Source organism: Labrus mixtus, chromosome 7 (assembly GCF_963584025.1).
Source record: "Labrus mixtus chromosome 7, fLabMix1.1, whole genome shotgun sequence".
Lineage (NCBI taxonomy): Eukaryota > Metazoa > Chordata > Actinopteri > Labriformes > Labridae > Labrus > Labrus mixtus.
Window position 1 is genome coordinate 25,896,196 of NC_083618.1, and position 130,085 is coordinate 26,026,280.

The 130,085-nt window shown below is 39.8% G+C and overlaps 11 protein-coding genes, 1 long non-coding RNA gene and 1 pseudogene across 16 annotated transcripts; 7 read left to right on the top strand and 6 right to left on the bottom strand.

Annotated features, from left to right (window-relative positions):
* Nucleotides 1–6,087: 6,087 nt before the first annotated feature.
* Nucleotides 6,088–13,184, top strand: LOC132977036 (bactericidal permeability-increasing protein-like). The gene is made up of 17 exons (XM_061041394.1): nucleotides 6,088–6,134; nucleotides 7,533–7,637; nucleotides 8,400–8,507; nucleotides 8,597–8,711; nucleotides 8,814–8,945; nucleotides 9,036–9,191; nucleotides 9,314–9,377; nucleotides 10,364–10,424; nucleotides 10,500–10,591; nucleotides 10,825–11,001; nucleotides 11,081–11,140; nucleotides 11,217–11,384; nucleotides 11,470–11,537; nucleotides 11,644–11,686; nucleotides 11,769–11,832; nucleotides 12,212–12,288; nucleotides 12,429–13,184. The coding sequence occupies exons 3-17, from the start codon at nucleotides 8,405–8,407 to the stop codon at nucleotides 12,468–12,470; spliced, it is 1,422 nt and encodes a 473-aa protein (XP_060897377.1). The 5' UTR covers nucleotides 6,088–6,134; nucleotides 7,533–7,637; nucleotides 8,400–8,404; the 3' UTR covers nucleotides 12,471–13,184.
* Nucleotides 13,185–20,596: 7,412 nt separating this feature from the next.
* Nucleotides 20,597–27,173, top strand: LOC132977040 (bactericidal permeability-increasing protein-like). The gene is made up of 17 exons (XM_061041398.1): nucleotides 20,597–20,682; nucleotides 21,527–21,631; nucleotides 22,394–22,501; nucleotides 22,591–22,705; nucleotides 22,808–22,939; nucleotides 23,030–23,185; nucleotides 23,308–23,371; nucleotides 24,355–24,415; nucleotides 24,491–24,582; nucleotides 24,816–24,992; nucleotides 25,072–25,131; nucleotides 25,208–25,375; nucleotides 25,461–25,528; nucleotides 25,635–25,677; nucleotides 25,760–25,823; nucleotides 26,201–26,277; nucleotides 26,418–27,173. Exons 3-17 carry the CDS (start codon nucleotides 22,399–22,401, stop codon nucleotides 26,457–26,459), a joined length of 1,422 nt encoding a protein of 473 aa, XP_060897381.1. The 5' UTR covers nucleotides 20,597–20,682; nucleotides 21,527–21,631; nucleotides 22,394–22,398; the 3' UTR covers nucleotides 26,460–27,173.
* A 3,978-nt stretch (nucleotides 27,174–31,151) lies between these two features.
* Nucleotides 31,152–34,917, top strand: LOC132977249 (bactericidal permeability-increasing protein-like; annotated as a pseudogene).
* A 2,591-nt stretch (nucleotides 34,918–37,508) lies between these two features.
* On the top strand, nucleotides 37,509–45,113 carry LOC132977039 (bactericidal permeability-increasing protein-like). 2 transcript variants are annotated; one of them, XM_061041397.1, is made up of 17 exons: nucleotides 37,509–37,741; nucleotides 37,928–37,971; nucleotides 39,334–39,451; nucleotides 40,135–40,249; nucleotides 40,354–40,485; nucleotides 40,568–40,723; nucleotides 40,840–40,903; nucleotides 41,772–41,832; nucleotides 41,908–41,999; nucleotides 42,094–42,270; nucleotides 42,350–42,409; nucleotides 42,485–42,652; nucleotides 43,031–43,098; nucleotides 43,208–43,250; nucleotides 43,333–43,396; nucleotides 43,767–43,843; nucleotides 44,010–45,113. In XM_061041397.1, exons 3-17 carry the CDS (start codon nucleotides 39,343–39,345, stop codon nucleotides 44,049–44,051), a joined length of 1,428 nt encoding a protein of 475 aa, XP_060897380.1. In that variant the 5' UTR covers nucleotides 37,509–37,741; nucleotides 37,928–37,971; nucleotides 39,334–39,342; the 3' UTR covers nucleotides 44,052–45,113. The 2 variants fall into 2 exon arrangements, with proteins under 2 accessions (XP_060897380.1, XP_060897379.1); XM_061041396.1 differs by lacking the exon at nucleotides 37,509–37,741 and having other exon boundaries at nucleotides 37,824–37,971.
* Nucleotides 44,298–51,863, bottom strand: cdk5rap1 (CDK5 regulatory subunit associated protein 1). Its single transcript, XM_061041395.1, has 13 exons — nucleotides 51,243–51,863; nucleotides 51,054–51,157; nucleotides 50,934–50,968; nucleotides 50,159–50,259; nucleotides 49,847–50,057; nucleotides 49,625–49,745; nucleotides 49,168–49,398; nucleotides 48,823–48,920; nucleotides 48,249–48,304; nucleotides 46,742–46,872; nucleotides 46,470–46,619; nucleotides 45,848–45,988; nucleotides 44,298–44,880 (listed from the first exon to the last, which is right to left on the bottom strand). The coding sequence occupies exons 1-13, from the start codon at nucleotides 51,529–51,531 to the stop codon at nucleotides 44,746–44,748; spliced, it is 1,803 nt and encodes a 600-aa protein (XP_060897378.1). The 5' UTR covers nucleotides 51,532–51,863; the 3' UTR covers nucleotides 44,298–44,745.
* Nucleotides 51,864–53,473: 1,610 nt separating this feature from the next.
* On the top strand, nucleotides 53,474–57,820 carry ghrh (growth hormone releasing hormone). Its single transcript, XM_061041873.1, has 6 exons — nucleotides 53,474–53,600; nucleotides 53,827–53,917; nucleotides 54,630–54,734; nucleotides 57,251–57,355; nucleotides 57,448–57,567; nucleotides 57,658–57,820. Exons 2-6 carry the CDS (start codon nucleotides 53,841–53,843, stop codon nucleotides 57,668–57,670), a joined length of 420 nt encoding a protein of 139 aa, XP_060897856.1. The 5' UTR covers nucleotides 53,474–53,600; nucleotides 53,827–53,840; the 3' UTR covers nucleotides 57,671–57,820.
* Nucleotides 57,821–59,124: 1,304 nt separating this feature from the next.
* Nucleotides 59,125–67,056, bottom strand: rpn2 (ribophorin II). 2 transcript variants are annotated; one of them, XM_061041400.1, is made up of 18 exons: nucleotides 66,973–67,056; nucleotides 66,507–66,697; nucleotides 66,304–66,399; nucleotides 64,823–64,998; nucleotides 64,624–64,699; nucleotides 64,361–64,495; nucleotides 64,093–64,269; nucleotides 63,886–64,004; nucleotides 63,440–63,545; nucleotides 63,112–63,203; nucleotides 62,905–63,019; nucleotides 62,581–62,775; nucleotides 62,380–62,466; nucleotides 62,201–62,296; nucleotides 61,659–61,734; nucleotides 60,813–60,942; nucleotides 60,140–60,237; nucleotides 59,125–59,701 (listed from the first exon to the last, which is right to left on the bottom strand). In XM_061041400.1, exons 1-17 carry the CDS (start codon nucleotides 66,983–66,985, stop codon nucleotides 60,186–60,188), a joined length of 1,932 nt encoding a protein of 643 aa, XP_060897383.1. In that variant the 5' UTR covers nucleotides 66,986–67,056; the 3' UTR covers nucleotides 59,125–59,701; nucleotides 60,140–60,185. The 2 variants fall into 2 exon arrangements, with proteins under 2 accessions (XP_060897383.1, XP_060897384.1); XM_061041401.1 differs by lacking the exon at nucleotides 60,140–60,237 and having other exon boundaries at nucleotides 66,973–67,000.
* A 1,007-nt stretch (nucleotides 67,057–68,063) lies between these two features.
* Nucleotides 68,064–75,979, bottom strand: mybl2b (v-myb avian myeloblastosis viral oncogene homolog-like 2b). Of its 2 annotated transcripts, none has more exons than XM_061041403.1 (14): nucleotides 75,695–75,979; nucleotides 75,149–75,245; nucleotides 74,969–75,040; nucleotides 74,777–74,869; nucleotides 74,428–74,648; nucleotides 74,184–74,316; nucleotides 74,031–74,090; nucleotides 73,723–73,914; nucleotides 72,355–72,627; nucleotides 72,124–72,266; nucleotides 70,592–70,688; nucleotides 70,387–70,497; nucleotides 69,452–69,511; nucleotides 68,064–69,312 (listed from the first exon to the last, which is right to left on the bottom strand). In XM_061041403.1, exons 1-14 carry the CDS (start codon nucleotides 75,712–75,714, stop codon nucleotides 69,169–69,171), a joined length of 1,716 nt encoding a protein of 571 aa, XP_060897386.1. In that variant the 5' UTR covers nucleotides 75,715–75,979; the 3' UTR covers nucleotides 68,064–69,168. The 2 variants fall into 2 exon arrangements, with proteins under 2 accessions (XP_060897386.1, XP_060897385.1); XM_061041402.1 differs by having other exon boundaries at nucleotides 69,407–69,511; nucleotides 75,695–75,977.
* Nucleotides 75,980–76,516: 537 nt separating this feature from the next.
* LOC132977044 (uncharacterized) lies at nucleotides 76,517–77,516 on the top strand. The gene is made up of 3 exons (XR_009673763.1): nucleotides 76,517–76,692; nucleotides 76,777–77,316; nucleotides 77,430–77,516. It is a non-coding gene; the product is annotated as an uncharacterized LOC132977044 (long non-coding RNA).
* On the bottom strand, nucleotides 77,354–81,620 carry ift52 (intraflagellar transport 52 homolog (Chlamydomonas)). The gene is made up of 13 exons (XM_061041404.1): nucleotides 81,196–81,620; nucleotides 80,002–80,089; nucleotides 79,686–79,815; nucleotides 79,495–79,570; nucleotides 79,317–79,388; nucleotides 79,095–79,221; nucleotides 78,932–79,015; nucleotides 78,757–78,825; nucleotides 78,519–78,673; nucleotides 78,340–78,427; nucleotides 78,076–78,184; nucleotides 77,844–77,989; nucleotides 77,354–77,761 (listed from the first exon to the last, which is right to left on the bottom strand). The coding sequence occupies exons 1-13, from the start codon at nucleotides 81,312–81,314 to the stop codon at nucleotides 77,720–77,722; spliced, it is 1,305 nt and encodes a 434-aa protein (XP_060897387.1). The 5' UTR covers nucleotides 81,315–81,620; the 3' UTR covers nucleotides 77,354–77,719.
* An 878-nt stretch (nucleotides 81,621–82,498) lies between these two features.
* On the top strand, nucleotides 82,499–83,970 carry LOC132977045 (putative nuclease HARBI1). Its single transcript, XM_061041405.1, has 4 exons — nucleotides 82,499–83,052; nucleotides 83,158–83,270; nucleotides 83,355–83,466; nucleotides 83,543–83,970. Exons 1-4 carry the CDS (start codon nucleotides 82,614–82,616, stop codon nucleotides 83,965–83,967), a joined length of 1,089 nt encoding a protein of 362 aa, XP_060897388.1. The 5' UTR covers nucleotides 82,499–82,613; the 3' UTR covers nucleotides 83,968–83,970.
* Nucleotides 83,971–86,246: 2,276 nt separating this feature from the next.
* acot8 (acyl-CoA thioesterase 8) lies at nucleotides 86,247–90,664 on the bottom strand. Its single transcript, XM_061041406.1, has 6 exons — nucleotides 90,471–90,664; nucleotides 88,900–89,036; nucleotides 88,427–88,652; nucleotides 87,889–88,046; nucleotides 86,867–87,058; nucleotides 86,247–86,629 (listed from the first exon to the last, which is right to left on the bottom strand). The coding sequence occupies exons 1-6, from the start codon at nucleotides 90,620–90,622 to the stop codon at nucleotides 86,511–86,513; spliced, it is 984 nt and encodes a 327-aa protein (XP_060897389.1). The 5' UTR covers nucleotides 90,623–90,664; the 3' UTR covers nucleotides 86,247–86,510.
* Nucleotides 90,665–91,969: 1,305 nt separating this feature from the next.
* On the bottom strand, nucleotides 91,970–119,852 carry slc41a1 (solute carrier family 41 member 1). Of its 2 annotated transcripts, none has more exons than XM_061041408.1 (11): nucleotides 119,547–119,852; nucleotides 116,756–117,918; nucleotides 110,590–110,697; nucleotides 104,910–104,981; nucleotides 102,787–102,931; nucleotides 101,125–101,271; nucleotides 98,966–99,110; nucleotides 98,247–98,326; nucleotides 97,232–97,366; nucleotides 96,904–97,052; nucleotides 91,970–96,413 (listed from the first exon to the last, which is right to left on the bottom strand). In XM_061041408.1, the coding sequence occupies exons 2-11, from the start codon at nucleotides 117,239–117,241 to the stop codon at nucleotides 96,228–96,230; spliced, it is 1,653 nt and encodes a 550-aa protein (XP_060897391.1). In that variant the 5' UTR covers nucleotides 117,242–117,918; nucleotides 119,547–119,852; the 3' UTR covers nucleotides 91,970–96,227. The 2 variants fall into 2 exon arrangements, with proteins under 2 accessions (XP_060897391.1, XP_060897392.1); XM_061041409.1 differs by lacking the exon at nucleotides 119,547–119,852 and adding an exon at nucleotides 118,289–118,410.
* Nucleotides 119,853–130,085: the final 10,233 nt, after the last annotated feature.

Genomic DNA, 130,085 nt, shown 5'->3' on the forward strand with positions numbered 1-130,085 from the left:
GGGGGTTTCCCTACAGATTCTAGAGGGGTAGATGCAATTGCTTATTTCAAAATAAATCACCGTATCAGAAACGATATGTTATGACAAGGCTCTTCTGCACATTCAAGCTGTACATCTAAACCTTTGCAGTTCAGCTGCCATTCAACATTTTGGTTGCCGTGGATGCAATTTCTCCATTAGCCTCATGGGGGCAGAAGTGCATCATTAAAATGAAAATCTGATTGAGGTGGGACATTACATCATACATGAGACCTTTAGATGAAAACCCCTGCTGCATGACATCTCATGGTCAAATTAAGAAAATTTAAATAACAGCAGAAGCTTAAGAAATTGGACATATACATCCATGTCAACGTTAAGAAGAATGTATTAAAAATGTAAAACCTACTGCACAGGACTTACACTTCAAACCCTAACCCTAACCCTAACCCTACTGTGAGAGAGTCGTTTAAAATGTTATATAACAAAATCAACATTGAATTTTAGTGACCATACATATTCACAACCTATCAGTAAGTTGTTAGGTACTTCACACCCCCACAGTCTGTCCTGTTCATAGAGTGGGTGTTCAGGTAGGATTAGTTGAATGCACTGGGGGGAATAATGAGAAATATTCTTTGTGTGCATGTGGAAAACCTGGAGGCAGCAGCAGAAGAGAGCTGTGTGAACTCCTCCTCAAACTCCTCTGTAGAGAGCTTTAGAGCAGCAGTTCCCAAAGTGAGGGGCGGGACCCCCTGGGGGTCGCGAGATGCATAAAAAACTAAAAACAAATTTAGAATATTAGAGTTTTGCAAATGTATATTTATATACATAAATAGATGTGTATATATGTGTGTATATATGTATTATAGGTCTTCAACATGAAGATGCACACACCTCTGTGTCTGTTTAGTAAGTGTTTTAATGCCCACTGCTATAGTCAATTCATGGAAATTACTCATATTCTTCTTCTTACACTTTTGTTTTAGTATATCAAATTATTGTATGGTTTTTAGGCTGCTGTAGTCTTTTGTGTTGTTATTTGGTGATAGCAGTGTGGTCTGTTAGTTTTCTGTCTCTGGCACCCTTAGTTTGGGAACCGTTCTTGGATAGTATCCTAGAGTCTGAAGCTTGCATTTTGCATTTAGTAGAATGATCATTTTCCATAACACAGACTCTATTAAGGTCAGTAAAAGCTTGTAATGGGACCTTGAATTAATATTATATTTTTGTTTGTTACACTGCACTTTCCAATCCAGTCTCAGAAGAAGAAGCTGTGATTATTTAAAGTGATCTCTAGATCTAGAGAACAACCCCCCCACACCCCCTCCCCTCCCCACCGGATTGCTGATGGACGGTCTACCTCCCCCCACCCCCTTGCTCTCTATCCCTCTTCCTGCATCTTATCCCATCTCTCCCCCTATCCCTTTCCAAGCCCGGCGCAGTCTAGGCCTGTGAAGACTGTTTCGTCATGAGCCGGGGATCCGGCCGAAGATTTCTGCCTTTTAATAAGGCAGTTTTTTCTTACCACTGTAACTTTTGCTGCTTTGCTAAAGTGCTCATGATGGATAGGCCGGATCTTTGTAACATAGCAATAAGTAAGGTCTTTTACCTGCTTTTTGTAGCATAACAATGAGTAAGGTCTTTTACCTGCTCTTTTGTAATATTAACAGACAAAGAGTAAGGTATTTTACCTGCTTCTTGTAAAGTGTCTCGAGATAACACTTGTTATGAGTTGACGCTATACAAATAAAAGTTGATTGATTGATTGATTGATCTAAAGGAGGAGAGTTCAAGGCTTGCCACACAACAGAAGGTTTTTTTTTTTTGTCCGGCCTCTACATGTTACAAAAGAGTGAGGCAGATGTTAATCAAGTCTAGCCTGCACAAACACAAAGACACTTACAAAAATAACTAGGGTTAAAAATTGGGTTGGCCTTGACATGCAGAGCCTTTGAGAATATTTAAAACAATTATTTTGCAGGCAACTCAACGGTTGACAGGTTGTTATAGGAGCATTTACTCAACATCCTCGTTGATTTCCCATTTAGCAATTAGGTTTTTATTTAACAAAAAAGAAAAATAATTACTCAGTAAAACACTCTTTTGTGCTCCTGAGAGCCAAATACATTTTGGTTTGCTGAAGGACAGTGAGGCTTTTACATCAGACAGAAACAAACGACCAGTTTCAGGACCTTTAAAAAACTGTCTTTGAAGAATTGCAGCAAACTCCATTTTAGTACCTCTTTCAAGTTACTCTGCATTAAACATTTCAAAAAATCTTAAAGCATGCATCAGCTAAAAAGCATGAAGCAAAGCTGTTTTGGGTTTATATTGCCACATATACTTTCAGTACTGGAAGCTGCCCTTTGTAACCACAGTGTGATCCGCCAGTGAACAGCTCCACTAGAGCAATTAGGGGGGGTTAAAGGGTCTTGTCTCAGGGGTACCCGAGTTGGAAAAGCAATTTTCCTATTCTTATGCACATCTAGATCTTATAAATGACCTAAACCCAAACATGTTATAGCTTTCCCAATGCAGATGAAATAAGTTCAATGATGAAGTCATGCATCAGTTAATCTTTACAGTTGTCTCTCAATCAGAAGGTTGGTGGTTTTCGCCGTACTCCTGCGAACATTGAACCTCAGATTGAACCTGGTGGCATTAACATCAGCGTGTGAATGCATATGATATGATTAGTTAATACAAATCACTCTATAGCATTCTCTGCCATCAGTGTGTGTATGTGTGTGGGAATGAGTGAATGTGACATGTAAGGTAACATTTCTTAGAGTGGTCAGAAGACTCGAAAAGTGCTTTATAAGTACAAGCAAGGCCGGCCATAAAGGGGGATAAAGGGGAAAGGTTTCTGGGGCCCAGTCACATGGGGAGGGCCCATGGAGGTTAGCAAAATAAACATGGTCCATCCTCATTTTAAGCAACAATGATCACATTTTATTTTAACACCTAAATATTCACCTTTACCTCTAAAAGCAAAGGTTGAGTAAGATGTACCCTGTATGAACCCCCTCTTCTTAAAATGATTTAGCATTGCAAAGCCAGGAGGCTATAGCACTAATACAACTGATCGAATGTGCCAATCCAGGGAGGGTCCATTCACTGGGCCTTTAAGGTGCCCAGACATCTATAAGTACAAGTCTATGTACCATAATAATTTACTAATAATGACAATCAAAGTTAAAGGTAATCCAAAAAGTAAATCATATAATCCCCTTGATTAATTTTTCTTTCAGTAAAGGAGGTGACCAAAAAGATAAACCATCCATCAAATTAAATCATCTTTTTATTTCATTATCTTACAACTTACCGTTTAAAAATGTCTCTGAACAGAAAAGTAATTTCCTGGAAAGCAATCCTGTCACCTCTTAATGTTTGATGATACGCTTCAACATGTGGTAAAACATTTAGTTCAAAAGAGCGGATGATTATGACTTGATAAGAACATTCATTAATCAAAAAGAGTCCCTTTGAACCCATACAAAGGCCACTTAGCAAGGATTCATTTTGTTAACTTACTTTTGACATTTGTTATCAGTCTTCAGCTGTGACCTCATTAAGGATCATAGTTGGGCTCCTAAATGAGGGTAAGAGTTTGGAGCCTTTTATTGTCATCTAGGAGGCATCAAGGAATGTCATTGACTTGTCAGCTGAGATTCTGAATGGAAGCGTGCGTGTGTGCGTGAACCTTTACCTGTACAACATATTGGATCAAACGTTTTGTCTGACCTTAAGCTGAAAGTTTAAAAAACAAGTTTTCTTTTGTTTAATTATTTTCAGTATGATCAGTTTTGACAACACTTCTTAAAGATAAAAGAGATAAAGATAAACTTTATTGAACCCCCGTGGGGGAAATTTGTGCATTACAGCAGCTCCAGAAAACAGGAGACGGGAATATAATTATTAAAAATAAAAATAGAAGTTAAAATCAAATCAAACATATTTACATTCAGTTAAATAAAAAAATACAATAGTGTAAAATTACACAGTAACTACACAGGAAAGGGTTATTGTTCTTAAAAAAACACACACAGTGTGTAGCATGAGGTGGTGATGCTGTTAAAGAGTCTGATTAAACAGTCTGACAGCAGACCTGCGGTAGCGCTCTGTCTTGGACCCAACCCGACAGCAGAGTGTACAACCCCACAGATATTAGTCATAACAGATTGCTATGTAACGTAAAAGCGTATTGTTATCAGTGTCACCTTTTTTCCATGCTTAGCATCTTTACTGGGTGCATAAAGTCATTTAACCCAAGATATGTATCAGGCTTAAATACAAATAAATGAATGAAAATGACTGTATAACTTTAAAAGACATAGGTTTGTAAGTATAAGCCTTAAAAACCAAATCAAAACTAGCATCTAACAAATGTAGCCATTTAGCCACAGACTGTAGACATCATGGTAACAGCTACAGCTAAATACACATAGCATACACATACTTTACATGCAAAATGAATGTTCAGCCTTATATTTTTTATTAACATGTTTTTTTCATCATGGTTGATTTTAACAAATATGTGCTGTTTAACGTTGTCATTGTTTCAAACTTTAACTGTGCTGCTGCTTGTCAATCAATCAATCTTTATTTGTATAGCGCCAATTAATGAGAAATGTTATCTCAAGAAACTGTACAAAAAGAGCAGGTACAAAACTGTACTCTTTGTTCTGTTATCTACAAAGACCCAACATAAATCCACCGTGAGCACTTAACAACATTTATCAAAGTTACAGTGACAAGGAAACACTTATCTTGGCCAGGACGCTCATGGATGTGGAAGTGTTCTACTGTTTAAATAAAGGTTTATTTAAAAGATGTGTTTCCTGTAAAAAAAAATAAAAAGGAAATGATATATAGGACAAAACTACTCAGAGGGATTTGGTACAGCTGTTTCATCATTTTAGCCCTGACTACAAAACCTTTCAAGTATTATTTTTGCAAAACAAGATTACTGCACCAAATTACTGCTACAAAGTGAAATGGAACCAACACAGATATGATTAAATCATTTGCTGTCTGCACGTGTAGGATGGCCTTACTTACAAGTCTAGTTTAAAGGTCTGCTGGCATCTTGCATACGGACCTACATTAGTCAGAGGTGTGACAATCTTATCGAGAACCAACAATCTTCAGGTCCAGGACCTACTTTTACTGTCTGTTCCAAAGATCAGAACTGAACTGGGGAATAAGGTGTTTAAGTTGAGGATAAAGTTTTAGTTTTTCCAGTTCTAATTTGTTGTGATGCAGATGTGCGCACAGATTTATTCTTAAAAACTTTGCTTTGTATTGTGCTAAGCTCCTTCTTCATCCCTTTACTGGAAGTTTGTTATAGTAACTAGGCAGCCCAGGAGGTGACAAATATGAAAAGACAAAAAAACGTGCTTTTATTAAAACTATGCAAACAACAATCCAAGAGGGAGGTCACGAGGTGCCTTCCAAAAGATTGTTTGTAATGGTATGTTTTACCCATTATTGTCAAAATAGATACAAATAGTAGTTCTTTTTTAAGAAAACCACAACATTAAGTGAAACCAAATTTAAATGACCTTGTGAAAATATTTAAATGTCAGTTTGCACATAAAAGCAACCACGTAGGTGTCTGACAATTATTGTAGATGGCTGTTCAACATGACTCTGGTTCTGCTCTGGGTTTTTCCTCTTAAAGGCATTTTCTTTGTCACTTGTAACTTTGCGTAATGTTTCTTAGTGTAAATAATATGACAAAGAGTAAAGTCTAGACCTGCTCTTTTTCTAAAGTGTCTGCAGATAACATTTGTTGTGAATCAGCGCTATAAAAATAAAGATTGATGATTGAAAAGCAATTCTACATCATTGTTAGTATTCTGTAATTTTCTTTGGGTAAAATGTTCATCAAATGTCTGTGTCTTTGTAGTTTTATCTTTTATTTTTTAGTTGCAAATGGAGCTGTTATGATTCAGGCCAAGTTTCAGACTTTGTCTGTGAAAGCCAGGAAGTGAGCAGCAACTATGAAGTTTCCTTATTGTTGCATTATCTGGGGCAGTTACGTATTGAGTATGTATATTAGAGGCCATGTTCCTCCCTTTGTCATTCACTTCATCTCGTTGGCATTCAGACTGACACATCAGGAGGAACCAGACTAACTACAGCTTTGGGTAAGAGTGGGTATCATGTTTTTGTATGGTGTTTCATTTATAAAACACATTCTGAAGATTTTCTTTGTTCTGATTAAAGTAACAACATGTAACTTTTCTTCTTACAAAGTAGTTCCAAAGACGATCTAATAGTGTCAAGACTTTCAACAGGGAGAATAGTGTCTCTCTCATGTCCACAGTGTGGCCCGGTCACCTGCTCTTAGCACTATATGACTTTCGCAGAGGGTTAGGGTTAGGCTACATTTCAATGGCCTATAGGCTAAGAGACAGAAGAAGATGGTGACATATTAAGCTAAGAATATAACAAGAAAGAGTTGCCAAGAAAGAGGTCTGACTGGAGTGTTTTTTGGGTTAGGGTTAGGCTGTATCGTCATCCTTGTCTCATGTTTAGCAGCTTTACCGGGGCATAAAGTCATCTCATCCAAGTTATGTTTCTGGTTTGCATACAATTAAATAAATCTATCCGACACCGAAAAGTTGCATCTTCGCTGGCCGATCTTAAAGTCAGCTTTATAGGTTTATAGGACATAGGTTTTTAAGTACAAGTCTTACAAACCTATCCCAATTAATACCTCACCCTCTTCAATGTAGCCGTTTAGCCATGGAAAATACACCTCATTATAAAAGGTGAATTCAAATACTCTTAAGTTATTTTTGCACAAAATCCAGTAATATTAATCTACCTTGTAAGTCGGCATGGATCTTTACCGTCTCACAGTGTCATTGCCCTCTGTTTGTCAACAGATGGCCGTTATCTGTAGAGGAGGATGCAGCAGCACTGTGTGTCATAGGACAGTGCAGTGGCACTCAAGAGACTCAGCACAAAAGTGCACCAAACCAAAATCCTACACATTGGTGCTTTAATTTTAACAACAATGATCCAAATTCATAACAGACATATCAGAATCAACGTGTGAAGGAACTTTCTTATGTTGTATATGAACATCTTCTAAACAAAGGGTCGATTTCAGAAGGGGAAAACTGTCCTAAAGTGATCCCATGATTCTGATTTGTTTGGTATGAAGTATGTTCTTTTCCACCTTAATTTCCACATTTTTGTACTAAATGTGTTCCCCTCTGAGTCCGGGCCAAAGCCCTACAAGAGAGCGAGTTCTGTTTCTGGTTCCTATTATTCACGTTTTTAGAGTCTAAATAGTTTTTAAAAGATTTGTTGAGATTAGTAATCTAGAGACGTTGAGTAAAAAATGTACAACATGGATGCTCTGTCTCTGTCATCCTGTTAGTGTGTGTACCTCTCTGCAGCCTAAGTGCTCCTGTGTCCACCCTGTTCACCCCCCATCCCAGTAATGATATGCATATCCATATCCAAAATGGAAAAAAGAAGTACCTTTACTCTCATCTTAATTCAATCATGTTGTCATGTGGTTTCTTTCACAGAACGAACAGTCAGCTCTTTCACAGACCTCAACTGACCGAGAAATCCTTCACCAAAGGCTCGATAGTACATCTACTTACAAGTACTGTGTTGAGTACAATATAAAGGTAATTTAAGCTACTTTAAGTTTTTTAAGTGGTTATGAAAATGTTTGACTTTAATACCTATGCCTCTTTATGAACTAAAACACAAACAACATCAGCAAGGACAGGACAGAATATTGCTGTAAGGACATTTTCAGGATAACTCTTAAGAGACATACAATAGTGGTGTGATAGCCTTGCGGTTATGCCCCATATGGAGGCTGTGGTCCTAGTGGCAACGTCTGTGGATTTGAGTCCGACCTCGGCCCTTTGCTGCATGTCACTCCCCACTCTCCCCTTCTAACATTTTATGTCTCTCTTCAACTATCTCATGAAATAAAGACAAAAATGGGCAAATAGAATTATTCTGCCTAGTGTTATACCATTGATCTCCAAACGTTACGGCTTTATGAGTCTTTGTACATAATAGTGAAATGTTTGAGAACCCTGTCACGTCAGATACTTGCTTATGGATTCACTTTTACGTCAGATTGACTTTAATAGCATAAGTTATCCTCAACTGTATTGTCACCTATCAATCACTCAATCTTGCCGATGCATCCTATTCATAGATAGCCTAATACAGGATTACAAAGAATAATTTATCTAAAAATGGAGGAAAACTCTAAATGAAGAATCCTCTGTATAATTTCTGTTTTATAGGATAAGAAAACCAGAATTAAACTTCCTCATAAAAGCAGAACTCTGTCTGTTTTATAATCCTGTTAATGAAAGTATGAAAAATATGTAATTATTTGTGACCATCTCCTTTTTATCTCCAAACAGTGAAGATGTTTCTGCGCTGCTTGCTGGCACTGCTGGCTTTAACCTCACTGAGTTTTAGCACCAATCCCGGAGTACAGGTCAGACTAACAAAGAAAGGACTTGAATATGGTAAGTTTTCCTGCGTGGTGTTGTCACAGTTTTAAAGTACTGATCTCTGCACAGTTCCATCAACATGTTCTCTAACCTTTTGCTAATAGGCAGACAACTGGGGATGGTTTCGATACAGCAGAAACTCAAAACCATCACGATCCCAGATATGTCAGGCAAAGTAAAGGTGCATCATGTTGGCAAGGTCCAGTACAGCCTGACAAAGTAAGCCAACCATTTACCCTCTTGTCAGTTCTGTAAGAAATATGGACAGTAGTTTGGTGTCATTTTAAGGACCTTCATGAAGAAGCATGTTTTCTCTTCCAGTATGAGGATAAAGAGTGTGGGGCTACCACAGTCTCAGTTAAGTCTGGTGCCAGGGACTGGTTTAAGACTGGGCATTGGAAACGCCTTTCTCAGTATGAATGGAAACTGGAGGGTTAAGTTCCACCGAATTCTGTGAGTGAAAAGATGACTTACTACTAGCTTACATAGTTGAAGTTTTGTGTGATATGTAGCTTATGCAGCAGTGACTCCTCTCTCTTAAAGGAAGATCCACGGCTCTTTTGATTTGGACGTGAAAGGACTCACAATTACATCAAGTATTGCTGTCAAGAGTGATGAGACAGGCCGACCTGCCGTCAGTACCGTCAGCTGTGCAGCAACGGTCGGCAGTGCAAGCATCAAATTCCACGGTGGAGCAAGGTAAAATGTTACCCTGCTCTGCCCTATGTTTGTACCCATGAAGGTGGATGAAATATTTTCAGTTTTACTGGATGTGCTTGGTACCCATATATTGTAATTCCTGTGGTCGCTTTTTGTTTCAGCTGGCTGTACAATCTCTTCAGAAGGTTCATTGATAAGGCTCTGCGAAAAGCACTAGAGAAAAAGGTGAGAGCCAACAACCCATAAACTTACTATTCATGATGATCATCCTTTCCTCTCACAGGTTATATTTACCAAAGTACCTTTAGCATGGGGGTCCATCCTACATACATGTGAGATCTCCAACAAAGATTTCCATATTCTACCATTCTTGCTTCATGTCTAACAGTGGGGGCTCAGCAGAGCGTAGCTGACGGACTCAGAGCGTAGAGGGAGCAAGGAGGAGCAGTACATGAAAACAGACACTTTTTTCGGACTTTAGCTATTGTGAACGTATAAAAGTAGGTACATAGATTAAATATATACGAACCCCAAAAAGGGCATAATATGGGCTCTTTAATGTAGAGCCATCTAAGGGCCCAAATTTATGGCCACCAAGCATTGTTTTTTTGCCACGTCCCTCGCAGAAATTTCTCCAGATTATCTGACTCTTTCAATCATATTATCTGATGTAGACATTGTAACACAGAGAATCTTTGCAATTATATGTCCAAAAAAACCCTTATACTTAGTGTTGCACTATTTTCCAGCACAGTCACTATAGGTATGTAGAGTTTAAAGAACAGCATTATTAGAAGCTAAATATATTGGAAAAAAAACAAAAGAGTATGAGAATGTGACTAGAGGCCCCAGCTAGACCAGTTTTTATGAGGGGTCACAACCCAGAGGGTCCGATATCACTGGATTCATCCCTAACAATATGTTTGTATTTTAGAAGCTCATTGCATGTCTTAATATTTGTTTAATTTGAGTACATTTGGGCAGATGTTTAATCATGTATCAGAAATGGAATTACGAAATTAAAACTGTGCTTAAATACGTAAGTGTTTTGTGTTGTCAGGAAAATATTATTACTATGAATGAATCCTTCTAACAGAGAGAAAATTTATATTTTTAGTCTCAAGGCCGGGACAGGACGAGCTGTTTTTTTCTGGTCAGTAATCACTGTGTAACATGAAGTTCCTTTTATCATCTGTTCTTTATTGTTGCAGCTCTGCCCTCTGGTGGCTGACGCGGTGTCTGATTTGAATCCTGAGCTGAAAACCCTCAATGGTAAAATACTCTATTGCAAATAATTGAATACTTCATTTATCCTGAACATTTGACAGACTTTCTATCTTCCTGCAGTTTTGGCCAAAGTGGACGAGTTTGCTGAGATTGAATATTCCATGGTATCATCGCCCACAGTGTCAGCATCTTCTCTGGACTTGGGCTTGAAGGTAATCAGTGTAAAGCAAACAGAACCGGTTTTTGATTTTTTTATCTCAAGCCTTAGTTTAACAAAGTGTAAGGTGTAAGGTATTTTATCTGCTCTATTTGTAAAGTGTCTTGAGATTTAAAAAAATATGAATTAGACTATACAAATAAAGATTGATTGATTGATAGTTTTACTTTGAAGAAATGGACTGTTGAATTCACAGCTTTTCTCTCTTTGTGTTTCTTTTTCGTTTAGGGTGAATTTTACAATATCGGGAAGCACCAGGAGCCTCCATTCCCACCCCCCAGTTTTTCTCTCCCACCCCAGGTCAATGAAATGTTGTACATCGGTGTGTCCAACTTCACTGCCAACTCTGCAGCTTTTGTCTACAACAAAGCTGGAGTCCTCAGCCTGTACATCACAGATGACATGGTTAGATGCCTCCTCTTTATTGTTTATCTAAATTCACGATGCCACACAGATCTATTACTAACTAGCTCTGTAAAAACAGATCCCACAAAGCTCTCCCATCCGTCTTGACACCAACACATTTGGAGCCCTCATCCCAAAGGTAACAACCCATTTCCATGTCAAGAGAAGAATATTCTCACTGGCAGTTTGTCAGCTATATCTTCTTGTATTTTTAGATTGCAGAACGATTCCCAGGTCTGAAGATGAAACTGCTGCTGAATGCCCCAAAAGATCCGGTCATCAGTTTTAAGCCCAACAACGCCACGGTTCAAGCCACTGTCGCAATGACGGCCTATGCTATCCAACCCAATGCTACGCTTACGCCTCTCTTTGTTCTTAACTTGGTAGGTGCCATAGTTGGCACGATGGAAGCTGTGCATGTTTAAAAACCAGTAAAACGAAAACTCGCTCACCATATTGTCTCTACAGGACATTAGTGTCAGCGCCCGAGTGTTTGTCAGTGAAATGAAGATTGCTGGGGCCATCACCCTAAACAAGTGAGTTACTAAAATAATCACAGCATGCTCTCAGAAGCAAAAAATAGGGCCAAGAGGTCCTTGTAAAGATGAACGTCACTGAATAATTTTCTCCTAATTTGAACAGGTTGGGTCTGACCCTGGGGACTAGTTATGTTGGAGATTTTCAGGTGAGAGCTGTATTCTAACACGAGTCACAAAGTGAATCATCAGTACCAACTGTACGCACTAACCCCATCCTCTAACCTGCAGGTCGGGTCCCTCGACGGCATCCTCAAAATTGTCCTCAAACTAGTAGTGATACCTAAACTGAACAGTGAGTTCTTGGATTTTCAATAACTACGTCATATGTATGGAGTATGGAGTTTTGCGGTTAAATATAAAGATTCTGATGTGACTGTAATTAAACATCTCCACTAGTTTTACTTCAGCATTATTTTTCTTCTTAAGAAACCGTGCCAAATGTAATTTAAAGCCTTTCTTATGCAAAGCAAACCAGTTGTTCCCCACCTTTAACAGTAACACTCTTAAATATATATAAATGTCGGGGTTATGTTGTTAACGTCTCTTGAAGATTTATAGCATTAATTGCTTTCGCTAAATCACAAATTTGTCTGAAAATAAGTATAGATATGATGTTTCCCTGTTGGATTTATGTGACTCAGTAATATAAACATGTCAATTTTTCTTCTTAGCTCATCTCGCAAAGGGATACCCACTTCCTACTCTTGGAAAGATGAAGCTTGTGAACACTCAGCTTCAGGTCCTTCAGGTCAGACACTGGATGTTTTCTATTATAATGCATATTTTTTATTATGATATCATAATATGATGTGGATATTTTAAATGTGTATGATCAACTGAATTCAGAAATTTATACTGACTATTGGTGGTGATCTTCATTTTTTCCAGGACTATATGCTGATTGGAACAGATGTCCAGTTCACGCCTTAAAAGTTCCATCTGGAAACTCCGAAGAATCTTGACTGTACTGTGGCATGCCAGTATAAAGACATGGCAAAAGCATCAACAAGTACAAATATTGGTTCTCCAGAGAAATATGTCATAGAAATACCAATTTTTTTATTTAGTGTTTAATATGTAGAATGTGTTGATCCATAACGTTTTTACTGCAGCTTTGAGAGTCCCATTAAAATGACAAGACATCAGTCAACCACCAACACTTCAAACAAAACAAAGTTTGTTTAAACGAACATTAAACTATGTATTAGAGAGGCCGAGCTGTGGCTGAGAGCTCGGCCTCTCAGGCTTTGGGACGTGGACGACAATATCTATAATATAGAAACACAAAACACAAAACCTCAAAGTATAAACAACTAGCAAGATTAATAATTAAAAGCACAAAAAAAAAAAAACAGAAAGTTCTTGAATGTGATGATTATTTAAACAATGTCCAGCTTCCACTGACTGGCAGGAAATTATTTCTTAATCTTTACCCTTGTCCTTATTTCATTTCATCTCATTTTATCCACTTTTTTATTTTGGTGTGTTGCAACTAATCAGGAGATGTTTTTAATGTAGTTGTGTAACTGAAAAACTGTGTTGAATTTTTCTTACTAGTGAATCTTTTTTACTTGACTGTATTTGAAAAAAACTTGACCTTATATGTATTGTTGCGAATTTTGAATAAACTGGTTTGAAAATTCATTTTGCATTGAGGTTTGTTTTCAGTTTTTTCTTTTTTTTTTTTTTTTTTACATAAAACTGCTTTTGATTGGGGGTGGTCAAGTGATGCGGAGCGAGTAGGAGCGTCCGAGCTCCCGGACAAAGTACTTTATTCAACATTTTAGAGACAGATTAATTAATAAAAATAAGGAGCGATGTCCTCGTGTTAACTTTGGGGGAAGACAACTGAAAACAGACAGACTTTGCGACCAAAATCTCTGAAAAATCAGCCAGACCAAGAGACCAACAGACCCGATGAGATGGCGGACGGTGAGGATATAGACAGCCTGGTAAACAAGATAAGCGAAGGAGTTTTTGCAAGGTTCAGTTCCAGTTTGAATGCAAAGCTTGACCAGATAGCCAATAGACAGAAGATTGTGGAAATTCATAATGACATCATTCATGTCTTTAATGGACTCATGTGGCTTCATCCTGGGTGTAAACAAACCATAGGGTTACATTGTAACCTTGGTTCTCTGAGTGAAGATACTATCTCTTCACCCCGTTACATTACATGTATGGGATACCTTGCTTGTCAGAGACCATGGATATTTCTTTAAGATACACTGGCTTACCCGGTAATGCCCCACAGTTCATCTATAAAGCACCTGGCTGGGGTGCCAATCCAATACACAGGTGTGCAACAAACAAACTATTTACAAATGTACACTATTTACATGCCAATCAGGACAAGGCCCCGCAAGATGCAAAGGCCAAGCCTAGGGGGCAGAGGGGCTGTATAAGCTAGACCGCAAGACTAACCCTGGTGCAATGACAACTGGTTCTTAATGTCCTGAAAACCAAGGAATTGGTCATCGATTTTAAGAAGAACTGTCATAACCCTGAAGCTAGCACTATCCACGGTGGAGATGAGTTGACTCATACAAATACCTTGGAACAGTGTTCGACTCTGAACTAAAGTTTTCTGAAAACACTGAGTCAATTATGAAAAGTTGTCAACAGAGAACTCTTTTAGTGTTTTTCACTAGCTCCAGGAAGAATCAGCTCTAGGAAGTTTTCGCTTCCGCATTGGACATCGCTCAGTTCACACAGACACAGACAGAGAGGCTGATTACGTGCTATGTACTACGGGTGAGCGTATTCACCCGTAGTACGATCTCCCTTAGATCTGTCTCCCAGTCACTATAGCTGTAATTCGAACTGTAGTTATACTATAGGTACTGTGTCTGTCCCCCGGCCCAGACCTGTTTTTATAAGTCATCCAAACGTAGAAAAAAAAGGCATAAATCGTCAAAATCTCATTAGAATCAAAACTACTAATACGATTTTGCTAAAAAATCTGAAAATTCACTGCAGACTTTTGAACATTAGGTCCTTAGCATCCAAATCTCTTTTAGTGAATGATCTGATATCAGATCAGCATATTGATTCACTTTTTTTGACTGAAACCTGGCTGTGTCGAGATGAATATGTTAGTTTGAATGAATCCACTCCTCCCAGTCATTTTAATACTCATATACCTCGTGACACGGTCGAGGTGGTGGAGTAGCAGCTATATTTAATTCTAGTCTTCTAGTTAACCCTCGACCAAAGCTGAATTTTTCTTCTTTTGAAAGCCTTGTTCTTAGTCTTTCACATCCAGTCTCAAGAACCTTTCAGCCAGTTCTAGTTGTTGTAGTTTACCGCCCTCCTGGCCCATATTCTGAGTTTCTATCTGAATTTGCAGAATTTTTATCAGACTTAGTCCTTAGCAGTGATAGAATAATTGTTGTAGGTGACTTCAATATCCATGTGGATGTTGATAATGATAGCCTTAGCACAGCTTTCATGTCATTATTAGACTCTATTGGTTTCACCCAGGGTGTAAACGAACCTACTCATCGTTTTAACCACACCCTGGATCTTGTTTTAGCTTATGACATTGAAATCCAAAACCTTACAGTTTTCCTAGAAAATTCTCTTCCATCAGACCATTTCCTTATTTCTTTCGACTTTGCCCTACCAGAATTATCTCTGCTTAATAAAAATGTGCTCTCCAGAAGTTTATCTGATAGTGCTGTAGCTAGATTTAAGGACGCTATTTCAGCTGCTTTTGATTCAGTACCGTGTTTCAACCCAGTTGGAAACTCTTATGATAGCTTTAGTCCCTCTCAGCTAGATCAGTTTGTTGATAGTGCAGTGGATTCGCTGAGAGTTACTCTTGATTCGATTGCTCCCCTAAAACAGAAGGTTATCAAACGGCAGAGAATAGCTCCATGGTTCAACTCAGAAACCCATACTCTAAAACAATCGTTGCGAAATTTTGAAAGAATATGGCGCTCGACCAAAACGGTAGAATCTCGTTTATTCTGGAAGGATAGTCATAGAAAATATATGAAGGCTCTACGTCACGCTCAAGCTGCCTACTACTCCTCTCTAATTGAGGAAAACAAAAGCAATCCTAGATACCTTTTCAGCACTGTAGCCAGGCTGACAGAGAGTCATAGCTCCATTGAGCCTTGTATTCCTTTAGCCCTCAGCAGTAATGACTTCCTGAGCTTTTTCAACAACAAAATTCTAGACATCAGAGACAAAATTAGTAACCTCCTGCCCTTACCTGGTGCAGATACGTCTGATACGGCAGAGACAGTTCCAGGACCTGATATTAATCTAGACTGTTTTTCTCCAATCGACCTTTCAGAGCTAAATTCAATTATTTCTGCGTCAAAACCGTCAACCTGTCTTTTAGACCCAATCCCAACCAAGCTGTTTAAGGAAGTCTTTCCCTTAGTTAGTAACTCTATATTAGATATGATCAATATGTCTTTACTGGCAGGCAATGTACCACAGTCATTTAAAGTAGCGGTAATCAAACCTCTACTCAAAAAACCTACTCTAGATTCAGGAACTCTAGCTAACTATAGGCCTACAGTATATCCAACCTTCCTTTTATCTCAAAGATCCTGGAGAAAGTGGTAGCTAATCAGCTGTGTGACTTTCTCCATGACAACAGTTTATTTGAGGAGTTTCAGTCAGGATTTAGAGTCCACCATTAGCACTGAGACTGCACTAGTTAAAGTTACAAATGATCTACTTCTAGCTTCAGACAGGGGACTTCTCTCTGTGCTCGTCTTGTTAGATGTTAGTGCTGCTTTTGACACTATTGACCATCAGATCCTATAATACAGACTTGAACATTTACTTGGAATTACAGGGACTGCTTTAAGTTGGTTTGAATCCTACTTATCAGACCGATCTCAGTTTGTACATGTTAATGATGAGTCCTCTATGCACACTAAAGTTTGCCATGGAGTGCCAAAAGGTTCAGTGCTTGGACCAATTCTCTTTACATTATATATGCTTCCTCTGGGAAATATTATGAGGAAACACTCCATACAGTTTCATTGTTATGCAGATGATACTCAATTTCATCTATCAATGAAGCCCGATGGCACCAGTCAGTTATGTAAGCTAGAAACGTGCCTTAAGGATGTTAGGACCTGGATGACCAGAAATGTTTTGCTACTTAACTCAGACAAGACTGAAGTTATTGTGAATCATATAATCACCTTGATTAATTTTTCTTTCAGTTAAGGAGGTGACCAAAAAGATAAACCATCCATCAAATTAAATCATCTTTTTATTTCATTATCTTACAACTTACCGTTTAAAAATGTCTCTGAACAGAAAAGTAATTTCCTGGAAAGCAATCCTGTCACCTCTTAATGTTTGATGATACGCTTCAACATGTGGTAAAACATTTAGTTCAAAAGAGCGGATGATTATAAGTTGATAAGAACATTCATTAATCAAAAAGAGTCCCTTTGAACCCATACAAAGGCCACTTAGCAAGATTTTGCTGAGATTTTGCTTACTAATATTCTCTTTTTACTGTATTGACAAGAAAAATCGACGGTCAAACATAAAGTCAAGAATCAACTGACAGAAGAGAAAAAAATGGTGCTAACAGGACTAATAATTTAAAAGTCATGATGATTTGCAGATATAATCCAAGTGTTCCAAAATATTCCTTTTGTTATCATCCAAAATGGAACTTCTGCATACTGAAAACCTTTCAACCATTTTATTTGTTATAGTCTACAGCCCTCCTGGCCTCTTCTCAGATCTAAATATGCAGAGTTGTTTTTTATTATCAACAGTAGTCCTTAGCACTGATAACATAATAATCATAGGTGACTTTAATAACCAAGTGGACATTGATAATGACAGCCTTCGCACAGCTTTCATGTCTTTATTGGACTCACGTGGCTTCATCCAGAGGGTAAATAAACCTACCATCTTATCAGGAATAAACAATCTTCAGTTCACCTACTTTCACTGTTCCAAAGATCAGAACTGAACTGGGGAATAAGGTGTTAAGATTTGCTCCATTTAGTCTGAAAAAATTACAAAAAGACCAGAATTTCAATGAGTGGGTATCATTGGAAGCTTTTAAGTGGATTTTGAATTATTTGTGAATGTTCAGCCTTGTATTTTTTATTAACATGTTTTTTTCATCATGGTTGATTTTAACAAATATGTGCTGTTTAACGTTGTCATTGTTTCAAACTTTAACTGTGCTGCTGCTTGTCAATCAATCAATCTTTATTTGTATAGCGCCAATTAATGAGAAATGTTATCTCAAGAAACTTTGTACCTGAAACAAAAAAGAGCAGGTACAAAACTGTACTCTTTGTTCTGTTATTTACAAAGACCCAACATAAATCCACCGTGAGCACTTAACAACATTTATCAAAGTTACAGTGACAAGGAAACACTTATCTTGGCCAGGACGCTCATGGATGTGAAAGTGTTCTACTGTTTAAATAAAGGTTTATTTAAAAGATGTGTTTCCTGTAAAAAAAAATAAAAAGGAAATGATATATAGGACAAAACTACTCAGAGGGATTTGGTACAGCTGTTTCATCATTTTAGCCCTGACTACAAAACCTTTCAAGTATTCTTTTTGCAAAACAAGATTACTGCACCAAATTACTGCTACAAAGTGAAATGGAACCAACACAGATATGATTAAATCATTTGCTGTCTGCACGTGTAGGATGGCCTTACTTACAAGTCTAGTTTAAAGGTCTGCTGGCATCTTGCATACTGACCTACATTAGTCAGAGGTGTGACAATCTTATCGAGAACCAACAATCTTCAGGTCCAGGACCTACTTTTACTGTCTGTTCCAAAGATCAGAACTGAACTGGGGAATAAGGTGTTTAAGTTGAGGATAAAGTTTTAGTTTTTCCAGTTCTAATTTGTTGTGATGCAGATGTGCGCACAGATTTATTCTTGAAAACTTTGCTTTGTATTGTGCTAAGCTCCTTCTCCATCCCTCTACTGGATCACGAGCCACTAAGAGGGAGGTCATGCGGTGCCTTCCAAAAGATTGTTTAAAATTGTATGTTTTACCCATTTTTGTCAAAATAGATACAAATACGGGGGATTTCCTGAGGTAAGACGTGACGTAAATAAACAACGCGGAAGTAGCAGCCAAAGCAACAGAGTCCGCTACACGACGTTATAAAGAGAATATTTGTCTTTATAGCGATGCTATGTGTAGTCCAATGGAATGACAACATCCACAAAAGCGCAGAGAACATACTGACGAACAGAAAACAGAATGCAGCCGTTTAATTAAGTGCACGGAGATTGTACGTTTTTAATTAAATGAATTAAGCTTCTCTTTAAAGCCTTGACCTCAGGATTTTTTAACCATTTTTTTAAATCCATTTTATTTGTTAGAATCTATAACCGTCCTTGCTCATAGTCAGCGTTTCTATTTGAAATTGCAGAGTTTTATCCAATTTAATCCTTAGCACTAACCCTAACCCACCCTAATCATAGGTAACTCTAATGTTCACATGTACATTGATAATGACAGCGTTAGCACAGCTTTCATGTTTTTATTGGACTCACGTGGCTTCACCTGTAAATGAACCTACTCATTGTTTGAATCACACCCTGGACCTTGTTCTAGCATATGGCCTTGAAACTGAAAACTTAAATGTCTTTCCAGGAAGTCCTTTTTTATCAGATGATTTCTTTATAACATTTGACTTCATCCTACCAGACATGACCCTACTTAATAACAATATGCTCTATAGAAGTGTGTGACATTACTGATGCTACATTTAAGGAAGCAATCCAAGCAGCTTTTAATTCAGGACCGTGTTTCAACCTCAAAGAAAACTCTTACACTACCATTATTCCCTTTCAGCTGGATCAGTTTGTAGTTACTCTTGATTCAATTGCCCCTTTGAAACAGAAGATTATTGAATGGCAGAGACTAGCTCAGTGCTTTACTTCAGAAACTGGAAACCTAAAACAAACATTGCGAACATTTTCAAGAATATGGCAATCGACCAAATAAAAGGATCCAGTTTACTTTGGCAAGTAAGAAAGTCATGAAAAATATGAAGTCATGACATTTTGGCTACTTAATTCGGACAAGACTGAAGTTATTGTGCTTGGCCTTAAAAGCCTCAGAGAGATATTTTCTAATAGAACTGTCGTTAAAGGCATCAGCCTGTCATCCAGCACCAGCTCTTCGTTATGCTGCTTTAGGGTTAGATCGCCGGGGGACCTGGCACATTGCGCTCCTGTGTCTCTCTTTACCTATCTACATATGTACAGTATTGACATCATATTATTGCATGTCATCATCTGTAAATAGTCATGTACCATAGGTTCTGTGTGGAACCCCCAGACTCTAACCATCAGTCCAACGCATTGCATTATCCTTAAGGTCGTTAAAATAAGACAGATCAGTCTATGATAGTACTTTGTTGTTACTGCTAATACCACACATACTTTTACCATTATTACTGGCATTGTAGCTATACATCTATCTAATTCATTGATGTTTTGTTGTTGTTGTTGCTTTGTTTGACTCTATCTGTATCTTTTTTTCTGCATCTCCCTCTGTCCTCGCTCAAGCTCAACACAATTATTGCAGATGGCTGTTCAACATGACTCTGGTTCTGCTCTGGGTTTTTCCTCTTAAAGGCATTTTCTTTGTCACTTGTAACTTTGCGTAATGTTTCTTAGTGTAAATAATATGACAAAGAGTAAAGTCTAGACCTGCTCTTTTTCTAAAGTGTCTGCAGATAACATTTGTTGTGAATCGGCGCTAAAAAAATAAAGATTGATGATTGAAAAGCAATTCTACATCATTGTTAGTATTCTGTAATTTTCTTTAGGTAAACTGTTCACCAAATGTTTATGTCTCTGTAATTTATATTTTATTTTTATGTTGCAAATAGAGCTTTTATGATTCAGGCCAAGTTTCAGACTTTGTCTGACAATAAAGTTATATCAATCAATCAATCAATCAATCAATCAGTTATATGAGAGCCGGGAAGTGAGCAGTGAAGATAAAGCAAATATCAAGTTTCCTTATTGTTGCATTATCTGGGGCAGTTCTGTATTGAGTATGTATATTAGAGGCCATGTTCCTCCCTTTGTCATTCACTTCATCTCGTTGGCATTCAGACTGACACATCAGGAGGAACCAGACTAACTACAGCTTTGGGTAAGAGTGGGTATCATGTTTTTGTATGGTGTTTCATTTATAAAACACATTCTGAAGATTTTCTTTGTTCTGATTAAAGTAACAACATGTAAATTTTCTTCTTACAAAGTCGTTCCAAAGACGATCTACCTTGTAAGTCGGCATGGATCTTTACCGTCTCACAGTGTCATTGCCCTCTGTTTGTCAACAGATGGCCGTTATCTGTAGAGGAGGATGCAGCAGCACTGTGTGTCATAGGACAGTGCAGTGGCACTCAAGAGATTCAGCGCCAAAGCGCACCAAACCAAAATCCTACACATTGGTGCTTTAATTTTAACAACAATGATCCAAATTCATAACAGACATATCAGAATCAACATGTGAAGGAACTTTGTTATGTTGTATATGAACATCTTCTAAACAAAGGGTCGATTTCAGAAGGGGAAAACTGTCCTAAAGTGATCCCATGATTCTGATTTGTTTGGTATGAAGTATGTTCTTTTCCACCTTAATTTCCACCTTTTTGTACTAAATGTGTTCCCCTCTGAGTCCGGGCCAAAGCCCTACAAGAGAGCGAGTTCTGTTTCTGGTTCCTATTATTCACGTTTTTAGAGTCTAAATAGTTTTTAAAAGATTTGTTGAGATTAGTAATCTAGAGACGTTGAGTAAAAAATGTACAACATGGATGCTCTGTCTCTGTCATCCTGTTAGTGTGTGTACCTCTCTGCAGCCTAAGTGCTCCTGTGTCCACCCTGTTCACCCCCCATCCCAGTAATGATATGCATATCCATATCCAAAATGGAAAAAAGAAGTACCTTTACTCTCATCTTAATTCAATCATGTTGTCATGTGGTTTCTTTCACAGAACGAACAGTCAGCTCTTTCACAGACCTCAACTGACCGAGAAATCCTTCACCAAAGGCTCGATAGTACATCTACTTACAAGTACTGTGTTGAGTACAATATAAAGGTAATTTAAGCTACTTTAAGTTTTTTAAGTGGTTATGAAAATGTTTGACTTTAATACCTATGCCTCTTTATGAACTAAAAAACAAACAACATCAGCAAGGACAGGACAGAATATTGCTGTAAGGACATTTTCAGGATAACTCTTAAGAGACATACAATAGTGGTGTGATAGCCTTGCGGTTATGCCCCATATGGAGGCTGTGGTCCTAGTGGCAACATCTGTGGATTTGAGTCCGACCTCGGCCCTTTGCTGCATGTCACTCCCCACTCTCCCCTTCTAACATTTTCTGTCTCTCTTCAACTATCTCATGAAATAAAGACAAAAATGGGCAAATAGAATTATTCTGCCTAGTGTTATACCATTGATCTCCAAACGTTACGGCTTTATGAGTCTTTGTACATAATAGTGAAATGTTTGAGAACCCTGTCACGTCAGATACTTGCTTATGGATTCACTTTTACGTCAGATTGACTTTAATAGCATAAGTTATCCTCAACTGTATTGTCACCTATCAATCACTCAATCTTGCCGATGCATCCTATTCATAGATAGCCTAATACAGGATTACAAAGAATAATTTATCTAAAAATGGAGGAAAACTCTAAACGAAGAATCCTCTGTATAATTTCTGTTTTATAGGATAAGAAAACCAGAATTAAACTTCCTCATAAAAGCAGAACTCTGTCTGTTTTATAATCCTGTTAATGAAAATATGAAAAATATGTAATTATTTGTGACCATCTCCTTTTTATCTCCAAACAGTGAAGATGTTTCTGCGCTGCTTGCTGGCACTGCTGGCTTTAACCTCACTGAGTTTTAGCACCAATCCCGGAGTACAGGTCAGACTAACAAAGAAAGGACTTGAATATGGTAAGTTTTCCTGCATGGTGTTGTCACAGTTTTAAAGTACTGATCTCTGCACAGTTCCATCAACATGTTCTCTAACCTTTTGCTAATAGGCAGACAACTGGGGATGGTTTCGATACAGCAGAAACTCAAAACCATCACGATCCCAGATATGTCAGGCAAAGTAAAGGTGCATCATGTTGGCAAGGTCCAGTACAGCCTGACAAAGTAAGGCAACCATTTACCCTCTTGTCAGTTCTGTAAGAAATATGGACAGTAGTTTGGTGTCATTTTAAGGACCTTCATGAAGAAGCATGTTTTCTCTTCCAGTATGAGGATAAAGAGTGTGGGGCTACCACAGTCTCAGTTAAGTCTGGTGCCAGGGACTGGTTTAAGACTGGGCATTGGAAACGCCTTTCTCAGTATGAATGGAAACTGGAGGGTTAAGTTCCACCGAATTCTGTGAGTGAAAAGATGACTTACTACTAGCTTACATAGTTGAAGTTTTGTGTGATATGTAGCTTATGCAGCAGTGACTCCTCTCTCTTAAAGGAAGATCCACGGCTCTTTTGATTTGGACGTGAAAGGACTCACAATTACATCAAGTATTGCTGTCAAGAGTGATGAGACAGGCCGACCTGATGTCAGTACTGTCAGCTGTGCAGCAACGGTCGGCAGTGCAAGCATCAAATTCCACGGTGGAGGAAGGTAAAATGTTACCCTGCTCTGCCCTATGTTTGTACCCATGAAGGTGGATGAAATATTTTCAGTTTTACTGGATGTGCTTGATACCCATATATTGTAATTCCTGTGGTTGCTTTTTGTTTCAGCTGGCTGTACAATCTCTTCAGAAGGTTCATTGATAAGGCTCTGCGAAAAGCACTAGAGAAAAAGGTGAGAGCCAACAACCCATAAACTTACTATTCATGATGATCATCCTTTCCTCTCACAGGTTATATTTACCAAAGTACCTTTAGCATGGGGGTCCATCCTACATACATGTGAGATCTCCAACAAAGATTTCCATATTCTACCATTCTTGCTTCATGTCTAACAGTGGGGGCTCAGCAGAGCGTAGCTGACGGACTCAGAGCGTAGAGGGAGCAAGGAGGAGCAGTACATGAAAACAGACACTTTTTTCGGACTTTAGCTATTGTGAACGTATAAAAGTAGGTACATAGATTAAATATACGAACCCCAAAAAGGGCATAATATGGGCTCTTTAATGTAGAGCCATCTAAGGGCCCAAATTTATGGCCACCAAGCATTGTTTTTTTGCCTCGTCCCTCGCAGAAATTTCTCCAGATTATCTGAATCTTTCAATCATATTATCTGATGTAGACATTGTAACACAGAGAATCTTTTCAATTATGTGTCCAAAAAACCCCTTATACTTAGTGTTGCACTATTTTCCAGCACAGTCACTATAGGTATGTAGAGTTTAAAGAACAGCATTATTAGAGGCTAAATATATTGGAAAAAAAACAAAAGAGTATGAGAATGTGACTAGAGGCCCCAGCTAGACCAGTTTTTATGAGGGGTCACAACCCAGAGGGTCCGATATCACTGGATTCATCCCTAACAATATGTTTGTATTTTAGAAGCTCATTGCATGTCTTAATATTTGTTTAATTTGAGTACATTTGGGCAGATGTTTAATCATGTATCAGAAATGGAATTACGAAATTAAAACTGTGCTTAAATACGTAAGTGTTTTGTGTTGTCAGGAAAATATTATTAATATGAATGAATCCTTCTAACAGAGAGAAAATTTATATTTTTAGTCTCAAGGCCGGGACAGGACGAGCTGTTTTTTCTGGTCAGTAATCACTGTGTAACATGAAGTTCCTTTTATCATCTGTTCTTTATTGTTGCAGCTCTGCCCTCTGGTGGCTGACGCGGTGTCTGATTTGAATCCTGAGCTGAAAACCCTCAATGGTAAAATACTCTATTGCAAATAATTGAATACTTCATTTATCCTGAACATTTGACAGACTTTCTATCTTCCTGCAGTTTTGGCCAAAGTGGACGAGTTTGCTGAGATTGAATATTCCATGGTATCATCGCCCACAGTGTCAGCATCTTCTCTGGACTTGGGCTTGAAGGTAATCAGTGTAAAGCAAACAGAACCGGTTTTTGATTTTTTTATCTTAAGCCTTAGTTTAACAAAGTGTAAGGTGTAAGGTATTTTATCTGCTCTATTTGTAAAGTGTCTTGAGATTTAAAAAAATATGAATTAGACTATACAAATAAAGATTGATTGATTGATAGTTTTACTTTGAAGAAATGGACTGTTGAATTCACAGCTTTTCTCTCTTTGTGTTTCTTTTTCGTTTAGGGTGAATTTTACAATATCGGGAAGCACCAGGAGCCTCCATTCCCACCCCCCAGTTTTTCTCTCCCACCCCAGGTCAATGAAATGTTGTACATCGGTGTGTCCAACTTCACTGCCAACTCTGCAGCTTTTGTCTACAACAAAGCTGGAGTCCTCAGCCTGTACATCACAGATGACATGGTTAGATGCCTCCTCTTTATTGTTTATCTAAATTCACGATGCCACACAGATCTATTACTAACTAGCTCTGTAAAAACAGATCCCACAAAACTCTCCCATCCGTCTTGACACCAACACATTTGGAGCCCTCATCCCGAAGGTAACAACCCATTTCCATGTCAAGAGAAGAATATTCTCACTGGCAGTTTGTCAGCTATATCTTCTTGTATTTTTAGATTGCAGAACGATTCCCAGGTCTGAAGATGAAACTGCTGCTGAATGCCCCAAAAGATCCAGTCATCAGTTTTAAGCCCAACAACGCCACGGTTCAAGCCACTGTCGCAATGACGGCCTATGCTATCCAACCCAATGCTACGCTTACGCCTCTCTTTGTTCTTAACTTGGTAGGTGACACAGCTGGCACGATGGAAGCTGTGTATGTTTAAAAACCAGTAAAACGAAAACTCGCTCACCATATTGTCTCTACAGGACATTAGTGTCAGCGCCCGAGTGTTTGTCAGTGAAATGAAGATTGCTGGGGCCATCACCCTAAACAAGTGAGTTACTAAAATAATCACAGCATGCTCTCAGAAGCAAAAAATAGGGCCAAGAGGTCCTTGTAAAGATGAACGTCACTGAATAATTTTCTCCTAATTTGAACAGGTTGGGTCTGACCCTGGGGACTAGTCATGTTGGAGATTTTCAGGTGAGAGCTGTATTCTAACACGAGTCACAAAGTGAATCATCAGTACCAACTGTACGCACTAACCCCATCCTCTAACCTGCAGGTCGGGTCCTTCGACGGCATCCTCAAAATTGTCCTCAAACTAGTAGTGATACCTAAACTGAACAGTGAGTTCTTGGATTTTCAATAGCTACGTCATATGTATGGAGTATGGAGTTTTGCGGTTAAATATAGATTCTGATGTGACTGTAATTAAACATCGCCACTAGTTTTACTTCAGCATTATTTTTCTTCTTAAGAAACCGTGCCAAATGTAATTTAAAGCCTTTCTTATGCAAAGCAAACCAGTTGTTCCCCACCTTTAACAGTAACACTCTTAAATATATATAAATGTCGGGGTTATGTTGTTAACGTCTCTTGAAGATTTATAGCATTAATTGCTTTCGCTAAATCACAAATTTGTCTGAAAATAAGTCTAGATATGATGTTTCCCTGTTGGATTTATGTGACTCAGTAATATAAACATGTCAATTTTTCTTCTTAGCTCATCTCGCAAAGGGATACCCACTCCCTACTCTTGGAAAGATGAAGCTTGTGAACACTCAGCTTCAGGTCCTTCAGGTCAGACACTGGATGTTTTCTATTATAATGCATATTTTTTATTATGATATCATAATATGATGTGGATATTTTAAATGTGTATGATCAACTGAATTCAGAAATTTATACTGACTATTGGTGGTGATCTTCATTTTTTCCAGGACTATATGCTGATTGGAACAGATGTCCAGTTCACGCCTTAAAAGTTCCATCTGGAAACTCCGAAGAATCTTTACTGTACTGTGGCATGCCAGTATAAAGACATGGCAAAAGCATCAACAAGTACAAATATTGGTTCTCCAGAGAAATATGTCATAGAAATACCAATTTTTTTATTTAGTGTTCAATATGTAGAATGTGTTGCTCCATAACGTTTTTACTGCAGCTTTGAGAGTCCCATTAAAATGACAAGACATCAGTCAACCACCAACACATCAAACAAAACAAAGTTTGTTTAAACGAACATTAAACTATGTATTAGAGAGGCCGAGCTGTGGCTGAGAGCTCGGCCTCTCAGGCTTTGGGACGTGGACGACAATATCTATAATATAGACACACAAAACACAAAACCTCAAAGTATAAACAACTAGCAAGATTAATAATTAAAAGCACAAAAAAAAAAAAACAGAAAGTTCTTGAATGTGATGATTATTTAAACAATGTCCAGCTTCCACTGACTGGCAGGAAATTGTTTCTTAATCTTTACCCTTGTCCTTATTTCATTTCATCTCATTTTATCCACTTTTTTATTTTGGTGTGTTGCAACTAATCAGGAGATGTTTTTAATGTAGTTGTGTAACTGAAAAACTGTGTTGAATTTTTCTTACTAGTGAATCTTTTTTACTTGACTGTATTTGAAAAAAACTTGACCTTATATGTATTGTTGCGAATTTTGAATAAACTGGTTTGAAAATTCATTTTGCATTGAGGTTTGTTTTCAGTTTGTTTGTTTTTTTTACATAAAACTGATTTTGATTGGGGGTGGTCAAGTGATGCGGAGCAAGTAGGAGCGTCCGAGCTCCTGGACAAAGTACTTTATTCAACATTTTAGAGACAGATTAATTAATAAAAATAAGGAGCGATGTCCTCATGTTAACTTTGGGGGAAGACAACTGAAAACAGACAGACTTTGCGACCAAAATCTCTGAAAAATCAGCCAGACCAAGAGACCAACAGACCCGATGAGATGGCGGACGGTGAGGATATAGACAGCCTGGTAAACAAGATAAGCGAAGTAGTTTTTGCCAGGTTCAGTTCCAATTTGAATGCAAAGTTTGACCAGATAGCCAATAGATAGAAGACTGTGGAAATTCATAATGACATCATTCATGTCTTTAATGGACTCATGTGGCTTCATCCTGGGTGTAAACAAACCATAGGGTTACATTGTAACCTTGGTTCTCTGAGTGAAGATACTATCTCTCCACCCCGTTACATTACATGTATGGGATACCTTGCTTGTCAGAGACCATGGATAAGATAAGATACACTGGCTTACCCGGTAATGCCCCACAGTTCATCTATAAAGTACCTGTGCTGGGGTGCCAATCCAATACACAGGTGTGCAACAAACAAACTATTTACAAATGTACTCTATTTATGTCCACTGTGTGTCATAGGACAGTGCAGTTACACTCAGAGAGTCAGCACAAATCCGACACAATAGAGTTTCATATTCCCTGGTCGATGTTCAAGTTAGCTTTATAGGTTTATAGGACATATCCTATAGGTTTGTAAGTATAAGCCTTACAAACCTATCGAAACTAATACCTCACCCTCATCAATGTAGCCATTTAGTCATGGATAATACACCTCATTATAACAGGTGAATAGTCAGCGTCAATCCAACATCAAAAAATTCCATGTTCCCTGGACGATCTTCAAGTTAGCTTTATAGGTTTATAGGACATACTGTATATGTACAGAAGCACATTGCATTCACCAAAGAAAAAAAAATGGGACACATTCTCTCATAATTACGAGATCCTGATCTCATGATTACGAGATCCTATCTCATAATTACAAGATCCTGATCTCGTAATTACGTGGCCCTTTGGGAGGGGGTTAATAAACAGACCAAGGACAGTTAATTAACAGATAAATAGGTAGATATATATGTATCTCTTATCTGAAATTAAAACAAAGACTCCCTCCGAAATGGTCTGAACCAGGATCTTTGCAATCGATGGAAGGTTAGACCGATCTCAAACCTTCCATTCCTGGGTAAAATTCTTGAAAAGGTTGTATACCATCAACTAAATATTTATCTATCACACAATAATGTGTTTGACATGTACCAGTCTGGTTTTAGAATTAACCACAGTACAGAAACTGCCCTTGTCAAAATTGTTAATGATCTTAGAACTAGCTCAGATAACAACAACATGGCTATCCTGGTACTTCTTGACCTCAGTGCAGCCTTTGGTCAACCATCAAATTCTGCTTCAGCTCCTGGAGCACTGTCTAGGCCTTAGAGGCACAGTTCTTAATTGGCTTTCACCATATCTCACTGGCAGATCCTTCTCTTTTTCCATTGGTAATTTTGTAACTGATGAAGTCAGCATCTCATATGGAGTTCCTCAAGGATCAATTCTTGGTCCACTGCTGTTTAATCTGTATATGCTCCTACTTGGCTCCATCATTCATCAATACAATTTTTCATATCACTCATATGCTGATGACACACAATTATATATATATATATATCTGTTTCTGCAAACAATTTTAGCCCAGTGAATGATCTCATCCAATGCATTAATGACATCAAACATTTGATGTCCAAACATTCTTTACAGCTTAATGAGATAAAACAGAGATTCTGTTAGTGGGCCCAAAGGCTTTGAGGCATCTATTAGCTCACCTGTCAGTTAAACCATGTGAGCATGCAATGTAAGGTCTAGCATTAAGTAAGGTGTAAGTTCTAGACCTGCTCTTTTTCTAATGTGTCTGCAGATAACATTTGTTATGAATCGGCGCTATAAAAATAAAGAGCACTTCTACATCATTGTTAGTATTCTGTAATTTTCTTTAGGCAAAATGTTCGGCAAATGTCTGTGTCTTTTCAATTTGTATTTTATTTTTATGTTGCAAATGGAGCTGTTATTATTCAGGCCAAGTCATACAAGCAATCAATAAAGCAATTATTTGAGAACAGGGAGGTCAGCAGTGAGAAAATGTAAATTTTCCTAATTGTTGCATTAATTGCGGTAGTTTCTTATCAGTTCCGTATTGAGGATGTATATTAGAGGCCATGTTCCTCCCTTTGTCATTCACTTCATCTCGTTGGCATTCAGACTGACACATCAGGAGGAACCAGACTAACTACAGCTTTGGGTAAGAGTGGGTGTCATTTTTTTGTATGTGGCTTAATTTAAAAACACATAAAAATACTTTAGACAGGGAGAATAGTGTCTCTCTCATGTCCACAGTGTGGCCCGGTCACCTGCTCTTAGCACTATATGACTTTGAGGGCCATGGTCAACCTGCGAGAAGTGCATGCAGCATTGCAGCACTATAGTTCCGTATCAGTACTCTTCAATGCAGAGGCGCTGCTTGTCAACAGGCAAGGCAGGCAAGGCAGCACCAGAGGGCTGACAAAATTTAAACTAAAGCAGCATCCCATAATGTGCAAATTTTGCAATGACAGTCGGAAACCTCCCTAAGATGGCCCCATCTGACCGCATTCACTCTCATAGCCCTGCTGAAAGTTGGTTGGAGGGTCACTAACTGATTTTTGCCTTGGGCCCCAACTGACTCTAGAATCGTCACAGATTCAATGGCAGAGGCTAAGAGACAGTAGAATACGTTGACATATTAAGCTAAGAACAGAACAAGAAAGAGGTCTGACTCGAGTGTATTTTAGAGAGGATTTACATTTCGGCAAGAGCTTCGCAGCACAGAAGTTAGTAATGCATAAACAGAATGTTAAAAGGTATTAGGTGTTATGATCAGTCTCACGGCTAATAGGAAAGCAACAATCCAGAAAGGAGTGTATAGCCCTGCAGATGCCATTCATAACACATTGGGAGGTAACGTTAGGCTTTATCGTCATCCTTGTCTCATGTTTAGCAGCTTTACCAGGGGCATGAAGTCATCTTATCCAAGTTGTCTCTGGTTTGCATACGAATAAATACATTTATCCGACACCAAAAAGTTGCATCTTCCCTGGTCCATCTACAATTTAGCTTAATAGGTTTTGTGGACATACTGTTTATGTCCTATAAACCCGTAGGTTTGTAAGTACTAATATGTAAAGTAATGAAATGTTTTTTACATTGTAGTTTTCTTTATTTTGTTACTTTTCACTAAGGATAATAACCTTGGATAATAGGGTTATATTTTATGTCAGGAAAAAAGACTTTTGCATGAATTGGCAAAATCAGCAAAGAGATAAAAAGGTACCACTTTGTCCACAGGGGGCACCGAAATCAACACAATCCAAAAGTTCCTCACAGTAGCTTTAAGTATTTACATTTTATGGTACTGCATACGCAACTCTGCATATCTACAACATTTAAGGGGGAAGTATTGTACTTTGCAATGCACTGCATTTGTGTTCAAGTTACTTTTCAAGATCAGATTTCATATTGAAAATCACACAATAGGGGTGCTAGATAGGCTAGTGGTCATGCCCCATGTGGTCCTACAGTCACAGTGTCTGTGGGTTTGAGTCCTACCTCTGCCCTTTGCTGCAAGTCATTTCCCACTCTCTTCTGAAATGAAATAAAGAAAAAAAATGGGCAAAACGTCTGCATAGAATTGTACTTATTATTAGTGTTTGGGCACCCTATCACATGACACATACTTATGTATGGATGCACCCTGTCTGATTTATAATCCTGTTGATGAAAATGTAATTATTTGTGACCATCTCCTTTTTATCTCCAAACAGTGAAGATGTTTCTGCGCTGCTTGCTGGCACTGCTGGCTTTGACCTCACTGAGTTTTAGCACCAATCCCGGAGTACAGGTCAGACTAACAAAGAAAGGACTTGAATATGGTAAGTTTTCCTGCGTGGTGTTGTCACAGTTGAAAAGTACAGCTCTCTGTAGAGTTTCGTCAACATGTTCACCTTTTGCTAATAGGCAGACAACTGGGGATGGCTTCGATACAGCAGAAACTCAAAACCATCACGATCCCAAATATTTCAGGGAAAGTGAAGTTGAGACCTGTTGGCAAGGTCCAGTACAGCCTGACAAAGTAAGGCAACCACTTATATTATTTTCATTTCAGTTAGAAAAATTGACAGTTAACGTGGTGTTATTTTCATTACCTTCATGAAGAAGCATGTTTTCTCTTCCAGTATGAGGATAAAGAGTGTGGGGCTACCACAGTCTCAGTTAAGTCTGTCAAGAGTGATGAGACGGGCCGACCTGATGTCAGTACTGTCAGCTGTGCAGCAACGGTCGGCAGTGCAAGCATCAAATTCTGCGGTGGAAGAAGGTAAAATGTTACCCTGCTCTGCCCTATGTTTGTACCCATGAAGGGGAATGAAATGTTTCAGTTTTACCAGATGTGCTTGATACACTTCATACATTGTAATTCCTGTGGTTGCTTTTTGTTTCAGCTGGCTGTCCAATCTCTTCAGTAAGTTCATTGATAAGGCTCTGCGAAAAGCACTAGAGAAAAAGGTGAGAGCCAACAACCCATAAACTTACTATTCATGATGATCATCCTTTCCTCTCACAGGTTATATTTACCAAAGTACCTTTAGCATGGGGGTCCATCCTACATACATGTGAAATCTCAAAAGATGTCCTTGAAATAATAAAGACTTATTATAAAGAGGAAGATTTATGACCTCAGATCATATGGTGTGTAAAATGTAGAATGTGATGAATTACAAAACGTTATAACTCCATAATTTCAAATAGCACAAAGCCAAGATATCATGTTTAAACTGAGAAATGTGATTGTTTTGGGAAAATGATATGCACATTTGGAATTTGAACAGGTTCTTGTTTACAACTCTGTTGCGCATCACCTTTCCTTTCAACAACACTCTTTAACAACATGGCTTCATGTCTGATTTAAGAAGTCCAACACAGGGTTTCTGTCTTATTTTACATTTCATAATGCTCCAAACATTTTCAATGAGGCACAAGTGAATTCATGGCCACCAAACACACAGAGACTCTGCCTTTTTACACTGTCTCCACCGAATCATATTACTAACTTGTTGGCTTAACCTCATTAACTGTGAGATGTTCCATCTGTATTTCTTTTAGTGCATTTCACAACTTGTCAAATAATTTTTTGCCACTGTCCCACTGTGCTTAAGTACATTTTATTATTTGTTTATTGAACAGGGACACTTGCAGTGAACATTGCTTTTTTATATTAAATACAAAAAAGATGCCATGCATACAATAAATATGTGTTTTGAGGAAAATATTATTAATAAAGAATGAATCCTTCTAAAAGAGAGAAAATGTCTATTTTTTAGTCTCAAGGCCGGGACAGGACGAGCTGTTTTTTTCTGGTCAGTAATCACTGTGTAACATGAAGTTCCTTTTATTATCTGTTCTTTATTGTTGCAGCTCTGCCCTCTGGTGGCTGACGCGGTGTCTGATTTTAATCCTAAACTGAAAACCCTCAATGGTAAAATATTATTTAGCAAATAATTGAATACTTCATTTATCCTGAACATTTGACAGACTTTCTATCTTCCTGCAGTTTTGGCCAAAGTGGACGAGTTTGCTGAGATTGAATATTCCATGGTATCATCGCCCACAGTGTCAGCATCTTCTCTGGACTTGGGCTTGAAGGTAATCAGTGTAAAGCAAACAGAACAGTTTATTTTTTTATCTTAAGCCTTAGTTTAACAAAGAGTAAGGTCTGTTATCTGCTCTATTGTAGAAAAATTATGAATTAGACTATACAAATAAAGATTGATTGATTGATAGTTTTACTTTGAAGAAATGGACTGTTGAGTTCACAGCTTTTTCTCTCTTTGTGTTTCTTTTTCGTTTAGGGTGAATTTTACAATATCGGGAAGCACCAGGAGCCTCCATTCCCACCCCCCAATTTTTCTCTCCCACCCCAGGTCAATGAAATGTTGTACATCGGTGTGTCCACCTTCACTGCCAACTCTGCAGCTTTTGTCTACAACAAAGCTGGAGTCCTCAGCCTGTACATCACAGATGACATGGTTAGATGCCTCCTCTTTATTGTTTATCTAAATTCACGATGCCACACAGATCTATTACTAACTAGCTCTGTAAAAACAGATCCCACAAAGCTCTCCCATCCGTCTTGACACCAACACATTTGGAGCCTTCGTCCCACAGGTAACAACCCATTTCCATGTCAAGAGAAGAATATTCTCACTGGCAGTTTGTCAGCTATATCTTCTTGTATTTTTAGATTGCAGAACGATTCCCAGGTCTGAAGATGAAACTGCTGCTGAATGCCCCAAAAGATCCGGTCATCAGTTTTAAGCCCAACAACGCCACGGTTCAAGCCACTGTCGCAATGACGGCCTATGCTATCCAACCCAATGCTACGCTTACTCCTCTCTTTGTTCTTAACTTGGTAGGTGACTCAGCTGGCATGATGGAAGCTGTGTATGTTTAAAAACCACTAAATTGAAAACTTGCTCACCATATTGTCTCTACAGGACATTAGTGTCAGCGCCCGAGTGTTTGTCAGTGGAATGAAGATTGCTGGGGCCATCACCCTAAACAAGTGAGTTACTAAAATAATCACAGCATGCTCTCAGAAGCAAAAAATAGGGCCAAGAGGTCCTTGTAAAGATTAACGTCACTGAATAATTTTCTCCTAATTTGAACAGGATGGGTCTGACCCTCAATAACTACGTCATATGTATGGAGTATGGAGTTTTGGGGTTAATTATCAATCAATCAATCAATCAATCTTTATTTGTATGGTGTAAACTCATAACAAGTGTTATCTCGAGACACAATTATAGATTCTGATATTATTTTAATTGAACACCTCCTCTAGTTTTACTTCATGACAATTATTTTTCTTCATAAGAAACCGTGCCAAATGCAATTAAAGCCTTTGTTAAGTAAATCAAACCAGTTGTTCCCCACCATTTTCATCTGACAGACCCCACGGACACAGTAAAACTCTTAAATACATAGAAATGTCGGGGGCGCCGGCTCCTTTCCTGCATGTCATTCCCCACTTTCTCTCTCTCTCCCTGATTTCTGACTCTATCCACTGTCCTATCTAAAAAGGCCAAAATGATATACATATAGACCGAGAGAAAGAGAGAGAGAGTAGGAAATCCCCACTGTACATGGGGAAAATCCTAACCGCAAGGTCATCTGCGCCCCAGAAATGTCAATGTTAACATCTCATGACTTTTTACAGCATTTATTGTTTTTTAAGCTTAATAATAAAAAAAATGTATTTAGTATAGATATGATGTTTCCCTGTTGGATTTATGTGACTCAGTAACATAAACATGTCAATTTTCACTTCCACTTCCTACTCTTGGAAAGATGAAGCTTGTGAACACTCAGCTTCAGGTCCTTCAGGTCAGACACTGGATGTTTTCTATTATAATGCATATTTTTTTGTTATGATATCATAATATGATTTGGATATTTTAAATGTGTATGATCAACTGAATTCAGAAATTTATACTGACTATTGGTGGTGATCTTCATTTTTTCCAGGACTATGTGCTGATTGGAACAGATGTCCAGTTTGCGCCTTAAAAGTTCCATCTGGAAACTCCGAAGAATCTTTACTGTACTGTGGCATGCAGCTGCATAAAACCTACAAAGAATGAACGACTAGCAAGATTAATCATGAAAAGTAGAAAAAACAGAAAGTTCTTGAATGTGATGATTATTTAAACAATGTCCAGCTTCCACTGACTGGCAGGAAACTGTTTCTTAATCTTTACCCTTGTCCTTATTTCATTTCATCTCACTTTATAAATGTTTTGATTTTGGCGTTGAATGTTTCTTACTCTGGAATCCTTATTGCTTGATTGTATTTGAAGAAATCATGACCTTATATGCATTTTTGGGAAATCTAAATAAACTGGTTTAAAAATGTATTTTGTTCAACTGGTTCATTCAGGAATTCATCACCCAATGAAGTGAATGAAAATATTAAGCTTTCTTAAAAAAGATAAAGCACAGATCGTGTTTCTACAAGAAACCCACTTGTTGGATGAAGAATGAAACTTGAATGGGTAGGCTTATTATTCATCATTTTCCTCTAATAGCAGAGGAGTAGCCCTCTTGATACATCTTGATACATCGGGCCACCCCATTTGTACTTAGTTCATGTAAGAAAGACTCTGATGGCAGGTTTGTCCATGGTACACTTTTTGGCACACCTATCACTATGATGAACATTTACGACCCTAATACATCATCCCTGTCATTTTGGACAAGGATAGCCGCAGATTTGGAAGAATATAAGTGCTCGCTTACAGTGCTGGATGGGTAAATAGAAATGAGCTAAACTACTTCAGGTAGACAGAGGTGGCGTTTTCCATCATAATTACTTACTGACAAGGATTTTGGAAAAAAAGATGGAGGAAGAGATCAAATTATTCTTTTATACAAAAGATAACTGTGAAACAACTCCAGAATTTCTCTGGGAATCCGCAAAGGCTTATCTATGAGGGTTCATCATGTCACACCGTAAAAAAACAAAATAAAATAGAATATATAAATGAATTAAATAAATAATAAATTGAACCAAAATAAATTAGAAAAAGATTTAAAACAGACTGAGTCAACTCTTAAGGCTAATACTACTAAACCAACCCTTATTAAAACAAACTATTAGAGATGCACTAAACACAATTCTGAATGAGAAAGCTGCTAGGTCATTATTTTTATCAGAAGCATAGTATGTACGGGAACATCCCAGCAAGTACCTGGCAGGCTTGCTTTACCAGAAACAAAATCACAAAACAATTGCAGGTATTATAGATACTGAGGGGAAAATTCATTTTGATAAGAAAAACATTAGTTCTGTTTTTGTATCGTTTTACAAGTCCCTTTACAAATCTGATAATAATAGCACCAAAGAAGAACTTGACAAATGATTTTCTAAAATCCATCTACCATCACTGACAGAAGAGCAGCAAAATTACTTCGGAAAGCCGGGGAAGCTAAGCTATGTGGTAGGTGACTGGCTAACCACTGCTGCATACAATTGCTGTGAAGCAATCTAGCCTCCAAAGCTAGAAAAATAAACTACATTTTCCAATGTGCATGTGTATGTAGCATGTTAGCATGCTGTACAAGTTAGATCCAGACCCCACATTTAACTACAATTCATCTCATCATTAGGGGCGGCTGTGGCTCAGTGGTAGAGTCGGTCATCTCTCAGCTGAAAGGTCGGGGGTTTGATTCCCAGCTCCTGCAGACACATGTCCGATGTGTCCTCAGGCAAGACACTTAACCCCTCCTGTTGCATAGCCCGTTGCGTATGAATGTGTATGAATGGATGGAATATGTAAAGGACACCATACATACAGTATAAACCAATGTTTCACTAGTGTGTGAACGGATGTGAAAGAGAAGGTGTGACCTGTGATGTAGAGAAGTCAGAAGACTAGGAAAAGCGCCATACAAGCTCAAGACCATTGACCATTTAACATCTATTTTCATAACTGCATTTTTTCTGGAATGGGGCAACTGGGCCTAGTGTGAGTGCGCCCTAAGTTTGCAGCTCCTTTTAATTAGACCAGCATCTTGAAGAGTGTGTCTCACTGGAGGCAACGCTTCTGGCTGTTGATATTCTGTCTTATAGATATATTCATATATTTTCCATTATGGTCAATCATGACAAATTTATGCTGTTTTACTTGATGTTTAATGTCTTTTAATGTATCACCGTAACGCATGTATGTCGCTGCTCATCGTTTTAAACTTTACCTGTGCTGCTTTTAATCTCGTACATTTTTCCTCTGGTTAAATAAAGGTTATATGTTAAATTAATATGTGTTTCCTGAAAAAATGTATACTGAAAAACAAAACTACACATAGAGATCATTTTAGCCCTGACTACAAAACCTTTCAAGTATTTTTTCCCTGCAAAACAGAAGATTATTTGCAAAAAATATAATTGGGAATGTGGTTTAAATCAACATTTTCTGGTTTAGGGGAGCTGGAGGGCAATGTTTTATCTACCAACATTCCTTACCCTTGTGTGTTGTGATTAAAGCTGAAAAGGGGGGGGGCTGTATCAGCCTTTAAATGCTGCTAGAGTTGAATTGAACCAAAATAGACTGATAGAGCTTTAGTTTTTCTAGTTCTAACTCATCGTGGTACAGATGTGCTGACTGCAACACGGCACAGATTTATTCTTGAAAATGTTGCTCTATAATGTGTTAAACTCCTTGTGCATCACTCTACTGAAAATTTGTGTAAAGAACTAGTCAGCACAAGAGGTGACAATATGCAAAGTCAAAGTTTGTTCAAACCATGCCAAGATTTCACATGTGTTCTTTTCAGATAGTGTTCTTTATCCAAACAGCAGTCAGGTACGCTATTTTTGTTCTGTTCTTTTTGAAAAGGTTATATAAGAACAGGGCAGTGCGGAGAAGATATAGCTAATATCAGGTTTTTTCATTGTTGCATTATCTGGGGTAGTTCCCTTCAGTTCCTCATTGAGTAAGTAAATTAGAGGCCATGTGCCTCCTTCCTCTTTCACTTTGTCTCATTGGCAGGCTGACTGACACATCAGGAGGAACCAGACTAACTACAGCTTCGGGTAAGAGTGCGTGTAAATTTACCATATGGGGTTATATTTCAAAACAGATTCTGGAGATTTGCTTTGTTCTTTTTACAATTATGATCCAAATATACAACAATGTGTGAGTGAACTTTGTTATGCTGTGTGTGAACATCTTCTAAACAAAGGGTCGATTTCAGAAGGGGAAAACTTTCCTAAAGTGATCCCATGATTCCCTTTAGTTTGGTATGAAGTGTATGAATGTGCTTTTCCAACTTCTAACACTGAGTGTTGAAGAGTAATCTGACTCAAAGGGTTTGTTTAAGGTATATTAACGTAGAGTATTGGGTGTATTCAGTCTTTTGATCATGTGCATTGAAAAGGGGTTCAGGATAAATATTCCCCATCTTTTGTTGAAAGTCTAACTCTTAAGACGAGTAATGCAGCAATATTTTACAGCTGCAACATAGATCAATAAAGATGTATGTAATAATAGGTTTGGTGCATTTTGATAAATGATAAAGATAAGCAAAGTATCTCAGTGTTGATTAGAGGTGATTGTTTTGGGTTTTGAGATATAAATTATTTAGAAAATAGCTCTTTTATAACCAAGAGCCAATATAACTTTTACCTTTACCGCACTTCTGACTTACACAGAGAACTTTCCACTGGTTGTCACATGACTTGGATTTTGTCAGTTATGTCTGTTAGTCTCGCTTATCAGAGACAAAATGTATCATACAAACATAGAGTAGTCTTAAGTACAGGCAACATAACAAGCAATAATATGGATTGACTTGATTTGGTTTTTTTTTCATTCCTGAATGATTGATGGAGCGCACAGTTTGGGATAAACAGTCGTGACTCGTGACAGGCATAACATTTGCTGACACAGAAACTTACAATGACTTAAATGTTCCAAAAGATGCATTTCAACATTTTCATTCAGTGAAATCTTTAGGATTTTTACACATTTTTACAAATATCCATATTAAACATAGAAAACATTCTTCCATTCTTTCCAACTGTGCCTTTCATAATTTCCTAATTCAATCATGTTGTCATGTGGTGTCTTCTACAGAACGAACAGTCAGCTCTTTCACAGACCTCCACTCACAGAGAAACCTCATACTTAAGGCTGTGGTGGAGAGTACATCTACTTACAAGATCTGTGTTTAGTACAATTTTAAGGTACCTAGTGGTCAATGATCCATCCTATTCGTAGATAATAAAAGATAGCAAAGAATAATTTCTCTAAAGAAGGAGGAACAACTTTCTAAGATATAACATGTTGTACAACGCCTCTCTCAGGTTTAGGAACTCAACATTAATAAAAGCAGAACTCAGTCTGGTCCATAGTGTCTTGTTAATGAAAATGTAATTTTTTCATCTCCTTTATAGCTACGAACAATGAAGATGTTTCTGCCCTGCTGGCTGTCCCTGCTGGCTTTGATGCCATTGAGTTTTGGCACCAAAGCTGGAGTAAAAGTCAAACTAACAGAGAAAGGACTTGAATATGGTAAGTTTTCTTGCATGGTGTTGTGATGGTTGAAGTAAGTGTTCTCTTTCACCTCGAGACTATCTGTCCACAGGATTACATAACATAAACGGAATATGATTTCCCTGCTCGTCTGGGTCCTAATGTCATGTTAACTTTGCAGATTTTGAGCAACTAAGTTTGTCAGCTGTTGGGAGCCGTCTTCTGGCCCGGGGCTCCAAGCAGTTACCTTGCCTGATCACAAGCAGCGCTTCTGCCAGCCTATTGCTCACTGTTCGTGAGCCAACGCCCTCGACAGAGACATTTTACAATAAAGCATGTAAAAGACCTTACTCTTGGTTATATTATTTACAAAGCTGCAACATTAATCCATCATGAGCACAGCACTAAGCAACATTTAGCAAAGTTACAGTGGCAAGGAAAAACTGCCTTTTGACAGGCAGAAACCTCGAACAGGACCAGACTTATGTTCAGGGGGCTCTTGAAGACATCTTCTGCCCAAGGCGAGCAGGACTGTCTTCCATTCTTTCCAGTGGGCTCGGATTAGTAGAGTGCCTGGCTCCAGAGAGCTACAGGCTCGTGGCATTAGGTTCACCAGACCCCGTAGTGAGAACAGTGTATATGTATGTTATGTAACAGGGTGGAGAGATAGTCCCAATGTTACCTTCACTTTTGTCAACGTGTTCTCTAACCTTTTGCTATAGGCAGACAACTGGGGATGGCTTCGATACAGCAAAAACTCAAAACCATCACGATCCCAGATATTTCAGGGACAGAGAAGGTGCCTCCTGCTGGCAAGGTCCAGTACAGCCTGACAAAGTAAGGCAACCACTTATTTTATTGTCATTTCAGTTAGACAAATGGACAGTTAACATGGTGTTATTGTTCATTACCTTCACAAAGGAGCATGTTATCTCTTACAGTATGAAAATAATGGATGTGGGATTACCACAGTCTGAGGTAGATCTGGTGCCTGGAACTGGTTTCAGACTGGCCATTGGTAACGCCTTTCTCAGTATGAATGGAAACTGGAGGGTCAAGTACCTAAGAATAATGTGAGTGAACAAAACGATTTCCTTTTGCTGTTCAAGTTTTTTGTGATATATCTGCTGCATCAGTGACCCCTCTCTTTTCAAGGAAGGACCACGGCTCTTTTGATTTGAACGTGAAAGGACTCACAATCACAACAAGTATTGCTGTCAAGAGTGATGAGACAGGCCGACCTGCCGTCAGTACCGTCAGCTGTGCAGCAACGGTCGGCAGTGCAAGCATCAAATTCCACGGTGGAGCAAGGTAAGAGGAACCCTGCTCTGCCCTATGTTTGAACCCATGTGGGGGAATGCAATATTTTCTGGATGTGCTTGATACGCTTCATACATTCTAATTCCTGTGGTTGCTTTTTGTTTCAGCTGGCTGTACAATCTCTTTAAAAGCTTCGTTGATAAGGGTTTGCGAAAAGCACTAGAGAAACAGGTGAGAGCCAACAAGCCTTAAACCCACAGTTTGTGATTCCCATCCTTGGCTCTCAGAGGATTTCAAAACAGAAAGTCAGATTTTGACTTGTCAGACCTTCGAACAATTTTCTACTTTAACTCAGTCCATATTTATTTTTCAGTTTGTCAGCTTTATTCTGTTGTTCTTTTAGATAAGAAAAAGTCGAAAAAAACACACACACACGCACATCACTTGATTAGGTGCTGAGGCAAAAAAATACTAGTTAAGATGCCGACAAAGACTCACAACACTATGGCTCCCAAATACTTATTTATTTTCTATGTGCATATAACGAACACAACGTTTCGAGCCCGACCGGACTCTTCCTCAGGTGCAGTACACAAAACAGGTTCAGGTGTTATATGCCAACAAGCCTTAAACCCACTTGTCAGACATTTGAACAATGTTTCTACTTTTACTCAGTCCATATGTAATGATGTAATTTCCAAATCAAACATTTCTCAGTTTAATATATGATATGTTGTCTTTGTGCTGTTTTTATTGTATATATGGGGATAAGGGGTTTCAATGTTTTGCAAATCCTCACCTTCATTGTTTACTTTGTGTTCATGAAAAGTGACTAAAACATATAGATGTAAGGTAAATGTAGTGGAGTTATAGATATATTTTCCTCTGAATGTATTGAAGCAGATGTTTAAGCATGTATCAGATAACAGACCAACTCAATTTAAGTACCTCAAAACTGTGCTTAAGTACAAGAGATCGAATGCATTTTTCTAGTCTCAAGGACGAATAGGCTGTTTTTCAAACAGTTTTTTCTCCGGTCAGTAATCACAGTGTAACATCAAGCTCCTTAAAGTTTAGAGTCTGTTCTCTATTGTTGCAGCTCTGCCCTCTGGTGGCTGACGCTGTGTCTGACATGAATCCTAAGCTGAAAACCCTCAATGGTAAAATATTCTGTCTCAAAAAGTTGAATACTTCATTTATCCTGAACATTTGACAGACTTTCTATCTTCCTGCAGTTTTGGCCAAAGTGGACGAGTTTGCTGAGATTGAATATTCCATGGTATCATCGCCCACAGTGTCAGCATCTTCTCTGGACTTGGGCTTGAAGGTAATCAGTGTAAAGCAACCTGAACAGTTTTTTTTTTATCTTAAGCCTTAGTTACCACAGTTAATTTTACCTTTGTTTTTTCTTTGTCATTTAGGGGGAATTTTACAATATCGGGAAGCACCAGGAGCCTCCTTTCTCCCCCTCCAATTTTTCTCTCCCACCCCAGGTCAATGAAATGTTGTACATCGGTGTGTCCACCTTCACTGCCAACTCTGCAGCTTTTGTCTACAACAAAGCTGGAGTCCTCAGCCTGTACATCACAGATGACATGGTTAGATGCCTCCTCTTTATTGTTTATCTAAATTCACGATGCCACACAGATCTATTACTAACTAGCTCTGTAAAAACAGATCCCACAAAGCTCTCCCATCCATCTTGACACCAGAACGTTTGGAGCCTTCGTCCCGCAGGTAACAACCCATTTCCATGTCAAGAGAATATTTATCTTTCGCTGGCCTCTCGACTTCATTTTGTTGTTCTTTTAGATTGCCAAACGCTTCCCAGGTCTGAAGATGAAACTGCTGGTTAAGACCGTGAAAAATCCAGTCATCAGTTTTGAACCCAACAACGCCACGGTTCAAGCCACTGCCACAGTGACGGCCTATGCTATCCAACCCAATGCTACGCTTACGCCTCTCTTTGTTCTTAACTTGGTAGGTGACACAGCTGGCACGATCAATCAACCGATCCGTCAATCTTTATTATCTCAAGACATTTTACAGGTTGAAGACCTTACTCATTGCTACATTAAAGAGACCCAACGTTAATCCATCACGAGCACAGCGCTAAGCATCATTTAGCAAAGTTACAGTGGTAATAGAAAACATTCCTTTTAAGAGGTAGAAATCTTGGGTATAACCAGACACATGATGAACAGCCATCTGCTGACACTGCGCTTGGCTTGAAAAGTGTGATAGAGGGAGATACAGGAAGAAGGATTGCGACAACAAACAAAGAGGAGGGCGTCAATAACTGATAAAAGCTGTGTATGTGTGAAAAACGAAAACTCGCTCACCATATTGTCTCTACAGGACATTAGTGTCAGCGCCCGAGTGTTTGTCAGTGGAATGCAGATTGCTGGGGCCATCACCCTAAATAAGTGAGTTACTAAAATAATCACAGCATGCTCTCAGAAGCAAAAATAAATAGGGCCAAGAGGTCCTTGTAAAGATGAACGTCACTGAATAATTTTCTCCTAATTTGAACAGGTTGGGTCTGACCCTGGGGACTAGTTATGTTGGAGATTTTCAGGTGAGAGCTGCAGTTTAACACGAGTCACAAAGTGAATCATCAGTACCAACCGTACGCACTAACCCCATCCTCTAACCTGCAGGTCAGGTCCCTCGACAACATCTTTCAAATGGTCCTCAAACTAGTAGTGATACCTAAACTGAACGGTGAGTTCTTGGATAAAAACAAGTACATCACATGCATGTAGTATGGAGTTTTGAGGTTAAATATAGGTTCTGATATTATTTTAATTTAACACCTCCTCTAGTTTTACTTAATCAGCATTATTTTTCTTCATAATAAACAATGCCAAATGCAATTTAAAGCCTTTGTTAAACAATTTAAATCGGTCGTATTTCCTTCACATAAACCATGCCTATCCAGAAATGTCAATGTTAAGGTCTCATGAGTTTTTATAGCATGTATAGCTTATTTCATGCTAAACAATACATTTTTTATGAAAAAAAGGTGTTTGTATGATGTCTTCTGGTTGGATTTATGTGACTGAACAACATACTTGTGAATTTTGCTTCCTAGCTCGTCTCGCAAAGGGATACCCACTTCCTACTCTTGGAAAGATGAAGCTGGTGAACACTCAGCTTCAGGTCCTGAAGGTCAGACACTGGATTTTCTATTATAATGCATATTTTTGATTTAGCTGCATTCATAATATGATGGGGACATTGAAGGCAAACAAACTCAATTAAATAATGTGCGATGTGTGAGCAACAGCATTCAGAAATTTTGAATCAAAAAGGTGCTGATCTTCATTTTTTCCAGGACTATATGCTGATTGGAACGGATGTCCAGTTCATGGGTTGAAAAGGCACTTCTGGAAACTCATTAGAATCTTGACTGTACTGTGGCATGCCAGTATGAAGACATCAACACGTACAAATGTTGGCTCTCCAGAGAAATGTGTCAAAGAAATACCTATTTTTCTATTTAGTTTCATTGTTAACTCTGGCCAGGTTTTCCATATATAGATGAAGGCAGCAATCTTTACCTACTGCAGTCGGGTCATGAAAGGACAAAGACTGCAGGACATGGTTTGCTATTTATTTTAACAATAATCTTTTTTGCAATTGCATGCTTCTTCCAAAGCAGATCACAGCCATTTTTTGCTGCTGACATTGTCACAAATTCTTCCCCAAAGTTAATGACTTTGTTGCCAAGGGAGCAAGCCTAGGATGTGTTGATCCATAACATTTTTACTGCAGCTTTGAGAGTCCCTTTAAAATGACAAGACATCAGTCAACCACCAACACTTCAGACAAAACAAAGTTTGTTTCAAACGAACATTGTACTTTATATTATCCACATAGTTTTCCGCATCTCAAGCTTTATTATATGTACAAACATAGTGACTTTATAAATAAGAATAACACTCATCAAGAGTCCAGTCTGACTGTAGTACAACTGAAATTACAGTATGAATAGCCTCCATGTATCGTCAAGTCATTGTAGAGAAGAAGGCAGTGTGATAGTTTTGTTTGCATGGTGTCATCTGTGTCAGTCAAGGGCAGTTTTCAATCATCGTAGTGTCTGAGGCCAAATGTTCATCGAGATCTTGCCGGGGCAACGTCTCCTGTTTCAGTGTGCTGTGGCTGAGAGCTCGGCCTCTCAGGCTTTGGGACGTGGACGACAATATCTATAATATAGACACACAAAACATCAAAGACTGAACGACTGAGAAGATGAATCTTTAAAAGTAAAAAAAAAACATTTGTCAGAAAGTTCTTGAATGTGATGACTATTTGATCAATGTCCAGCTTTGTGTTGGTTTGTCTTACTAGAGAAACCTTTTATACTTTACCATGTTTGAAGGAAACCTGAGCATTATTGTACTTTTGAGAATTTTGAATAAACTAGAGTTTGAAAATTAATTTAATATTCAGGTTTTTTTTAACATAATAATTTCTTTTGATGTATGTGAGTGAGGAAGTACGTTTTTAGGTTCTTTAAATTTGGGTATGAAAGAAATAGAACAGACCTTCGCACATTTCAAAAGACAGGAGAACCAGGCCATCAAAATCTTAAAGGAACTTAAAATATGGACGTTTTGTGTATGCGTACAAATAACTTCACAAACTGAAAATTTACGCTTTCTAGCTTTTTGATTTATTTGATTATTATTTGTTTCTGTATATTTTTTGGTTTATTTACTGGGTCTATTTTAAATTTTTTTGCTTTAATAATGAATGTCACCGGACACTGCTTGCTTTGGCATTCACAGCTGCAGATGTTCACCACTTGTGACAATAGAGGACACCGCCTGAAAGCATATCTTTATCCTCTCATCTGATAATACATTTCATGGACTCGGGCCCCCAACATCAGCTAAACAGGTTTGTGGGAGATTACGTTGAAGGTGTTTCACCCACAGCTGCACCCTGTTTAATAACACATGTGCACTGTCTTGTATCACAAACCTGATGAAGCCATGTTTTTTTTGAATATGTAATTAAATAAATAGAAGAAGTTATTCAGCCCTCTAGTGTGCGGTGAATCTTACCAAAAAATACCTACCAAGACTGCTGGACATATCAGGTATGGTATACTTAGAAGACATTTTAGTAAGTATTGTATTTGATGTGTCTGGATGAATCTAAACTTACCTTTACCAACACGTAGTCTCCAACATTGACTGGAGCAGTGTTGCATTCTGCAGTATGAACAGCAACATCCTCTTTGGGGAATATCACTTTCATATTTCCATCAGTTCTCCCACACAGGTCCTTGGCAGATCTTTTACTTTCCTTCATTAAGAATGCAAAGAAAAAGATGAGCAGTGTTGCCAGGTAAAAGGTTTAAAGGCAGGGTTGGTCATTTTCTTCAGATACACTTTTTAAGATTTTGGTTGAAATTGTCTTTAGGTCCTGACAGACACTAATAACTTATGTGCTCTGAAATGACCAACCCTGCCTTTAAAGTAACAAAATACAGAGGTACTACTTTAATGAATATCCAGATGTGTGAATTCAGTGTTCAAATTCAGTCTTTCCATGTACACAGAAACTTAGATTCTGCAGTCATGCTAAGCACTGTGAGGTGCCACTTTACACCACTAGCAAGCAATATTATGATGCTGAGTAGGTGTGACCAATGTGCACCATTTATGTAGCATGTTAGCACGCTGCTATGCTAGTTAGATCTTTACCCCGCCTTTAAGTACAATTCATCTATTTTCTAACCTTTATCGTTTTTGTAAGATGTGCTAAGCATGTGTGCAATACTCACTCCTTCCACCAGGACAAGCTGTGTGCTGCCGACGAGAGCAGAGTTGACCCTCGCTGCTTCCTCTCTGAACACACTGATGCACTCCTCCAGCCTCCGCCGCTTCACCTCTGCTGGTACATCGTCTTGTAGCCGATAGAAGGCGTGGGTTTTCTGAGTAAGGGCAGTTAGAAAGAAATCTTTTTAACGCGATGATTCAAAGAGGAGAATACTTTTGAGTAAGACTTTCTTAAATAACATACATTGAAGATTGTTGTGGTGTGACACGAGCTCACCTTTCTCATACTGTAGGCGAACAGAAATCCCACATTGTAACCCACCTCTCTGATCAGAGACAGGGTCTGCTGGTGATCGTCTTCTGTTTCTTCACAGAAGCCTGAGATGAAGTCACTGCTGAGACTCACCTCTGACAGACACACACACACACACACACACGTCTTCACTGTTAGACACCACACAATACTTCATCACTATGATCATACCAGAGACACCACCTTGGTGTGATATCATCAGGTTGGCAGCTGGGTAAGATTTAGTCCCAAGTGAGGTCACACATGGGCATAATGCAACGGTGATGTGAACATGGGTATCAAGTATTATAGTTGTAAGATTGTAGCAACCTTAATGAATCACTCAATTCAAATTCTAAGGGTAGATTCAAGGAATGCAAGTTTAGAGGCGTTGTCTTGTTTTTAAACTATCTTCCACAGTTATGACTGCAGAGGTCTCCTTCAGTTTTATACGTTTTAAAATAAGTTTTAGGAGTGGAGTGGGACAGAGAGGCCAGGTGGACTTGGCTCCAGTAATAACCAGTAAGCAGAAAAGTTGAACTGCGGTGCCAAAGAAACACAGACTGACACGAGGACAGGTGATTACAGCATTTGTATTAAGTCTCTGTGCATTCAATCTTTTAGTGTTTGTAATTATCTTGTAATAAACGCCTCCCTTGGTTAATTCATTTTACACTATAGCGAGTAAGGAGGTTACATTTTGTATAACTCATCAGCTGAATGCAGAGGCTGCAAAAAGCCGTCTAATGGAACAAAAAGTCATTGTTGGTTTGGACATAGGGGCTTGCATTTCAAATAATTATACTTCTGTGAACTATTGCACTTGATAACGTAACAAGAATGACCAAATGTGCCGTGGAAGATGAGACAACAACTGCTAGGGGCGGCAGTAGCTCAGTCTGTAGGGAATTGCGTTGACAACCAAAGGGTCGTCAGTTCTGTTGCTGGAGAGGTGCCAAGTCACACCCGACTGCCAACTGTAATCGGTACTGCTGAGATGCCCTTAGGCAGGGCACCGAACCCCCAACAGATCTGTCCATGGTCTGTGTGTGTGTGTGTGTGTGTGTGTGTGTGTGTGTGTGTGTGTGTGTGTGTGTGTGTGTGTGTGTGTGTGTGTGTGTGTGTGTGTGTGTGTGTGTGTGTGTGTTTATTTCTGGTCTCTTAATAATCAAGTGATTAATAAAGTTTGTAAAATAAAATATAAATGAATCAAAACTATGACAAACATATTCTTATACCAAAGACAGAAACAGAAGCAGGAATATTATTTACTTCAGATCCACACTAACTGGCACATCAATAGTCTGACCCTAAGGAGCAATTTGGGTTCAGGATCTTTGCCAAAGGACATTTCAACATACAGACTACAGTGGAAGGGAATCAAACAGGCAATGTTTCAATAAGTAGACATACACTACATCTCCACAGTCAAAAAGCCTTCACTGTCTCTCTATCTGTGCTTATTATTGGATCAAATCAAGAGACTGCATACCTGGGATAATTCTCCTGATGTTCTCCACAAGCTCAAGGTACGCCTCTCTGCTGTACCTGTAATCATTACAAGAAAAATACCTTTTATTTTATACAAAATACTTTGTCATCAGATGTAATTATGTTTAGTGCAGTAGCCCCTCCCCCCCCCCCCCCCCCCCCCCCCAGGTGGGTGACACTCCCACAGCTAGGTGTTTGTTCTGCCCTCTGAGTCTGCCTTCTCACCGTAAACAATTTGGCATGTTGCAAGAAAGCCCGAGACACGTCGGGCACAGCTCATTTACATATTTAAAGGTACAGACACAGAAACGGCCTGTTCTGAGCAGGGCTGAAATAGAGGGGTTTATAGACATGATAAATACAGGATCAGAGTGGATTTTCAGTAAGAAACTTCACATACTTATTTTGGGGAGCTCTGAGACTTATTTAAACTGGTTGAAAAGGAGAAATATATGTCACCTTTAAATACTTTTTAAATTAATATGAGACATTTAAAATGTATTAAGGAGCTGCTGCCTACCTTAACATTTGTTGGAGGATATGGTTAATTTTAAAAAGTCTAGTTAGTCCCTTACCCACGGCGCATTGCTTTAAGGATCTCGGTGCTCCCACTCTGAGCTGGAAGGTGGATCTGCTGACAAATGTTCCCCCGTTCAGCAATCAGATGCAAAACCTGTAAAAAAAAAATTTAAAAAATAGAATATTCAACAGGTAATAAAGGCTCTATCATGTGAACTCTAAACAGAAACCAGTAGGGTTTCGTTGCAAAAAGGAAAAAAAAAACTTTTTGATTTAGCTGCAAAAAACCTTTATTTGTCTCCTGTTCAAAATCATCACTGGGTTAGGATGACATTTTTAGCTTTGAGAATGAATTCAGCTCTCTTAGTCGAAACCAAGAGGGGATGAATTGCGTCAAGTACCTCGTCAGGAAAATCCTTCGGATGAGGGGAAGTGAATCTGACCCTCATGTCGGGATCAATTTGTGACACTCGATCCAGCAGGTCAGAGAAGCGCAGGCCTCCCCGTTTTGTTCTGTAGACGGTCTTGAATCCCCGGCTGAGCTGGGTCGGATCCGGGCCACGGAACTGTTCTTCCGATGTGTCTCTGTAGCTGTTCACATTCTGACCCAGGAGCGTCACCTCCTTCACACCCTGGACAAAACCAACCACCATATATCAGTCAAGGACAGCTGGAAAAAGACCGAGCATTGACAGGCACAAGTTTTCCTCTGACCTCCTCGTCACCGACAGTGTTTAATGTACTAGTCTCCCTTCCTAATGTAGGACTGTAATCAGTGCATTTCTACTTGTTGATAACAAGTGTAATGAATACAACGTAATTTAAATGACTTAATGTTGTGTTGAAGTTCAAACTTGCCTGGTCAGAGAGTATACGCACTTCCTCAAGTATGGAGCTGATGGGTCTACTCCTCTCTCTGCCTCTGGTGAAGGGGACAATGCAGTAGCTACACATGTTGTCACAGCCCCGCATGATGGACCTGGAAGTACAAAAGGATAATCACAAAGTCAACTAAAAGTCACAACATAGAGACACACAGGAGACAGCCTGTAGTGCAGTGTAGTGTAGTGTAGCACTTACACAAAGGCGCTGTATCCATGAGGAGCATGGTGGACAGGCATGATGTCTGCGTAGGTCTCCTCCAACGACAGCAGCACATTGCTTGCCTGATGGCCTCCGTCAGCCACGGCCAAGAGGCGCGGGAGGTCCCTGTAGGCATCTGGTCCAGCAATGACATCGACAAGCTTCTCCCTCTCCAACAGCTCAGTCTTCAGCCGCTCTGCCATGCACCCTGGGTAAAAAAAAAAAAAAAAAAAAAAAAAAAACATCTGTTAGCATATCTTTATACCCACTGTAAGAAATCCAAGCGTGTGCATAAGGAAACAAACTCACCTAAAATTCCAATTTTCATTGGCGCATGCGTCTTTAACCGTCTCTTCTTCATCGCTGTAAGTTGTTGTAGTCTGTTCCAAATTGTCTGTTCTGCTTTTTCTCTGTCAAAGGAGGTTTCAGACAAATGTGCTCGCTTACAAAACAGCGACAAAAAAACGTCTCCTCCTCACTTTAACTCTCTCATCCAGGTCTACACTCCCTCCCGCCCACTACGCTCTGCCAATGAAAGGCGTCTGATCCGACCTTCACAACAGGGTCCTAAGACGCTGACTAGACTCTTCTCCTCTGTCGCCCCCCGGTGGTGGAATGAACTTCCAAACTCCATTGGATCTGCAGAGTCCCTCTGCACCTTTAAGAAAAAGCTAAAGACCCAGCTCTTTCATGAATACCTACTAACTTAATGATGATGGTCTCCATATTATTGATGATGATGATGGTAATGACGATGGTTTTTGTTTGATAACGACGACTTATAAAATGGTTTCTATACTGATTAGAGCTCTCAAGAACTGCCCTCAATGTTGTGCTTTGCCTCTGCTCACTTCCTGTCAGCACCTGTGTGTCCAATCAGACTCAAAGCTGATCGTTTGCTCTTACTGACATTGTTCCCTTTTTTTCTAGATCCTTGCTTGTGTTGTTCTTACTCTCTGATGTACGTCGCTTTGGATAAAAAGCGTCTGCTGAGTGAATTGTAGAATTGTAGTTTGTTGATGGTATAGTTTATTTGGTCTTCTGAAAACCTTAGTGTGGCAATGTTAGAGTGTGATATTCTTACCTGATGGAGCATGTTACAAGAAGAACAACGTCAGCCTGTAAGCACAAGAACCTTCTCAATGTAGGGTATAAGACTGACACGAGTAATATTAAAAAATGTATAACAACATCTCTCCTGTACCTCACTTAAGTTCCCGGTCCGTTGGTATCCTTTGCTCTGCAGGATGGAGCTGGCTATCTCTGTGTCGCTTACATTCATTTGACAGCCATAGGTTTCAAAGAACACTGAAAACATGAGGAAGAAAAAAAATATTAGATTTCAAACAATACAGTTTCCAAACATGTAGCTTTTCACTGACGCAAAACTAACCTTTTCTTGAGTTGCCCAATTCCTCAGAAAAATAACTTTGTTCATGAGAGTGCTGCCCTTCAGAAGCAGAAGTCTTCCTCACTGGAAGTCCTTGAATGAAATCCTGCAAAGTTGGACCAGAAGACAGCTGGGACTTGAACTCCTGCACAGTGTTCCTCTTCTCTCTTGAAGTCTCTTTGGTGTTGGATAAGTTACAACAGTGTCTCGGCTGGATACATCTGATATATGGTATCCAGTGTTTGGGAATGGTGCATTTAAAAAAAGGTTTTAAAGTCATAAGGAACTCCATTTTTATTCAGACCATACTCCAGAAAATATACTCTAATTGCTACTTCATTAAAACTGAATTAAAAGCTGTGCGGGTACGTGCTGTGTTGTTCAAAAGCATGGGTGTCTAATTCAGACACACACGTCTTTTGGTTCCAAAGATGTCTTAAAGTCAAGATCATAAACTCCACCATTTCGTTATTTAAAAACAGGAAGAGCGTTTCGCTATCAAATCATTGAATATTGGGAAGTGATGAACGTTTTAGTGATGGCAGACATTCTTCCCCAAAGGGACTTATATTAACTATAGAGTATCTATTTTAATAACTGAGATATCGACCTTGAGCGATGTCTGTTTGATATGAGCCAGCAGCAAAGATGGAAGTAAGCGTCAGTGAATTATCTTGGACCACGACGGTATTTCCGGCTAAATGTCCTTCGGTACGTCCAACTTTGCTGTCCGGGTAAAACTACGTCAAGGAAGACGTCGGCCGAAACGTCTGGACCTGAAGCTGCGTTCAAATGTTGTTGTTTTTGTGTGTGTGTGTGAAATAAAAAAGCAAACAAAAAAAGTGAATGAAACACAACACGAATGCAGGGTTAGAATGGTATTTTCTTAAATCTGGTATAGTATAGAATAGAATAGAATAGAATAGAATTACTTTATTGATCCCAAACTGGGAAATTGTGGCGTTACAGCAGCAGGTTATCCAACACACAATATGAGCAAAAAACACAATGTTAGCAAATTTAAACACAATATAATATTAAATACAAAGTAAATAAGCACTAAAAATATAAAAACTAAGAATGTGAATATATACAACCAGGATTTAACTAAGCATTACTAGTCTTAAATAGGAAGATTAAATATGGAAGATTGAATGTAAATGTGCAAAAACAGAGTCGTAAATGGTTGTAAATTAAATATGAAAGATTAAATGTAAATGTGCAAAAACAGAGTTGTAAATGGTTGTAAATTAAATATATATGGTATTGCAAAAACCTAGCCATACTTTTAAAAATACAAATCATGTACCCTCCTTGGTAAGGTTACGGCTAAGTTGGTTAGGTTTAAAAACGTTGAGCTAATTATTTTTATTGCGTACAGACCAATAAAAGCCATCAGCTGTATGACCAGGGTAGAGTAAATTCATTTATCCTACACTTAGCCAATAAAAAGGCAAATCAAACACAGCAGGGTAATCTTGGGACATTTTCACAGTATATGTTATATTTGAAAAATTAACTTTTTTATTTATTATTTATATTGTACAATAATGGGTAATGATTCTCAATTTAAATATATATTTTTGGAAGGCATCGCGCCATCCCCCTCTCAGGGGCAAGCGACCTCCACTTTCGGAACCACTGGGTTACATAACAAGTCCAAGTGGATCCAGGGGTCAGTCTATAAAAATGCTCTACTTCTCATTTGTTCATATTACCCATAAAACATTTTGCTCTTGAGAATATGGTCTTGAGGCTTCTTCTTCTGAAGACCTGAGATAAAGGTGTATAGATTGGGTTCTTCTTAGCATGTTATTTTAATTTTAGGAACAATTTGCTTAACAGATGTGTCAGACAAATAACATTCCCTGATATAAACTTCAAACCATTTGTCATGATATTGTTTGAAATTTGATTGATTTTTTGTTAGCAACAATATGTTTTTATTCTGTGTCACTTAGTTCAGTGGCACCATAGGTTGTCTGTCTTACATTCTGATTCATTTTTATGATCTTATACTGTAAACCTTTTTAGAGAATGCTTTGGCATTAATATATGCGTTCATGGTCATGCCAATAACACACGTAAACGTGTATTTGGGAAAAGAAGTAACTCTATAAGAAGAAGAAAGCTCAGCTAAAGGAGAGAGAGAGGGTGGGGGGGGGGTGATTCTGTGTGATGTGGGAGTGACTTTGAGCCAGGGGTTCAGTATAAACTGACCATGGATACAGAGATAACAGACAGTACTGTTCTACTGTTTCTATTGTCCAGCCTTTCCAGGCGGTGAGAGATGATGAGAGTGGACGGCACAATATAAAGAAGAACTGCAGGGACGCTGACAATTCACACACACATTTCTAGGTACACGTCTGTATGTAACTATTACACTGTACATTCTGTGTCTGTATCTCTTGCATATTCTAAACGTTTTAAGTCAGATGTATGACTTCCTGCTGGAACTTCGATGCCTTTTGCAGAACAATGGAGCTGCTTGAAGGGAACTCTAGTTTCAGCTTCTTTTCTGTTTTTTTTTCCCGGATGTAATATCTACTCCTGTCCTGTATTCTTACTGCCCATTTTTCTCCAGGAGTCGCTGAGAGGATGGCGAAAGCTGCACTGCTGTTGTTTTGTTGCCTGGTCATGTCTGTATCAGGCTCACCGCTTTACCCATCTATTAGGTAAGTCCTGACAGATTACTGATTTAAAGTGTCTGTGGTTTTATGTGTTGAAGAGGGAGGTTTTTCAAGTGATTTAAATACTTTAACTAATGTGCAGATTCATATCAGTGGCAGCTGAAATACTAAAAGTGGTGAAAGATTATTTATTTTCTGTAATATGTTTTTTAATAGAATTCTGACAGCACTAAAAAATACTATCCATAATCATTAAATGTTGTTACATTACAATTGAGAGCTAAATGGTTGACTAAATATTCAATTTAAAATGAGAAATTAAAATATCTCTTTACATCTAAAAGCAGTAAACATGTGTAACAAATGCAGAACATCTTTATTTGATCTGTGGCAAATCTAGATGCACGTAATGAATGATGTTTTGAACCTGTGAAACCTGTTTGCTCTGCATGACACAACTTTGACCTTTACCCGTGTTATGCTAAAAAGGGTTAAGAGGTCTGCAGAAATCAGTGTGTTACATTTACCACACAATCACAGTGTTCGGAGCCAAAGCAGAAGAACACCCAGTTTTCAAAGAGCTGGAGCAGTAAGGTTAAGATGAAGGATATTGTTTTTGTCTAACATCCGTCTGCCAATCCAAACTCTCCAGAGTCATTTAAACTCAGTTACCTCGTCGTTGTAAGTATTTGTACAACATGAGTAAACAATGACATACGATGTTCTGCAGTTATTCATCTCGGGTGATATCTCTCAGGTTTGGCCAGACTGATACTTCCATCCTGATGACATCGGCGATAAAGAGTCCAGTAGAGCAGCTGGAGGAGGACGCCAGCTCTCCCATTGAGGGGGCAGAGATACGGTCAGTGTGTTCATATGGACTCAGAGAATACTGCTCCAAAATACAGCTTACTGTAGAATATTCTCCAGTGTATCTAAAAAGGCAGATAGGTTCAGTTTTGGAAACCTGCATACAACATGACTGCTGTTACCAAAAAAATAGAGGTGTTTTTTGTTTTTTGTTTGACTCTTTTTTGGTAAAAAAAAAAAAACAACAGCATGTCCTCTCAGAAAACAATGCACCTGTTACCCTGAATACTTTGCAGACCTGTGGACTGTTTGTTTGGGGAGAATTTCAGTGTCAAGAATATTCATATTAAGTGACTTTCTTTGCTTTTATCACAGTTTACCTACCCCATTTTTTTATTTAAAAGATATTTATTATCCTCCCTCTTCTTTATACCTGTTCAATCACTCACCACCCTCATCAGTTCCACAACCAGAAGACGAAAGGAGAACCATCACAGACCTCTACAATAATTAAAGAAATACACATAATTCAACTAAGCCTACATGTATACAAAAAAACACAAATCATAGAAATAAAGAAATGAACAAATACAAGATAATAACTCAGATTACTGGAGAATAATAGTTTTATAAAAAGCATAAAGGATTTGCTCCCCCTGTTTGATTGTTGGAATATCATATCTATCCAATAGTCTCTACGACATCAGTTTAAAATTTAAGTAAGTTTTGTTAAGCTGAGATGCAAAATCCTCACACCTTGTGGTGTAGCATTTGGTCCCTACTTCTTTACAGCTCTCCAATTTCGCCTCAACTGTGTGTCTCATTCTAAGACTCTCTCGTATCGGTGAGTCTGCTCCGTTTTGTTTTTTTAATGTGTTCCTTTAGGGTCTTTGATTTCTCTACTACAGGGCTTCATCTTGGAGGCAGTATTTTTTTTGTTAAATTTATGGATCATCATACTTTTCCTTGTACTTCAGTTCTGACTTTCACCTTTGGAACATTTCTTTAAAAAAATGAGGATCAATTTAAAGATGTGTTTTTAAACTTCAATCATTTCTGTTCAATATGTTCCAAGCACATTTTCACAACGGGAAAGAAAACAGAGATGTGACCGATTGTTGAACCAAAGCTGTTTGAGAAGTGTTACACAGGATCTTATCCGTGCATATTCACAGCAGAACTCAGATGCTGTGATTTTACAAGTAGTTGTGTTTTCCCAGTTCACTTGATGTTGACGAAGTTCTTTTGACTTTTTTTTCTACTTTTTCTTGGTTTGTTTAAGTTGTTGTTTTGTGCTGAGATTCGATGCTTGACTCTTTCAAACGTAGTTTTATTTCTTTACCGTGAGTGTGTCAAAGTGTTTTCTATAATATAGTCACGGACTTGTACACAAATCTAAAAATGACAAGAGTGAATGAGAGCCAGACACCCACTTACTGTGAGGATTTCATTATGACCCTTGGTGTATTGTGATTCTACAGACATCAGTATCATGAGATTATTAAACATGAAGAGGAAGATAAGCATTCTAATAGTTTATGTCCTATCAAACAAGAATCAGGGGACTAAACTTCATTTATTCAAATATTTTTTAATTGTAATTCAGTTTATCATTGTTAGTTTTATACAATTAATTAACATTATTACCTTTTCCCCACCCCTCTCTCATTGATATCTAAAATATTATCATTGCTCTGTAAAGATTTTGTCGCCTCGTCTATAGAGGTCAAAAAACTCCAGCTCCACTTGAAGAATGAAGATCAAATTTATTACCAAGTTAGATCAACAAGTCTCTGCTTGTGGCCTTCATCAGCGTCATCAACAAACACATTGCAAACATCATTTAAATAGGGAAGGTACAAAATATAAAGAAAGGATAACCAATCGTATGCATCCACATATATATATCAGCCAATGAGGCACCTGTAAAGGTTGGCTGGTTAGGTGTGTTGGTTTGACCAATCAGTACTGACAGGGAGGTGAGGGGCGTCGCCACCAAAGGCAGGTTTGACACCATATTTGGTCAATAGGTTGGCTCATTGGTTTAGGGTTGCGTCAGCATCTTTAAGAATGCTCCAAACAGGAAGAGTAGGCCTCAGCTAATAGTTTCACATTCTCCCACGTCAAACTTATAACCTGCAGTGGTATTTTCTTTGATGTCACCTTCATTAGTGTTGTAAGAGTCCTTTTCAAGTTGTAGGGAGATGTTGTCTATATATGTTAGTAACCGCTTTTAATCCAGCCATCACTACACCTAAATGTCCTCACATCAGCTGATAATCCTCACCAATAATTCAATACATAAAACAAACTACAATCTATTCATCTCAGATGTCTTTAGGGTGGAGGTTGGCAGCAGCATTCTGATTTTTATCTACAATTTACCATCAAGCTTGTGAGGCAATACATGTCATACAGGGGAGACATTATTTTATCAAGATATATAATCCCCCCTGAAACTATCTTCAGTTTTTAAAAAAATGGGATCTAACTTTTTATACACATTAATTACCTGCAACGTTTCCCCTTGAACTGAACTGATGTACATTTTTCACCTTCTGATTTCAGCTCTGGACGCCACGCTGATGCCATATTTACTAACAGTTACAGGAAAGTCCTGGGCCAAATCTCTGCGAGGAAGTTCCTTCAGACGATCATGGGAAAACGGCTCGGGTGGGTAACACAAGAGGGGTAATGTGCATTTCAGAGGAGCAATGTTGGCAGTGTGTGTTGAAACATAAAGTGTTGATACTGACGTCCCACAGAGAGGAGAGCGAGAGCTACGTGAAACGTCAGTCCGACATCTACGAGGGAACGTATAAAGAAGATCTAACATCCATCCAGAGTAAGCACAGATACAGAGGAGTCCACGGGAACGTCATGAGGTGAGGAGGACACCTGGGAGTTCAGAGAGCTCGATTAAAATCACAACAGAAACACAAGCTGGACTTGAACTGAGTCTCTCCGTTTTGCAGATTGCTGAGCTGAGATTGGTGGATGGGACAGATTGGAGACTCCTCTCTGCTGCATTTTCATAACCATCACCGCTTGTTTTCTTATACTCATGGAAATTATATTGGCATTTTTTTATTGGCATTAAAGCTGTGAAGAAAACCAATGAGTTTTTGAAAATGTTGACTTGAGTTCATTTCAATTGTACAATCTTGCTTTAACAGTGATACAAGCCCTCTCAAAAAGCTTTAAATGATTTAATTATAACTTGGGTTTACAGTCACGCTCATTCCTTTAAAGAGCAACTATATGAGAATAACAGTAGTAAATGGACTTGAGCTTGTATAGCACTTTTCTAGTCTTCAGACTACTCAAGGCTTATTTTACACCACATGTCACACCTACACATTCACACACTGATGGCAGAGGTTGCTGTAAAGTGAGACCATCAGAAGTAACTTTTTCATACGGATTCATACGCCACCGTCGAAGCAGCGGGAGAAATTCGGGGTTAAGTGTCTTGCCCAAGGACACATCGGACATGGAGCTGCAGGAGCTGCAGGAGCTGCAGGAGCTGCAGGAGCGTCGACATTCCGGTTGAGAGACGACGACCCTACCAACTGAGCCTAATAAGAAGGCCTAAGTGGGTTTGTACAGGGTATTCATGTTGGCCCTAACCTGATTCCACATGTGGGTTCATACAAGACTACACATGGTGCTAAGTGGGGCCTAACTCAATGCCATATGCATAACTCGTCTGAAAGCTTTATGTCAGTGCTACACAGGAACCGTTAGGGCTGTAATATGGGTTGCAGAGCGACTTGTCCAAGGATTCCTCTAAATGTCCCTGAACTATTGTTAATACAGTATTTATTTAATGCAGAATCACTCTGGGTGTCAGGACCAGCCCAGCTTCAAATGAAGCATTGACCCATAAAGGCCACATTTTAATGGTCTTAAACAGAGAACATTGTGATGTATTGTTCACAAACATGTTTGTCCGAAGGCACCAAGTGAGCCTCATGCCAAAAGTATTGGACTTTTGAAAAACACAGCATGATCTCTTTTCCTGATTTAACTGTCCAATTTTTGCCATCATTGCATGATTTTTGACTCCTAAATATTCACATCAGAAATATTCACCTCTATCTCATTTCTCTTTCTAGACACTAAGGTTATTTGATCATTATTATTCATTATTTTTGTCCAATATGAACTTGAAACCCGCAAAACTAAATTGAAATGCTTAAACTCTCTATATTCAAATGTATGGACCTTATCTCTTGGATATAAAACTCTAGAGTCCATGGAACATGGTGTGTGTGCCCCATGTACATAGACCAGGGTCCTCCGAGCGGGCAGCCCGGGTTTGACCTGTGGCTCCTTTCCTGTGTGTCGTTCTCCACTCTCTCATCTCTAAAATAAAAAGCCCAAAAATAAAACTTACACATGACAATTTGTTTCTGAATAAAAGAGACTAGATGCTTGGATTCACCTCAGATTCTTTATTTCCTCTCTCATTACAAAAACATCATATTCTCAAACGGCCCGTATTACTTCATTAACCATTTTTTTTCTGGGTAATGATCAAAGTGTCAGTGCCCCTGCCTGTGGTTTATTTATCAGATGAAACATGTGAGGTGAAACGGGCACTGAGTGAAGACCAAGAGGAATGTACAAAATATGACCACAAATCATCAAACAAAAAACCCCAGCAAGAAACCACAAATAAAAATCCCAGCTCAGTTACAAAACACTGGCATGTTGGACAAAAAAAGAACACAAATCTCACAGGAAGATGAAGTGCAATGATCAGTAGCTGTACAGTCCTCAGTAGGAGGATCTGTCAGTGAGCGTTTTGTTTCCCCTCAGAGCCGCTGTGATGTCTAGATTCCTTCCATTTGGCAACACTGACAAACTGCATGTTTAAGCTGTCGATTGGATTCTTGAACCGCCACGCCGTGTTTAAAGTCCGATTTGATGCACTGTTGAATGAATCCGTTGAAACAATGAATGGGCTCCATCAGTGTCCTCTTTAAATTTTCATGCCCTTATTTTTTCTCAATTCTGTGGAAGAGAGAAAAACAGTCAAAAATTATCACAAATATCAAATTACAGTCATTTACAAAAAGCCACGTAAAGGGTTGATCATGCATTTTGATGTGCACACCCTCCACAACAAACACAACACACACATTATAATGGCATTTTCCTGAGATCTGGACGACACATTGTTTTTGGCACACTAACACATGACATGGCACTGGATGTATCGGCACAACCAGAACCATGGTGGTCAGACAACAATGGAGGGATTACCATGACTATGGTTGTAATGACCACAGTGGGATGAGTGAGAAGCAAACCGGGGGGGGGGGGGGGGGGGGGGGGGCGGCAAGTACATGTGAACACTCTGAGTTAGAATGAGTGAGCACCACACAGCCATGCATGTTGCCAGCCATTATGGAAATGCACTGTGGATGCAGTCTATGAGGATGCCCTTACTTCAGCCTGGAAGAACGACCAACCCATTTCTTTACAAATGGGGGCTTTATCGTAGGCTCCTATACTTTGCCAACCTACTACTTTGCTCTGCCGCAATCCTGAAAGAGTAATAAAGAGACAGCAAGGTGTTGAAAGAAGGGTTAAAAAAAAAAAAAAAACAGGCACCAGCTGACAGAGATCACAAGGAAATAGGGGGAAAGAAGGTCCTCACTGGAAAACTATATTTGTGAAATCATTAATGGAATATATGACCTGCTCTAAAAAGTGTTACACGGGCTGTCATAACAGCAAGAAGTAGAAGTGAACAATTACATGATGTCTGGATTCTGAAACACGGGCTACAAATTGCTCACTCTAAAGAAATTGCCACTTAAATCATCACTCTTGCAGATTTCTGCTGCCTCGTTTCTCTCCTGGTCCAAGTAGGCATGAGATTTCCTCCTGGGAGAGAGCCTGTCACTGAAATCAGCCCCTGGAGACCCACTCAGAAGCTACTGAAATGGATTAGGCACTTTTCCTCAGGTTTTCAGGCTAAGAACTGCTAAGAGGTCTCAAAGCACCAGAGTCCTCGTCGTCTGAAAAGGAGCACGTCTCTCTCTCTCTCTCTCTCTCTCTCTCTGGGATTAAGGACCCTTCAAGAACTATTTGTTCCAGGATCCATCGGGAGACGTACCTCTTCACTGCTTTCTGGGCCAGCATGCGGTTCCCGGCGAGGAAAGTTACACCACCGATAATCGCCAGGTACTTCAGGGTCTGGAACATGTTCAGGTGGGTCCAGTAGACGTACATCAAGCCCAGCAAGGCTGAAAGGAAACATCCAAGCAGGATTTGAACATTAACATCCAAGCAAATCTGCTGCCATGGTTAACACAATTGTGAATATACTATCAAGACCAACAATCTAGTTAATAACATAACTACAGAGTGTGACTGAAGGTTGTTCCACGATGTATTATTGTATACATTTTTGAATCATGCAGCATCGGTGCAATGTCAGCCTCTCGCTCGTCCTCTCTCTGACCTTTCCTCTCTCATCTAAAAATAATAATTTAACATTAAAAAAAAATAAAAGTAGTTGCTTATTACAGGAGTCATTTATTGCATAACTGAGGTAACTTGGTGTAAAAAAAAGAAAAGGAAAAACTCAGAAAAAAGCAGCTTATAACAAATGCAAACAAATCTGAATACTCAAATTGACATGCCTTTTCATTTGCAGATTTTTTGGGACATTTGGAAAAATAAACTTTGAGATATTCCAGTATAGACTGAGCCTCAGCACACAACATGTTTCACATTCTACAGATATTTCAGATGGGTCTGGTGGGGTATTTTGTATCGTGAGCTTGCCTGTGAGACTTTCATGAATAATGCATTGTTGAAACTAATTATGATGATGCACGCTGCCACACAGTCGTTACTGCAATTCACTTCTCTTGAACAACAGCGGACGAACAGCAGATGACGTGGCTGCGAAACAATCATATTTGTGATAAAACATTTGATTTTCGTCGGGACCGACCTGCGTGTCCCACGTGGAACAGAATGGTGCTGGGGGAGAAGCTGAAGTTGGAAATGTTGGCTCCAAGCTTTAACCACTACAGAGGAGAGAGGGAATAAAAGACAATGTGAGCTCATCCCCTGCGAGAGCTGTAAACAAAAGGTCTGAAAAATTGTTTACCACCTAACGCACAATGCACTGATTCACCGCAACAAAAACTGTTAGTCACCACTACAAATGCCTGGCAGGATAAAAAAAGACACCTTTCTTTTGTGATTTTTAAATTAAAATAAGCATCATATTAATGCGGTACTGGAGCCTCATTCACAGTGCATGGAGGCTTCTTCTGAAGAGCTGTTCTGTGTTTATAACAATCATAACAGAGATGAATGCTTATTTGAAAAAGGTTTTGTCTAATAGTGGAAGTACCTTAGTTTGTAGGTGTGTCTTTTTAATTAACAAGCTTTTTTAAAAATGATATCCAGGTAAATGTTGCCGTACAGTTTAGCTTCACACTATAATATAAAAACAGAAACATTTGGTACAATGTTTTACAATATTACCAGGATGAGCAGAAGCAGGAAGGGAGACAGGATGAGTGCAGTGAAGGCATTAGAGACCACCGTGGGAGGCTTCTTCTCTGGTTCCCTGAATAAGTGCTGCACAGAGGAGAGACCATATCAAAACCACCGGACTGATAGTAAAGTAAATGTGACACCGACAAGGAGTCCACAAGAATTACCTGGATTTCTGGTTTGGGTACATAAAGAGTCTTGGGCTGAATGGTAGCTGGAGCCTCCTCATCCACAAACTTCAGGACAACATCAGCCTTTGGAAAGATTTCAAACTTCACTTCAGTGCATGATGAATAAACATCTGACCACTTGCAACACCAGTGTGAAAAAAACAATTTTACCACCACTGGGTCTGAACACACACTCACCACATTCCACAAAATGGGATTCTCCAAAGTAGCATCTCCAACGATAAGGTGAAGGGAATAGGTACCAGAGATGGAGGCAAACTCTGATTTCCGCTCTGTTGTGTCCAACTCAAACTTGTACAGGCTCTTGCTGTCGGGCTCGGCCACAAACACAACTTCCTGGCCAGTCTTCTGATTGTGCAGCCGGACAAATGTCTGTGACAGAGAAAATAAACAGGTCCTTGAATGAAAACAAGACAGAGCTCACTCCTTTCTGTTTTGTGAAAGGATGCAGTCTTCATGATTGCTCTTGTCAGACAGATTTATAACAAAGAAGTTACATACCTGGTGGGGGGTAAGCTCCACTCCAGTGTTGACGTCAACCAGCTGGAAGGACATCGCAAAGTTCTGGTGACCGTCAGCTGTGAAGGAAGCCTTGGCTTTGGAAGGATAGTCCACCCTGGAGAATTAAAAACAAAAAAAAAGTCATCTTTGGTTGTTCTACTATGGGTCAGAAATAAGGTAGCACCTTATCAAACTTTCTTTCCTAACCTGCTAGTCTTTGTGCCAATGCTCTGGTCTTTATCCACCACAGACAGGTCCATGTTACTGACAGCCACCTCAGTGGACACCTTCACTTTGAGCTGTGGACACAGGAATAAAATAAATGAACATCAAGTCAGGGCATAACAATGGAATGTGAATCCCTCAACAAAAGAGTAAATAAGTGTGAAAGCCTTTCGGACTCAATGAAAGCACATCTTTATTCGACTCTTATCCTCCACCACTACAATGAAAGCAAGAAAAAACTGCAAAAGGTGTAACAACAAAATTTAAGCAGTTAACGTTTGATGAATCCATTCCATCCGTGCCATCTCACCTCTACATGATTGGCAACCAGGCGACTATCTCCGGTCACTGCAACAGTAAACTGGTAATATCCACTGGCGGGCTGGTTCGACATGAAATTTAATTCAAAGACGCCACTGAAAAACAGAAGGAGCATATTTATATACCAAAACAAGGAAGTAGTGATGAAGACAAATAACCCTTAAATCACTCGACAATTGATTGACATAAAAAAAAGTAAAAAACACTTGTGATTTTTCACACTCTACAGTCAATAAAACTTGTATTAAAACATTTGAGTTATGTTATTCTTACTTACAATCCTAAAACATTCCTGTAAACGGTAAAAACATTTTGTGGGAAGAGCAATAAGGTAATAAAAGTTTTTTTTTTTATTCTTCCAATTTTGGAGATCATCTCCAAGGAGTGGAAAACCGATGTAAAATTCAAGCAAAGACATTTCTCTCTAATACATACTCATTAAGTGTGAATGGTGCTTGGCTGAGAATCACGCTCTTGGAGGCCACAGCATATGCAGATTCTACCAGCACATTGGCTGAGGCCAGAGGCTGAGACATGACATCAGTCACAAGGAGCTGTGAACCAGAGAGAGAAATAGTTTTACTGGTTGTGATTAAAACCCATGCAGAAGACTGCAGGTTTGTAAATATCTGTCATCTGTACCTGCAAGGTAGGCTGGCTGTGGGACACTGTGGCAGGGCCTTGAGCACTGACAATGACGGGCACGTGGAAGCGATTGTTGGACAGAGCGGCGGCGGCACTTGCTACACTGAAGGCCTCGGCCAGAGAGTCCCAGGATTTCTTGCTGAAGATGGAGTTGACCAGCTGGATGACCTGGTCCTGTAGGGATAACACATAATTCATCAGTTTCAGAGACAACAACGCATTCTGAGAAAAGGCTGAAATAAATCCTGATGGATAGAAAGTATACCTCCTTCAGAGGGGGCTCCATATCCACATGATCAGACAGCGAATAAGCAGCCGTCACAAACATGGCTGTTGCCTCAAGTCCCTCTTCAAACTGGAGGTAGATACCACCAAGATCATCCAAACGAGCTGTGAGATCCTGAGGGGAGAAACGTTTGGTCAAATATGATCTAAACAAAAATCTCAGAGCATGATTAAGACTCGTGTGTCTCTTGCTCTGAGTTTAAAAGCAACACAGCACCACCTAGTGGAAGTTATAAAACTCACCTCGATTTCCTCAAGTATTCCTCCAAATTCTGCCTGCTGGGACAGACGGGTTGCTGTTTGCAGAGCCAAAGTGATCCTGTCCAAAGAGATGAAAAGATACATTTTTGTATTACTAACTACAGAGTAAAATCATTGGCCCCATGAGCCCTTTAGGATCCTTTCATATAGAAGGCTTCTGAACTCCCTGAACACTACTTACGCCATAACATTGTCCTCCTTGTTGATGCGAGCTGTCAAGGCACCTACGACTTCCTGAGAAGCCAGTGGGAGCCCCAGAGAGCTGAGAGCACTCACAGCCCGATGAATCTGAGCCATGGTTGAATCTTCACTGACCGCTGCCAGGAGGATGTCACGGGTTTCATTGGACACAGGTATCTATGAAGTGAACAGAAATCTCATAAAACTAAAGTGCTTATAAGTTTGCAATAAAATACAGCATTATTAACCCTTTTCCAGGAAACATTAATGTCAAACTAATGATCTTATAGAGTTGTTTTAATAGCAGAATTTTTAAAGTAAGGTATGATACAGGATAAAAACCAAACAACTGCAATAACCCTTTCAATACTGCAACAAAAATATAAGTCCAAGGCACCCAATAATGGCAGGTAATTTATTGTTTTTAATTTCCCAACACATGCAGGCAAACTCCTGCACACTGTCTAAATTGCACAGGTAACATTTCGTTGCAGAACATTTTTCATTTTCAATACTATCGATCATTAAAACGACTGAGATTGCATGGTTTCAAAACAAGTGTAATTGGTATCATGATCTAAAACTTTGACAACCTTAATATCTTGTGTATTTTTTCTTTTTTTTTTTACTAGAATTGTCTTGATCACTCGGCTATAATGTCGATTTCCAAAATCTAAACATGTATTGTGATTCATGTGTTATTTTCTCAATATTTTTTGACAACTTTCTTTTGCTGTGCTTTATAGCCTAACTAAAATGTTCTACTACACACATCACACCTGTTTTAAAATCTTTACACTGGCTGCCTGTTAGTTTTCGTGTTGATTTTAAAATTATTTTATTAGTTTATAAAGCACTACATGGCCTTGCACCAGACTACCTATCAGATATGATTTTAGCTTATGAACCAGTACGGCCCGCTCAGATCCTCCAGTTCCTCTCTCTTAGCTGTTCCACAGAGCAGGACAAAAACCTTTGGCGATGCTGCTTTCAGCTGTTACGCTCCGAGACCGTGGAACGACCTTCCCGAGGGTCTGAGAGGAGCCCAGAATATCGAGATTTTTTAAACGCAGTCTTTAAAACTCATTTATTCAGTCTGGCTTTTATATAGTGCTTTATATGAATTCAAATGTTTACATTACTGTATTGTCTTTTTTTATCCTACTGCAATTTTAAATATTTTCCTCTTGTGTATTTATTTTAATATCTTGTTGCTTTTATGTGTCGTATTTTATTTTTATACATATTTTTTTTAATTCTTATTGGTGTGCATTAGTCTCTCAATGATTTCATAAACTACTTTTTGTCAATAACTTTTCTGCACTCTTGTTAAGCACTTTGAACTGCAATTTAATTTGTCTGAAAGGTGCTGTATAAATAAAGTTTGATTGATTGATTGATTGATACATAGATGCATTGATTTTTAATTGTATAATAACAGTGTACAGGTTGTATAAGAAGGTCCAGGTAAGATTTCCTTACCTCACATCCTGAGATTGCTTGGCTGGTCTCAGCGGCAAAGAAGAGGGAGTCAACACTGGTGGGGTCAAGCTGAGATTTGAGGTACTGGCACACTTCCTACAGACACAAACACATGTGTGTTTTTTAAAACAGTAGAACATTGGGAATCATCGTGTACTGTGCATTACTCAAGTCATAAAACGCATAATGGAGAGTCTTTGTACCGTAGGATCGGGAACAGACGCTCCCAGTTTGGTCAGACCAACAACAGAGTAGTATGCTGACTCCAGATCGGTGAATTGTTGGCTGAGGAGGGTCTGCAGTCTGGCCACATCAGACAGAGAAAGGTAGTGCGCCGGTGTGAGCGCCTGAGACCAGGCAAGAGCCAGGCTGATGAGGAACCATCCGAACAACCCTGAGCACACACACAGGTGTTAATACTTATCACAACTGAGATAAGAAACGACAGATTCCGTTACGATATACATTCATTCATTGAGATACCGCTTGGTCTTTCGTTGCAGGTTTGAGGCCTGAGTAGGAAGCAACGAATTCAATGCACAATGCAGGGTTTTTTTAACTATTTTTTTTAAAATACTGGCAATTGTATAAAAGTAAACTAACTAAAATAACCAAAAAGAACAAACCTATTAGTTACTTTACATTCAAAATGTACGAAAAACCACTTACGAGACCGGTCCATGTCTTGCAGTCTAATGCAGCGTCACCAAAACCGACGAGTGCTTCCGGTGTCTCAGATCGCCAACTGTCACTTAATGGATAATATCCGGTTGTGGATTGAGATTTCAAAATAAAACATGGCTTTGAAATTTTGGTTAAGTGCAATATCTACGATAAAGTTATATCAATATCACATTTTTTTAAAAAAAATTTTTAAACATTCTTTTAGGAAATAAAGTCCATGACAATTTTATCAGCAATCTGCCAGCAGGATAATAACTGCCCCGGAAGTTCGTAAAAAGTAAATGGACAAAAAAAAAACAACCCGTATTTTGTTAGTCTGTGATTTTGTGCGCAAAAACAATAAACCTGTTTACTGAAGATATCTGTTTTGGCAAAAATAAATAAAAACAACGCACAACGTTTTGCACTGCTTGCAAAGCTTGACAAATTAGGTGAGAGGACGTCCAGCCAGGTAAACATAAAGCTGGAAAGACGAAGCTTCACCTGTAGAACTATGGGTAATGAAGAAGAGCCACACTCCTTCCTTATGCATTATTTTACCTGTGAGAATGGTTTTTCTGCAGTAACACAAATAAAACCCCAAATAAATCTGGACATTGAAAAGTAAAGTAAGAGTGGCAGTCAGTCACTATCCCAGTGATTTTGCATTCAATAATTTCAGCATTGTAAAATGTATTCTCCAATTTGACTGCTCACTTTTAACTAACTGTTGTATAATGTTCTTTACTAAGTAAAGGCACATTTTAGTTGATTGGCATTTAAACCCCCCCGGATGAAATTGAGCCCATTTTCAGTGAAAATCAAAAATAGACTACAGGACAAGAAATGAAAAATCACATCCTTTGACTTAAGGAGTTTTTAAACAGCAAGAGAATGCACATTAAAAACCTGCATCCTTAAACTTTCACTAAGGAGCAATGTGAAACACCCACTCTAAAATCCAGACAGCTTTAAATTAATCTTGAAATGCATGTTTTAGCTAGATTCAAAACATCCTCTCGACTAAATTAAACTAGTGTGTATGTTAAATAAGGTACATATATGCAACTGTAAATGATGCAGTTGCACAAGGAAAATTCTAATAGCTTTATTTTATTTTTTAAACAAATTTCTTTCATTACAAAAAAACATTCAACACTAAATATTTACAAACAATACCTCTTCCATGAATGCTGGCACAGCTTCAATGCGTCCATGACATGTTATCTACCCAGTTATTGCATAAAACACTGTCGAGTATGTTCATCACTTTGTTGTAACCAAGTAGTAGCACCACCTTGAAGGATTAATGTGCTGCAGAGACTATAACACTTCCAGGAAATATCATTTTCTCAATGTGAGATTCTAACTCTAACTAATATGCATATTGAGGTGCATATTTAGTATCAAGAGCAAAATAGTTTTTTTTCGATAATGTTCACTCTACATTTTTAACATGTATCCCTAATTTTCAAAAGTATGTAATACTGTCTAATTTTACTCCATATTCTAGTTATACAACAGAACTTGAAATATGGAGCTGCAACCTGAGTGTATGTTCTTTACAACTTTAAAAACTGCTAAATTACAGACACATAGGGCAATGTAAAACTATGTCTTTCAGTGATAGCACACATTTAGTCTTGATTTTCATTTTTACAATCATTGTTCTTTTCAAACATGTTCAGGTGACATGCATACAGAAAAATGTGATTAACGCGTTATTCAAGTCATGCACATGGCATGAGAGTAGGACCAACTCTAAAAAACAACATTCTCTCTCCAATATTTGATAGGGATGTAAAAATATCAGCTATGATTGCTATGAACTTCTTTCAAAAACTGCACTAAGCCTACTAATGCCACGTTTTCACCACCGAGAATTGCAACCGCAGAAAGCAGGAGGATAACAACAACATGAGGTTCAGAAAGTGTAACATATTGATGCACAGATGCGAGATCTCTCAGGACAGAATCAGAGCTCGGTTGGTGGCGTGGGATTTTAGTGAGCGGAGGTAGTGTCTTGCTTTTTCTGTCATGATGAGCTGATCTTTAGTTTGTCCACAAACAACCATCTCCCATTCTTTTGACATCTGAAGACGGAAACAAAACACAATCACAGAAGGGTTAGGTTCAGGTAGAAACGTCACGGTAAAATACTTTACAACGGTTGAGGATATCAATTCCTTTTAAGATTTTTTTTTAAAAACTTGCCAGACGGGGGGGCATTGTGCTGGGAAATATGGCACTGTCACTCGGTCCCAGAAGGAAGCCCTGGTCCAATATATTATCATGTCGCTTACTGCAGATTGAGGAAGAGTTGAAAGAAACTATCATGGGGTCGTCCTGTGGCAAAAAAAAAAAAAAATTAATCAAATGTGAATTCATCAAATCTACTGGTTGGCAAAAAACAAATAGCTGTTGATGTTCAATCATTTACCTTGATGCTATGTTTGTGAGACTTCCGTTTGGACGTAGGCCTCACCTGGCAGTCCATGTCATCAAGGGCCAAAGATTTCCGTACTTTCTTCATAGGAGGCCGATGCTACGAGATGAAGAAAAGTGTATGTAAGTTTCCGTTTCACTGTCAATGTCGTAGCAAGGCGCTTCAACAGAAGTTCAGAGCATTTTTTGAACAGTGTTAGAAGCGAAAAGCCTAGAAATGTCCGGCGTGGGAAGTAGAAGAACAAGGTATTTCACACACAGTTGCTCCTGTGCAGCCGCATGCAGAACAACAGTGAATGACAGTCACTGTAAGTCACCATCCCACGGCTTGAGTTTGTGCCGGTAATGCAGTGTGAAACAGGAAAAAAGCGAATACTTCATTCTCCCAAGTAGTCAACCATTCAAAGTTTAAACTGTCGACAAACAGCTGTAATAGTTCAACAGGAGTTCACTCAAGTTAAAACTTGTACTTAAAAGCCCAAGTATGAGCTATAAAAACATTAAGAACAGATCACACTCCCTGCTTTTCATTATTTTGGACCTCAAGGCGATCTTACACCATGAATAATTTACAACTAAATACAATGTACTAAAGCCTTAACATGTGCCATTGTAAAAGTAATTCAATACAAAACTTATTTCAGGGAGATATCTTACAGTCTGCTCCTATCATTCACTGTTAACCTATAAAAGTTCAAGAGGAATACTTTTGAAGATTAGCTTTTGGGATAAAATCCTTCACAATTCAGTTAAGTACATATATCCATTCTTTATCTTTAATCACTGCAACAATGTTGTCTTGTACAGGGTACAAACTGTATTTTCTAGATAGGGCAGGATATCTAACTATCAGTTGAAATAAATTGTATCGACTTTAGTTTTTGATTATATCTATAAATGGGTTTGGTGGTATACCTCAAACTGCGGTTTCAAGTTGAAAACAGGTGCACAGCATGAGAGCTTATTCATAATTACCGTTGTTTTGCGTCTTTGCTTGGGTGGAGTGGACCGTAAATGAATCACGTTGATCCCTGCATCTCTTAGGATGACTTCGTTGATGTCATCTTCAAGGTTTGGAGTCTGAGGCTGAGATTACACAGAATAAACAGTTGTTTTAATTCAGTGTTGATAAATCCCAAACCTGGTACTCATTCCATTCACCTGCACATTAGATACCTACCAAAGGCATCAGCGCATACTTCTCCATGGCATTTTTGAAAGGCGTTGGAGTTCGTGGGGTGGTGCAGAGCTCAGACTTGTGGTTGGGTGTAACAAATCTAAGAAGAAACAAAATGAACGAGAAATGTGAAACTCAGAAGCAAATACAAATCGAACAAACAGATCCAGAACATTTTGAAATTCTTACAGATATCATAGCGTTATCACAACTGCAAACAAGTTGACCCGCTTTAAAAACATATATTAACATTCAAGAGCTGATAAGGCAGAAACACTGCACTTATGAGGCAGCCTCATTTTTTGAAGCCTGTAGACACTTGACCTGAAACTGCTACTAGATGCTGGGCCATACATTAATATGCACAGTCTATGGGCCATACTTGTGTTTAAGAAGATTATGTCAGGTCCTACCAAGGCCTGAAAGTGAAAATGTTGTTGGGAGGGGGAAGGGGAAGGGGTTGAGACTCTGCACAGGTCGCTGCTTTGCACCATGTGTTTAAAAATAATTATGCAAACTGAGTGACACAGCTTTAAAATGCAAGCAACTTTGAAAAACCCTAGACAGGAAGGTGCAGCAGCAACTGTCACTCCCTGTATCGTAGTTGAGTGATGAAGAGCAACTTTGTGTCCGGGCTCCATGTAGAGATAACTTTCTTACCCCTGGGGGTTTACAGCAGCTGCTTCCTCGCACACACCGTGCAGGAAAAAACACCCGCCTTCCTCAGTCTGTGGCACCAGCTGCCCAAAGTCCATTGTCTACTAATAATGCATTATCAGGATTCTTTAATCCGTTTTCCATTTTGCACCGAGGACAACATGCTAACACGAGAAATCGCTAAAACTTTCAGTATTTACAAGTCCCGCCCTCCTCCGCTTCTGATTGGCTGGTATCGTTGGTTAGGTTGAGAGCGAGAGCTGCGTTGTTCGCAAACCATTAGTAGGTACACTCAAGTGACTCAAACATGATACACCGCATCCACAACATCCACTCTCTCTCTCAGGTCGGTGATCAGTCACAAGGGCTTTTCTTTTTTTGATTTGTGGAATACTTTTTCCATTAGCACATTCTACTACTGAATGTTATATTTGAATGTGTTTTATCATTTCACCATTGGTCTAGTAATCATTCCATTATGAATACCTGTAATGTTTTCTCTTTCTTGGTTTGTACATTGCTTTGTGTTAAATCAAAATATAATCAAAAAAGATCTGACACAGGGGTCCCAATGAGTCTGAGCCATCCAAGTATCAAAGTATCACTACTCACTACTGCACAATTATCTCATGTAAGCTAGTACAGTTTTTAGTTTAGTTTAGTTTGTTTATTGCTTAAGATTTAATGTAATACTTTTGTGCATAGAGTGCACACTTTGTTGACGTCAAATTCCTTGTATGTACGAGCTTAACTGGACAATAAAGCTGATTCTGACACTGTCAATCAAGTAAAAATAATAATAATAAGGAACTTAGTGTGGTCCAAAGAATATAACAGAGCTCTAAGTGCGGTCTATTCACTAGTTTGAAATCACTTACGCTGAGTTTTCTTTCTGAGTGTGGGGGGTCTTGTCACGTTGTAGCGGTGTAGTAACAATGGCTTTCTGGCTGCAGACTGGCGTGGATGTGAGGGATGGGTTCTCCAGGTCATGAGTGTCCTGCTTGGTCCACATGTTGAGGAACTGAAACCGCACAAGTTATCATGTGGTCTTTCTGATATGACTTTTATTACCATAATCATACAAAGTGCTACAGGACTTAATGACTTACTTGAGATGGAGAAAAGGGCAAGATTTTGACCGGAGTGCTCTTGGGGGTCATGGAGTTATTAGCATCCGGAGAAAAGGCATTGTATCTCCTGCTCCTACGGATCTGTGTGGAGGGTGGCGTCACGCCTCCAGGAGAGATGGGGATGAGTTCCCCCTTGCTGCCTTTGCTTAACTCCTGCAGGGCACTGCCCTCCAGACGAAACTGGTGGCGCTCCGGGCTTGGACTGTCCTCAGGCAGGTCAAAGGCTGCGAGGTTGCACCAGCCATCGAGGTCCTGACGGACAAAGAGACATTTTGATAGTTAAACATTTATGGCACTTGAAGGCAGAATATTTACATCTGTTACACCTCGTCCGCAATTTGTAAAGCTCGGGGTTGGAATGGCGGGGTGAAGTTGTTCTGCCCCTGATCCACCATCGGAGGTAGCAACAGAGGCGTAACAGGAAGGAGACGGTGTTAATGTTTAATGTCAGAGCCAGCAGGGCAGAAGAGCGCCCTGTGTGTGTTTTACATGCCGAGCCTCTTGTTCTGAAATGTCAAATCACACACTGGGACACCAGTATTACACCACTGCCAATGCAATGTGGAAGTACAAAGGTGTAAAACCTTGTTATGGTGCTGTAGCGGAATCGCAGCCTGTTAAAGGATTTAGTATGGGTACATTGAGCCCTCTCTCTTTCTGTATGAATTAAAATCATATTACGGCATGCTACTATCTGTAAATCTTCATGTACACTTTGATTTTCTAACCAATTCTCTCCCTATGAGTTCTTGAGCTCCTTTGTCTCATAGCTTTCTCGGGATCGTTGGTTTGGACAACCTGCTGATGTGGACTAAAGGGTACGGTCTAGACCTGCACCTTTTGTATAGTGTCTTGAGATAACATTTGTTATGAATTGGCCCAACTGAATATCTCTTCTACAATATTAAACGTAGCTAGGCTTTTCTTTTTGATGCTAAGTTAAGCATGAAGATGTAAAGGGGAAAATAGTCATAAAAGTTACTCTGTGAAAAATAGAGCAAAAATAAAAAGTTGTAACAGACTTATGTCTTTTGTAAAATTGCAATAACAACAATACCTTTAAATTAAGTAAAGTAATCATTTTTATCTCTATTGTAAAAACTGTAGTTATTAGATGAAGCTCCAGTCTAAACCTGTTTTGGGCCACAGAAATCCTTGTGTCATTTTAATGGTTTGTACTGTTTTCAGCAATTATATGAATAATAATGTTTTATTAAATATTTAGTTCTTGTCCTCTTGTCTTTTACAAAGGTTAGGGGGGTTAGAGTTAACAACCCTAACCCCCTGAACAGAATCACATTTACTTCTTTCAAAAAGAGAACTCTGTGGGTTATTTGGGATACATACCCCATCAACCAATTCCAGCACTTCTTTCAGCGCTGGGCCAGAAGGAGAGAGAAAGCCAGAACTGTCCACCACCCAGCTGGAGTCTGCTTCAGTCTTGGGGCTTAAACCGTCCTTAGGGGAGGACACAGCATTTGACGGTCCTGCTTCACCGCGGCCAGTTTCAACAGAGACTGAGCCTGGAGTTTCCTGCATCTGGTGAAAAATGTAGAAAACACCGAGATTATAAACATAGTTACACCTCTTTAATGTACGATGTGTACCTGTGTTGTATAGTGACTTTTTCAAAACGTATGTTATTGTGTGCGTACTGAATTATGTGTTTTCTGCTCTGCATCTTTGTCTGGATCATCTTGGGAACCACCGGGAATCTGTGTGAACAAGAAACAGTATTTTTCAGCAATGTTCTCAAAGCTTGACATTGCATCCATATTGGAGTTATACATGTTGGAAAGACAGCCAACCTGCATGTCTTTATTCACACGGGCCAACAGCTCTTCAAGTTCATTGGGCCTAAAGACCTCCCCGGCATAGAAACCCATCTCTAACTTGCGTTTGATGGTGGAATTCCAGTGATTCTTCACGGCATTATCCGTCCTGTGTATAAATATAACAACAAGAAATAAGAGAAGGACGGGCATTGCTCCCAATTACGCATTACAAAACAGCTTCACGGTGTTTTTCTGTGAACACCACTGGAGTATTTACCTTCCAGGGAGCAACTTGGCAATCTCAGCCCAGCGGTTTCCGAGCAGACAGTGAGCCTTGTAGATGATGAGGTCCTCCTCGGCTGTCCATGATGATTTCTTCACATTGGGGTTGAGGTGATTGTGCCAGCGCTCCCTACATTGCTTCCCCAGTCTGCCCTTCAGATGCTTGGCGACCATTGCCCACTGTTTGTTGCCATATTGATTTACAAGCTCTATAACCTGCAGAAAAATGAAGGGGGGGGGGGGGGGGCAACATTACATTTCTTTCTGACTAAACACACCAGATACACTGTTCTTAGAGAGTCAAATAATTGACCTCCATGTAACTTTTTTAATGAATCAGCTACCTTCTCGTCCTCCTCCTTTGTCCAGGGACCTTTAACCAATTCTGGGTCCAAGATCTTAAACCAACGGTGCTGACACTGGTGTTCACTGTGATTCTATACAAACAAACACATTCGAAACTTAAAAGCACTGAAAGAGAGAGCTGATTTAACAACTCAGTTTATATGTTTCACAAATAAAATAATCCAACTTACTGGTATATAGCTGGCAATGTATTTCCAATCAGTGGGTCCTAGCTTTTGAACCAGAGCCTTGAGCTGGTCATCCTGTAAACATACACACACACACTCGCATGTTAATGTCCCCTGTCCTACAAGCGCCATTGTTTACACTGAGACAACATGTAAATTACTGGGACGAGTCCTGGCAATCACCTCCTCTGGTGTCCATTTCACCTTCACTTTCCCACCATCTCGCTGATCTGCCACATCAGAATCGGTGTCTTGATGCATGGCCTCCTCTCCATCATCACTGAGGAAGAAACAGCTGTGATGAGCACAGTGCAAAGCTGACAAGGAGAGCAGAAAGTAGCATCTGTATCTGTGACTGTGGCCCCCCTTAAGATGAGTGGAACTTGATAATCCGGTTTATCAGTCCGGTTTCCTGTGACTAGACGGACACTCTGTCTATATGCATGAACTTATACAATGTTAAAGTTAAAAGTTATATACAATGTAAGACGTAAATTGATTGCAATGGGTGAAGAAGGAATTCCCTTGCATTAAATAAATTACTGCTGCAACTTTATTCTCATTATCCGGAAAAGGGCGGCACAGACGAGAGTCGGTTCTGTACTCAAATGTTGCAGGATTTGGACAAAATACACAAATCAGCCTCCTGAATGCTATACTACTGTAACCATAATTCATTATGTTTAATATTGACACTGAATAGGCTATTCAAAACTAGCAGCATCTTACCAGCGCGCCCACCAAGACATTTCCCTCGGTTTCTGTTGTTTACGGTCAGACGGTGATTTGTCCTGCTGTCGTTTCACGTCATGTGCATGAATATTAGATACTGTTGAGTTGTATTCCGCTTCTTTTTTTTTTTTGTTGTCTTTAGGAGGTGACCGCTGGTTGAGATGGAGGCCTCGGTGCTGTTGTGTTGAATGTAGCAAGCAGCTTGTGACCAGCTGGAGCAGAGCGCCCGGGTTGTCCGCGCTCCTGGATTTCTATCTCGCGCCCTTCTCCATGGCAAGGGGCCGGATGGTGACGTAGATGCGCAATACATGTGCGCATAGGTACAAGAAGCCAGATAGAGACACTTCCGATGGTGCTTCAAAATAAAATAGTTTTGTCCCCGTTTGTCCCATAAACTGTTTTTAAAATATTTACAGCCCATGGTTTGTCCCAGAGCATTTTCTGATAAGTTCTTAACATTGATAAGTTTACAGCAAATCTGTTGGGGAAAATAAATCATTAAACAGTTAATATATTATATATTATTATTGAAAACACTCACTTAATTGTAACTGTTCTTTTGACATGTGCTGCTGACCTCTTGGCCAGGTCACCCTTGTGAAAGAGATCCTGATCTCAATGGGTTCTTTATCTGGTTAAATAAAGGGTTTTAAAGCTTTTTCCTGCCCAAATCAATTACACATAGAATAAAACATATTTATAATATACGTTTTATTGTTTAAAAGCAATAGGATAAAAACATATAACTTAAAATGACATGTCAGTAAACATTGCATTTCACTTTAATTCTCCTTTTTAAATATTTAAAGTGACCGCAACTAAAATTACCAGGACTTGTACTGGATTCCCCCACACCCACCTCCTCTTCAACTGATGACCAGCTCAGCCACCAGCTGCATCAATTAGCAAAGATCTTGTGCTGTGAAATTCCACCTGGAGCTCAGTTCAGACTCACTGGCCTATGAAGACAATGGAGAAGGCTTTTTTTGGTAAAGGTAGGAATAATGTTTTTATTTGAAAGCATTTTCTCTAACCAGATGATGTGGTTTTAAGTGCCATTTTTACATTTTACTTCCTAGATATGAAAAGCTTTGAGTGTTCATCTCCATCGGAGCTTGACAGGAGGTTTTTGGAGGAACAGAGTTGGGTGTCTGCTTTGTCGCTGGAACAATTGTCTATGTCAAGAGTATCGAATGAGACGATGGCTGATGGCTTTGACCCCCGGCTGTCTATCTTGGCTTCTGTCTGCCTGTTGACGGAGCCCATTTCTCCATCCCAGGCCTTTTCAGTTAACAGCACTCAAGAAACTGACAACTGTCACCTGGGCATACCTTTACAGGCAAAGTCCTCCACTCCCCACGTGCTCCTTCAAAAGACAAAAAAGGCCGCTTGTTCTGACCAGTCGTATAGTGAATTCACTTCCTCTCAAATGTCATGGGATGTGTCTTTGATTAAACCAGAGAATAACAGCCCCAAGCCACCCATGGAGTCCAGTGCTCTGGAGCAAACCAGGAGTCCAAAACTCCAGTCTACACAACATTCACAAGCTGAAGTTTCTCCCTGACCTGGCAAAGAACATCTCTCAGATTTGTCTGCTTCTGCATCAAGGACAAATCCAAGTAAAATTTAAAAGCACATGTGAAGGTAAAAGCTCAATTTTGTATCTTTTTTCTTTTTAATAATCATTCTGCAAATTCATGTTAACATACTTCTTGGTTTTTTTTATTTACAGGATCCATGTGTAAGGTTTCATGCAAGATCTGTGTGTAATTTTAAAACATGTTTAAGCTTTAAATATATAAATAAAGTATCTGACTATTTCCTGGAGTGTGTTTAACATTTTGTGAGTGAAGTACAATAGAAAGGTATGAAAATATTTGTCATAAACTGTTGTTAGTCACCACATTAGAGTCTGATGAAAGTTCCTTTTCCTTCTTTTACTTAAGACTTCTGTCTGCTGTGTCACAGTACATTTCAGATGAACAGGAAGAGTTGAGTCTTAAACAAGTTAGATGAATCCAATCACAATGGAGAGAAGGGTTCCTCTGTTTCCAGGTCATGCTCCTGAAAAGTAAAAATGAGTTATAAGGCTATGTAGAAAACAAATAATACATTGCCTCGTACAGAATTTTAAAGATTACCTTACCTGATTTAGTTTCTTGAACTCAACAACCTGGAAGAAAATGTGTTCCAAGATATGTTTGGCATCCCTCTGATCTTTATCCAACTTCGGAGTCACCCCAAGAATTTCGCCACATTTCCGCACATAGAATTCAAGATCATCATCTGTACCTGTGAGTGAGAACAGTTTATTTAAAATAAGATTACAAATAGTCAATCATAATCAAATCTTTGATGTAGCTTGGTAAAGAACTTGCATTTATTGGTGAGCTGTGCCAGGCGCACTTTCTCAGAAGAGAATGTTTCATCTAGATCGAACAGGTCCAGCATGGGTGGAGGCAAATCACTTAAGGCAGGTGGAAACACCTAGAAAACACAAAATAAACTCCTGCCTTTTACAATGTCCGTCTAAAGCAAACCGTTTGTTCTATAAAATATCTGTTAAATACTACTCCTGAAATGAATGACTTTCAGGGATGGATGTACATCAGCTGGGACAACAATGGGGTAATTAAACTTACAGAAGGTTGAAGCTGTGGCAGAGGGGTCTCAAACTGTGGTGTGATAAGCTGAAGTGGTTCGTCTTTGACGTTAAGCTGCTTGTAAGCGCTGCAAAAAAAAAAAGTATTTCGTATGCCAGATAAAAATAAAAAAACTGTCCCAAAAGGATAACATTCAAATGAGTATTTTGCATTCTCACCTGATGACTTGGGGTAAAGTGTCAGTGGACAGATTAAACAAAGTCATATCAAAGAGAGAGGTGAAGTCCCTGGGGTTTTCATCACCCTCCTGCAAGCAAACTCTGAGCTGTTCGGACAAGCACCCTGTGTCTGGCAACATGGTGTAATCTGTGATCTAGGGGACAAAGGACAGGATGGTTGTCAGCTACTATGAAAGACAATATGGCAATACACTAAATGTCAAGTATTTGTCCTCACCTCTGGGTCTTCAGCATCGATCTGATTCAGCTGAATATTATCAGTCATGAGCCACTGGAGCACAACATCCTGGGATAAAAAAGTACAACAGCCTTTATTTGTGCATATAAATTGATGCTTAAACTCAATCTTTCTGACATGTAAGTTGCCTAAAAAAAAGTTCAACTGGACTCACTAGGATTTTGCTGTTCTCCTCTTTGTCTATGTATTGGTCACTGAACATGTGGCAGGAACCAGACACCACCAGTTGTCCGGCCTCCTTTATACATCACAAGAAAACTTTTCAGTTAAAGTTCAAACACTGTATTTTGTGGTTCGTGAATGAGTTTGAAACCTACCTTTCCTTGATGGAATGCCATGACGGGCCTATTAAGGGGGAAGCAGACTGAGCCAGTTGAAAGAACAGCCACAGCAGGCTTTATCACACTCAGGGTGGCACCATACGGGTACACAAATGTAAGAGCCCTGTACAATAAAAGACAGAACAGACCTCATTAAACTCTTGAAGCACTATGTACACACTGGACTTTATTTCGTAGGAAGGAATGTAAATCTTTTACTGTGCATTGTTTCCAACATTCTCATCTTCAATGATCCCAGTGACCACTTTACCAGCAGCCCGACTAATCTCTCTAAGCAAGAGAAGAGGCAGAATATTGTTTAAGAGTTAAATTGTGCATTTATTAGAACAAGACATTTAAAAGAGCATCAAACATTGTTATGCTGTAAAAAACAGACCTGTTCAATACGCCATTGGATACAAGTGCCTCCTTAGGATGGAAGTATTTGTAGTACACATTTCTCACAACAGCGTCTAAAGTAGGGACAGAGAAAAAAAAAAAAAAACAGCACATAATTTAAAACATTTAAATGAAAAAACCAAGTAAACTGATTATATCAAATGCATTTCAACCCCTTGTAATATTTACCATTGTTGACCATTATCCCAAATTCCTCCAGGAGAAAGTTGATATTGGTGTCATATTTCATTTCTCCTCCTTCACCAAGCATGACCAGGACGTTTCCTCCTCCATCCAGAAAATGCTTCAGAACTTCCAGCTGAAATCAAATGATGAGACCCGAGTTAAGAATCGAGAAACAGCAGACTAAAAGTACATTTTGATGTGGCTGATGTATTAATTACTTCCAGTTTCCCACACCTGGTGTTGGTAAATGGATTTCAACAACTCATATTTAATTATTTTTTTCCATCACCTTCAAAATGCAAAGATTTTGACAAATCACCTCTGATGCTGTGAACTTCTCCCTAGGACCAGCAGATATCCACAACTTGACACCCTTCAGCCTCTCCAAAGACAGCTCCTCCTTCATGCTAGGGCAGACAGCACTTATTTTGCAAATTAGGTTTTTCTCAAAAAATATTTCTGATATGTGTGGGAAAAAAAAGTCAAGGCAAAGGAGCTACACATAGACATCACATTTGTTATTAACACATAATAGAATAGAATTACTTTATTGATCCCAAACTGGGAAATTGTGGCGTTACAGCAGCAGGTTATCCAACACACAATATGAGCAAAAAACACAATATTAGCAAATCTAAACACAATATAATATTAACTACAAAGTAAATAAGTACTAAAATATATCAAAAATAAGAATGTGAATATATACAAACAGGATTTAACTAAGCACTACTAGTATTAAAGTCTTAAACTCCTCATCCTCACCTACAAAGCCCTCCACAACCTGGCTCCCCCCTACGTGTCTCACCTCCTCCACCGACACACTCCCACCCGCACTCTTAGGTCTGCGGATGCAAACCTCCTGTCCCCCCAGGACCAACCTTCGGTCCTGGGGGGACAGGGCCTTCTCCATTGCAGCTCCCACCCTCTGGAACTCTCTCCCTAAAAACATCAGAGACTCCCCCACACTCACTTCCTACAAGAAATCCCTCAAAACTCACCTTTTCATCACCGCCTACAACCACTGACTCTCATCCTCTTCCCTTGACACTATTTCTATTTTGTATTATTCTCTTTTTTTTTTTTGTTTCCTGTCAAAGCGTCTTTGAGTATTTAGAAAAGTGCGATATAAATCTAATTTATTATTATTATTATTATTAAATAGGAAGATTAAATATGAAAGATTAAATGTAAATGTGCAAAAACAGAGTTGTAAATGGTTGTAAATTAAATATGAAAGATTAAATGTAAATGTGCAAAAACAGAGTAGTAAATGGTTGTAAATTAAATATGAAAGATTGAATGTAAATGTGCAAAAACAGAGTTGTAAATGGTTGTAAATTAAATATGAAAGATTGAATGTAAATGTGCAAAAACAGAGTTGTAAATGGACAGTATTGACATAAGTTAAAGTGCATGAGTGTAGACATATTATAAGCAGAAACTAAACAATATAACGGCGAGTAAACAGACACATGAAGTGAACATGAGTGCAGGGATAAACATCACTTACCTTTGTATTTTCCACTGAGCTCTGAGTCTTTTCTGCATGGATTTATACCCATTGTTCGCAGTGAACAGCTCTCTTTTGGAACAATTGAAGACCACAGTGTTGTGCTGTTCCTTCTCCATCCTTAATTTGATGTAGGCTCAACAAAGAAGACTCTTATTTGATTCCCTGGTTCACATTACACCTTCGAGCTGTGTTAGCTTAAGTTAGCTACATGCAGATGTTACCCACCTTATGGTCCGATACTCGACATTATTGTTTTTAGCTAAACTACTTTTTTTTGATTAAAGATAAAGGGTTAGACTGTTACACTATCAACAAAACATTAACGTCCGACTGTAACGCTGTGCTTTATGTGTATTAAAAGTTACAAATTGGCTTGACGTTGCCTTAGTTACTTCACTAGCGCCCCTAGAAATGATGCATGCTGGGTAAAGAACGAACGGTAACCAAGGGCGCTAAACCGCATAGCAACCAAGTGGTGCAACGCTAAGTAGGAAAATTATACGGATTCATGGAAAAGCGGAGTTACGCGATTAATTTCACCCATTATTCAGATTTTTTTTTTTGATGCCGATTATTAAGATAAGAAAACGCAGTTAATAACACTATAAAGTGGAACGAAAAAAAAGCGGAACTCATCCACAAGGTGCCAGGGAATCGCCCGGACGGTAAACCCAGCCCACACAACATAACAGAGCCGCGGGTGTGGTTGAAGTGTCAGAAAGTGTCCATGCAAATATGTATTTTACTCACACATTTTCCTTTTACCTCAAATGTCATGTGGTAAAGTGTGAATCAGAGTTCATGAGGAAGGATTAGGACAGAACAACCACGACCCTCAGATAGTCCTCTTTCTGCACTTTTATTAGGTGGATGTTACTGACGTGGGGTCTTGCCTTGGTAACTGTGCAGGACCCTTGATGAGGCAAGAAGGGGCTGAAGCCTTTAACCAGTGGGAAGGAAAGTAGACAACTTTAAGATTTGTTGATTGCACTTTTGTTACATTCACCTTTTTTGTTACATGTTGCAGGCTGTTTTAAGCCACACACAGATATGCACCTGCACTGATGTTCACCTTGAAGGACAAACATGATAGTCTGAATGCTTGATTCTTAGTTTAAACTAATAATAGGGAAGTGTCACCGAGACCCTGACATGAGGGAAACTCTGGGTTTTCCGTTACTGAAAGGGAGGTAACTCAAACCCGAGGAAGAGGAGGGGTAACTCAAGCCTGTTCCCAGAGAGAGAGGTTACTTGAGCTCTGATTCTGTGAACTCAACCTGTTCAGGAGCAGGTTTTCATCAATGAACCCCTTATTCTCCTGTCATTTGCACAGCCTGAACGCGGTTTCATCTCCTCATTTCATTAGTTCAGCTGTCTTTGAGGCAAAAATAGCCTAACACAAAACGTCTTCGACCATGGCGTGTCCTTTTCTGGAGGACCCCGTCGACGAAGGAGCCGCGTTGCTCCGCAGGGAGCTACGTTTACGCAGGGAGAGGATTCTGAGGCCCCGACTGGATGTTTTATCGTTTCCAGATGACGACCTGTTTGAGCGTTACCGTTTCTCATCGAACTCCATTTCGTATCTCCACAATCTTCTCAAGCCTCGCATCGCCAACGTCACCCGCCGTGGACGTGCTCTGACATCCGAGCAGATTCTCTGTGTCGCCCTGCGTTTTTTTGCAAACGGGAGTTTTCTGTACAACATCGGCGACGCTGAGCACATCAGTAAGGCCACGGTAAGCAGATCCGTGAGGAAAGTTTGCCTCGCTCTGAAAAGCCTTTTAAACAGTTTTGTAGCGTTTCCTGGGCACAAACCAGTGAAAGCTATCAAAGAGGAGTTCCTCAGTATTGCAGGTAAATGAAGAAACCAATTTGCATTAATGATCAATATTCTGTTGACGACGTGGTGCTGTGACCTCTGACTAGGATAAGTAATTTGATTTTTTTGTTTCTTCAAAGGATTTCCCAACGTGATTGGCTGCATCGATGCCACTCACATTCCCATCACTGCTCCTTCAGAAAATGAAGCGGATTATCTGAACGGGAAGTCCAGCCACAGCATTAATGTGCAGGTAGATTAACTACGGTGTCAAAAAATGTCAAAGATGGCATCACAATACTGCAAACTAACATCTCTAATTCTCTGCACTGCCAAGATCATAAGTGACGCTGCCCACATCATCACTAACTTGGAGGCCAAGTGGCCTGGAGCTGTGCATGCCTCTCGGATATTTCAAGAGTCTACGTTGAGCAAAAGGATGGAAAATGGCAAGTAGCCTTTTAAATATTGAATATTGAAAGCTTTATATAATTCATTTGTATCCCTCCACACTATACATTCCAGGTGAGTTTGATGGCCTTCTGCTGGGTGACAGGGGTTACCCATGCCAGCCAACTCTGCTGACCCCTTACCCTGACCCCGAGCCAGGCCCCCAGCAGAACTTTAATGAGGCCCACAGCAGGACGAGAGCCCAGGTGGACAAGACCATAGGCCTGCTGAAAGCCCGTTTCAAGTGCCTACGCCACCTCAGGGTAACCAATCCTACGAGGGCCTGTGACATTATTGCGGCATGTGTTGTTCTCCATAATATTGCCACGATTAGAGGAGAGCAACACCCGGCCGTACAAATTGAGGACCCTACTGAAGACCACGTCCGCCCTGAAGATACACAGGATGGAAGAGCAGTCAGAGACATAATATGCCAGAAGCTTTTCTCTGATTTAAGCCACCCGAACAACCAGCCAGATCAGTCAAATAAAGATGAATGAGTCTTTATTTCCTACAAATAAAACATTGTTTTTATGTTCCAATACTTCACAGAATTCACCTGTGACAATGCACGCACCTCTAACTAATTTCTCTCTATTTCAATGTCGAGATCTGCCTTCTGAATTCGGTGGTCCAAGTACACCATTTCTTTATTCTATCTTTTTGGTGAGATGCATTCTGTACAATTCCTTTAGGGGTAACTGGGAAAATAAAGGGATGACGTCAAATATATGGTTTGACATGCAGAATTAGCCTCTGGCATTTATTGTAAATATTACTGTTTTCTTCTGTGCTGTGGAATTTGATGGCCCGCTGTTAAAAAGGATATGGATGTCTGTTCATATTGTACTTTAATGTAGGCTTCATTACTCCACACAAGGATGTAAAGAATTAAGTCAGTAACCTAATATTAAGAATCTGTAGGCCTCTCTGGATCCCTCATGTGGAAAATCAGAAAATGTGTCCTCATCATCCTCTCGATCCTGTTAAAATGAGTGTTTTATGTTTCACTGTATTTCAACTATCATCAGAATCTGTTAGGAAAATAAACGTGCCTATTACATCAATCCTTTCATTTGTATTTGTATAGTGCCAAATCATAACAAAATGAATGTCCATCCATTATCTTTACTGCTTTTTCCCGTTTGGAGTTGCGGGGGCCTGCAGCTGATCCCACTTGTCATCGGGGCGAGAGGGGTACACCCTGGATTGTTCGTTAGTCAATCACAGGGCTGAAAGACAACCACACTCACACCTACGGACAATTTAGAGTCATCAATTGACCTAACGAGCATGTCTTTGGGCCGTGGGAGGAAGCTGGAGTACCAGGAACCTCCTCGCTTCGAGGCAACAGCGCTAACCACTGCACCACCCTGTAAATGAATGTCATGAAAGTGTAAATGTAGAGTAGTCTAGACAACACTCTTAACATCTTGTAACTGCACCTGTGTCGTGAGGCTTGACCGTCTCAGATGAGCTTCCTCATTTGAGCTTCCTGATCAGACTCAGGGTCGGCTCTGCCTCTTCGGGGTGGTGAATAATGAACTAAACGGTATACAGGTGAAAGGACATTTATGCATGTGAAACCTCCAGCATTATGTCGGGGATGAAGCTTATGTAGCCTACATTAAAATAGCCACTGAATGATGTACTTTGTTTAATAGGCCTTAATCAAATGTTTAAAGTATTGAAGGCTATCTCCATGGGTCTATAAAGCCGAAACCCTACATGTTTGAACCATATTCTTATATTTCAGTTTGAGCAGCATCCAAGTCCGCTTCTCTCCGCTCAGATTGCGTCTAAATGAAAATAAATTTTAAGTTTTAATACCATTCCCCCAGATTAAACCTCTTATATTTAAATATTTTTGGAATTAAATATTAAATGAATAGACTGCATTCCAGTTTATGACACACTGAAACTGGGTACCCTTTTATGAAGGAGGTTGAACAAACACTGGGTCTGTCTAACCTTTGAACTTTGTCTTGATTTTACCCTCAGATAGGAAAATCAGAGAAACAAAGCAACACTGCTTCAGCAACATAGAAGGGATTGCAGTGTTGCCTTTTTTTTTTCTAAATTCTGCTCATATTATTTGTCTGCAATCAGGATTTTCAGCTTGAGCAGGGTAGTTAGGCAACCTCTATTTGTGACCTGTTGCCATGGTGAATCGTAGTTTTGGGGCTTCATTAATGTTGGATCTTTAAAGAGGTCTAGCGCTGAACTCTGAGTGAACCTACCTAGACCTGATAAAACTAACTCAAATCAGTTTCCTATTTGAGGGTAAATCAGGTCAAAGTTCAGGGTTAGGCCCAGTGTTTGTTCAACCCCCTTCAGGAAATAGGCCCCAGATGCTCTTCACCTCAGTACGAAAAAACCAAGATAAAAATGTTTAGTCTCTTGTACTCAGGTGGACTTAATATTTCATAAACGGCATTTCTTCTGTTTTATTGTTGACTTTGTACCAATTTTGTATTTGTGTATCTCTGTATCTGCTTTTATAGTAGTACACCCTGGTATGAGTCTAGGGACTAGATTTAACGTTTATGTCTGTTTTTAGATATAGTCTATGGAAGAGATGCACTTAATGAACACCTTTCTAAGCCATTTGTTTACATGTCTGCTTATTGGACAGAGACAACAATGAAGTTAGGAAGAGAGGGGCTGAATGTGGAAAGGTCATACATGTAATTAGACACTTGTGGCCAGATAAGTGATCTTGTCATTATAGTGTATAATGAAGCCAATGTTAGTGGAGTTTCATCCAAAACAAGTGAGATCAAAGCATCAATTTCAATCCATTTGGTGTGGCTTAAATATTAGCTCTTTATTGAAAGGGTTAATGATGCATTCAATATTTTTTCTCATATTGTTAAAAAAACATGCAATCATTCATCCTAACATTCACAATTGATTAAGTCCATATATATCTTAATAAAACTATCATTGTTATATTATTAAATTATGATTTGCATGACTAAATCAAAAATAAAATCTTAGTTTTACAAATAAATTATAAAAAATATACATTTTTGGAATGTGTTTATAGTTTGCTAGGCTCCATGACTGGTTTCACTCTCAGGACACCCTCCTGAGAACATGAGGCAGCCAGCACCCCATCTCTTCTCCACAGTCGGCCTTGAACCAGCCCTCTGCTGCCCCCTATTGGATAAAAAAACACAGACACCATTAGGCTCAAAGCAAGAATCCAAAAGGCCCTCACCCATGTTAGTTGTATCAAAGCTTGAATAAAGATGGAATCTGTATTCCTACAGATTCAGTTGATGGGAAGTTCACAATTTATGTCTTAAATTCCTAAAGTGGACAAATTCTTGAAGTGGTGCTATGACGCACAGAACAAATGAAGTAAAGCAGATGGGAGGCGTACAACACACTGACCTGCCCATGGGCTCTCACACTCGTATAGCATCCATTCGTCTGTGCGGAAAGTGCTGTGAAACCACATGGCGTGGTCCAGGGAAGCGGAGAACTTGGCCCTGTAGTTGGGATAAGGCAGCAGCGCTGTGCCCAGGAAAGCATAGTCTGACACATAAGCAGCAACACAGCAATGCAGCTTCATGTTTCCTTCACCTGCATGAACACACAAGTAAACAATGTTATACTGCTTACAATTACACATCTACATACATACACTTTATACTGAATTTATTTTATACATGTTTTAATATGAGCCTGGTATTAAAGTTGTTCTCTACTAAATGTTAAATATATTTCAGTATCAAGAGAATATTTATCCATGATGTATTCAGTACACTGTTTTCACTGTTGCAGATACACCATATACAAGAAACCAAGCTTAATGTTTTAACGTATGCAAACATAAGAAATGCTTTGATTCGGAAAATAACTGTGAGGCATGGCAGTCACCGTTTGCACTTGCTGTGTGCAGGTTATGGTAATATTGTGTTTAGGCATGCTGCTGGTGCAGTCACAAGGAAGCACAAGGCTTACTGTATCATGCAGCATCATACATCATAAATGCCAACTGCCTTGTTGCATGAGGAAATATTACTCTCAGAGCTGAGGATCCATCAAGAGGTAGAAGGGAAACTTGTAATGCAGGCCGTTAGATACTTCAGGGGTCAAGTTTGATCAATCTGATCATATGGTAAGTGTGTCAAAGCTGTAAAGGTAACGGTGAGGAAAGTCAGGGCAAAAAAGTTTGTCCCCAAAGCCTCTAGATTCTCATGTTTTTTGAACATATGTGGGGTGAAGATATTTTGTATGTTGGAAGGTGTCAGTGTCATTATGTAATGTAATATTTCTGCGTTGTGGTATGAAGGGAGTGTGGAGTGAAATGGGAAGTGAAGGGATTCATATTTTAAGGATACTCTACAATATGTGCTATTCATTTTTTTTTTTTTTGCAGTGTGTCCAGATGTGCAATTAATGCATTTTACCAATATGTCCTCGTGCTCGCACCCAGAACAGCTGCTTTGGCTCAGCTGCAGAGAGTCTGTAAAAGTGCGGTGGGTTGACCGGCTTGACCTCAATAGGGACCTCATTGGCCAGCAGTTTGTTAAGGCCTTGTTTTGCATTGTCTGCAATGTCCGGTTTGCTGCAAGACAATAGAAGGAAATCATAATTAGGATAAGATTTCAAACAGAATTGAGTTGCTTCATAAAAATGTATTGTTTGGTACAATCTGCGTGTCAATGTGTTGTCCTATGTAGTCTGTAGAACTATTTTGATTACATGACTGAATTGTAACTTGGGCCAATTCATCAAGTGTTATTTGGCCAAATGTAATGACAGAAATTGTATATATTTGAAGAATGAAGCTTCCCAAGATCCAAGTCAAAATTCTAATGAATCACTGTTCAATTCTCCAGTGGAACTACACACAAGCAGTATTCACGAGGCTGGATAAAGACGGCGATCTGTGTCATAGTCGCAGGACGGCAGTAGGGCAGAGAGGATCTCTGAGCAGAGACTTACCTGAGATAAAGATGAATAAGCTCCTCTACAGTGAGGAGGTCTTCAGGCTGAGGGACCCCGGGCATGGTGAACTGGTGCTGCAGGGGACTCGGCTGCAGCGTGTGGAATGAGGCCTGGCAGATGAGGATAGGCTGTCCGTGCTGGATGGCCTTCACGGAGCGCACCGTGAAACTGCGACCGTCTCTTGTGCGCTCCACTTGGTACAGCACCGGCACCTTCGGGTCCCCTGGAAAACACCCAAAAGACAGCTGCAGGGGAAAAAGCTTTGTTCACTTACTATGAGAATGTAGGATGAGGGCTTTATTAAATATCTATAGGGTATTTGCGATTCACTCTTTAAATTTCACAGATTTGATACAGCTTGTTGTAAAGCACAGGTTTACTGTAACTGTGAATAATGTTCGAGCCTCCATTGTGTCAAAGATGAGCCGGCCTTTTAGTGCCACCACCTTCATAATGATGCTGCATCTTACCCGCTCGGACAAAGTAGCAGTGGAGAGAGTGGGCAAAGAGGTTATCGTTGACAGATTTGGCAGCAGCGACGAGGGCCTGGCCAACTATCTGACCGCCAAACAAACGCTGACCGCGAGGCACCCAGTGGTGTGTCCCTCTGTGGGAAACACAGAGAAGAACTCAGGTTAATGTATATCCTCTATATCAGCTAACGTAGCTTTATAAGTCATGTTGTAAGTAGAGATGCACCGATCCCCTTTTATTCAGTTCTGATTCTGATACTGATTCAGACATTTTTTTAATCATACTATTAGTGTTCTTATTGTTGTTGGTATCATGTGTTGGGTTACACAAAGCTGTAGTTAACCTGGCATTGCATTTCTTATTCAAAAATAAATATTGAAATGCATAAAAATTCTAATTATTCAAAACTTTGTGATGGCAGCAACAACTTTAAATGAAATATTTTAAACTGAACTGTAAGAATAATCATTTTGTATCAGTTCAGTCTGAGTTTCTTCAAAGCGAGACTGTGCGAGCTGAGAATGTTTAAATTGCCCAAACATCTTTCTTGATCTGTGACGTTGATTGCCGCCATCGGTACGATATCAGATATGTACCTCAATATCGGACCCGATAACGATATTATATCCGATCGGTCCCATCACTAGTTGATTGATGCATTCAAGTAGCTATTTGTAATTTTTAGCTATACAACAGAACCTTTGAGAGGTCTTTAATCCAACAGAGTACACTTGAAGGACAAGTTCATCGTTTACTTCACTTTCCCATCTTTGCATAACGCTTTCACTGTAAACATAGAAGAACACAAGTGAGACTCAGGATAATGTTGCATGATGCATTCATTCAATAAGTGTATTCTGCAAAACCCTGATGTGTGTTCAGACATATGAAAGCAGTTTCTTTTTAGACCAATATAAAGTTTAAAATGCCAAATAGCTGTAGCAGCTGCAGTAATATAGGAACATTCACTGCACACCAAGACAGATTCCTTGTATGTGTAAATGTACTTGGCAATAAAAAACGATTCTGATTCTTTGCTTTATTGTTGCTATCACTAAATACCAACAAGGCCACATTCATTTAGTTCTACTAGTGAAGTTTCTGCCATTAGCTTCCTGATATAGCTTCCTCAAAAGGACACACTGTAGAAGAACAACACCGGAATGAATGAATTATTTGACGTCCTCGAAAAGGTCAAAGGTTTGCGAACAATGACGATGACGTCATAACGACGTCTCGGAGTTGTCATCTCAGGATGACGCAATATTTAGACAATAAAGAACCTATTGATTCAATTTTGGATTAAAAACACTGCGGGACAAATTAACATTGAACGTAGAAATAAGAGAGTCGTGTTTCATACATTTAAGTCAAACATATGGAAGCTTTTTAAGACAATGACCCGGCTTTATAATGGCTTTGAATTTGACGTAAACGTAATTTAGAGATATGCAACTCACAATTAAAGCACTCGGATCGGACAGCCAGTCATGTGCCAGCCATAGACTATAAACAATAAGGTGCCAAACCAATGGCAGGGGTAAAGTGACAGCTTAGAGCCAGTTACCTGTAGAGGTCTACGTCGAGCATTTCAAGGTTCAAAACGCTGGTAACCAAGACACTTTTAAGGTCCTGTGTGAATTGAGATGCGGAGTTTTCAGAGGTTTCATCTTTAGAAGATTCTTGTAATACAGAACTACCTTCCTCATTTTCTGCCATGTTTGGTTTCCCCTAACTTCTTCTTCTGCAATAAATTTCAGGCTGGCTGCAGCCTACACCCAAGAGTGCAAGGCTGACCTCTACAGACAAGATCTTTTTTTTTCTTTTTTTTTCTAGGCCTATTTGAAATGATCTTTGAAGCAACATTTTACAGTGAAACTCAAAAGACCCACTTAAGACAATTTGTTGTGCACTTTTATCATCTTTCCTACCAAAAAATATAAAGGCAAAAAGATTAAAAGTTTAAAAATACTGAAATTTTCCCATCTAAGTAGGCTGCTTCAGGAATCATGTTTTACACCAGAGGACATTAGGGGGGAAATTCCCTGCAAAAAACCCAAAGCTTTTCATGAGTTAAAATGGACTTCAATCTGAAATATAAGGACATAGAGGCACATAGTCAAAAACAAACATACCAGAAACAAGAAGCAAGTGAGGAAACTATAGAAAGTCAAAACAAATGAATAAAAGGAAAATGTCTATAAAAACGATGTAAAACAGGCCAGAGACACTAACACTAACCACTGTGTCCTGTGCCCTCTCATTATCCAGAAATCTTCAACTCTTTGCCATCATGAATGAAAATAAAAAAATGAATAAAATTGAAATGTTACAGAACTTTATCTCAACCTCCATTGAAGAAAGACTAAATGGTGGTGGTTATTTCACTGATCGCATCATGACTTAGATCATTTCTGCGAAAGGTCTGTTCCCCCATCATGACAAGGTGGACAGCAATTTCATGCACATGTGCAAAATGTTTAATATTATTTAGAAAATAGAATAAAAATGATTTAAAACCCTAACCACGTTGTTTTAACAAAGAACCTGTTGAGGACAATACAAACATATAAAAAGCATTGAGATAGTGTTATTTAACCACTTTGTTATGAGCAAACTTGATATTGTTGTTTTCTTAGAGGCACTATCTGACCGCCATACATTCCTCAACTTCTGATCTGCTGCTCATGTGGGCTGACTACAAAATCCTGACTCAAGCTCCCCCCCCCCCCCCCCCTCTCAATCTGCAGCCAGGACCAGAAGATGGCCTCAACCACTATTTTGTGTCCCTCTGACTTTCTGTTTATCCTTGTTAGAAATAAAGATTATTTCTGCTGATAATGTGGTTTTTTTACTCTTTAATGTTGCTTACTCTGAGCCAGGGTCATAACCACTCACTGAAGGATGCAAAGCAGCGTTTGGGTATATAAAACAAAGAAACATTTCCACCTGTCATTGTAATGATATGTAAAGGTTTTGCCAATGGCAGTAACAGCTAAGATTGTCTTTATTTTGCAAGATGTCTATTATGTGTGAGTGATTGTGATGAGCACACCAAAGGCATAGTGATTTTGACCCATATACTTCTTTATTTCCAGCAATTTTACAAAGTCCTGCAGGGAGAAGTCCTCACAGGTGAAGGGCTTTTACAAGAATCTCCACAGAGAACACAAAGAACTCCGCTCCAGTAAGACATGATATTACATTTCTTTCCAAGAGGCAGCAGAGCTGAGTCGGACAGGTGGAATTTAGAGTTCAGACTCAGGCTCGGTGTTGATGTAGAGAGACTGGTGGGCTGACGGTCAGTGTGGTTCTCTGAGTTTACAGAGTTTGAAGCACTGAAGTTAAGAAGGCAGAAGGCGTGAGGGTTCTTAAAGGCTGTTTTTACAGTGGGAAAGGACAGGAATCATTTTTGTCATGTTGCAGTTTTTTTCAGGTTTACTAGTAGTATTATTATTGGATAAGACCTTACATAACTGACTCCAGACTTTAGATGGGGGGGGGGGGGGGTTCAGCCTCTAAGCCCTCATGTTTGCAGATGCTTGTGACCACAGGCTAAAAACAGACATCAGACCTTCTCCCCACTCCTGCATCATATAAATTCTATTACTTACACATTACAATCAATTTACTGTACATCTTATATCATATTAATCAAAGCTACTTAAAGAGTTGCTACTCTGTGGGGAAACATTACTCCTGATTGGTTACTCTGAGGTGAGCTTGGCTCTGACAGGTTAAGGCCTTTCGATGTTTTATAAGTATACTATCCATGTGTGAGACGTGTGTACGTGTGTGTGTGTGTGTGTGTGTGTGTGTCTAAAGACTGGTATTAGGCACTGTACTATTAGCCCAAATTTCTATGGCAGCAGGCGCCAAAGAATGAAAAAAAAAAAAACGGAGATGAGAAAAACACCATCAACATGGAGGCAAAGAAACAGAGCAAAAATGAAATGACAAAATAAACAACCTTATTTAAAGAATAAATATAGTATTTACAATTTGCTTTGTGTGCTTATAAAAATAAATAGACAAAGCATTATGTGCCCCCTTATAGAAGTATTCACAACTATCCATTGACACGGAGGCAGAACGCTGGCGCAGGAGGACACGGACAGAGTGAAACGATGGAGGGATGTGTCGTTTAGAGGAAGACAAAATAAATGTCCCCCTGTGTGGGTGGCTGTGTGTTTGAATCCAGAGGACAACGAGATGCTCGAAGAGAAAGGAGAATCCCTGCAGTGCCCTCTGGTGTCTGTTTTGCACATTACAGTACTTTGTGTGTTGTTCAGCATTAAAAAGTCCTTTATCTTTTCGGTTGGTTTGTTTGTTTGCTGCATTTCATGACACAAAAATGGTGAAGATTTCAAAAGATTAAGGAAAGGAATAGCAAAGGAAAAGAAAATCTTTTTTTTTTTTTTAACATAATAAACACATTTAAAAAAATCAGTCAGATCAAAAAGAAAGATTTTTAACAGGTAAAATAATCAAGTTTTGCACATTCACATTATGTGCCCTGCACATGCATTCTGCTGGCCCCTTAAACAGCATCACATGCAGGTTTTCTTCTAAGTCTCTGCTCAGGGCCAACACCTGTACTTCGTAGGTGTAAAGCCTGTCAAAATGGCACACAACCTCCTTTTCCAATATTCTCTTTAACTCAAAGAAAAGGTCAGCTCTGGTCAGTCTCAAAGACAGGTTTTAAAGAGTGTGGTGTGTGGGTGGAGGAGGCATGATCTAATGTTTAACCCATGTGTCTCAGATTTTTTCCCCTTTGATTTAACATTTACCAGTCAAACATTCATTACAAAAAGCTCAGGTTTCTGTCTGAACAGAGGTTAGTACGAGTTAAAATGTCGCGTTTGACGATGACAAGACAGGAACAAAGGATGAGATGTGTAAAATTGGACGCAGAAGTCCACATATTCTATGATTTAAGCCCCCATGTGGTCAGCACTTTTGAGATTTTTTTTTTGCAACTGGTCCACAGTGTGAATTTGTTAGCAACTTTGAAACTCGCAAGCTAGCAGGTAGCGGCTAGCGATAGCGAGTCTCTGACAAAAAGGGGCATGGTGGGATACAAAAAAATGTACTCTTGATAGCTACATCTGTTTTAGGATGTTGGACTCTGCAATAGGGTCCGCACAGTCGAGACATTATGCTACTGATCAAGGTTAATTTTAAGAATCACAAAAGAGACAGAGGTGTTGGACTGAATAACAGCGCTGCTTTGATTCGGTTGTAGGCACAAGGCCGAAGAGAATCACAGACGTGCTGATGTGCAGTGCAATATCTCAACCTCAAGTGTGATATTGCCTTTATACAAGAGTTGTACAACCAGAACATAGAAAAAAAACTATTAAACAACGACAGAAAATATATATTTTTATATCTAGTTCTGTGTCTTAATGGACACTGACCTGTTGCCAAGTAACCCAAACATTGTTCTGTACTCTTACTACCTAGTTTGAATAACATGTATTTGTATGTTTGAATGAATCATGCAGTGAGCTAAATAAGAGTCTGTTTTGTGAGTAAGAGGGAGCAGCTAGATTAAGCAGGACAAACTCTGCTGTAATGTTAGTTTACAGTTTGCAGAAGACCTGGCTAAGGTGGAGTGATACACATTGTGAAAAGTCCCAGTGATGCTCTTCTTTATATCAGCACTCATGGAATACCTAGAGTCCAGCAGACTACTTTGTCTGAGTCAACTACTGTAAAATGGACAGAATGAAAACTGGTTAAAACTGGTTCCAACTTGAACCTATCAGAAAGGTCTCCCAGAAATTCCTGTAGCCACCGTGATCCAGCTGCTAGCTAACCTCAAACAACTTTGTTGGCCTGTCTTTTTGTTTCCCTGCTCCAGCTTCATCTTAATGCTTTGTTGAACTTTAAATCCTCAAAGAAATCAATTATCCAACAAAAAAATGTCATCAATCATTAGCTCTCGTCTGGCATCAGACTCTACCAGCTGAACCTGAGCGAGCATATCCTGCCTAGAGCAACTGCACTCTTTCAATCTGTAACAATACGCTCAGTTGGCTGAGCTCTGCGGGTTGTTTCCAGTTTTCTGCAACGTGTTGAGAATCTCTTGTCACTTACTGTACGCCTGGCTTGGGCAACATAACAAATACAACCAGTAGCCTGTAAAGAGTAGACAGATGGTTTCAGACATGCAGATTGGTGCTAATATCTTAAAACCAGCTCAAGCAAAATGAGACTTGCTAACCTTTGAGCATCCTGACACAATGTGAGCTGTAACAAATAGTGAGGTTTGTGTCTTTATGTGCGGGGTGTACTGACACATACGGGCTATTTTATTCACAAACAATTGGGATCATTGTCTCTGTGTGTGTTCCCTTAAACTAAGAAGAATCTTACTTAAGAGTCAAGACATGGCATCATGTTGGTCCTCGAGGACTTTCAGGAAACTTGAGGAATTACATACAGGTGTTTGTATGAATTTACACACAAACAAAAAAAAAAAAAAAAAACAACAACAGGCAGTGATTTGACGATACAAGTCTTCAGGTTAAACCGTTTTTGCAGCGTCTGTTCTAAGAATTTGTTGTATTCTGTTTTGGTCTGATTAACAAGCCCTTAATTGAGAGGAAGCGAGTTCACAAATTGTAAATCATAAATCCTTAACTTTTTTGATGTTGTGGTCAAATCCCCTCTGATAAAACTTTCAGAAGGTAGAACAGAGAAAAGCAAGATGAATTCTACTCAATCAAAAGTTAGACACATTAGTTCTGCATTCATTCTGAATACATGACAAAGCACTTGGTGATTAAGTAATTCAAGGCTTGTTTGGATATATTTTTTGCTGACTTTTGTCTTTGTTTCAAGTGTTAAAACCAAAGAGCTAACATCCCCATTGAAAATAATGAAGACAGGCCCTGCACATACAACATTTATCAGTTTTTACTTATAGTAACAATCATTGTCAGAAGTATTAGGACTCAGTTGTTAGGAAACATAGAGGAGGAGAAGTAGTGAGTCCTGTTGGACTGGATCCGTTGGGGTTTTGTTCAGTGTTTGAGGCGGAGATATTTGCGTCTCCGATGTTAAGACTCACACACTGTCTGAACTCTGGGCTGCTGCTCCAGTGAACAGTGTCCAGATATCCTGAAGTAGGATGCTACTGCGCTATAAAATCACCATACCTTCAATCGGAGCCCTACAGGAGATTAGCCCTTTGTTGTAGAGGTTGTCTACTTTCAGATAACATTCAGGCATACAGGTGATGTTTACCATCGTCCGTGTGTGCGCAACAGTAGAGTGTGTTATCCTCTTCTTTGTCGTGCGTGTACGTGCATTGCATTCAGTTGCCTAGGTTAGAGTCTCTGTCCCCGATGAACCAGCGCATGTGGAAGCAGAGGGCGAGGAAGCCGGTCCCCAGCAGGTCACCCAGAGCGGTCAGGTAGGGGATGGAGAAGTTGTCGGGGTCCATGCCTCTGCCCCACATCCAGTGGACCATCCAGTCTGCCAGGTAGAGAAGGATTATCACCTGGTGAAGGGGAAGCGAGAGCACAGTGTTAACACAAACCACAGAGGCATGGACTTCAAAGGGACTCTGCTGGAGAATCCCCTTTGGCAGAGGCGAGTCTTTTAAATGAGGTGTTTGTGCATCTTACAAAGCAGAAAAGCGGTAAAGCTTGACAAGTTGAAGAACTGAGTAGAAATGAACCAATCAGCTGCCTTGAAATCATTCAAATAAAAAAGTGATTTTTCGGGCATTTTTGCCATTATTGGATTGGACAGCTGAAGAAATGTTCAGGAAATGTTGGGAGGAGAGAGTCGGGGGATGACATGAAGCAAATGGCAGAGGTCGGATTTGCACGGTTGGTTGACATAATTGTTTGCTAAGAAGTGGTGACAACAGCGCATCACTTTTACACTCTTCCCTGAATTTAATGCATGGTGCTTTTCATTTGCATGCCATTATGACATTTAAATATCCATGTAATTGCCCCATGAGATGAATAAAGACTGTGTACCTGAAGCAGTGCAGCACCCATGTAGAAGGTAATAAAGACGGGTGTCAGGGTGGTGTGCCCCCCCCTCAGGGAGTTGATGGTGTACAGGAAGACAAGGTGACCCGGGGCGACCAGGAGGAACAGCACACGCGATGAACGAGAGTTCACAGCTGGAATAGACAGAGCACTTTCTTTGAAACATTTGAAAACATGGTTGTTACTGACTTTACTCTGCTGTAAAGGACAGACTCTGGCAACTCAAAATGATATGATAATAAGAAGTGATCCTCCAAAATCTTTCTTTTGTTTGTGAAGAGATAAATTCTCACGAGATAAAACGATAACTTACAGGAGCCGAAGAAGGAGGTGCAAGGTGTGGGGCATTTCCTGGGGGTGTGGTTTGGATCCCCCATGGGTAGACCGTTCATGTGCAGGTAGGTGGAGATTCTGCTGGCCTGTACTGCGACCAGGTTACCTCCCACACCTGAATGAGACACAACAAAAAACAACAACAATCGATGTGACAACATGTAAAAAACATCAATCCATCGGTTTTTTTTCCTTTATGTATTCAATAAAATTCAATGAAAGATATTTTGACTGCTCATGTTTGAAATAGTAGCAAAAAGCAAATATGTCTGCCATCCAGTCAGAGCAATATGTATTCTCCATCTGCCAGCCTGCACATATTTTTACTCACGTGTGACACCTCCGTCTGTTATTTAACCAGACAGGCGGTGCAGCTTTAAATATACATTTCAATGAGATTTTCTGTGTTTTTTTTGTCCTCTCCTCAAGTGATTAGGTATACATGTCATCCTCCATCTTTATCCCTGTCTGTCTGCCTGGTACCTCATTTACAGGCTTGTTGGCAGTTATTTTCACATCTCGCTTATCTTCTGTCAGCGTCTGCTGTAGTCGAGGGGTTAAATTGGGCCATGTCTGCTCCAGGACTCATCGGGCCTGAGCACGGTTATCTCTTGTACATGAGGTCGTAATACAACACCTGATAATGCCTTTATGTTATCATGAAGCATGCTCAGTATACAGGCAGACTCACAATAAAAAATAAGAGGGAGAAGTGGTCGAGTCTGTGTCACACAGATAATGTGCATATTAAGCATAAATTCACTCCCTTTTATTGAACATTTCCATAGGCCAAAGCACAATAGTGTAAAAAAAGAGGAGAACACTTCCAGACTTGGTGACGTCACTGTGATGATCATTTTTACTTTTCTAATGTGGAATCAGGCCGATATTGAAGTCTACTGCATGTCTTCCAAACTCACACATTATCCCAACAAAACCCCTGACCCAAAAAGAATTGTTAACGTTTCCTCCTGTGAGGTTTAATGACTCCTCACCGTTGATGACGGGGGTGAAGACAGCCATGCCAGCAAAGTTTGGGTTGGTGACTGTCTTGTCGAGGATCAAACCACCAACACTAAAAGACAGAGAAGCAGGTATAACATACAAAGGTATAACATGTATGTCAGATATGTAGAACATTGTACTAAAGTGAAGTGCACGCACAACAAAAGTCTTCTAATTTTATTCTTGAGGGAAAACATTTTTTCCTTTTGCATCACTTTTTTTTTCTAACAAATTCAATAAATGCTCCAATTCCAATGGATTAGAGAAGTATTAAAAATGTTTTTCTGAAAATGGTGTATCTCCAAACCGGTGATTGGAAGTTTTTCCACATAAACTGAAGGATTAAGTGCTCATTTATGGGTAAAGACCATAATCCCCTCCTGCATACGCTAAATTAACTATTTTAAACCTCATTGGATTAACTAGGAAAGGCAACTAATCCAAGAGGGATTACAGGGATGTTTTTCTGGGTGTGTTAAAATTCAGCATCTATGGTTCTCCCAGGACAGCAACACTATCTACATTCTGTAAAGAATCAGAATCCTGCTGCTGATCGGGAGGATTTGTTAACTTTTAGAAAACAAGTGGATTTCTTTTTGACATTGATGCAAAGTTAAGGAATCTCGAAAAGTGCAATCGTTCATACTCTACCTACAGTAAATTCATTCTGCGGTGTAGAAAAACATGAGTTGATCCCTGTGTGATCTACCTGCTGATCGCCATGGCGATGATGACTGGCTCCCAGCCGGAGTAGAGGAGCTCTCTAGTGGATGGGATCCTCCTGGCTATGAGCACCCATAGGGGGCACATCGCCACAAACACGGCACACACCAGCGGGTTGGCGTAGTCGTTCTCTGTGTCGGAAAATAAGAAAGTGTAAACACAGTCAACACATGATGATGGACAATGCAACGATTTTGTCACGCTCAGATTTGACAAACAAATCCAAAACGTCATGCTTTTACTGCATTTGTGGTATTTGACTATTTCATTTGTCTTTGTTTTTAAAGAGTTTGAATTATGTTTGAAGACTTGCCCCCGTTTCATCCTTTCATACTGAACGGTGTGTGTGAATGTTTGTGTGACATGTTGTAAGCTTTTTTTAAATAAAAAAATACAATCATGATAAACTGGTGTTTGCTATTAATGATCATATGAACCTGCCGCAGGTAACAAGGAGGTGGAAGGATTACAGGGACGAGAAATGACGTGTGATGGAGCTGCAGTGAATCAGGATTGAAAAGTATCAGTGGACATCTGAGGTAAGCATCGCCAACATTAAAACAACATATTCCATTATTTCTGCTAAAATCTACTGCTCGACAAAGAGCTGATGTCTTGGGGGCGCTGGTGGTGCAGTGGTTAGTGTGTGGGGGCTGTGGTCCTCCAAGCGGGCGGCCCAGGTTCGAATCAGACCTGTGGCTCCTTTCCCGCATGTCATTCCCCACTCTCCATTTCCAACTCTACCCACTGTCCTATCTCTACAGTAAAAGGCACACAAAGCCCAAAAATAAATCTTAAAAAAAGAGCTGATGTCTTGCAAAACAAATTAAATCAAAAGTTACGTAAAATTATATTAACAAAAATCTTGGCAATGGGGGTGAAGTGGTTAGTGCTGTCGCCTCACAGCGAGCAGGTTCCTGGTTTCGTTGGACAGGAGCCTCTCTGTGTGGAGTTTGGATGTTCTCCCCGTGCATGTGTGGGCTCTCTCTGGTTACTCTGGCTTCCTCCCACAGTCCAAAGACATGCATGTTAGGTTAAAAGGTGACTCTAAATCGCCCGTAGGTTTAAGTTATCCAATGACAGCTGGATGGGCTCCAGCCCCCCGCCACCCCACACAGGAACAAGCCCTATATATAATGGATTGATGGATGGATCTTGGCAATGGATTAATAATAGTCAGGATGCTTTCTTTGGTTAGTATTATTATTAAATGTCTACTTTTGGACTTTGGTCTCTGTGTATTAATAATGGTGTCTTGTAATCCTGTTTTGGGCTGGGCATATTGTTTATGCATGACACAATAATGACATTAATTTAATTTAATCAGTACTCCATTCCTAGAATTCAGAGTGTATTTAAAATAGTTGTGTGTATTGTAATTATAAGCACAGGAGCCTAGATGAATCTGAAATTAAAACCACCATGTGGTGTTAAAAAACTCTATGTTTAAACAAAACAAAAAATACTTTGAGTTTGTGCACTGAGCAGGACTGAACTGTTATTAGGAGTGACAGTGAGTACCCGGTATTGTCTCTAGGAGGCAGTGTTACAACTGAATCGAAACTACAACCACAAACAACATTTAAGAAAGCAGGCCACACTTTTACACCCACACAGCAGCTTTGTTTTCGTTCATTAGAACAAAAAATGACCAGTAAAAACTTGACATAATTCTTTCCTGTGGTATTTACGGCGAGTAAGACTGAAAAATGTCCAGATGTCAGACGTAAGCAGGGTTACTCAACAGTCTGGTCAGGACGGTTACATAGCTCCTGTGTGTGTCAGTGTTTGTCTTTCTGTGGTGTTGAAAAGATTTGTTTGTCTGTGGTTAAAACACTATCGCAGAGCTAACAATAGAAGCCAAATTGGGGTGGAGCTCTGTGCCTTAAAGCACAGCGAGGTTAGGTGTGGGTGTTTTTAATTGTTTTCACTACACCCAGCCAGGCACACGGTCACAATTCAAACAATTGCACAAATGCTGCTCCCTTTTTAAAAAAAAAAAGCATCTTTAAAGATATTAAAGGCTTTGAAGTTGCATCACAAATGTAGCAACTTTAGTGACACTTCTAAACTTCAACGTGTGTGTGTGTGTGTGTGTGTGTGTGTGTGTGTGTGTGTGTGTGTGTGTGTGTGCGTGTTTTCTACCTAGTTCCTTGTACAGTCCTGTCGAGACGCCTGCCAGCAGGGACAGGGTGATCAGGTCACCAAGGCTAGCAGCGATGGGCGTGGCCACGTTGTCCGGATTAATGCCCACTTTCCTTGCCGCAATGATCACTCCAATCATGATGAGCCCTGCGGGGTGAGAGTCATTAGATATCACACAATGGAATTCATCTGAGGGCACGGTCACATACGTGATTCTCTATTGTTCTCTCTTACTGACTTTTAACTTCAAACACGGCTCAAGAGCAAGAAGATAGTACAGAACATGTTAACAGGTGTGCACGATGTGTGTCCAGGAAAATGGATTTGGAGTCATTTTACTGTCATCAGGGATCTTAAAAATGTCAATAAAAATAGCCTTAAGGTTTGGTGATATGCTAACATTAATCAAGACAAGGCAATAAAAAGCTGCTGGCCAGATAGACTCAAAGTTTTAAGATATATTTGAACTCAGAGCACTCGAAAGTGATTTCATGTTCTTCACAAAACTGGACACAAAAAGTTCAAAAGTGTCAAAAGTCATGGTCACTACATAGTAAAGAGTTTCCTCCCATGGCAAGGACAGGAAAGGATGCCTTAATAATTAAAAGGCATTAATGGCTCTGCTATACAGTGCTTACATTGAAAATGATAATTCTCATATCAGATATTCACCAGATGTTTACAGCATGAGTTTGTCTCCGAGCTAAAATGTCTATGACAGAAAGAATGATCTCATAATTCATGGGACAGATTGAACTGACTAACTTAACAAATCGACTGATTTTTCTAATCTTACATCAAAAGCTAGTTTACATCACTGGTCAAGAAAATACTGAATAACTGGGGTCACAGGTTACTTGGTTTTTCATGGTTACCAGATGGATGTCTCAAGGTTTTTTTTGTGATCCACTGTCTTTACCTCCAACCACCTGAGCTTCCCATTTGTGGTTCAGGTTGAATTTTCTCAATGACCTGTAGCTTTACATTTTGTAGGTATGCGTATGCCTCACCATTATCATTATGAGCATGTTAGCATGCTGACATTAGTATTTAGTTTAAATAAATGCCTAAGTGACAGAGCAGCCATCATGGCTTTACAATCTGTGCTCTGTGAAGTTTCCATTTGAACTCTTTTTATGTTTACAATTTAAAATAGATGTCCTTATTTAAAGGTCTTATTATAAAGAGCCATGAACTTTGGCAGATTAACTAACTAGTTAATGACCCTTAATATAAACTAGCTCATTTTATGACATTTACTTGAAACAAGATCTTCAACAAAACTTCAGCCCTGTAGTGAAATGTGACCAAGACATGCTTGTTAACAAACTGGTTTCAACATGAACAAGCTGAAGACCCAGCTACCCACTCTTTTGACATTTCATGATATTGACGATGATGATTTGATGATGAGGATGACCATATATAACTCTCATGAATAGCTGTCGATGTTGTTGGTGATGACGAAACATTAACTTTAGTGCTTCCTCTGTGCACTTCCTGTTTGCACCTGTGGCACTTACTGACGTTGTTTCCTCTTCTCTAGAACTTGCTTCTGTTTTATTGACTCTCTGATCTTCGTCACTTCTGCTAAAAGCGTCTGCTAAATGAGTCGTAGAGTTGCAGCATGAATATCTGTCACATCCTCTGTGGTAGCCGTACCTAGCAGCAGAGAGGCGATGAAGGCCGTGGCCACACTGGAGGCACAGAGCAGGACTGCGTGACCCATCCGGAAGTGTCCTTCAGGGATCCAGCCGAAGATCACAGCAGCTATGGAGGCAAGGAACCCCACCACTGTAGCCTGGACCTGAACACCCACAAACACATCATCATTAGTCACTCCATTACAGTATAGACATGCTAAGACAAAGACACAGTACCTTGTAATGTGTGTGCAACTTTCAGGATCTACTAAATATTGGCATTTAAATGGCATTTACAGTGTTACAGTATAACAATCTACCCAACTCCAAAAATAGCTTTGAAATATAAGAGGTCTGATCTCTCTTAATAGGGCACCATTGTGACCCAGTGTCAGCGCACAATGACCCTTTAAGAGGTCAGGTCAGCACCCAGCCAGCGCTGGTTTGAAGTGTTCCACGAACTATGGACTCAACAAACATTACATAATCACAAACCCCCTTCAGATGGCAGCAGAGTGACTGACTGAGTGATCGAATGAAGCGCTCATTTTAAGGAAATACTGTTTCAATGATCCTCGTAAAAGATGCATATCTTTTATTTTATTAATACGTGTTCAGGTGGTTTAACTGAGAGGTTGGGACTGACATTTCATTCATGTTTTTGATGATTGTTTATATCCTTATTTATCTTACACACTGGTCATTCACACATTGTGAAATGCGTCCCTGCAGTCTCCTTCACACACTGTTTCCTGTCCCACCTGCTCTTTGCCTCAGCTATTATTATATAATGCCAAGTTATTTTCAGAGTGTGCTTGACATCTCCATGACTCACCAGTGTCTTTGCACCTGTTTTGACGTTGATACCAAAAGTGTGATGTCATCACAGACTGTAAATATTAATGGACGAAGCCTGAGTGACGTCAGCCATCTGTTATGGCAGGGGGCTCCGGGGGCTCATCGTCCAGCAGCCGCCATGCTTGAAATGCTTTAACAGCCTAACGACAGGCTGAGAGCTGAGGCGGGTTTTAAGTCTCTTGACGAACCACTACACCGGGCTCAGCTGTCAATCATGTCAGCTACACGCCTAACTATAAATAACATGTATTGTTCATAAAATCAAAACATAGCCGTTTAAAAAAAATTCAGTGAGGACAAGAACTATTTAGACCTTTTTTTTTTTTTTTTCGCCTGCTGTGTGTACGTGACTTCCGGGGCTCCTGGAGACAGCCTCAAGCGGACACTTGAAGAACTGCAGGATTTCTGATTGGAGTTCATCAGACCATAACAAGACAGCAGGTGTAACATTGGTGTTTAAGGGTTTACTTCATATGCTTTAATTCAAAGCGCCTCTACAATTATATCAGGAGATTTTTTAAATTTGAAAGAAATTTGGAAAATGAGCTATCATTTTGAATAATGTATAATAATAATATTTTAAGTCAAGTATAATCCTTTGATAATGCCTGCCTAATACTGTAGTGTGTAATGTAATAAAAGTGTATAACTCTAATTGATGACATTTTGCATGCTTTCGATTAAACAACAATTGAAAATGATTAGTACTTGAAAAAGCTATTTATTTAGGAGGGCTGATGTTGTGGTGTCCGATCCGTGCATTGTCGTGCATCCTCCACCATACCCAATACTACAGGCAGTATCAGAAAATGATTCTGATGCTGTTATTGTACGTCCTCTGTTATGCTGCATACTCCAAAACAGAAGCCTTGATCTCATGATGGAGTTTTTCTTTTTTTGAAGGGTGAGTAAAAATAAAAAAAATCCAAACATAGGGAATTCAAAGGTACTCTCTTTCCAAACAACTAAAATGCATTTATTTCCTGACATGGTTTTTCAGACCTTAAATCAAATTTGACACTTTTTTTAAGATCAAGCCTTCATCAGGAAGTCAAAATTATTTTAATTCTCAAGTTTTTCTTGTTGGAGTCTCATTGCCAACTCTTGGCACCTGAGTACAATCTGAGGATTGAGTCAAACGCCAAATATAGTCATTATCCGATTACTCGCCATAACCGTGTTACTGCCAGTAACCTTGTTTATTGGCTGGATGAGAGTGGTGTCAGAGATGCTCCGTGACACACAAGTTCACCTGATAGTCCTCTATAGATGCGTTTCATTTACCTGGATGAGAGCCAAGTTCCCCATGATCATCTTCCACATGTCCTTGGCTGTGTCCATCTGACCAATATTAGCCTGAAAGACAGACAAGAACACACGAGGTCAGCATATTATCGTCTGTGGGTGTCTGTTGGGTGTATATGTGTGTGTCGGTGCACAGCGTGTGTTCATGTCGTTGCCTCTTGGTCCCGTCAGAACAATCAGATGTCAGTTCTCTGGACAAAGACCCTCTGATGTGTTCCCCCACCCTGCGGCAGACTCCACTTAGCTCATCTCCACTCTTTCACACACACACACACACACACACACCAACACAAACACTGATGGTCTCAAGTGGCGAGTGGCTATGGCTACAGTGGGCTACTGTGTGTCCAGAGCAATGATCCTGATGCTCATCCACAGTGAGAGGACACACACAGAGGATCTCCTCTTCCTCTGTCTCCTCCAACATTTACATAAGCAGAGGGAAGAGAAACATCTGGACTCATCCAAACACATTCAAGTCTGTGTGTGAGAATATCTGCTTCATGCTTCATCCCAATACAGCACATTAAGAAGTGATAAAAGAGACATGTGTATAAACGTTCGGAATGGGGCAGGGTTTCATGTTTTATAGATACTCCAGATTGATTTTGTTAGATCTGACATTCTTTTTTTTTTTGTTCAGTTATGATTTCACGGTCCTCGCTAATGTGGAGCGTCTTGGAGCAGTCCCGTTTGCCAGTAAGCACTTTGTCAGACACGCTATGCACAAGCTTCTGGTTCAGGTCGGTCATGTGCAAATTATTATTACAAGTCGGGTTGTTTGAAATGTCACAAAGTTGTTCTGCAACCTGCGGTGGATTGTGGGTAAAACGTTTTCATCTTTATTACAACTTTGGCCAAGTAAAGTGATGTTTGTTAGTGATTCCCACTTCTGGTTCTTGTCCATTTGATTTATTCACTTTTTTTGCAGAGTTAGCTCTCACTCACTGTTATTTAACTCTCATTTTATCTAAATATTAATTATTATGTTTGATCTCTTATTTGATTCTGCTTTGTTTTTGTCCATCATGGTTTTTATTCTTCATTTTCAACCTTTTTTTTTTAAATACACTGTTCCTTTTGAATGGACTTGGGGCGTTGTCTGTGTGTTTGAAATGTGCTTAATAAATGAAGCTGCTGAGCCTTGCTTCATCATAACCCCTGTTGGCAGACATTTTGCAACAAACGGCTTTAATAAAACCACTAAACCAGAGAGAACAGGTTAGCCAATAGTTGATGAACAACCCCAAATAATCAGCTACATGCAGAAATCTGTCTCATGGGTTTTAGAGAACGGGTTAGGACTGAAAACATTTTTCAAGTTGCATGACAAAAATGTTTTAAAAAATAGCAAAAGTTGCTCTGTGTCTGCAATTCCCCCCTCGTGTTATGGTCGCGTGTTTGTTTAGCTTTAAATTTGACTTAAAAATACAAATCAGACAAAGATGACTTGTTCAATTATAATTATTTTGTTATACCAGAATTACAAATTTTACTTAGGTAAATCAGAAAGATTAAAAAGAGAGCAAAACACTAACATAAGCCTGTTTTCAGGATCATTTTGTTGAAGTAATAAGCATTAGCATTAGCATTAGAATTAGCATTAAAATTAGCATTAGCATTAACATTAGCGAAGCTGGAACAGTGAAACTAGGAATAAAAAATTGTCGTGACCTGACCACATAAATATAAACGGATATTTATAGTGGGGCAGATGTGGTTCAGTGGTAGAGTCGCCCGCCTCTCAACCAGAAGGTCAGAGGGTTCAATCCCACCTCCTGCAGCCACATGTCTGATGTGTCCTTGGGCAATTTAATGAATATGTATGACTGGATTAGTTAATACTGACAGACTCTTTACAGCAGCTTCTGCCATCAGTGTGTGAATTGGTATAGGTGTGACCTGCGGTGCAAAAAGTGCTTTCAGTAGCCAGACTGCAAAAGCGCTGTACAAGCTAAAGTTCATTTACCATTCACTTATTAAATGGATTAAAAAAGCTCCAAATGGCAAAAAACGACTTATAAAAACATTATGGGATTGTCTTGATGTATTGATGTTCATATTTGCTTATTCCATGTATGTGTGGCTTTCCTCTCCCTCTCAAATTTCTCTCCGACAGGCCCGACCTGGCCGCATGACAGGGGAAACTCACAAGCCCCGATGACAAGATGATCATGTGTTTAGGAGGAAATGTCAGAACTTGTGTATCTGCCAGTTACAACCACGCAAACATTCGCTCAGCCCATCAGCAGGATGCATGTACATGTGTGCATGGTCGCCTCCTGCTATGTTTGACGTGCAGAGGGGGGCAGAATGCCACAAAGACTGATAAGACGGTTGAAGGCAGAAAGATAAGAACAAGCCAAACATCAGTGCGGAGCATCAGGGGCATCATGGACTCACAATGAACCCCACAGACACACAGCGTTGGTTCTCAGACAGAACGTATGTCTGCAAAGTCTTTAAGGTCCTTGGATAAGGACATGTCAGGGGTTTTGTTTGTTATATTTTTATTGAACAGGACAGCTGAAGAGACACAGGGAGTGTTGGAGGAGAGAGTCAGGGATGACATGCAGTCGGATTCAAACCCACGACCGCTGCAATGGGGACTATAGCCTGGGACGCATGACAAACCTGCTAGGCTATAGGCTGCCGTAGGACTTTCAGTTTTCATGCAATATTAATTTTACCCACTCATTGCAAAATATCCTGTATGACCAACAGAGACATGTGCAAAGACAAAACCTGATGTTATATGACGATGTGCAAGGATCATGCCAAGTCCTCAGCTTAGGCTGTGTGTATTCGTGAGTGGGTGGGTGGATTATCAGTGTTTGGATCATGGAAGAGATGCAGCACTTATGAACGTTGTGAACATGATTCATGGATGACATAAGAGGCATTAAAGGCTTTTCAACCCCACGCTTTAGAAGCTTCTCCGTCTTTCAGTTGAATGATGATACCATTCATTTTCAACTCATATGAACATGACTCTCGTATACTTTGAAACATCACTCAACAAATGAGGATACCATAGGCTCTTGTAGTGGCTGTAATCTCTCATTAAAGTGTGGTCAAAGTTGCATTATTTGGCAATTTGGAAACAGTTGCACACATAAGGCAGGCGCTGCCAAATTCAAGTAATCTGCCAAATATGGTCATCCAAGAACAAACAATTAGGTTTAACTCCATGAGAAGGGATAAAACAAAACAAAGAACACACTTGCATTTCCTAAAGTTAGATAAACATGGATGAAGAAGAGGGAAAAGGGCTCACTTCAGTTAAAATCCAAAGAAAAAGAAAGAGATTCTAAAAGGAAACACAGTCATGTGAGTTGAGAACTCACACTGCCAGCCAGTTTGAGGGATTACATGATTTTTTTTTTTCAGTAATAAGCGCATTAGGAAATTTACAGTGGTCCTAATCTGCTCATAATTAGTGATGACGTGGAAAGAAATGTGGTCCCGCTGGGGCTGGCCAGTAGAGAGCTAACAGTAATGTCTCAAGACAAGCCCCAGACTTCTGGCTTCTTTAACGGACTATGATGGATTGGAAGGTTCACAACTGGGACCAAGTAAAACCTGATTAAGTATTCTGACAGATTATATATCTACAAAACCTCACTTCTTCAAACTGTTCTGTGCAAACTGGACCACTGTCAACGTGTTTGTGTTGACAGTAATGGTGAAACACGTGAGTCCAGATGTGTCTGAGCCAAATACCAACTACCATTGAAATATTTTTTCACATTCTAGAAAGATTCAAAAAGCAATTATTAACACTCTTTAGCCCTGAGGTTTTTCATTGAACTCTTTAATAAATCAATTGAAGCAAACAGAGAAGTTCACTGCTTCACTCTGTTCATTTGTTCAGGAGTCAGGGAGAATTCAACTGATCACCTTCAGACTCTTACCTGGCCTCTTTTCTCCCTGCCTTGGTGATTTATTGTGGTTGCAAAGAGTTTTCATCATGTTTATATCCTTTAATTATCAATATTAATCTTTAATAACTCCTGTAAAGAGATGCTTCTCACATCAGGACAAACATGTTAATAAAGCACTCATACGCTGAGGTTTTTACCACCATAAAATATTTAATTAATTTTCCCGTAATATAATTTGTTATATTACGGGAAAATTAGAAAAGGGAGATAGAGAGAGGTAGGGACAGTAAGAGCAAACACGTACATTCAGGCAGCGCAGACACGTGGATCAGCCGTGGGCAGAGAGGTGAGGAGGGAGCAAGTGCAGGGTAACGTTTTGCATTTATCCTCCTGTTTGTAGAACATTTTACTCTTCTGCTGACGAGCACCTCACATCTACACTGCCGACGTGTTAGCTTGCTGGGTGTGTGTGGCCGTCCGTTAGTGTTTGTGTGTCGCTGTGCGCTCGGCATGAAACGGCTTGCGTGTGTATAAGTCTCAGATGGGCTCAAAATCGCCTGTACCTGTGATGACCGGTCGACCCCCGGTCAGGGCCGCTCTGGCTTGAACATGTAAACTGTTTTGGTTTCGCTGTAGCTGCTGATGCAAGAATAAAATACATTTGATATTTTGAATAAGTATAAGTGTGAATAATGTAAACTTAATGTAACAAAATGATCTTAACCCTAACCAATTAAAAGATGTTGGACACAATTACTACACTACTTAACTTAACTTATGTCATTTGAAAAGATTTGAATATGCAGTTTCTGGACACTGTTCACATATTTTCCAATAGTTTTGTTTGAATAGATAATGTGTGTCTTATGACTGAGTTGAGCTTCCCTAGCTGGGTTGGACACTGTTAGCTATGCTAAGCAGCTTCGTCACATTTCCCACAGTCCAGTGGAAAGAATGTGAGGATTGGTGCGCTTAAGGTCAACGTGCTAATTCTCTTATTCCTTCAAGGTGTGCTACTAACCTCCGATCCGGCTCATAGCCTGGAAGACACATGTTGCCTAGCGAGTAAATCAGCAAAGCAACCAAAAAACGGTAAGTAAGTTTTCGGTAACAGGCCATTTTGTTGAAAAAGGATTTCCTGCGACTTGACATCTTAGAGTCTTCTCATCTTTACACAGAAAATAAACATTAGCTCAAGTGAAGAGCTATAGAAGGTCAGTAACGATGCTAAGAAAAAACAAAAAAGATCTGGGCAGGAATGTTGCTATCAGTGTATCTGAAACCTAGGTCATGTTTGGCAATGTGACCTCTGACTCCAAGAACAATCCGCTTTAATGGGTGTGACAGGGGTTGTCAGGGCAATGAGATAGATCAGTAAACTTTTAAAGGGGAAACACCTTAAACAACCACAAACAATGGACACAATCCTCTGGCCTGAAATTAGATAATTTTGCATCAATGTAAAAAAAAAACAAAAAAAACAACGGACAACTGGATTGCAGAGACAAAGGAATTCCCGCAGTAATTCACAGACTCACTCTCGACAGTGCGAGATAATACGACGTATGTGGTATAAAACTGTTAAACACATAAACAAACGGGGTGTTTTGTTCTGGAAATAAACCGGATGGTGTTTAGGTTGTCTGAGCCAGTGGAAGCACACACATTGAATAAAGTAAAAACCTATTTGCCCCGACTGTGACGGAGCGCCGACGGACCGAACGCGCTTCTGGTGGAATTTAGGCTTCACACTCTCACACGCATGCATTTCTTACCGCTGTGGAAAGTCTCGATGCCAGCGTCATCTCCAGGTTGCCTTTGAGTCCCAGCAGTGCAGGGACCAGGATGAACACCTCCGACACCTCCGTAAACACCGTCCAGTGCTGCAACAATCGACATGTAACATCAGTAACATACAAACAAGAACACGATGAACACAGTGAGACATGGTACACTGTCACATACATGTGGAGTGTATTCTCCGTTGGGAACAGAACGTCTCTGTGACCTTAATCTTTATATTGATTGAGTTGTGAAACCAGACCTCTATGTTGGACCAGACTGTCTGCCTTGACAGACCTTTACACTATATGTAGCATGTCAGCTCTCTGCTCTCTTTAAACAAGAACAAGGTGAGTGGGACCTCAGGCCTAAAGGATTTATCATCCTCCTGTTTCACCCCTGTCCTTTATATGTGATTTACCATCACCCATCAATCTTCACTGAATTAAAAATGTATCTTCCTTACACTCTGTGAGTAGTTACACACACTAAGTTTTTTTTTTCTCATAGTCCACTGCACAGCTCCTACATTGCACCTTTTGTACATTTTGTGTTTTTTATTTTTTATTTTTTATATTTTACATTTTTAAATACGGTACTCTTTTATATATTGTAATAGCTTCTCATACTGTATTATTTAAGTTGTTGCTAGTTCTGCTTTATTTCCCTGTTAATTGTTTAGCACCAATGCACCAAGTCAAATTCCTTGTATGCGTTAATGTACTTGGCAATAAAACCAGATTCTGATTCTGATTCTGATTCTGATCTAATAGCATCTTAGAAGTTATCAGACCTAATAACATTTTGACTACATAAGTGAATCAAAAATGTATCTGTCTTTTCTGTAGAAGGAAGCTTATTGGTTTGAAGTGCATTTACAAAGTTTGGTGCCATTTTCAGTTTGTAGCCTTGTTCCAGATCTCTTATCTTTATATCTGCAACCACAATCATGTGTCTGCTGTTGCACCCTCTACTTGCATTTCCGCCAATCAATCAAAGTTAAACTTAAAAGCAGTATTAGAGTATAAGCAAAATGATGAAACTTTGAAATACGAGGCCATTAATGCTCCAATACCGTGTTAATATTTCCTGAACAATGTCAGCTTGTGTGGGTTTATACAGGGCAGTGACACATGGTAAGGAGCATTTTAATTAGGCTCAGGTACCATATGCCTAAATTCTGTAGTGTAGTAGACGATCCACAAAAATCAAAAGAGGATATAACTTTTTTTGATTGACACTGTTGGAATCTGCCAACAACAACTTTAAAGTGTTTCAACAGGTTTACACTGTCGCCGTAGTTTCACGCTCACCGCTGTCACTAGCCCCCGGTTTGTGTTTGCAGTGGGAAAGAGCTACAAGACATGAACCGAGCTAACCATGCTAAGTCTATAAATATGCTACAGCTGATAGACAGGACTGGTGCACTCTCAAAACGTTCAGGGTGAATCTCAAAAGCCAGGATTTCCATTACATTAGCCGAGTAGTAGAAGAACCATCTGGCAGAAGTTGTTTGCAATGAAGTGCAAAGAAATGACAAGACTGAACTATGATTGTTCCAAAGTGGGAATGAAAACCAAAAATCATTCCATCAAAGTTTATCAACTTTTATCAACTCAAGTCTCTCGAAAACCTTAGAGAGTATCAGCTTCTAGAAAAAATGATTTCCCTGTGTGGCCTTCTGCTCAGTCTCTGCCTCATCACTGGGAGCTTTATTATACTTCATCATGCATTACCCCCACACCAAATGCTTTGTGTGAAACAACGTCCTCCAATAACCTTCTTAATATAAAGGTGGGCTTTCACAAATCATGTTTGACATGTGCTTCAGAACATGTCTGCTCACTCATTTGCCAGATATAAGTAGATGGCCTTTAATGTAATGTATAGCTTGTGTCTTGACCCTCAATAAACTTCCTCCTGGCTGTCGGCCAAGTCCTTGAGCGGTGGGTTCCCTGTAAGTCCCCGGGCCTGTCACTGTGTTGAAGTGCCTCTCTCTGCCGTGCCTCTATTAGAGCACATGCAGTGATAGCAAGTTTGTGGTCTACTGTGGCCACAAACTATTGCTGAGGCCCAGGCCATCGATCTATCTCCAGTGAAAGTGCTTATCTTTGGAGCCAGGCCCAAAGGCCCCCAGCACTTACAGTCCGGTCTACCCAGAGCTGAATCAATATTCACAGAGGCTGATGCAGGGAAGAAAGGAGGAGAGCAGAAAATAGACGAGGGGAGGATAATAGAGGAGTAGCTCACGTTGAAGCAAAGTAAAAACACAGTTGGCCTGCATTTCTCACAGCAGCCAGCTTACATGTCTGTTTTGGTGTGTTGCTCCCACTGTGCATCCAGATGGACAGGGCTGATAAGGGGAGTACTCTACATTTCAAGTTGTGTTGTATCAGCGGGTTGGCCTCCAAAACTCTTATGTGAGTTAAACTCCTTCTGTCCGTCCCTTGCTGTCACCAGGCCAAGCAGAGCTCTTTTCCAACAGGCAGCCCCTCCGCCTGGCTCGCTGCCTTCTGCCAACCCAGCACCTCTGCAAGCACTCCTCTCCTCTTTCCAGGCCGCATGTTTTCAAGCTTTCTCCCTCTCTCTCTCTCTCTCTCTACTTCTGCCTCTTTCCTCTATCTCCCTCTCGGCCTCCCCTGTGGTGATATATGTTGTTGTCTCCATGGAACACTGGCTCGGAGCCAAACAAGCCCTCCCTCCCCATGGCCACCTCCGCGGTTCTGAGAACTCTACTGGACAACCCCAGTACCTCTGTGTACAGACCTATAGGAGCTCTGGTATGCAAGCACCCCCCAGAGGGTCGGGTTGCCCGGTTGAGTAACACAGCCCCGTTTTATTTGCGATCACTGTACTTACTGTACCGACAGGAACGCTGAACCTGACGGCATGCAATGTCGACGCAGCTTCGGCAGCGTCCCAGAAACTACATCCGGTGGCGTCCGTTTCATTTTACTGGTGCTGGTCCAGGCTTATGTGTCAACACGTGACATTAAGGTTACAATTCACATCACGTTGGCCTAAACAGTTGGACGTTCTGAAGATGTACCAAAATTGAACATTAGCTAAGAAAATAGACCTTCTCAGCATTAACTGATTGAACAAAGAGGAATTCAATTAATTTCAGTTGAGGTCTATGTAGGAATAAGGTGAACTGAAATGTCCTTGTGCCTCGAAGCTGAAGAGTTTTCAGTCACACAGTTGCCATAAGAATCACTAAAGCTGCCCAGCATGCTAAAATCTTAAAGAAGCATTTTGAAGTGCAAATATAGGCGCTGGGATCCAGGAAGTTACTGGACAGAGTGAAAGATTAGCCAGGGTTTGTGGCAACACAAAAGCAATCTAACCCTCTAATCCCTTCCACCATTATCACTCAAATGCTAACCAAAGAAAGGGTTTATTGTGTGGCGCTATAGCTGTGAGCTGATGGTAATGATTGTTAGATGGGAAATGAGTGAGCAAAACACCTAAAATAGGCAGTCAAACAGGGCAAAAGGGAACAGCAATTATTTGAACAGATTGTAAAGATTGCAAGTGAAGACAGATTGTAAAGTTAGGTGGCACCATTTCATTTCGAAGAGAATGGTGAACAATTGATGAACACATATAAGCATCGATTCTGTCGAGTAAACTGGGACAGGTTTGTAAAAAAATAAAAATAAAAAAATAAAAAAAAGTAGTTGGAATGGTGATTCAGTTTGAGGGAATAAGCCCACGCTCTGGTTTCACTGTGGCTCCTGTTCCAACACCAGACAAGTGGATGTGGTTAGACCAAAATGGTGACTGGTGGGCAGTGAGGGTTTGGCTGGTTGAAAGTCATTGTGTAGACTACCATTTCCTGTTTACTGGTGACTGTTTTTAAAAACTGTTTTTGAGGCTGGAGCTCTGTCCCACTTCTTCACTTAATTTGGCTATTTACGTCGACGGACACCACAGTGCAGGACGGACGGCTAGACGCTGCGGCAGACTTCGTTACACACACACGATAATGACTATTTCATGGACTGCCAACTGTTTTTTTTGCATTTGGATAATTTGTTGTTTTTAGTGGAAGAAACATTTTAGGATATGTCCCGTGTAGTAAATTACCCTGTTGGCCTTTGACAAGGGCATTCCAAGGAAAACTAGCACTACGTGAGAGACTACTTTTCAAACTAAGTGTAACCTTTAGTTAGAGTGAGCCGGTAACCCTCAAAGTCCCAAGTGTCTGGCCCTAGCTGTAAGAGACTGACAGTTTTAGGTCATTCTGCTGCCAAGTCACTGAGCAGAACTATGCAGACGTCTTTCCCTTCTATACCAGCCTGCAAAGTCCTTTCAGAGCCAACCTTGAGAGGGAACGAGGCCATTTGCTCTGCGTGCATGTATGGGCTCACGGTGGTAATAGAGACCTTAAAGAGGTCACATTTCAAAGAAGCCGTAGAGAGACTGACGCAAAAAGCCATTTACCTATCCAAGCCGTAACCTCTAAACTCAGGCCGAGCAGACACGTCGTCTACGGGCTCAAGTGTATAACGTTTGCAGAAAATAACTGATCAAGTCTGACCAAACCAGTGTGTGTGTGTGTGTGTGTGTGTGTGTGTGTGTGTGTGTGTGAGAGAGAGACAGTCAAAAACAATTAGACAATTACCTTCATGCAAGGACATGAGGGATTAGCTGAGTTAGCATTTCACTGAGTCATGAAGGGGGAATAAGCTGGAGCGACAATCTGCAAGGTGCTCCGTTTAACTAACAGGAACATTTGTTTCAACCTTACTGTCCAGCCTTACCGCTCGGTGAGGACCGTGGTTAACTAGGAGGAAAGACAATGCGCTGCGCCTTCTATGTCTTCTCTTGTCCAGCTTTACCGCTAGAGGAAATATGTGCAGGGTGTTTTGGAAACTGGAGAAAACCGCAGCAGCATGGTGCCTCGGTTGAGGCAGCATGAAAACTTTTTGACCTCGAACCTCTGCATTCCTGGTTTAGTGACGATACCTAACCACACGGTAATGAGGGCTTTGAAACAGCATTGTGTTTTGTTTTCACACTGACTCGGAGCTCAACTGAAGTGCGCTGCCATTTCAGGTGCTCAAAGAAAGTACACTTATTCCCTTCCCCTCCTCCCCCTCCTCTCTGTGCTGAGTTCCTGGGGTCCACCATGCTGGCATCAGTATGTGTGTACACAATGTGCCCCGACTGGTCTCCTGGCAGCCGGACACTTCAAACTCGATCTGTATCACAAGCTGACTCCAGAGTAATACTGTATTTGACCTGTCAGCGTGACTTTGGTCTGTATTGTTACACTACACATGCACACTGAATTATACTCAGAGAATCTGCAGTGAGTCAACAATAAAAGAAAGGACAGAGAGTCATTCAAAATGATTGAATATAATTCATAATAATGTCTTCATATATTAAAGAATCAAACATCTCTCTGGCTACATAATAGGATACAATGAACCTCCTGTTAGTGTCTCTGTGTTGTCAAAGCATTCCAGAATACAAACAGAAGGGTGTGTAGCATATTATTGAAGATTGTAACAGTATGTGTCAGCTCTAGGGAAAGGTTTCCGGAAATACCCCTATGTGTTACGTCACATGCCATCAGTGCAATGACTGACTTAAAACAATCAAAACAGGTCTTGCTGGACCTGTTTTTACTAAAATTCCCAAGAGCCAAGTCCATTTGAAGTACATGAGACATAAATAGAGACAGACTCTGCTGGGAAATGTGACTGTGACAAGTTGGATGAGCTATGACGTAAGTTGAGGTGTCAGTTGTAATTGGATGTAAGAAAGGAAAGAGTTAAAAATTGGATCTGATTGGATATGCTTGGGAACTAGACTTGATCATGTGATAGTATTTTGAAGACAAAAGTATTTAGGCTCAAACCAGTTTTGTTCCACACTGCCATCATTGTTCCAGAGCACCCACAACATTTGATTTTCCTTTGTTGTTTCCAACAGTTCATTTAACTTGTAAAATACAAAAATCCTATTTGGTGCAAAAAATAAATAAATAAAGAGTTCTTAAAGGAGAATTAACCACACTGAACCTTTTTATTTTATTTTACAGTTTCCAACTAGAATCGCCCAAAACCCGACACATTTTGTCATTCTTTATCAGTGTATGTTTTGTGTGACAGCATAGAGTCGAGAATATACGTTGGGATCACTCACCTGGACAATGTCGAGCACCATTCCCGCTGCCACTGTCCCAAACCCGGCCAGCAGGAAGGGGAACACCACCTGGAGGCCAATGGTGAAGGAGGTCTCTTTCAGGGGCACGGGTGGTTCTGGGCTGTGGTCGGTGCTGGTGTCGTCACTCCCGTTACTCTGGCTTGCGTTCTCCAAGAGAGCATCCTCCTCCCTCTGTCCTTTGGCATTGGCCCGACAGTCCAAGGCCACAACAATCTCGGACCTCTCCTCATTCTCTCCGTTCTCACCGGCCCTTTCATTGAAATCTGTGACCTCTGTGAGCTCAAACTCGACCCCGGTGCCTGGGCTCACGTCCTCAGAGCCCTTGGTGAGGATCACCGGGTGGACAGTGCTGTTGGAGTTGAGGAAGGCTGGGGTTAGGGGGCCTCCCTCTTTCTTCTCCTCAATGGCCCCAGAGGACATGTCGATGTCGGGGACTTTGTCTTGTTCTTTCGACCAAAGTACCATGCGGAAGCCTTTTGAAGACAATGGGCTTGAAAAAGAAATGGTACACTCGCCTTGGCCTTATAGTTTTGGGGAAGTTTGAATGGAATTGGCCACCTGATCTGGTTTTAAACCTGATCAGTTCAATTGATTTATCCCATTAAAGAGGCTTAGAGGGAGTTTGGGTCGCTATTGAAGACCAGGAGAAGACTGCTCTGTGGGAAAAAACCTGCAGCAAGGCATATGCAGCTGTGCGTCTGCAGAGCCCGTGTTCCTGTCGGTGCTTCGGGAGCAGAACCAGTATGTTCTCCATTCACTGCAGGGTGCTTAGGGTAGGCCGACAACAAAAAGAAGAAAGCATACTGTTTCAAAACAGTAGAGAAAGGAAAAATAAAGGCTTGGGGACTCACCGCAGAAATCCCCTTCCAGTCCCTTATAAACAGTCCTTCAAAGTAAAGTAGAAGTAAAAGAAGAAAAAAATGAAATCAGAAGTCTCTTGCCGAACTACAGTGCAGACTGGTCCCGCTCTGGGTCCACTGATAATGTCAGACTGGTCGGTGTACCGGTCTGGAAATGTCTCACCTTACACCGCGTGGCTCCTGGCAGGTATTCAAGGGAGAGATATTTAAAGGCCTGCAGTATGAAGATAGAATTACAGGTTTCAGAAAAGCACTGCACATCCAAGCAGAGTGGACAGTCACCTGGGAAAAGAAAAAAAATGTATTGATTAATGTCAATATTTCCAGCCCCATTACAGTTCACAACCAATCATCAAATTATAAGAAACTGTTCAATAGTAATAAAACAGCTCTAGAGAGTGCTTGAGTAACTTTCCATGTAGAACAAATTGACAGAAAGGTATGGTGATTTTACAGCTTTAGCTTGCGGAAAACAGATTGTTATTTCTATTAATAATAGACCTACAATACACAAAATGTTAACTATTTTCACAGTTAAACTTTCCTTGATAATTGTGGGCTTAAATTCAGTGTTATGAATGTTTCATCCAGATACACAGCATTTGATACAGGATTATTGGGATACAAAACATTTGAAAAGCCAAAAACTTACAATTGCATAATGTGACACAACTGCAAGAAAGTTGTCCAAAAAACATTACGCGTTTTCAATGGTTAATGTAACTCCTTAAACACCTCTACCAACCTTTTTTTTTTTTTTTTTTGCAAGCCCCTCTAATAGCCTATCCAATAATAATGAAGCGTAGAAAGAAAAAAAAACATTCACTCGACTATGACATTATGGCAGGTGTTAAGAGAGACAAAGAGAGTCTAAAAACAGTTTCATCCAACGCTAAAAAATTTCCTGACGGCGGCTAAAAATATTCTACCATTAACAGAGGCGCTGCGTACATCCTCTGGAAACAGTGTGACACCACGGTCAAGGCATCCCCGATGCAGAGAAACACTTCCTGTCCCGACCTTTCAAAATAAACATCGCAGCCCTCACAACTCCACTTGTTGCCCTTAAATAAGACCAGCTGAATACAATGTTGTCCTCCGGGAAAGACTTTCACCCCAAATTGAAAGTAAGTGTATAAAATGTTAACATTTAAAACCCATTATATCTGGGAAATTTAAGTTTTTATTGCCTACTTCTACAGAAATAGTTTCCCTTCGCTGAGCTATCTAAATTAAAGTAAATACTAATTCAACACAAAAACGAATTTCACTGACAAGGATGACAAGGAGGAAGTGTAGCCTAAAATCTCCCCCACACACTGCATAAAAACAAGTAAAACGAACTGAAGTTAGGCTATTGTAATAAATAAAAACTCTTATTTCGAAGGTCCATCGACGTGCTTCGTGTCTCGCTGTATCTCTTTTGACGCCGCTTTCCTCCGCCTGCATGTTGCGACATCCGCACACAAGACTTTTTTCCCCCCGCTGAAACAATCCTGTTTAGTAGTCCGGACAAATACAACCCGAACCCAACATGGCAAAGACGTAAATTAGTGCTCCCCTGGTCAGCACTGAATAGACGAGCCCTCCTTTCTATTCTGCTGCTCATTTAAACGAGGGCAGGGGGGCTTTCTGCTCCAAACACCGGGGGCTTCAAGCCCGTGTCACTGCCAGCTATCACCACGAGTGTTAAACTCACACGTGTGAATGTAACATGACATTACCGGCTTAATGACCGCATTTATTAGAGGTACATGGTTTTCAGTGTGAGTCCGCATGTGACACATTCCTGTAGATAAATGTGACACTCGGAAGACGGTTTCTCGCTCTTTTTAAAAAAAAATAAAATACTCATTAAACGTCCAGCAGATAGTGTAATAATAATAATAATGAAATAATTAGGAGGTTACCTTTTCTTGTGTCAGCAGTCCGAAGAGGAGAAGCGGACTAACCGGCGTGATGAGTGGCACGCTGAGTGTCTCCTCCGCCTCTTGGTAACGCGTTCAGGCTGAGGCGTGGACGCCGGTGCGCACGCCTTATGTACCGCACAGATGCCTTACTGGTTACTGGAGGTTAATGGTTAAACCCTCCCTCCCGCGCAGTTAAGCTTGCCTTCCCAGTCTCTCTCCCCGACCCAGTAACATTTGTACCCGTCCAGTGGCCCCTGCCCGCCCGCCTGCTTTGATGCACATTTAATACACCCGTCCGGTGCGGGGGGCCAGGAAGCCAGAGGCGAGCCCTCCCCTCTCTCTCTCCAACACTTTGGACTGACCATACCCCCGTGTCTCCTCCCTCACTACACCCTCATGTGTGTAGAAATGTGTACCCGTGTGGTGCCACAAGCCTCAAGCCTACTAATTGACTAGCAGGGGGCCAGAGACAGAAGTTTTAATTTAACAACAGTCCAGATTTGTGAATGAATGAGCACACACAGTATAAGTAATGTCAGTACATCCTAACTTTTAGTCACTGATCCACCAGCAAAGAGAATAAATAAAAGCTGTTACATAAGTCACAGTTTTGCAATTACAGCAAAGTGACCTGAGAATACACCAGAGCGACAACTACATTTTTTTAAGTGACATAATACTTCAAAGCAAAGTAGAAAAAAAAAACCATCCTAATATTACTACAACATTTTCTACAGGAACATTTAATGTGCATAATTTGTTGAGGAAACCAGAGCATTTTTTTTTTTTAATCAAAGGAAAGCAGCATGGTGCTTTGTGTGTTTCTTCAGTCTTCTAACGCTGTCCCTGGGAGAGCAGAGGCTCTAACAAACGTCTCAAGAGGACTAACAGCTTTGTTGTGCTATTTGCCTGTTGCTAACCAGCCGCCAGGTTCAGCATCAGCAGCCCCAGCATCACTCAGAGACCAGAGGCTGTACTATTCAAACACATCCCCTGTAGCTAGTGGAGCAATTGATGTTGTGTGTGGTTAACATGTACCTTTCTGTTTACACTTGGATTGTTGTCTGTGTCTATTGTTTATGTTTATTGATTCAAGAGGTAGTTAAGTGTGTGCAGCACTGGGGGTCCAGGGGTATGTTTGAATGGTCCTTTTTGGTTAGGAAGGTCCCTGAGTGAAACTCCCCTGAAGTTGTTAAATGTCAGCCATGATAAGAGCTCTTCAGCTCTCTGAATAATGAGAAATGGAGCGTCATTGTTTCGTTTATTATCTCCTTTCAAGGTTCAGCAAGGTTGTCTTTATTATCCCTGCGAGAGGGCAATTTGTTTTGCAGTCAGCAGTAAAACACACACGTACATACAGCCCGCAATGAGCAAACAACATAGAAAGGACAATAAATAAATACAAAAGATAAGAAACAGAGGCGACACAGTTAGTGGTTTAAAAAGGTGATGGCAGCAGGAACAAATGAGTTTCTCATCCTTTTTGTCCTGGCAGGCTGAATCTGCGGCCTGACGGCAGCAACTTCAAATCCTTGGACGAAGGATGACTTTGATCTGCCAAGAGGTCACTCATGCAGAGTGTTAAAACTGATTCAATGAAACAGGAATAAAACAGCTTCATAAAAGTGCTGTCAACATTAAAAAAGACATTTAAGATAACAGGATACACTGGACCATCCTTTACAAAAGGAGAGGAGAAAATAGGACCATCGATTCCTTGCGTCAACTTTATTTAAAGTGACGGACCTCTTGACCATTCATGAAAAAAAAAAGAGATCAACATGATTATAGTAGATTTGAAAGCCATCTGCACTGAAATACACAATCGTTTTCATTTAATCAACATTATGAGTCGTGTGGATTAATACGAGAGGAGAAGGGGGGGGTTATCAGAGCAATATTTTCAATGTTCCCAAAGTCTTGTGATCAACTAAGTCCAAATGTAGAGATATGAAACGTACATTTGTGCTCAGATCATCAGGTTAACTCTCACAGAGACTGAAAACTGCCTCATCCTGAGCAAATGTAGGCCTGCTGCTTCATTAGCTGTAAAGACTTGAAAGAGGTCATATGTATCACTGAGGTGTTTTTATTCACCGCATGATAAGAGTGCAGCAGGGAGATAGATGCGCTAGTTGTAGTCCATCTTTGGCAGATTGTAGTTTTAACATATCAGACCCACCTGCATCTGTACAGTATAGCATTTTCCTATCATCTTATTCACACCTTTTCTGACATTTTTCATCTAGGTCAATAAAAAGTTTTGTGAGTGGTGGGGGTCGGACTTTTTGACCCCGAGACAAAATTTCCTAAGGGGACAATAAAGTGTATCACATGGCATGACATGGTATGGTATCGTGTCTCAGTGGTTAACTCTAGTTGAAGGGATAATTTGATATTTTGGGGAATATGCTTATTCACTCGCTTGTTGAGGATTAAATACATATAGCTGAAACTATATGTAGCTGTATAGCTTCAACTAGGACGCAACTATTTGAGCTTAGCACAAACCATGGAAACAAAGGGAAACCGCCTACACTGGACCACATCCACCTTCCAGCACCTCTAAAGCTCAATAAGTAACAAGTCCAAATCTTACCTTCAAAATCTCTATTAAATCTCTACTAAAACAAAGATGTAAAAAAAAAAAAAACAGCAGCTGACCAAATTATCATTTAAAATCATGTTTTATTGACCGATCAAACAAACAAGATGTAGTGTGTGAGGGATCATTCTGTCAATGCTTCATATTTTATTGCATGTTTTTTCTAAGAAAACAATTACAAACCCCCGCGACCATGACATTTTGGATTAAAACATGGAATACGTTTGCGATTATGTCCCGTGATAAATCATCTCTCTTCACAGACCAATAACTAAACCTAAGCTTGTTATTCATTTATTTTCCGTGCCCCACATGTTTGCATAAGGGGATATTTGCTATTGTTTGACTGTGATTCAGGGCTTAATGTTCATTGAAGATGTAGCTGTTTTTTCCAAGAATCAGGTTTGGTCTGATATCTTGGTAATCTAAAAGGGATAGTACCTTGACATAGATTTGAGTGGGGTTCCTCTGGGTTTTAACCGTTTTAAAAGTGTTCCCGATAGCTCTGCAGTTAAACCGCTTCCTGGAACATATCTGTTTACATAAGACATCCTATTCAAACTGTGGGTGTTAGAATTAAGGTTGTTGTTTAATTATCATATTGTTGAGCCTTCTGAGATGAATGTTTGACTTTAATTTCTGTGTCTAGATCAAACACACCTGACTTGAACTTAAAGAGGACTGTTGAAAGATCAGAAAGAGTTATGCAATTGTTGAATTTGTTTTTGTCTTTTTCTTTTATCATTTAATACATATGTCATAAAGTCATAACCTTTTTCTGCTTTCAACATTCCCTGTTAAACTTACACGCTACGCACATGTGAGGTCAGGATAAGGGTGCCATACATTGAAGCAAAACCACATAGGAGCTCGTAGGCGTATAGCGTTTCTCCATATCTGCTCGGTTCACGGTCTTGGAGCTAAAACCACATAGTATCACCTGGGTTATGAACTTGGTATGACTTGTGGATGTATCACGTCTCTGCGAACGTGCATTGTTGAGATGTTACAGGATCTTGAAAAAAAAACAGAGACTTTTTGGCTATAAAAACCCTGTAGAAAAAATCTGATCAAGTTTATTTTTTGCTTTGCTAAATGACTCCACGTCACTCTGACTTTTGAAATCCCATTTTGGGACTTAGTCTCTGAGACCGAGATCTTTTAAAACCTCAAGTGTCTACACTCACGGGTTTAGACTTTGATCTTTGTGTTTTGCTTTTCTTTTCCATTTTTCTATTTTTTACTTTTACTGTTTTGTATTTGCATTTATATTATCGTTTGAAATTTTTAAATACATTTTCGGAATCTTTTTGAAATCATTTTCTGACTGAAATCATTCACACCACAAAGACTGGAAGTCCCCCTTAACCTCGGAAAAGTAAGCTTGAGCAGTCACACCACGGCACACTTCTACTGACTTTTAGTACACACTTCATACACACCTAACATCCTAGCGGGGGGAGTTCACAGTTATTCCCCGTCCGGGGGGGAATCTAGAGTCCTATATCAGGGGTTATTCTTGAATCTGATTATTCTAGAAATGAATGTTAGGCAGATAATCCTGGGGCTGTGATTATAACTTGTTCATCCGTCCTCCAAAGGATGTTAGTGGAATAATTTTTACATAGCTCCTTCCACTAGGAAATAGTAGATTAGCAGGTTGGTAGGGAGCGAGCACTCATTTAGTTTACCAAATATCTGTTCAAAAACACTGTAAAAGTGGATGTTTCATAATATGTCCCCTTTAATAGATCCTGATATTACAGGTTCAAGTTGTTATATTTGTCAATCTTTCCTACCAGACATTATTGGTAGAAGACTGCAACCTTTTAAAGTAAATCATGAGATATCCAACTGTTTGGTGGTGTGGACTGCCTGCTGCTATGGCCCAAGCAACCCAAGCCCTTCCAGAGGACCTCGGTCAGACACAGCTCATTTACATATTTAAAGCTACAGACACAGAAACAGCCTGTTTTGAGCAGGGCTGAAATAGAGGGGTTTATAGACATGATCAAATACAGGATTAGAGTGGATTTTTGGCAATAAACTTCCGCGACTTGTTTTGGGTACCTCTGAGAATCATTTAAACTTGTTGAAAAGGAAGATAATATGTGACCTTTACAATAAATCTTAGAGCTCCTCAACTTCAGCCTCTGTCATTAGCATACTCAGTCCTCCCCGTTTCATCATCATCACAGTTGCTAATGTTAATACTAGACTGATCAATATTTTATCATACTTAATTGTTATTTCTAACACCACACATACTTTTATCATTATTGATATTGATGCAGCTATAAATATATCTTTTTCATTGTGGTTGGGTTTGTCTCTTTTCCTTTCCTTCTTCCTGCAGCTCCCTCTATCCCACTATCCAAGCCCAACACAGGTTCAGTAGAGGACTGTTCAGCGTGAGTCTGGTTCTGCTAAAGGTTTCTACATCTAAAAAGGAAGTTCTTCCCTTGCCACTGTAACTTTGCTAAATGTTGCGTAGTGCTGTGCTCATGATGGATTCATGTAAGGTCTTTGTAGATCAGTGGTTCTCAACTGGTGGGTCGGGACTCAAAAGTGAATTGCGAAGCCATTTTCAGTGGGTCGTGTAGATGTGCCTGGAAGAAAAAAAAAAGTGTCCAAAAGTCTATGAAACACTTTTTAAACACATTTATTTCGTTCAGTTTCTTTGTTCCATCACACGTTGTACCATCTTAGGTCCAAACTAAATAAATCAGATTGATTGAAAAATATCAGAAATTTGAGGTCACAACTTTTCATGAAGGAGTTGGTGGTGGTGGGTCCTGAGGCTAGACCAGTTTAGAACCACTGTTGTAGGTAATACAACAATTAGAAAGCTCTTTTACCTGATCTTTTGTAAAGTGTCTTGAGATAACGAGGCAGGATGATTGGTTGAGAGAGGTTGTGGCAGAGTCGGGTCGGATTAGTACTTAAAAGAGTAAACGCCCCAAATCAGCTGATCACCATAACAGGGAGATGGAGGAAGTGGTAGAGAGGGAGTGGCTAAATTGAATGAAGAACATTTAATGAATGTGTGAGAGAATATAACCAGTCTTCCAGCTTGAACTAACGCTGAGCTCCATTTCCAGGATCGTTGCCGAACAGCTTTTAATGGTGCAATAATCAACATTTGATCACACAAAAACAATCAGATTTCTTCAGTTCTACCTTTTTGGGCACCATTAAGGTTATTGCTCTACAAACCTGTGGAAATAGAGGAGCATTTGGCAGCTTCAAAGTTTTGTCAGTAGTCAGTAGAAACCAAAAAAGTGCTGTGAACCAAGGATATATTTGAGTTGCATTGAAGTAAATAAAATATAATCTGACTTAAAGCTTAGGTTAACATTGCTCTTTTTCTGTTCTATTTGCAAGGAAGCAGCACTTTCCTCACATTGTGGCAATAAAAAAAGACAGCTTTAATGACATTTTGTGTTATAGCCGAAAAAAGACAAAAAAAAAGTCAAATTTTCCAAGAATACTCGTTTAGCCAAAGTATGTTAAAATGTTTCTACATAAACTCTGTTTGTCTTTGCTAGTGGTTAGCTGTTTACATTTGTTTTACACAAGTATGTCTGCATATGCAAATAGTCATAAAAGTTCAATGATTTGGGGTGGCTGTGGCTCAGTGGTAGATTCTTTGTCTGTCAACTGGAAGGATGGGGGTTCGATCTTTAGCTCCTGCAACAACATGTCTGATGTGTCCATGGGCAGAACACTTAAAGGAATGATAGGTGACATTTTGATCCAGCAGATGTCGCCTTTGAGCACCAGCATAAAACCAAAACAACTCGAACTTTTATACGCAAGGTGATGAGCGAGCCGGCCGTCCCGTCCATGTGAACACGCCGTAGATACGGCTCGGAAACAAATGGAATTAGCTGACATTAATTGCTTAATACATTTTCATACTGGAATATGTCAAAATGTCCCTTTACTTTGATGATGTTATTTCATGATTTGAGTAATGGCGTCCTTGATAATCCTTGACTTCTTTTTGTGTAAATGTGATAGCTACTATAAAAGATTGTTACTTTATGTATGTGCGTGTGGTTTCTAGATGTGTTATCAGGTACGGGAAGGGACGGACTGGGTGCCACACACCGACTTCAGTACCTGCAGGAATGCACAAAGAGGGAATGGAAACTCACGGGTTGTCCCTAAGAGGATTCAGGCGCTAAGAGGATTCATGCTTAGATTCAGCACACATGATACCGTACCTAATAGATGAGATGTTTATGAAATAGACTGATTATATTCATCACCAGCTTTTCAAACAAGACATTATTTGAATCTGTCATCTAAATGAAAAACTTGACCTTAAAAATGTTTTTATTAGGTTCACAACTGCTAAAGAATCTTTGGAAAATGCTTATTTCTAGTACAAAAGCATCAAAGCAGATAGTTTGGGGTTGTCCTAGATTTCAATGAACACCTCTAGAGCAATTGATGTAATCTACACTAGCTTGGTTTCATATAAAACCTGGAGCAAACTAAAACATACTGTGGACAATCCTGGATCTGAGGAAAATGTCTGGATTTTTTTGTATCATTCTTAGGTGGCCTAAACTTTTTTTTCTCCAAATTAAATGTGTTGAATTTTAATGTTTGCCTCCTAACTACCAGTTGCTGACAACAGTTATTCAAACAATCATGAAAAGCCTAAACTGTTCACAAAGCATGCTGTACATTTCTCGTAGACACACATCCACAGTTGACAAGCTCACGATTAGTTCAGCTTAAGTTGTGTTGTAGCACTACATTAGCTTGATAAGCTAAACCTGTAGTGGAAATGAGCAAGGAGGAGAGGGACTCGGTCGAGGACCTGAGCTGTCTATAAGTTACCCCAGAAAGATAACCACTAAAACGCAAGTGGTTGGACAAGACCAGGGAAAACCAAAACTGTAACAAGCTTCAAACAAGCTAGCTCCCTAATTTTAATAACCAATGCTGCCGAGCAACTGACCACACAGGGAAACAATCGAAACTATTCAAAACCAAAACACAAGTGCCACCAGGCCAGCCATGAAAGAGGACCACGCAATGCTGGTTTGGCAAAGACATACACACATAGCGCTGAAAAACTACATTCTGAGTTAAACTGTAGGAAATGCTGAGCAGATCATGAAGACAGGTTCTTGTGTTGCTTTTACAGATTTAAAACCCCTACACACTGAGCAAAACACTGAATGACCTCTCATTACCTCTGATGGTGAGGTAATGAGTCAGAGTGCTGGAACACAAGGATGAATATATAAGCTTCCTACACCTTGTCTTGATCAGTATTAGAAACACACACCTGTGCCTGCACTGAGATGATTCCTTTACCAAACTCAATAAGAGGCAAGTGTAAGGCTGTGTCTAAAACCACATACATGCAGCCCACGACATACTCAAACAGTACACACTGAATAGTACACCTCATATTACCTGATGGTTAGTTTGCCTTTAGTATCATACTAATGCACGTTCTCTCTGCATCACACAACTTCATCAATCACGGATTTTTGTTCTGAGCAATGTTGAATAAGTTAGACACGGAAAAGTGTGACTACCAAGATTTTCCAGAAATAAAGTTGAAATTGAAATTAAGAAAAAGGACTCTGACTGATGACATCACTGGATCGGAGATAGAAGAAAACCTGTGTCTTTGGGAAATGTACTTAACTGTGTTGATATGTGTAAGCCTGTCCTATAGTCTGTGGATGTGTGGACGTACAATGTAGTATGGGTTCCTTATGGTTAATGATCCTCCTGTCTCCTTTTCCAAACCAGGAAGTGAGGTGAGAACGGAAGACAAAACAACGCTGGGCCCCGGCAACGTCTCAGCCGAGTGGATGTCCCTGGCAACGGCCGGGCGGTCTGTGCCAGCTTTTGGGCCACTTCTGTCCCAGGGCTTCTTTGAGGGTAGAAGAATGTCGGGGGGAGAGATTTGGAAACCTTCCCTCAGCTCAGGATGAATGGCTGTCCACCAAACACACTCCCCTGGTCTCTTTCTCCCTTCTTCTACTGCCGTCTTCCTACGCACAGCTGAGGAGCAGAAAACTTGAGCAAGTCTGAATTTGAGTGTTCACTTCTACTCCTCATTCTCAATTACAAGCGGTAGTGAGAGTGCTGCACCAACATCATCCAATCACGTCATCCCTGCTTCGAACAATGTTGATGAAAATCTTGAAAGCTTTTTGTTGATATTACAAATTGAAAATTTAGGGGCCAGAAAATGTACTCAAGTGTCTCGAATGAGATGTACTATCTTATTTAGTCATTATGCTTTATTTCAAGACACTCAAAAAGTACATTTTGCTTGCACCATTGCACAGGGATATAACTCTCCATGCCAGCAGGCGGGGGTAGTCCGTTGTTATGATTCGAATGGGAATAATGTCTGATGAAAAAGTTGAAAATGACGCTGGCGTTGTCAGCCCTCGGTCTTTTAGTGGAAAAAGAAAAGAAGAGGCGGAGGCGACAAATAAGGAGAAACCGCACTAATGGGTGAAAGCATGGATATTACAGCGGCATGCTCAAGGGGCTTTCCCGAAACCTCCCAACAGCCAATCAGAGAGATTCCTCTCAACGACCGCAACCGGCCAAAAGTGGTCTGTGGTCCAGCTATACGTCGCTACCCGCCGGACCACAGAAACTAGGGCGATGACGCTAACTGACGGCCGACGACCTCCTTGGTGTGTCAGGGCCTTTACACACTTTCTTATATTTGTCTTTTCGCAGTGCATTTTCCTTGGTTTGATCTGGGTAACATTTGAAGCAGAACAGCCTCAATGTATTCATTAAATTTCAGACTAAACAGATAACATTCAGGATGTTTTTGCTGCCGTCAAATGTCAATATGGGTCAAATTTGACTAAAAAAAACAAAAAAACAGTATGTAAGGGACACGAAAGTAACAAAGAAGACAAAGCACCAGCCAGTGTGGTTTATTAGATTACACTTTAACAGCCAATAATGGTCAGTTGACAGAAAGTATGTTGATAAATTAGCTCAATAGCACATATGCTATGCTAGCCCGGCTAGCTGCTTGCCTGGCAGATTCTGGCAGCCCAATCTTAACACACACACATTGACATGATGCTGCCTGATACTCTGACTGGTTGTGGGTTGGTCCTGGTTATATTGATGTTGTCAAGTTCAATATTATCAAACCAAATGAAAAATATAAAGCTTAGAATAATCTGGTCGCACTTAATGTCCTTTATAATGTAAACCGTGTTTCTAGCTGTTTTCACACATGCACTCATGAAAATTTCTAGAACTTAAGAGTTGCTTACTCACATATGTCCTGTACTTTCCCTGATTGACGGGCTTTTCCAGACTATCACCGCTGCAACCACACATCTGCTCACCCCAACTTGTACCCAAAATGTAGCCATTTGGATTCCTGCATGTTACTCAGCCCAAACATTTTGAAAAAATTCACAAGTTTTGTGCATGTGTAAAAACACCTTTACTTACTGTTTGTAATTATAACCCTCAAAAACACATAGTACAGATGAAAAGTGGATGTTCTGACCTGTGACCCCTACAGGCTTCTTAAAATGAATAACCCTTGTACAGCCCAAATGTTCCATGTGGAAAGACATTACTGTCAAACATAGAATATATGATTGAAAAGGTAACTTATTCAGAAACTCTGCAGCATGGACAACCTGCTGTCAATGACAGAAAACTCAACTTGTGGGACGTTAGACTATAACACACAGCCATATCGATTAACTGCTCGTCATTATATGTGTACTGGCGGGACGGTGTGGGTATTTGTGTGCGTGTGTGTTGTATGAGTGGGTGAAGAGTAACTTCTCACTGGCAGCATATGGTTCACCCATTAAACACAGCAGACATCTAAACCACATCATGGAAAGAAAGAAAAAGTGGAGTAGGAAGTCAAGAATAGTTTAGTTCAGGTTAGACAG

Coding starts and splice junctions, on each gene's coding strand:
- cdk5rap1 (XM_061041395.1), bottom strand. CDS start 51,531: ATGGAGTTCCTTATGACTTTAAAACCTTTTTTTAAATGCACCATTCCC. Junction 46,873..48,248: donor CATCAGGAGAATTATCCCAG/GTATGCAGTCTC, acceptor TGTGTCTGTCAG/AGGTGAGTCTCAGCAGTGAC. Junction 46,620..46,741: donor TCGCCTACAGTATGAGAAAG/GTGAGCTCGTGT, acceptor GCCCTTACTCAG/AAAACCCACGCCTTCTATCG.
- LOC132977040 (XM_061041398.1), top strand. CDS start 22,399: ATGTTTCTGCGCTGCTTGCTGGCACTGCTGGCTTTAACCTCACTGAGT. Junction 25,529..25,634: donor GGGGCCATCACCCTAAACAA/GTGAGTTACTAA, acceptor TAATTTGAACAG/GTTGGGTCTGACCCTGGGGA. Junction 26,278..26,417: donor CTCAGCTTCAGGTCCTTCAG/GTCAGACACTGG, acceptor CATTTTTTCCAG/GACTATATGCTGATTGGAAC.
- mybl2b (XM_061041402.1), bottom strand. CDS start 75,714: ATGTCTTGGTGGGCGCGCTG. Junction 74,870..74,968: donor ACATTGCCAGCTATATACCA/GTAAGTTGGATT, acceptor TTGTTTGTATAG/AATCACAGTGAACACCAGTG. Junction 73,915..74,030: donor AGCAGAAAACACATAATTCA/GTACGCACACAA, acceptor ATTTTTCACCAG/ATGCAGGAAACTCCAGGCTC.
- LOC132977045 (XM_061041405.1), top strand. CDS start 82,614: ATGGCGTGTCCTTTTCTGGAGGACCCCGTCGACGAAGGAGCCGCGTTG. Junction 83,053..83,157: donor GGAGTTCCTCAGTATTGCAG/GTAAATGAAGAA, acceptor GTTTCTTCAAAG/GATTTCCCAACGTGATTGGC. Junction 83,467..83,542: donor GAGCAAAAGGATGGAAAATG/GCAAGTAGCCTT, acceptor TATACATTCCAG/GTGAGTTTGATGGCCTTCTG.
- LOC132977039 (XM_061041397.1), top strand. CDS start 39,343: ATGAAGATGTTTCTGCCCTGCTGGCTGTCCCTGCTGGCTTTGATGCCA. Junction 42,271..42,349: donor TGTACATCACAGATGACATG/GTTAGATGCCTC, acceptor CTGTAAAAACAG/ATCCCACAAAGCTCTCCCAT. Junction 43,397..43,766: donor AGTGATACCTAAACTGAACG/GTGAGTTCTTGG, acceptor TTTGCTTCCTAG/CTCGTCTCGCAAAGGGATAC.
- acot8 (XM_061041406.1), bottom strand. CDS start 90,622: ATGGCAGAAAATGAGGAAGGTAGTTCTGTATTACAAGAATCTTCTAAA. Junction 89,037..90,470: donor CTCGACGTAGACCTCTACAG/GTAACTGGCTCT, acceptor TGTTTCCCACAG/AGGGACACACCACTGGGTGC. Junction 86,630..86,866: donor GTGTGAGAGCCCATGGGCAG/GTCAGTGTGTTG, acceptor TTTATCCAATAG/GGGGCAGCAGAGGGCTGGTT.
- rpn2 (XM_061041400.1), bottom strand. Junction 61,735..62,200: donor TCCTGCTTCTGCTCATCCTG/GTAATATTGTAA, acceptor TCTCCTCTGTAG/TGGTTAAAGCTTGGAGCCAA. Junction 60,238..60,812: donor GCCCAGAAAGCAGTGAAGAG/GTACGTCTCCCG, acceptor TTACTCTTTCAG/GATTGCGGCAGAGCAAAGTA.
- LOC132977036 (XM_061041394.1), top strand. CDS start 8,405: ATGTTTCTGCGCTGCTTGCTGGCACTGCTGGCTTTAACCTCACTGAGT. Junction 10,425..10,499: donor TGAGCTGAAAACCCTCAATG/GTAAAATACTCT, acceptor ATCTTCCTGCAG/TTTTGGCCAAAGTGGACGAG. Junction 10,592..10,824: donor CTCTGGACTTGGGCTTGAAG/GTAATCAGTGTA, acceptor TTTTTCGTTTAG/GGTGAATTTTACAATATCGG.
- slc41a1 (XM_061041408.1), bottom strand. CDS start 117,241: ATGGTACTTTGGTCGAAAGAACAAGACAAAGTCCCCGACATCGACATG. Junction 110,698..116,755: donor TGGTGCTCGACATTGTCCAG/GTGAGTGATCCC, acceptor CGATTGTTGCAG/CACTGGACGGTGTTTACGGA. Junction 104,982..110,589: donor CATCGAGACTTTCCACAGCG/GTAAGAAATGCA, acceptor TCTGTCTTTCAG/GCTAATATTGGTCAGATGGA.
- ghrh (XM_061041873.1), top strand. CDS start 53,841: ATGGCGAAAGCTGCACTGCTGTTGTTTTGTTGCCTGGTCATGTCTGTA. Junction 53,918..54,629: donor CCGCTTTACCCATCTATTAG/GTAAGTCCTGAC, acceptor GATATCTCTCAG/GTTTGGCCAGACTGATACTT. Junction 54,735..57,250: donor ATTGAGGGGGCAGAGATACG/GTCAGTGTGTTC, acceptor TTCTGATTTCAG/CTCTGGACGCCACGCTGATG.
- ift52 (XM_061041404.1), bottom strand. CDS start 81,314: ATGGAGAAGGAACAGCACAACACTGTGGTCTTCAATTGTTCCAAAAGA. Junction 80,090..81,195: donor GCTCAGTGGAAAATACAAAG/GTAAGTGATGTT, acceptor TGTCTGCCCTAG/CATGAAGGAGGAGCTGTCTT. Junction 78,674..78,756: donor TCGATGCTGAAGACCCAGAG/GTGAGGACAAAT, acceptor TTTGTCCCCTAG/ATCACAGATTACACCATGTT.